The sequence below is a fragment of the Prionailurus viverrinus genome, chromosome B4, assembly GCF_022837055.1.
Source record: "Prionailurus viverrinus isolate Anna chromosome B4, UM_Priviv_1.0, whole genome shotgun sequence".
Lineage (NCBI taxonomy): Eukaryota > Metazoa > Chordata > Mammalia > Carnivora > Felidae > Prionailurus > Prionailurus viverrinus.
In genome coordinates, this window is record NC_062567.1 from 108,006,779 (window position 1) to 108,150,957 (window position 144,179).

Genomic DNA, 144,179 nt, shown 5'->3' on the forward strand with positions numbered 1-144,179 from the left:
GGGAGGGTGGGAGTGGGAAGGAAATGGTATCAGCTCATTCTCTAGTCTCTGGAGGAGGCAGTTTGTACCTGCTGCTGTTCAGGAAGCCCTTGCAGAAGAGCAAACATTTTGTGATCCTGGCCTCCCCCCAATCCCTGCCTTCACCCTGTGTCCAGGCTGTCTGCCCACATGGCAATGTGGTGCTTTTGTGTTTTATCTTAGGTGCACCGACTGGTTTCAAAACTCCATGTTTTAGGGACCTGGTACAGCATGGACCCACACTGATCCTCTGGGAGAAGGTCTCACCATGCTATGGCTGGTGTTGGTTTGCCCCAGAAGGTCAGTCACATGACTGTGCAGGGGCTTGAAGTTCATGGTAAAGTGCAGCAAAGAGCCGGCATCTGAGCTAGCTGCCCTCAGCAGCTCCTACGCTAATAAATAGCAACAAAATGGTGTCCCCCAGCAATTTTGTCCCCAGAGAGTCAGTGCCATCTCTCCCAGATGCACTCCAGGAAGAGGAATTGTCTCTCTCAGTGTGACCCAGAAGATCCTCAGACCATGCTGTCCATTCCTGGGCCTCTGCCTCCTTCTTCACAGGATCACTACTACGCCTGCCAGGCAGCATCCCAGCAATGATTTGGACTTCTAAAACTTCAGTCTTTGAGCTCTGCTGCTTGTACAAACTTGTGATAATCAGCCCTTCTCATTTCCCCAGTCATTGGTTTGGGGGACATGTTTTTCTTGTGCAATCCCCTGCATGCTGCTCTCTCCCTCACTCTCTCTCCTCTCTGTCATCAGGGTTCCCTCCCCTCCAGAGCACTCGTGATTCTTTTTTTTTTTTTTTTATTTTTTTTAACGTTTATTTATTATTGAGAGACAGAGAGACACAGAGCATGAGCAGGGGAGGGGTAGAGAGAGGGGGAGACACAGAATCTGAAATAGGCTCCAGGCTCTGAGCCGTCAGCCCAGAGCCCGACGCGGGGCTCGAACTCACGGACTGCGAGATCATGACCTGAGCCAAAGTTGGTCACCCAACCAACTGAGCCACCCAGGTGCCCCTCGTGATTCTTTTCTCCCACAAATCATGTCTCCACACCTCCCACCTTCTACCTTTTCTCCCTCTAGTTGTGCAATTTGTTCTCTCAGTCCTCAGATCAATTTATTGTGTGTTCCAAATGATTTGATATTTATCTAGCTCTTTTCAAGGGATAAGGCAAGCATAGAGTTCACCTGCTACCCAACCATCTTAACTCTCTCTACCAGATTCTTTTATAGGCACTGAAAACACAGAAATAAGCAAGCTGACAGAAGTTTCAGCTCTTGAGAGCTTATATTCTAGGGTGGGGGCAAAACAAAAACTAACCACTAATAAAATGGTAAGGTGTAGACTGATATAAAGTATTATGGAGATAAATAAATTGTGGCAAAAGTGCTAAGGAGTTGTAGGAAACACTGGAATGTAAAATAGGGTGGGCAGGGAACGTCTCACTAAAAAAGTGAAATTTGAGCAAAGATTTAAAAGAAGTAAGAAAATAGGTGGTTATCTGGAGCGAAAGTAAGACAGGAATGTATGTATCATGTTAAGTGACATTCTGTTATTGAAGAGCAAGTACACCAACATGGTGGGACAGGAGCCAAGAGGGGGTGAGAGTGTGCAATTTAAGATAAAAGCCAGATCATACAAGACTTTGTAAGCCATAAATCATTGACTCTGAGTAGACAGTTTGGGCAGAGAATTGCTGACTCCCCCAAATCCACCCCTTTCTCTCTCTCCAGTTAATATGTGTGTGGTTTCATTGTTTTTTTAATCAAAGTGTAGTTGACACACAATGTTACATTAGTTTCAGGTGTACAATTTAGTAATTCAGTAAGTCTGTACATTATGCTATGCTCACCATAGGTGTAGCTACCATCTGTCACCATAGAACACTATTGTGATTCCATCAACTATCTTCCCTATGCTTTGCCTGTCATCTCCGTGACTTATTAATACTTCCCTTTCTAAAAGATCATTCAGGTTGCTGGACTGAGAACAGAGTTTGGGGAAACATTTATCACACAATATAATTATAAACTGTTTATTCATCTTTAGGATCTCTTCTCCCTTTGAAAGCAAAAAATATATGTTATCTTACTATATTTGTGACTTGTAAGTGTTTGAGAGACTTAATGTGTAATCATATATTTGCTGCATTAGTTCCATTTCCTTCATCAGGCATAAGAGAAATGCGTATATTCAATTCAGTCTGAAAAGATTACATTAAATTTAGTTACATAGAAAAGCAACACTAAATTGATAAAGGCAATAGAATGTGGAAAGGGAAAAAGAGAAGAGAATTAAATAAACCTATGCATAGGTAAATAAACATAGGGTGCAGTCTAAAATAAAAAACAATTTGTTTTTAGATTTTTACATGGATTAAGAGCTAATGGAATGCAGAATTATAGCTTAACCAAATATATTAAACATCTAAAATGACACTGTGTAAACTATAATGGTATATGTCTCCAGTAAAATCAAAGTATTGGTGAAATGTTAGACATTTCCACATGGCTGTGTAATGGCAGCATAGACAAATCATCAGAAAAATATCCCATAGTTAAATAAACTTATCCCCTGAATCTAAGTCAAATTATGTATTTGATGCATGTGTATTACTTCCAAATACAAATTTGCAACTTCATTCAGTTTTCAGGCAATTCCTAGGTTTCCCTGAATGTATTATTTTGCACCATCATTTGTCTGGTATTTGAAAGGCTGTATTCACAAGTTCAGCTAGAAAATGTTTATAAGCCCTATGGTGCCAGGCATTGGCAAATGTCCTCTCTGGACATGTGCTGAAGGGAACAAGCCATATAACTGCTTCCCTCCCACATAATCCCTGTGGCTCATTGAAATTGGATGACCTTCCTGGGAACTCTTTACTGTGGCCTCCCTGGGTGCCAAAAGCCCAAGAAAGCTTGCTGGGTTGTTCTCATTCAAATACTGAGCTTGCTGGGTTTTCATTCAGGCATCTTTAGACACACTTCCTTCTTGCTCAGCTACACTGCTAATTGGCACGGGAAACATCCCAGCTTTGTCTATTTTCTATAGAAGTTGGAAATACTTCTAACTCACTGTGCTGGCAGAATTATATTTTCAATGGTATGAATGCTGCAGACATTTCAATGATAACTTTGGAGATAAAATAAAACACATAATACAGTTAGTTACTCTTAAACAGCCTCATGCCACAGAATAAGTGGTTACAAGCAAGAGTCCTCCAAAATCAGGAGCTAAAAAAAATGTGTGCTTGGGATATAGTTATTTAAATTTGATAAAAAACCGCACAGAGTGACTTTGTGTTGCTTTGCTCTTTACCTTAATTGTGCCATTTGCACAATTATACATTTAATCTGTTTGCCTCTAGTTATAAATAAGAGACTGCTGTGGTCAGTTTCCAAGGACTATTTTTCCATCAGTTCAAGAAAGTATGTTACATTTCCAAGAGTGAAGAAAATTGTCCTTGTATTTTTTATTGGCTAAGAGCCTATGTCTCCCATATATATAAAGGAGCAAAATAAAAACAAAAACCTCTCTAATCTGTATTTTAGTTCTTGTCTGCTTGTAACGGACTTGTATACAGTGACAGGCAGAAAGGAGATATAATTAGTGGTGAGAGCACTTGTTGAAATTACTGAAACCTTTTTTAAGCCAGTCTTAACATTTTGTAAGTTTATGTCAAATTGCCAAAAGCTATTTTAAATTCTTTGCATATGTAAATATGTATATATGTCTTCTTTGAATTCAAGTAGATGCATGAAGGTTTTGTCAAGTCTTTTGAGGATAATGATGCTCTTTAGTTGTGAAATTCACATTAAATATATTGATATGAGAAAGGCCCACTCAAAAATATCATTAAATAGATTATTAATGTTTTATTCTGTGTTTTTAATTCCATATTGTGAGGTTTTGGAACATTCACTAAGAATAAGATATCAATTCATTACATCACTGTTCTTGTGTTTAAAAGATCATGACAGGATAACTGACCAGGTTGCCAGTCATGTACAGAAAAATCCAGTCATTTCTGGCTTTTGCTTTATGTATAAAAAGTTCATTCATGGTGCCCTGTTTCCAGTGCTGGAAGGTATTTGATTCATTGAAATTCTGTGTGCCCACAAAATGTCCGGAACTGTAATAAATACTTGAATGGACAAAAAAGAAGTCTCCTGGAGAACTTTTGTTTAGGTCCTCTTTGAATTATGATTTCTAACTCTTGCCAAGTTGTGTGGTTGGAATCAGCTTTTGAATGGTTTCAAAGGATAATATTTTATGCCTCCCAAAATTAAAGATTCATTAGTTTGTGAAACAAAACTAAAAACAATTTTCAAGATCACAGTAAGTCAAAAGGTTGATGCTTGAGAAGGAACAAAATGATAGCTAAAATAGAGTTGACAGTTCTAGAAATAGAGCCAAAGTACACATAGGAATTTAGTGTGTGGCAATGCTGTTATTTCAAAACAGTGTGGAAAGATCAGTTATTTAATAGACAATGTTGAGGCAGCCATCTAGCCATTTGGAAGAAGATCAAGTTGGATCTCTACACTAGAGTCCTGATAATTTTTTAGTAAAATAATAATAATAGGAATCCTAATAAATTAGGAAAAAATGGAAACAACATTTTATTTATTTATTTATTTATTTATTTATTTATTTAGGATGATGAAATGGGCAATGTCTGTTTAAACATAAAACATCACCTAAAGGCTACAAAGGAAAGGGAAGGATTGACTATATAAAAATTTAAACTATGCAGCAAAAAGTACCATAAAAATGTCAAAAGAAAAACAAACTGAAAAAATATATGCTGAATATACAATAAGCAAAGGCTGATTTCCTAGATATGCAAAAAATACTCCTAAACCAAAAACAGCACCTGAAAGAAAATTGACAAAAATATAAATAGTGTTCATAGAAAAACATAAATGGCCAATAATCATTTATGTCATAAATGTGTGCTGAAAACCTACATGGCCAGGATTATTCAAGGTGTTTATAATATACCAAAGAACAAAATAGACACAAAGTCTTATACTTCAGCTCATTCTATCATGAGGGATGGTGGTGGAGAAGACCATAAATAATACACTTAAAAAATTATGTAATAAGGGGCATCAGTGACTGGGTGACTCAGTCAGTTGAGCATCTGACTCTTGATTTCAGCTCAGGTCATGATTGCATGTTCATTCATGCGATCTCATCAAGGAACCTACTTGGGAATCTCTCTCTCCCTCCCCCACTTTCACATGCATCCTCTCTTTCTCTCTCTTTCTCAAAATAAATAAATAAACATTAAAAAAAATAGTTACATAGTAAGATTGACCCATGGTTTCCAAACTTTTGGAATTACAAAAGTTGATGCAGGTTATCTAAATTTTTAAGGGAAGCACGGCAACATCTATCAGACAATGTACAAATTACTAGCTGAGGTAGCTGAAAGTTTCAATATGAAATCGTGCTAAATTTCTTTTGGTGACATCATGTCTTCTTAAACTCAGCTTTTCAGTGGTTGCTGTAATAACAAATACTATTTACAAAAATCAGTGTGCATCAAGAAATGAGGATGGTGTTGTCCATTATGATTCCAAGTATTGACAAGCCATTCAAAGTCCAACAGGCACACACATCCTATTATTACTTTTTTTTTAAATTTTTTTTTTAACGTTTATTTATTTTTGAGACAGAGAGAGACAGAGCATGAACGGGGGAGGGTCAGAGAGAGGGAGACACAGAATCCGAAACAGGCTCCAGGCTCCAAGATGTCAGCACAGAGCCCGACGCGGGGCTTGAACTCACGGACCGTGAGATCATGACCTGAGCCGAAGTCGGCCGCTTAACTGACTGAGCCACCCAGGCACCCCCTATTATTACTTTTTAAAATGAATAGTAATTTGTTTGGACATAAATACTATTTAGTTGTTCGGACCTTTCTGTTTAATGAATGGAATTGTTAGATATTTGTTTTGGCTAGAGGTGCTGTGAACATTTTTTAATAAACTAAGGGAACCATGAACTGATGCAGTTTGGGAACCTCTATGCTAGAGGGTGATAAATGTTATGAAAAAAATGCTGAACACACTAAATTGGTCTAAGTGCTGAGGGTAGGAAGGGGGCAGGTTGCTTTTTGATATAGGGTGTATAGGATGAACTTCACTGAGAAGGTGACATTTGAACAAAGCCTTGAAGAAGTGAGGAAGTGAGCCATATGGATGGATACCTGAAAGGAGAATGTTCCAAGCAGAGAGTAAAGCCAGTGCAAAAGCCCCAATATGGTAGAGAGCTTAGAACATCCAAAGAGTGCAGTGTAGCTAGGAGCAGAATGAGCCAGGGAAAATGGTAGAGGGAAAGGTCAAGTAGGGGTCAAGTAGGCATGTCATAGAGGCAATTATAGAACTTTGACTTTTGCTCAGAGAGAAATACAAAATTATTGCATTTTAATATAAGTGTTTTAATATATTTACATTCCAAAATAATAGTTTAGTTAAAAAATAAGTACTTATATTAGACTCTTCTGATATTTCAATAAACTCTACACCAGGTAGAGTTCAGGTACATAAAGTTTGAACCATTACTGTACATATCTCACAATTCACATTTTTTTAAATAAATATATCTTTTTGTCTTTAGAAAATTAGCTTTATATCTTTGAAGTGAATCACGTAATAACATTATTGCTTAGAATGTAAAAGTTGTCCTTCAAATTGTCAGAAGCTATAAACATTTCATTCCCCATCCCATTTTCTCCCACAAAAGAAACACTTCCAGCAGTTAAGCCCAGCAGTACCTAATCTTAAATTTAAAAACACTTATGCATAAAGAGTAAAGGGAGATAATTTATTTGACAGTTTTCACCATCAAACATCTAAAGACTTATAAATAGTTAATGAGTTATTTTTGAACAGTATTCTTTAAGGTTACACTATTTTCTGAAAGCCTTTAGAGGGAGGGTTATGCTAACACATTTTAACATATTTCAAATGATGGGGCACCTGGATGGCTTAGTTGGTTAAGCCTCTGACTCTTGATTTTGGCTCATGCCTTGATCTTATGTTTCATGAGTTTGAGCCCTGCACTACCCGTGCAGAGCCTGCTTGAGATTCTCTGTCTCCCTCTCTCTCTGCCTCTCCCTTGCTTGCTTTCTATCTCTCAAAATAAGTAAAGAATTTACAAAAAAAAAATGTTTAATGTTTTATTCATTTTTGAGACAGGGAGAGACAGAGCATGAGCGGAGGAGGGGCAGAGACAGACGGAGACACAGAATCCTTAGCAGGTTCCAGGCTCTGAGCTGTCAGCACAGAGCCTGACAGGGGGCTTGAACCCACAGACTGTGCGATTGTGACCTGAGCCGAAGTCAGATGCTTACCCGACTAAGCCACACAGGGGCCCCAATAAGTAAACATTTTAAAAAAATAAATAAATAAAATATTTCAAATGATAAATATATGAATATTATATGAATATATTTAATTACATACATGGTTTTCTTCTGAGATTAAAATCCTAGAGAGTCTTTATGACCAAACATAAATACCATATTTGAGTGAATTTATTTCAGAATGAGAATTAGGGTATTTACAAAAAATAGGTACTAAAATCACCGCTTATATTCAGAGAAAAATATACCTTCATGCATGAATGTACTTAAGTGGCAGCCAAGATATTATTTGTGTCAAAATTATCCTATTGAATAGTTTTTTACTATAGCAAGCAATCAATACTAGTCATTAAATAACCTCCAGTTAATAAAAGTATAAACCTAAGGCATAATTTTTTAATATTTCCAAGACTTCATTTGGGTAATAGCTGCAAAGAACTCCTTCTAAAATGTCCAGTTAAGCAGAGGTTTTATGGGTTTTGTTTTGTGTTTGTATTTTTGCAGTCAGATCAGAAGTTCAGTTTGGGATGCCAAATTTGAGATTACACTCAGATGTCTAAGAGGAAAGGGATCTGGGCTGGAAAAATTAATTGGGTGTACTTGCTGGATCTGTGTTACTTAAGGAGAGTGTACTGAAGGGGATCATTAAGAAATGCATGTGCTCTAACAGAAGAGGCCAGAGACTGAGCCATGGAATACTCCTTCAGTGACAGGATAGGAAGATGAAGAAGGAAGAGAGTAAGAAAGAGCAACAACAAAAGAAGCCAAAATAAGACTTTAAAAGTGTAGCAGGGAATGTACAGCAAATGAAGCTTCCAAAATGACCCTTAGAATTCATTCCATAAAAAATCTTGATAAGAGTAGCTTCAGTGGAAACGAAGACCCCAGTGAGTTTAACAAAGAATGTAAGATAAGATAGAGGATCCCATAAGTAAACTGAATCAACCCTCCAGATAAGGAAAGCAAACTTGAAAAAATGGCAAAAAAAAAAAAAATTAGGGTACTAGAGAGGAAACAACAACATCAAAAAACCTCAGAGAGATAGGCAAGGCATTCAGGGACACATTTTTCTTTCATTTTCAGGGCTATCCACTGATAATGGAATGGCCAGGTAAAAGGTTCAGAAGTTGAGTAAAACTTCCAACCACTCTCATGGCTGGTAGGCAAACATTGGACTCACTGCTTGCCAAGGAGTATGAGCTCTGGTTTAAAAAAAAATCCAAGCATTATATTGGGGTCTCGAAGGTGTGAGAAGGAACAGATGGACTGTTCAGTGACCCAAATTAGTGTCGAAAGATCTCAATTTCTGATTAGGTTAAGGCAATCAACGGGGGGGGGGGGGGAGGCTGATTTTACCCCTCCGACGATATTTGACCATATCTTAGACATTTTTATTGTTATCCTGGGGGATGCTGCTGGCATCTAGTGGGCAGAGGCCAGGGATGTTGCTAAAGATCCTAAAATGCACAGGCAGCTCCATAATAAAAGATTATTCAGTTAACTGTGTCATTAGTGCCTAGGTCCGGAAGCCCTGGATTAAGGGCATCTGGAATTCCTAGTGCTCCTAGCTGTTCTAGGAGACTAACACAACCCTCTTAGAAGAAAAATAATGCTATTCTGGGACTCAAGCTGTATCTATAATTGGTTCTATTTAACATCTGATGAGAGGTTGAAAAGAATCAGGTACATGAGGAGGTTAGACAATGAGATCAAAATTAAAAGAAACATGACACAATGAAATTATCTGATGAATTTTATATTTTTAATTTTCTTATGGAAAATTTCAAAAATACAAAAAAAATTGAAAAAATAGACATGATAGAAGGAAAAATGAACACCGTTCTAAATATCTCCCAGGGATAACAATCAATATTAATTCATAAACACTCTTTTGTTTTATCTATCCTGTTTACCACCACTGAATTCTTCTAAGAAATTGTCACAATTTTCACCTGTAAGTATTTCAGCATATATCTCTAAAAGATAATCTTTTTTTTTTTTAAATATGTCATGGACTGAATGTTTGTGTCCCCCCGCCCCATTCATATGTTGAAGCCCTAAATGCCAGTGTGATGGTATCTGAGATGAGGCCTTTGGAAGGTATTTACGGTTACATGAGGTCATGAGGGTGCACATTCATGATGGGATTAGTGCCCTTCTAACAAGAGATACCAGGGAACTTGTTCTCTCTCTCTCCTCCCATGTAAACACAGAAAAGAGGACACATGGGCATAGAGCAACATGACAGCTGTCTGCAAGCCAAAAAGAGAGCCTTCTCCAGAGTCTCACCATATTGGTACACCAGTTTCAAACTTTCAGCATCCAGAAATGTGAAAAAATAAATTTGTATTGTTTAAGCCATCCAGCCTATGGTATTTTGTTATGGCAACATAAGACAAGGAATATAATATATACCAATAATACCATTATCACTCCATGAGGAAAAAAAAAGACAACCCTAGAATCCATTTTCCAGCTTGAGTTTTACCTTCCTGAATTGCTTCAAAGACTTTTTCTCATCAGATTATGAACATTAGGACCCAAACATTAAAACATATCTATAAAACAAACAAACATATTCGGAGAAGTTTAGCTTCTTGCTTTTTCCTTCCAAAAGAGGCAGGAACTCCTTTCCCCATAGGCAATTAATTTGTCTTATGATTTAGCATTCCATATTTTAAATATGAGCAAAGACACACATACTTATATTCATAATACCTTCCCATTTAAAAAATTTTTTTTTAATTTTTTACATTTATTTAGTTTTGAGAGAGAGAGAGAGAGAGAGAGAGAGAGAGAGAGAGACCGCACATGCACGAGCAGGGGAGGGGCAGAGAGACACAGAATCTGAAGCAGGCTCCAGGCTTTGAGCTGTCAGCACAGAGCCTGACATGGAGCTCAAACCCATGAACCATGAGATCATGACCTGAGCTGAAGTTGGACGCTCAACTGACTGAGACACCCAGGCACCCCAATATCTTCCCATTTTTAAGATAAATAATAGCATATTTACATTTTCTTCTACAGCTTTTGATGTAATATATTTTTGTTACAGTTTTATTCTTAACATCAGAGTAATTTAAATGTATTTCTTCACATCTTTATTGACTTTGTTTCATATGTATTTATTTTTTTATTTAAATAGTTTTCATTTTTATATTGATGCATAATTGGCATACAATGTTATATTAGTTTAGGTGTGCAACATATTGATTTGACAAGTCTGTATAATATTCACCGCTCATCACAAGAAATGTAGTCACTATCTGTCACCATACAGCATTACTACAATATCATTTACTATATTCCCTATGTCGTACTTTTCATCTCTATGACTTATTTATTTTATAACTGGAAGTTTGTGTCTCTTAATCCCCTTTATCTATTTCACCCATTCCAACCCACTTCCCCTCTGACAACCACCAGTTTATTCTCTGCATTTAATAATCTGTTTTTTGTTTGTTTTGTTTTCACATTCCACATGAGTGAAATCATATAGTATTTGTCTTTCTCTGTCTGACTTATTTCACTTAAAATAATAGTCTCTAGGTCCATCCATGTTGTTGCAAATGGCAGGATCTTATTCTTTTTATGGCTAACATTGTTTTATATATACATTTCACATCTTATCCATTCATCTATTGATGGACATTTACTTCCTTATCTTGACTATTATAAGTAATGTTGCCATAAACAAAGGGGTGCAGATATCTTTTTGAACTAGTGTTTTCATTTTCTTTGAGTAGATTATTGGATTTACAGTAGTGGAATTATTGGGTCATATGGTATTTCTATATTTAATTTTTTTGAGGAAACTACTATCTTCCACAGTGATTGCACCAATTTACATTCTCACCAATAGTGCAAAAGGACCCAAACATTAAAACATATCTATAAAACAAACATATTCAGATATCCATATCCTCCACATCCTCAAAAACACTTGTTATATATTGCCATTTTAATTCTAGACATTCTGACAGATGTGGTTTTGATTTGCATTTCCCTGACATATAGTGATGTTGAGCATCTTTTCATGTGTTTGTTGGCTAGCTGTATGTTTTCTTTGGTAAAATGTCTATGTAGGTCCTCTGCCATTTTTAATTGTGTTATTTTTTGGTGTTGAGTTTGGTGTATAAGTTCTTTATGTATTTCGGATATTAACTTTTTATTGGATATATCACTTGCAAATAACTTCTCCCATTCAGTGGGTTGCCTTTTTGTTTTGTCAATGCTTTTCTTCACTGTTCAAAAGCTTTATATTTTGGTGTAGTCCCAATAGTTTATTTTTCCTTTTGTTTCCTATGCCTGAGGAGACATATCCATAAATATGTTGCTAAGGCCAATGTCCAAGTGATTTCTGCCTGTGTTCTCTTTTATGGTCTCAGTTCTCACATTTAGGTATTTAATCCATTTTGAATTTATTTTTGTGTATTGTTTAAGAAAGCAGTCCAGTTTCATTCTTTTACATGTAGCTAGCCAGTTTTCCCAGAACCATTTATTGCAAAGACTGTCTTGTCCCCATTGTATATTCTTTTTTTTTTATTAAAATTTTTTTTTAACATTTATTTATTTTTGACAGAGAGACAGAGTGCAAGCAAGGTAGGGACAGAGAGAGATGGAGACACAGAATGTGAAGCAAGCTTCAGGCTCTGAGCTGTCAGCACAGAACCTGATGCAGGGCTCGAACTCACAACCGTAAGATCATGACCTGAGCCAAGGTTGGATGCTTAACTGACTGAGCCACCCAGGCACACGCAACCCCCCACCCTCCCACCGACATTGTATATTCTTGCTTCTTTTGTCATAGATTAATTGACCTTGTAGGTGTGAGTTTATTTCTAGTCTCTCTATCCTGTTCCATTGATCTGTGTGTCTATTTTTTTGTGCCAGCACCATACTGTTTTGATGACTATAGATTGTAGTGTATCTTGAAATCTCAAGATTGCTTTGGCTATTTGGGAGTCTTCTGCCGTTCAGTACAAATTTTAGGTTCATTTGTCCTACTTCTGTGAAAAATGCTATTGGTATTTTGATAGGGATTGCATTGAATGTGTAGATTACTTTGGGTATTATGGACATTTTAAGAATATTATTTCTTCCAATCCATGAGTGTGGAATATCTTTTCATTTGTTTGTGTCATCTTCGATTTCTTTCATTGATGTTTTACAGTTTTCAGAGTGTATGTCTTTTACCACTTTGGTTAAATTTATTCCTAGGCATTTGATTCTTCTTGCTAGAATTCTAAATGGGGTTGTTATTTCTCTTTCGTCTACTTTATTGTTGATGTATATAAATGCAACATATTTCTGTATATTTTGTATCCTGAAACTTTTTGCATTGGAACTTTACAGTTCTACTAGATTTATGGTGAAGTATTTAGGGTTTTACATATATATATATATATATATATATATATACACACACACACACACACACACTACACATATATACATATACACATATATACACATGTATATATACTATATAGCCATGTATATAGTATATATACATATATATGTATAGGATATATATAGTATATATATGTATAGTATGTATAGTGTGTATATATGTATATAGTGTGTATATACATATATACACATATATATATGTATATGTGTATATATATAGTATCATGTCAACTGCAAATAGTCACAGGTTTACTTCTTCCTTACCAATTTGGATGCTTTTTATTTCGTTTTCTTCTCTGATTGCTGCAGCTAGGACTTCCTGTGTTGAATCAAAGTGGTGAGAATGGGCATCTTTGTCATGTGTCTGATCTTTGAGGATTTTTGAGGCAAAGCTTTCAGTTTGCACCATTGAGAATGATGTTAGCCATTGGTTTTTCCATATAAGTCCTTTATTAAGTTGAAGTATATTCCCTCTAAACTCACTTTGGGGGGCGCCTGAGTGGCGCAGTTGGTTAAGCATCCGACTTCAGCCAGGTCACGATCTCGCGGTCCGGGAGTTCGAGCCCCGCGTCGGGCTCTGGGCTGATGGCCCAGAGCCTGGAGCCTGTTTCTGATTCTGTGTCTCCCTCTCTCTCTGCCCCTCCCCCGTTCATGCTCTGTCTCTCTCTGTCCCAAAAATAAATAAACGTTGAATAAACTCACTTTGGTAAGAGTTTTTATCATGAATGGATATTGCATGAATTCCAAATGCTTTTTCTGCATCTCTTTAGGTGACCATATTACTTTTATGCTTCCTGTTGTTAATGTGATATATCATGATTGATTTGCAAATATTGAACTACACTTGTATCCCTGCAGTAAATCCCACTTGATTGTGGCAAATGATTTTTTTAAAAAATTTGTTGGATTCAGTTTGCTAATACTTTGTTGAGGATTTTTGCAATTATGTTCGTTAGAGGTATTGGCCTGTAGTTCTTTTTTTTTCTTTTTCTTTTTTTTTTTTTTACAGTGTCTTTGTTTGGTTTTGGTATCAGGGTAATTCTCGCCTTGTTGAATAAATGTGGAAGTTTTCTCTCCTTTTCTACTTTTTTGGAATAGTTTGAAAAGAATAGGCCTTAACTCTTCTTTAAATGTTTGGTAGAATTCATCTGTGAAGGCATCTGGACCTACACTTTTGTTTGTTAGGAATATTGTGATTATCAATTCAGTTTCATTACTAATAACTCATCTATTCACATTTTTTTTTATTTCTTCAGTTTTGGAAGACTATATGTTTGGAAGACTATTGATTCAGTTTTGGAAGACTCTATGTTTCTAGGAATTTATCCATTTCTTCTATCCATTCTTCCGATTTTTAATATGATTTTTATAATCTCTTATAATTCTTTGCATTTTTTTGGTGTTGGTTGTTATTTCTTCTCCATTTCTGATTTTTTTTTAAATATGAGTCTTCTCTTTTTTTCTTAATGAGTCTGACTAAGGATTTATGCGTTTTGTTTATCTTTTCAAAGAACCACCTTTTGGTTTCATCGATCATTCTATTGTCTTTTTAGTCTCTCATTTATTTCTGCTCTAATCTTTATTATTTCCTTCCTTCTACTAGCTTTGGGCTTTGTTCTTCTTTCTCTAGCTATGTTAGATGTAACGTTATGTTGTTTGAGATTTTTCTTGTTTCTTGATGTAGGCCTGTATCACTATACATTTCCCTTTAAAACTGTCTTTACTGTATCAGATTTTAGTCCACATATTTTCATTTTCATTCGTCTCTATGTATTTTTTTTATTTCTTTGTTGACTCATTGGTTTATAATAGCATATTACTTAGCCTCCACTTGTTTCAGTTTTTTCCACCTTTTTTTGTAATTGATTTTGAGTTTTATACCATTATGGTAAAAAAAAGATACTTCATATGTTTTTAATCTTCTTAAATTTATCAAGACTTGTTTTGTGGCGACACATGTGATTTATCCTGGAAAATTTTCCATGTGCCTTGAAAAGAATGCATATTCTGGGGCTTCTGGTTGGCTCAGTAGGTTAAGTGTCCGACTCTTGATTTCAGCTCAGGTTATGATCTCCTGGTTCATGAGATCGAGCCCCACGGTGGGCTCTGTGCTGACAGTGTGAAGACTGCTTAGAATTCTCTCTCCCTCTCTCTCTCTCATCCCTCCCTCCCCTGCTTGCACGTACACACACTTTCTCTCTCACAAAATAAATATTTTTTTTAAAAGAAAAGAATTCGTGTTCTGCTGTTTGGGGATGGAATCTTCTGTGTATATCTGTTAGGCCTATCTGGTCTAATATGTCATCAGAGCCACTGTTTCCTTGTTGATTTTTCGTGTGGATGATCTATTCATTGATATAAGTAGGGTGTTAAAGTCTCCTACTCTTATTATATCACTGTCAATTTATCCCATTATGTATGTTAATACTTGCTTTATATATTTAGGTGCTCCTGTGTTGAATGCATATTTATAATTGTTATAAACTTTTGTTGGATTGAACCATTTATTATGTAATGTCCTTCTTTGTCTCTTGTTATGGTCTTTGTTTTAAATTCTCTTTTGTCTGATGTAAGTATTGCTAGCTCAGCTTCCTTTTTTTTGCTCTGTTTATATGGCTAATATTTTTCCATCCTCTCACTTTCAGTCTATATATGTCTTTAGGTCTAAACGGAGTCACTTGTTAGGTAGCATATAGATGGCTCTTGTTTTTGTTTTGTTTTGTTTTTTATCCATGCAGTCATCCTATATCGTTTGATTGGCTCATTTAGTCCATTTACATTTAAAGTAATTTTTTTATGATTCAAGGATTTATTAAGTTATACATGCAAAACATACTGCTAATTGCATTAGCAAAAGATCAATGTAAAAACACTACACAAGTCTGAAACTGTCAATTAAAAAAATTTTGTTCTAGTGGTTGAAAGGCCCAACCTTATATTCTTGCTGGTGGGTAAACTGTACAGAACTTGGTTAGCAGCAGCAGGGGCTTACAGAGCCGCACAGACCCAAAAGAACTTAGGCAGAGCAACAGGAAGGTTGTGTGTGTCTGGGGGGTGGGGGCAGGGGAGTGAGGTGAGGAGGAGGGTCAGCATTAGTCAAGGTACAGTACTGGTGATCTGGTGAGACAATGATGTTAAGAAAGTTCATAGTTTAGGAATATCTAAAATATTTCAAAAACTATAAAGCTGCAACACATGATTTTTTTTTGCCTAATTACTAGAAAACTAAGGAAAACACTTATTAGCTTTGAATAAAGTAACAAGGGAACAGGAATGCACTTTTACTAATCTAAAAAATAATCTAATGCATTATCAGAAAGATTTTATAATACAAGGAGGCATATTGTTCATTAAGAAGGGGTTCTAAAATAAAAGCACTAAGTTAGCAACTATGGGAATGACCAGTTCAAAGATGAACTAAATGCCCGATTTTAGGCAGGTCTAAGAAAAAAATCTTAAAACAGTGATGATACTGACCTCTCATCATTCACTGCATCTGATAGAAACTAACTTTTTAAGATTTTACTCGTGACACTTTCACTCAGTTTAATAATGATGCGCACAGTGTCATGTAAATTAACCTCCATATTTTGTAAGAATATTGTCTTGTCCTCTGATGGCCTCCCGTGAAGCACATACCCGCCCCCATGTGCCCACGACCACAGTGGAGACTTCATCACAGGGAAGGGAGTCAGAGGGCGGTTCCAAATCTCAGCCAAAGCTAATACACTAACTTAAAAAAACAAAAATCTCACTACAAAATAAAAAAGATTGATCCAGAGAGCTGAGTCATTACCCTCGATCCATGAGGACACACAGCACGGTGTTGGGGGTGGACATGGGCTGTGCTAGGTGGCAATTTTCAGAAAGGAGCCTGTATGGCTCTCCTGTCAGACTAGTTAGCAGGTGTCTGCATCTCCAAACTTGAGAGGCTGCAGTCTCTTCTCAAAGACAAAGGTCTCAAACAGTTTAGTGCTTAAGGTTCGCAGCACAACAGTGCAACTTAGTTCACAAGGTATTTTGGCAACTCTTAATCTGAGCAAGAGTAAGGGCTTTTGAAAAATAAGGCTTTAAGAAAGCTTGCCATTTTAGGGATACATTTTAATGTGAAAATTTGAAGTCTTAAACTTTAAACAAATAAATCCTAAAAATTACTGATTTGTTCAAAATGGTTTTATGGAAAAACTAATCTGTAACAAAAAGATGGCATTGAGTGTGACGTCTCCACCATATTTGAGCAAAGTGTACAAAGGTTCCGAGGGGGACAGGGCAGGAGAGGGGCCCAGACATTTACAACAGCAGGCATTTTCTTTCCCTCCTCTTGACTGGAGGGGGCCAGAGAACTGCTCGACTAGCTTCATCAAACACTGTCTTGAGGCCTCTCTGCATGACAGCCAGGCACTCTAGGTATTTTACAGCACCCATCTAACTTCGTTACGGCCAAACCCTGCTGGTAGGTGATGGGAGTCAGCTTCTTGTCTTTCAGTTGCCCAATCCTGTCTTTGTCATCCCTGAGGTCAAGTTTAGTTCCCACCAAGATGATGGGGGTGTTGGGACAGTGGTGTTGCACTTCAGGGTACCACTCTGCTCCAACATTTTCAAATGACACAGGACTCACAAAAGATAAAGCAAATTAAGAATACATCCGTTCGCTGAGAGGATAAGGGACGTAATCTGTCATAATCTTCTTGTCCAGCTGTATCCCATAAGCCCAGATTCACTGGTTTTCCATCCACCATAACATTGGCAGAATAGTTGTCAAAGACAGTGGGATATATTCTCCAGGAAATGCATTGGTTGTGTAACTGATCAGTAGGCACGTTTTACTACAGCTCTGTAGTACGCCACCACACGTTTGATGGCCTGCATCTGGGCCGCTTGCTGGGCCTCAGCAGGCTCAGGGGAGGCAGGCAGGCAGGTGGGAGGGTGGCTGAGGGTGGCGGGGTGCGGGGTGCCAGGGCTGCTGTCCATGCCGCCTCACCCTCCACCTACCAGAAGACAGAGCCCAGAAGTGGCCACCACCCAAAAGCCGGAGAAAACTCTAAAGTAATTATTGATGGGTGTGTACTTGGTGCCATTCTGTTAATTGTAGGTACTTTTTAAATTATAATTAACATACAGTGTTATATTAGTTTCAGATATGCAACATAATGTTTCAACAATTCTATACATAACACAGTGCTCATCACAATCAGTGTAGTCACCATCTGTCACCAAATAGGGTTATTATAATTTCATTGACTATATTCCCTATGCTGTACTTTTCATCCCTGTGACTTATTTATATTATAACTGAAAATTTCTACCTCTTAATGCCCATTTGTAGTTCTTCTCTGTTCTTTTTCTCTTGTTCTCTTCCTGTGTGGTTTGATGGCCTTCTTTAGTGTTATGCTTGTATTCCTTTCTCTTTGTTTTTTGTGTATTATAGATTTTTGACTTGTGGTTACTATGGGGTTCAAGTATAACCTGTTATGTGTATAGTAGTCTATATTGAGTTGATGGTCTCTTAACTTTGAACACATCCAGAAGCATGAAAGTTTTATTCTCCACTTCACATTTTATGTATATAATGTCATATTTTACATCTTTTATTTTTATATCCTTTGACTAAGTTTTTGTAGGTATAATTGATTTTACTAATTTTGTATTTTAACCTCCATACTGGCTTTATAAACGATTAATCTAGTACCTTTACTACAGGTTTGCTTTTACCTGTGAAATTTTTTCTGTTCATTATTTTCTTCTAGTTACAACCTTCTCTTTCGATTTAGAGAATTCTCTTTAACATTTCTTGTAAGGCTAGTTTAGTAGTGATAAACTCCTTTAACTTATGTTTGTCTGAGAAACCCTTTTTCTCTTCTATGATGAATGATAATCTTGCTGGGTAGAATATTCTTTGTTATAGGTGTTTTCTTTTCAGAACTTTGAATACCTTATGCCACTTCCTTCCAGCCCTCAAAGTTTCTGCTGAAAAATCAGTTGATACCCTTGTGAGATTTCCCTTCTATGAAACTGTTTTCTCTTGGTGCCTTTAAAATTCTCTCTTTATTATTTCTTTTTGCCATTTTAATTATAATGTGTTTTGGTGAGGACATCTTTGGGTCCATATTTTTAGGGTCTCTCTGTGCTTGCTGGACCTGTATGTCTGTTTCTTTCTGCAGATTAGGATGTTTTCAGCTATTATTTATTTACATAAGTTTTCTGCCTCCTCCTCTCTCTCTTCTCCTTCTGGGATACCTATAATGTAAATGTTATTACACTTGATCTCACAGAGTCCCCTTAATCTATTCTCATTTTTTTTATTCTTTTTTTTTTCTTTTTGCTGTTCAGCTTGGTTACTTGTCATTACCCTGTAATCCAGATTGCTAATATGTTCTTCTGCATTCTCTAATCCCCTGTTGATTCAATTGGTGTACTTGTTATTTCAAGTTATTGAATTCTTCAGCTCTGACTGGCTCTTTTTTATATTTTCTGTTTATTGAAATTCTCACTGAGTTCATCCACTCTTAAGTCCAGTGACTATCTTTATGACCATTGTTTTGAATTCTTTATCAGGCATATTGCTTATCTCCACTTCATTTAGCTATAATTTTTGTCTTGTTCTTTCATTTGGGACATGTTCTTCTGCCTCCTCATTTTTTCTCTCTGTGCTTGTTTCTGTGTATTATGTAGGCCAGTTATGTCTTCTGGTCTTGAAAGTAGTGACCTTGCATAGAAGAGGTCCTGTAGCACAATGCCTTCTGGTCATCAGAACCAGGCACTCCAAGGGTGTCCCGTGTGGGCTGAATGCACCCTCCTCTTGTGACTGAGCTGTGATTGCCTTTGGCCCAGCTGGTTGCAAGGATCTGTGTTGCTTGCTGTGGGCACACTGGGCAGGGTTTCCTCCCCATATTATTAAGGACCTTCTTTGTGGCCCACTTGGGCTTACTGGTGAGCGGGGCAGGTACTCACCCTAGCTCTCTGCAATTAGCCTCTCTGTCACAGCAGCAGGTGCACCAAAGGGCAGGGCACAGCTGCAGCACCTAGAGGTGCACTGGTGTGTGGGGTTATCTGCCACCAGCCTCACCAGGGCATGAGCCACTTTGGTGTGGTGCCAGTCATGGCGGGGGCTTCTCTAGGTGAGGTGGGTGCCTGCGGAAGCAGGCAGTTGGGATGCAGTGGGTTCACAGGGGAACGTTGGGGTAAGTCGTGCAGTTCTAACAAGATAAATGGAAGGTGTTAGCACTGGTTCCAGAAAAGTGTCTGGCTATCTAGGTTGGGGGATGGGAAAAGAAATGGCAGCCACCAGAACTTTTGTTCCAGGAGAAATCTCCTACAGATCCCTGTCCCTCTTACACACATTCTAAGATTATTCAATGAATCTCCTTCACATATACCCCAAACGCTTTTCAAACTGCTGCTTCTGATCTGTGTCTTGGGCCAAATTATTTAGAATGCTGACTTTTTAAGGGCAGGGTCTCAGTTTTCTTCCACCCTCTGGCTCTCCTGAAGTTAAGCCTGTTGGTTTTTAAAGCTGCTGGAGTTAAGCCCCACTGATTTTTAAAGTTCTTGGAATAAAGTCCTGCTGGTTTTTAAAGCTAGATGCTATGGGAACGGTCTTCCCAGGGGAGGTCGCCAGTGCCAGAGATGCCCAGTGTGGTGTCTGATCCTCTTGCTTTTCCATACTTGTGATGTCCCTCCTGTTTCTGGTTAGTCTGACCAGGGGTTTGGTTTGCAACTATGTCTCTATCTCTTCTACCCTTTTCTATGATTAGCAGTGAAAAGTCTGTTCTGCCAGTCTTCAGGTGGTTTTTCAGAGTTAGTCGTATGGATGCTACTGTTATATTTGTATGTCCATGGGATGAGATGAGCTCAGGATCCTCCTACTCTGCCATCTTCTTAAAACTCCTAGGTCTTTAATAAATAAATACAATGATTACAGAAAGGGATCCTTTATATCCATTTTATATGTTTGAATTAGTTTATAATTTCTCAATTATTTTTATGAACGATTCCAAGACATCTTTCCAGACTGGAGTTAAATGTCTGAGTTTTATCTTTTTTCTTCTAATGTTTTGTTTGTTTTTGTTTGTTTGTTTGGAGTCTTTAAAACTATGTTAGAAGTCATTACAAGTTCCAAGTCCTTAAAATGTCATTATGTCCCAACAGCCTTTGTTAGGGAGACCATCTTGTTACACAAAAACTCTTTAGAAAGTTTTAAAATATGTTAAAAAATGCTTGAAGCTGCTCTATGAAAGACAATGTTAAGAGAATGAAAAGACAAGCCACAAACTAGCAAATATGTGTAGAACACATATCTGACAGAGGGTTTGCCTGTAAATATATACAAGAACCTTTTAAAATTCATCAGTAAGGAAACAAATAACCCAATTTAAAAATGGACAAAAGATTTGAAAAGACACCTCACCAAAGAAGATAAACAGATGGCAAATAAGCTCATGAAAAAATGCTCACCATCATTTGTCATTAGGGAACTGCAAATTAAAACAATGATGATAAACCAATACTCATCTATTAGAATGGCTAAAATCCAACAGACTGACCATAACAATTGCTAGTGAGCATGTGGAGCAGCAGAACTTTATATTCATAGCTGCTAGGAATGCAGAATGGCACCGCCACTTTAGAAGACAGTTTTATGTTTTCTTACAAATCTACACATAGGTGTACCATACGGTCCAGAAATCATGCTCCTGGGCATTTACCCAACTGATTTGAAAACTTCTGTGTTCCAAAACCATGAACGTTTATAGCAGCTTAATTCATAATCACCAAAACCTGGAAACAACCAAGATGTCCTTAATAGGTAAATAGATAAACAAAGTGTGACACATTCATACAAAGGGATATTATTCTATGATAAAAAGAAATGGGCTATCCAAGCCATGAAAGACATAGATGAGTATTAAATGCATATTTCTAGGTGAAAGAAACTCGTCTGAAAAGGCTACACATTATGTAATTTCAATTATATGATACTCTGGAAAACATAGAAACTGTAACAACAATAAAAAAAAATTACTGGTTTCTAGAGGTACAGGGGAATGGAAGAGATTTTGAATAGGTAAAGCACAAGGGATTTTTTTTAGGGCAATTAAACAATTCTGTATGTTCTATAATAGTGGATATACAACACTACACATTTGTTGAGACCAGTGTATTGAGAAGCCGAAAACATGTTATCTCACATACGGATTTTCTGGTTCTATAAACACAGCAATTTTATTAAATTCTATTGTATTTCCTCACCACTAAGAGAAAAAAAGTGTATGGTTTTGTTTATAATTGTATACTCTGTATTACTGAGCATTTTGTGATTGGGGAAAGCTATTATTTTGACCAGGCATTAATGAAACCTTAGTCTTCCACTTACAGTTTTACATATCAGGAGACTGTGATGATTGTGAAAATTTCCCACAAACTGGATTCTGCCTCCATTCGTTTCAAAACTCATTTCTCATCCATCACCCGCATACTTCTGGTGCCAGATCCATAAGACACATTCACTAGGGCATCATGAGACAACCTCACATATACTTTTAGGTCATGGTGTCCTAGTAAATTGGCACAGTGTCCAGTGGGAGTGTTTCTGGAAGCCATTCCCACATGAGAGGTACTTTAATATCTTAAAGATAAATGCAAGTGGCTGCAAATTTTACAAAAATATATTACTATATGAATACATTGCTAGCTCCTCTCTATGACATATAGAGGGCCTGTATAAGTGAGGACCAGAAATCTGAATTTCTTTAGCTTCACATAAAATCAGCCTCCAGGCATTAGGGGTCTTTGGAAGTTCTATTCTTTCAGTTTGCAGGTAAAATAGCAATCAAGATTATCGGCTAAGAGTGGGAATGAGGAATGTAGTAGGTGGTTTGGAAGAGAAAATAATGTATGAAATAGCTATGAGAATGGAAAAGCAATGGACTAGAGAAATAGAATTGTTGAGCAGCATTAAGACCCACTTGATGGGAAGGAATCTACAGAGAAATTAGTAGGCATGATGGCGTGTTGTACACCAGACGTGTTTAGCCCTACGAGTGCAGAGAGTGCATAGATAACTGGATTTGAGCAGGGTTGTCATTTAACAAGCAAATATTAGGAAATGAGAGGGATTAAATAGAAGGTATATGTAGGAGAGTGATTATTAATGCTGGATTGTGGATTTTAACCTGTATAAGGAGAGAAGAGAGGACATCAAGTTTGACAATTAGTGGAAAATGGTAGAATCGATAGATTGACAGGCCCACTGGATCAAAGAGAATAAACTGGAAAGATACAAAGTGGTGGTCAGAGATGGAATACATGGAATTGAAGCGATGAATGGATTGCAATTAATGGCAATGACAAAGGCTACAGGAAGACCATCAAACTAGGGGACTAGGATGGTGTTGAGGACTGGTTCATTAGGAGAAAATTCGAGGACCTGAAGGGACAGGATGTTGAAAGGATCATTTATGTGCATATCAAAATCCCAAGAATGAAGACAGGAGTACAAATGAGTGACAGTGAACCAGGTGCTAACACCATCAAGAAATGAGGCCGTAGAGCCTGGGAGTTATATATGGAAGGAACAGTGAGTGGCAGTGGAAAATCTAATGAGATTCAAATCTGGGAGGGAGGAGGGAAGAGAAAGTAATACAGAAGCGGTAAGAACAGATAACTCACTTCTGGACTCTGTGATTGTTATGGAGGAAACACAGCCACCAAATGAGAGGGCTGAAGAGATAGATACATCCTCAGAACACAGACTCATTTTAATTTTGAGTAAGATGAAGGAAAAGTTTTGAAAATACATTGGATTTTGCAAAGTATGGGCTTTGTAATTCCAAAGGGCACACATTATATTACAGTCTCAGTGTCCATCTATAATTTCCTGGCTATTGTGGCACAGAGAATAGAGGTCTATTGAATGTTACACATTCTTCTAATAAATGAAAAATGTAAGGCTACAGAATAGCATTATATACATATATATGTGTATACACACACACACACACACATATTCACATATATGTATATAGTTTGCTCATGCCAAAAAGTCCTCAAAGTTAACACAAAGTAGTGGTGTTCATCTGTGTGTGTGGGGGGGGGATCTAAATACAATGAATGTTGAAGGGATACTTTTGCCTTTATTTTATAGCCTGCTGTAGTGCAATATTGAAATGTATAATGATGAGACAATTGAAATATGAATACTTACTGACTCTAATATTAAGGAATTGTTCATTTTTCTTAAGTGTGGCAAGTATATCATGTTTTTTTTTTTGATTTAGAAATACATATTTACAGATCAAATATTTTTGGGTATTGGCCTAAAAGTAATATGAAAGGGGGAGTGGATAAAGAGTATAGATAGGAGACTTAGATACAAGATCATTCCGTAGTTGAGTAAAGTTGAACCTAGGCTATGGTTACATGGGGGTTACATTACACTACTGTATTTTTATACATATTTCAAACTGTTCATAATAAAATGTTACAGAAAATAACTTATCAGACATTATAATAGGTAGTATCTATTCAGTTAAAATTTTGTTTCATTACACACTTTATTATATTACATTTGAGGAACATAGTGTTATAAATATTCATGGTCCTACCCCTCGCATTGTTTATGGCTTAAAAGTAAAAACAATTAGCAATCTCCTCTCCTTCCCCAAAATTATGAGATGGACCAAGGAGGGCCTTGTAAGCTATGTTAAGGCATTTGGGTTTTCCTTTGAAAATAATGAGAAACGATTTAAGTGTTCCAACCAGAGAAAAATATCAGATGTCTCCATGTTATTTGTTCTAACTTGAGGAACTGATTGAAAAAGGGCTAGGTATGTGTGATCAGTTAGGAGGTTATTAAAATTGTCTAGGTTTACATTGGTGAAATTGCAATACAAAGGCTGAACAGAAAAGGCAGAATAAGCAAAGAAGTTGAAAAGAAATGGTGGGTGAATAAATATTATGTCATAAAGCTAGGGTATATGGTCTGAAAAGTCAAATACCGACCAGAGGTTAGCAGGATAATGATTTATTGCCTAAACCACATTAGCCACCATGGTGTTTGATCTTGCCATTCCTCTTCTCAGAAACACACAGTGGTTTCCCATGGCCCCTAAGAATGTCTACCCTCCTTGTTGTGACATTCAAGGTCATGCTCTCATCTCTCTGTGTATCTCTTTTTGCATTATATACTCTGGGTGCACTGATTTGATCTGATAGAATAAGAACTTGTATAGCTTCTTGGTTTGGAAGGTGCTGCTCAGACTGGGCCTAATTCTCCTCTGTCAAAATTTGTCTCACCCTTGTAAGTCTTATTAGCCCAAACACCCAACTCCTCCAGAATCCCATGTAGTCTATATCCATTCCTCCTTTCTGCATGCTCTAAGGACATTAACTGGACCTCAGCTTTATACTTAGGTAATAACTTCAGTGTGGTTTTATAAATATTATAGTCGTTCTCAGATCTTCTCCCCAACCAAGTTAGAAACCTCTTGAGGTCAAACAGTGTTAACTTTATCTTCTTCGATTACCTTACCTATTTTAGTAACCGGTAAATACGTCCATATTATAACAAAATCTAGATTTTAGCTTATACGCTCAACCATTTTTTAAATATGTGTGATAACCTTGATATCAAATGACAAGGCAAACTTATGAGTGCATAAAATTCTTTATTTAGAACAATAAAGTATATGTATATATATAATGTAATTTCAAATTCAAACCTGTATAAAAAAGGGTCAGGACATATACCTAGTTTAAAAAGTACACATATAGTATATACACATACACATCACATTTTACAACGTTTTTTATTTAATTACACTTCAGTCATAATAAACTAGAATAGTGTTGACATACATTTACATTACAATATGCAAACTCCAATCTATGAATGAACTAGCAATGTATCTATGCATCCATCTATATGTTTGAATACTTTTCAAGTCCATCAATTTAAAAAATAGCGACAAATGGACACTATAATCACACATTAATCCTTAGAATAGAGGATATTTTTATTGAAAAATTTTGAGCCTTATAGCTGAGAAATCAAGTAGTTGAAAAGACTATGTTTTTAAAACCATTTTATTTTTAAAAACATCATGAGGATGTAGTTGGAGATGGCAGTTATAAATTTACAATGCTTAGGAAACATTTTAGGATTATGAATATCCACTTTAAATTATTTCTAAAACATCTTGTTAGGAAATAAAAGTACCATTACTTTATTTGTAACAAAGGCATTTCCAGACTTGTTAATGAAAAGCAGCAAAACCATAATTTGTGCAATAAAATATCATAAATTAACTAGTTAGAATTTCAAGGTTTATATTTTAATGCCAATTTTACAAAATAATACTGTTTCAAAGACAAGCTGGCTTACTTTAAAATTCTTATCCCACCTTCTAATTTTAAAATGAAATTTATGGATGACCCCTTTCCAAATGGATTATAAATTATTTTTTGGCACTCAAAAACTTTAAGCATCTTACATTTCTGTTCTAAGCTTTTAATAAAATGACAGCATTTAAATGCTTAATTTGGTGCATTTCCAAATGTTGCACATATCTTATAGTATCTCTTCCTGACTAAAATGCACTCGTGGTTTTCATTCTTCAGAGGTGATCCAAAAATGTTTACTTAAGCAAAGGAAAAAGCCATCTCTTGTGTAAATGGTTACCCAATTCACCCTATAGGAGATTGAATTTTACTTTTACTAATGGATCCTATTTACATTACAAACAAGAATAGCAATGACTTTTTGTGTTCAAATTGCTTATTCACAGATCAGAATGGAATATCTCATATGGAATAGTTTCAGATCTATTTTGTTGTCTTTGTCAGTCAGATATCAATAGGTTTCACACCTAAGGTGTGACCTCCAACTTCACCATAAATAAAACATGGAGATCCAAAGAGAAGAGGTGACTTACCAATATCAGTTAACAGCAGAGAAGTTTCTCACAATTTTTTCCAACATCTGCCTCATTATGCCAAACTGTCTTTTGAAAAATTTCTAAGAATGCGTGGGAAATGGCTAAAAGCCCCATATTGGAATTACATTTTGAAACCAAAACCTAGCTGCAGAAAAATATTGAGATATCCATGAATCATAAATCATGAATGGATTTTTCTGTTAATTTCAAACCTCAGTTGAATTAGAATACCAAAATACGCCACAAAGTTTCCCCAAAGTACTTTCATACTCAATTAAATGTGTTAATTCTTACTAAAAGCAAACACTACATTAAAAAACACGTTTTCATTCTTCATATACTTCTTTTTAAAGAGAATAGGGTACTTATTCTATTATCATATTGAAAAAAACTGAAATTTGTCTCTGACTCATTAAAAAATGGCAGTGTGGTAAGCACGTTAGATTATAATACAAAATCCGGCAACACTTTGATATTACTGGGCAGGCACCATTTATCACAGAGCCAGTTTCTTTATAGACTTGTGTTCTACCAAAGAGGTGCAAAGCTTTTACTATAATTTAGAATCTGCAGACTTCTGAGATCATTTTAAAAGGCAATTTTGGAACATTACAAAAGATATCAGATACATGGCACCAATTTAAAAGGTGATTTCATGATTGATAATATCAGTTGTGAGTTTTCCATGATTTCTGAAGGATATTCAGCACACATATCAGATAAAATAAAGCAAATGTGTGTGTGTGTGTATATATACATACACACACACACACACACACACATATTCATCTCAAAGCAGATATGACATATAATTCTCAAGCAGCCAGCATCCAAAATCATGTTCAGCCTTTTTCTACTGTTCATGCATTTTATTGAACTTTAGTGTTTTAAAAATTGGTAATTCATGTAACTCTCAATGAACTAATACATTTAATTAAGTAGAATATATCACCCCTTGCCTATGATGCCAGATTTCATAACTTGCTGAATTTGTTATTTAACTCTATTGATTGGGACCATGTCCTTGAGTGTTAAAACCCAGCTCCTGCCTTTGAGAATAAAAGTGCATTTATTGTACTCTCAAGCTCATTAAACAGAATTTTCTCATGGCTAAGAAAATCAAAACCATTGGTGAAATAAACTATTAAATTGAGAAGTATCAATCTTCTCAATCTACACCTGACCTACACACATAACTCATACTAACTTATATCTAGTTTCTTCAAAAAAAAGCCACACACTGAGAGTCAGGTCCTTTCAGCAATTAAACTGATTGCTGGTTTTATTACTAAACGTTTGATCCATGGGATATTTAAGGGCCTGAGTAAGTCAATGCAGCTTCCCAAAACACCTGGGTTGTATCTTAGAGAAATGACTACCATCTGAGGAAGCCCAGCACTTTAGAGAAGGAAGGGATCGTAGAAATCATCTGGGCTTTTTGGTACAAAAAAGCGCAAAAGCCGCTTCACTGGAGTTGTATTTGGATCCTCTTTTAACATGAAGTCCAACTATACTAGAAATTCTTGGACTTTTGAAATAAAGGAAAGCTAGCAGTTTTTCATGCCCTTTTGTATCACTACATTGAAAATGATCATCTGAGGGGGTAGAACATGACAATAATGTTATAACAAGAATTAAGTTATAATAGAAAGCTTTGGATCCCTTCATCTGTATGTTCATGATCTACTGAAAGAATCTTAAACCACAAGAAACCATTTCTTTAGTCAGATGTTCGACTATTTAAAAAAAATGGCAAGGGAAATTCACAAAATGTCTTCAAAGTTTTAGTTTAAAAGCATGATGTCCATCTTGAGAATTCTTACCAAATTCACTCTTAATACAACAAACGCTGTCACACATTTTAAACAGCAAACTGACATGCATAACTACATAAAGCTCGCTATTTTAAATTCATAAATATTAATATAGAGTGCCTGATTTTAAATAAATGGATCCCTTAAACTGATAATGGTGATTATACAAGAAATAGCTAAAATTTCCTGATTCCTTTCATTCTTATAAAAGCCAAGTAACCTAATTTTCAATACCCATATTACCATGTGGGTGTGGTTTTCTAATCTTAGATACTAAATATAATTTTTAGTTTCTCTCATGATGTAAATTGAAAATGAGACCTTCTTACATTCAGCAATTTCTCTTAAGTCCCTTTACATAACTCTGTAATAGTTTTAGAATATAAACATTTCATAATATATTTTGCAAGCACAATTTATACACTCTATAAGTGGTAGGGGAAAGGGGTGCAAAATGTCCTCCTCAGTGACCGTGCTGTTCAGTGTTCGTGGCTTCTTTGGGCCATAACTCCTTTGGAGAGTCTCCTCTCTGCAAAGGCATCAATGTTTTTTTTAGGGTTGTTTTTTTTTTTTTTTTTTAACATTTTTATTCAACTTACTTAAACCAAAGCAAACCAAAACAAAAACCCAGTTCATCCATTTCTCCCAACCACCCCCATCCCTTGCAACTACTAATCTGTCCTTTGTATCTATGAGCTTGGTATTTTTAATTTTTTTACTTAAATTTTTTTTTTTAGATTCCACATATAAGAGAGATCATATGGTATTTCTCATTCTGACCTATTTCACTTAGCATAATGCCCTCAAGTTCCATCCATGTTGTCACAAATGGCAAGATTTCATTTTTAGAGCGGAATCCACTGTATGTATAATACGTGTGTTATACATACACACATGTAACACATTTTCTTTATTCATCTATTGATGGACACTTACATTGTTTCCATATCTTGGCTATTATAAATAATAATGCAATGAACATGGGGCTTATACATCTTTTAGAATGTGTTTTCATTTTCCTCAAATACCCAGAAGTGGAACTGCTGGATAACATGGCAGTTCTATTTTAATTTTTTTGAGGAAACTCAATTTCCCATAGCGACTGCACCAATATACAGTCCCACCAACAGTGCACAGGGTTCCCTCTTAATTCTTATCTTTTTGATAGCAGCCATTCTAACAGGTATGAGGGATATCTCATTGTGGTTTTGATTTGTATTGGTCTGGTGATTGATGGTGAGCATCTTTTCATGTACCTGTTGGCCATTTGCAGGTCTTCTTTGGAAAAACATCTACTCAGATCTTCCCATTTTTAAGTTAGAGGTTTTTTTCCTTTTTTTTCTTTGCTATTATTGTAGGAGTTCTTGGTAGATTTAGCTATTAGCCCCTTATCAGATATATGACTTGCAATTATTTTCTCCCATTCAGGTTCTTTTTTCCATTTTATTGATGTCATCACTGTTCTAATACAACACTGACTCCCAAGCATGGATAGATCCAGCTAACCATGTCCATTTGTCTAGTGGGAGATAGGTTTATGTCAAGAAGAGACCAAGATCAGACCCAGACCATTAATTAGCAGCTACAAGGCTGATATGTTGCCTACTCCAATCATTTTGTTCCTACTGCTCTCTAAATGTAGACTGGCTGATGCTGTTGAGTTTTTGTTCTTAACATTTTTTCTAGATTCATTTCAGAAAAATTATCCCCACTATACAGGATGAAATCTACTTGCAAAGACCAAGATTACTATGAACTGCAGGTTGTAACTGAAAATAAAGCTATGTGACTTTTCAGCAATTAGACACTTCTGGAGGCATGCAAAATGGTGCATGCAATCTGGGACACGTGCTTTCTCTCCCAACGTCAGTTGCAAGTTCTAAATGAGACCACCAGTCCCCCAGGTCTTTAAAATAGAGTCCTGCTCCATGCAAGGTCTTCTTTATAGATGATTAATTCAGTGCCAGTTTCACAGTAAAACACTTTGTTCCAATTTGTGAATCATCCATATAGAGTCATGGGTAGCAAGAACAGATAAAAATGCAGTCTGTTACTCCAGACAGAATATGAATTTGTTTAAAGCTGCTTCATTTATGAAGCAAACATGAACTGTTACCCGCCTAGAGAGGAAAGAAAAGAGAGAGATTATGGTGTATCTGCTTTCTGCCTTCTTTCCATTCTCAATAGCTGAATTCATAGGACTACAGAATGAGTAATATACTTAAAATACAAGCTTCACTTACACAAGCTACAAGAACTTGAGAAATCTTTTCCTAGATGCAATGATTAGTCACTCTCCGTGACCTTCCTGGTAACATTTAACATTATCTGAATGATCTTACTCATTGTTTGACTTTCTCCTCTCATTAAAATGTAAGCTCCATGAGGACAGAGACCTTTGTCTATCTTTTTTTACTGCTGTACTCCAACACCTAGAATAATACCTGGCAGAGGAAATATTCAGTAAATATTCCTGGAACATAAGGATGGATGAATGAATACCCAGTGGCCTTTACACCCATTTGCATACTATAGATTGTTTCCATTTGTGGTAAGAGGGTTATTTTGCAGCCTGAATTTCTCTAACCAAGCTATGAAAAGGTAGTATATACATGGTGAGGGGAGAGGATTTTTGAAAGACAAAGACAGTGTCTAGAGAGAAATGCAGTAGCATTAAGGAGACATCAGTGGAGAAGCTAATAAGAGACCATCAACAAACAGCAGCCTTCTGGTCACTGAGCAATGCCAGTATCTTAACTGCTAAGCCATCACTTCTCCCAACTGAGGACACAGCAGCAGCAAGAGGGCTTTCAAAACTGTCAGCCAAGAAAAGGAAGAAATCCTGGCATCACATCCGGACAAAGTCTCTGGGGAGGTTCATTTGGCCTTAACATAACTTATACTTGTTGAAACATTAAAGCCAGACATTGTTTCAGTTCTTCAGAGCTGGTGCTAATCCACTGAGCTTTGGACTCAGCTTTTAGATTTTCAACTTTCACATCAAGTCTCTCTACTTACTTATTTTTTTCAAAGATCGTATCTTCACAGTATCTTCAATCACCACCCCTAAATAACCGCGTATGTTGCTTTTTCTTCCCTACTGAATACCCTTCGTCCTTATTTCCTGAATTCAAATATCTCAGTTTTTAAATATTTGACATCAACACAAAGGTTATATATAAACTGCATAAAATTCCACAGTATAAATGGTAAGAAGTGCACTATTTTTTTCCGCTCTAAATGAATTTACTACAAATTGTACTATGACAAATTATGAAACAGAGAACTCTAGAAACTAGAGAACCTGCATCTAGGAAAGGAGAATTAAATCCCAAGAGGAAAATTAAGAAACAATTAAGAGAAAACTTCAGAAATCCAAAATATAGAAGTAGATGATATTTTTAAAATAAGCCTTGATTAAAAAACCAAAAGGGAATCACACAGAATACAAAAGGATATATTTTTTAAAAAAGGAATAGCTTGAAATTCTAAACTTAAGTAGAGAAGATTGGAAATCTATGTCTAGTTTTGTTCCCAGGTCTCTTAGCAAAGAAAATAAACTTGAAGGTTGACAACAGTTTTCCCATAAAACAAAACAACAATTTTTATAATGATACCCTGGGATCCTTGCAACCACCTCATGAAATAAGCAGGGTGAGTCTTATTATCCCCTTACTAGAACTTGAAAAAACAGGGGTTAAAAGACAACTGACCCATCCAATAACCTACAGCTTAACTATTTGCAGAGCCATGGCCTGAACCCAAGTCTGATCCCTTCTTATCCTCTATGTGTGTGTCCTCAGAAAGAGCTCAAAAGCAAATCCTCTGAAATTCTTAAGAAATATCTGGTAAAGAGTCAGAGATCTTGGCAAATCCTGTGTGTGCCAAATGATAAAAATTCGACTCAACGTTACCCATATTCCAAATCTAGGATCTATTATCGCCTATCTTAGCCCAGATCTGCAGGAAATGTCCAGGTTGTGTTTCTTTTATGAATCTCTCCACCAGCCTACTTGTAATAAGTTTATTTGAGAGAGAAAGTGGGGGTAAGGGCAGAGAGAGAGAATCCCAGACTGCACTGGCAGCACAGAGCCTCATGCAGGGCTCAAACCCATGACCCATGAGATCATGACCTGAAATGAAATCAAGAGTCAGATGCCCAACTGACTGAGCCACCCAAGACCTCCCAAAATTACTTTCAACACTTACCATGCTGGGGTGTCTCAATAACACTGACAAATAGGTGTCTACAAACTCATGTTATTTACTGTCAACCAAACAGGGCCTTCTCAGTGATGCAGTCCTTCTTCCAAGGTCTCAAGTAAAATTCTTTGTAGATGACTCCCAAATCCCAAATCTATTACCTCCAGCCCTGACTGTTCTTTGAATTTCCAGTCTAAGACATTTGCCCCCATCAATATTTATTAACAACTCCTTCTCTTATTTCCTTTTAATGGCACCGCCATCTGGTTAGTCTCATAGGCTCCAAATTATCTTTGAGTACTACCTGTGATGTCAAGCCTCACATTCCATCAGTAACTAGAATGTGTTGATTATTTCACTGCATATCTCCAAACAGATCCATGCTTTCCTATTTCCATGGCCCTCACCCCAGTTTATGTCATCATTCTCTCACATCTGTTTGGAAGATTGGCCTCCTTATGTGGACTGCCTGACTCCAGTTCACTGCTTCCATTCATCCGGCCACACCAACATTTCATTACTTTCATAATACTCGGTTTTGACTGTATTACTCACATCTTTTTGAAGCCCTCTCATAGCTCCTTACATTACTCAATAGAGTACACGTCCTGTATTTGTAATTTTTCAAACTGATGCCCACATCCTTGCTTCTCAGCATTTCAGCCCTTCATGTGTGACCTCCCACTGTAGTCCAACTGTACAAATGGACTATTGAACACTTTCTCTGTACTTTTGGCCTCTCTTAGTTTATACCAATTGCAGTGTCTGGATTTCCCCTTCCCTATTGCTATTAAAATGTTACCAGACATCCAAGATCTAGCTCAGTATAAATGCCACCTCCATCACCTACATGATGAAGCCTTTCTCCTATTGTTAGTGATTTCTTTCTCCTTTCAGATAAAGCAACTGTTTATGGGTGTGCATACTACAGTTCTAAGAGGTCTATCCATACATATCACCATCTATATCTCTGAATCAAGGACACATCCTGTACAACCATAATCAGTGCCTTTGATCTCTTATTGCATTTTCCTTGTAAGCTCCTTTCATTGTTTTAACTTTGCAAACTTCTAGTTTGCTTTTAAAAATAGGTTATTATGCATATGTCTTACTTCCTTTGGTAAGCTATAAGCAATTTCAGGACACAAGTAGGCTATATTAAGCTTTGCATCCAACAATGTATCTACTAGAGTGTGTTGAAATCACATTTGTGGGAAGAATTAAGAGTGAAATTTTCCTATAATATACTCCTTTCTTTCTTTCTGAAACTGCTACACACAAGCTAATAAATGAAAATTCTTGTGGAATGCCACTTATGAATACTTGGCATCAGCTAGTCAACTAAGTCGATTTTAAACTGTTTATATAGATTAGTATATTTTCTCTTAGCACCGGTTTCTTTTGTTTCTAGTTCATTACCTTATATTCCATGTTATTTCCTTGTTTTCAAAATATCAAACCTTTCCTCTTTTCATTTTCCAATTACAGGTTATTTCATTTGAAGAACTAATTATTCCATTTTTTGTTCTAGTATTCCAATATGTGTCTTCATTTTTTTTTAGCTGGTGAAACTTCCACTTGAGGGAGAAATCCTTGCAATAAATCTGAGTCATTCCCTGTAATTTCCCCTTCCTTGTTAACCAAGAAAATGACTATAATCCAAATCATATCTAATATTTAAAATTATAACAACAACTGCATATTACATTTCTATCTTGGTACTTTTTACTGCGGCTTTCTTATTTCTCAGCAAATTTCCTCTTACTGCTCTCCCAAACCTTTTCCTTTACCACAATCCTCTCCCCAAATTACAAAGTTCTTCATCAGGCCTTAAACCTCTGTTGGTATAGCGACAAGCAAAAGGCTTTTACTCTACACAGTGGGTACTCAGTAAATGGTAACAAATGATACCTACATATTCACACTTTGGAGTCTGCAGATTCATGATGAAACCTGGCTCTTTTGTCTTCCTTTTTCCTATCCTTTCCAGGTCTATTTTTGTTTTTATTTTCATAAATTTTATTCTCATATTATTGCAATTTTCTGAGATTCTCATCTTCTCCATTTGTCCTCCAACAAATATTTATTCATTACTGTATGCACAAAGTAGATGTTATAGAGTTTGGTGGGATTCCAAAATGAAATTCAGAAACCTTGCCCTGTAAGAGCTTATGGTTTAGCAGTGGACACAAAATAACTATAAAAGTAACTGTGAAGTCCTATTAATGTGTTAATATTACATGAGTATTACATGTCATATGCCATAGGATTAGAAGGCTATAAATTTGGGAAGTCAGCTTTTTGGAGGTGGTAGTATCTGAGTCTTGGAGAGATTTGCACACCTGATGAGTAAGATATTTATGAAGCAGAATGCCAGTTCATTCCTTATCCATTTCACATTGACTACTCAATAATGTGTGAGGAGTTTATTTCTAAATGATCCAGCGCTTCTTTTTAAACCTAATGTGATTGAATGTATACATGAATAACATTTTACATTTTAAGAAAAATAGTCATTTCTCATGACTATATTTCCCCTTTGGATGCTTTACTTTCCTATTGACCCAAATCAATAAGTTAAATACACACACACACACACACACACACACACACACACACACCTACATGATAAAAATAAATCCTACTTCCCCTTCTTAAAGATTTTTAAAAATTTATTTTATTGAGGTACGAACACTTAATGTGAGATCTATCCTCTCACCACATATTTAAGTACACAATGTAGCATTGTTAACTAGGGGCATAATGTTTTATGGCAGGTCTCTACAATTTACTCATCTTGCACATAAAAAACCCTACTTCAGAAGAACTATCTTCCTTACCAGTGGTTAAACTTTCATTCAGGATTTATTCACTCTGTCATTCAAGTATTTGGTTTGAGTCTACAACACATAGGCAACAAGCTGAGTTGCTATGAGGAGATACAGCAGAACAGGCTCAATTCCTATCTCTGAATGTTCCCTGACTAGCAGACATATGCAGAAATTGCTTGACCATGGTTGTTTTCAAATGCCATTTTTTTCCCTCCTAAACAGGTGCTCTGGGTTTTCCCATCATAATCCATTCTCCAAACGTCATAGGGCAAATACCACAATTAAAAACCACATGATTAAAGACCTGTGTGCCAAAACAGGATCCCAGCGATGCAATCCAAAACCAACCAGGACATTTCTTGAGCCTTTAAGACTCAATTAACTATTTAATGTGTGGTTTCTGGATGTCTAGCTTAAGGGAACTGAAATGGCAGACAGGAAAGCAACAGTCAGGCTCATGTTGGGGTTGAAGGGCAGAGGAATTATTTTTCTTAGAAAGCTAGGATTTCAACTTGGAGAGTACTGCTCCAGAAAATAAAAAGTATTGAATGAAAGGTCTATTCATTAACATTATTTGACAGAAAACATGACCTTAGAGAGGAGGTAAGATCGTGAGCAGGGGGGAAATAAAGTGCTATTTATGGTTTGGATATGGTGATCCAGAGCACGATTAAAGGCTGAAATGAAGTCTGTGTAATAGCAGGGTTAAAACGTTAGAGAAATATGCGACATTGTTATTGTATCATCTTATTTGGGACTGTTGGAAAACGTTTTCCAACTATCAGAGTGAGCTCCTGGAGAAGGCAAAAAGCTCTCTGGAGAGAAATCTCAATCTGGGACAGAAATGAAACTGGAAGGACAGTGATCTACAAAGAAAAGGCGAAGCTCACCACAGACCATGTATCTCATAAACCCGGAGAGTGGGTGATCTTCTGACCATGAGGGAGGGCAGGGAAAGAACTGAAGACTCAGGAGGATGAGAGGACATTCATACACCACTGTGATCAATGGGTCAAGATCCGGTGGCCGTAACAAAACTAACAGCCTGTTAGCACAAGTAGAAATGAGAAGGGCAGAACTGACGTTGGCTCAGGTGGGTGCCATTCAGGGTGCCCTCCCCCGTGCCCTTCCCCCTCCCCCACACTAATCCAGGGTCTGCCACTCAGCAGCTGTGAAAGTAGATAGGAGAGGAGGTATGAACATCAGGTATCTGTTTCTGGTGTAGGTTTACTGCATCCTGGCTCTGGACAGTCATGGGGCAGGTGGCCCTTTACCTTGACAACTTTCTTCTCCTGATCTACAAGCTATTTTGATCATTTATCCTTTTCCTTAAGATAGCAAGGAAAGATTTGTGGCATGCACTTGTTTACAGCATCTAACAAATGAGTTGCTTTTTTCTATTACGTTATGGTAGTCACGCCTAACTGAAATTAGTCTTATTTTTACTTCCTCTATTAATATTATCTTATTTTAGTCCTAATTTGTTCTATTCCCCTTGGTTAACTTATTTTCTGGCCTCAAAAATAGTAAACACTTGACTGTTAATTTTTTGTATCCCTTCCACACAGGATGAATCCAGTAATCAGAACGACTAATCACTGTTTGCCTTTCAAAATGTAAGAACACACATGACTGCATTGTGCACATCTAATTCATTGTAACAGTTTCAGTTACCACACCAACATCAGTTTAATAGTCAACTTAATAAATTTTGTTTCTAAATTTTGGCATCTAAGATTCTGTAGGGTTCTTGTTTAATCTTTCAGCTTAAATTCTAAAAACTTACCAAGGCACAAAAGTAACAGTGTTGATATAAGCCACAATTACACCTCTTGAAACTCTCTCTCTTTTTCTTGCAGCATACTGAAAAACAACAAGAAAAATACTTATTTGCTTTTGGACAGAGATTCTGAGGTACACCATGATCTGGGCATTGTAAAAGGTAGGTTTTTTTTTTTTTCTGTAAATACAGTAACAAAAGATGGCAAAACTGAGTGGAAAGTTTATCTTCATCAGTAATTCTAAAGGGAAGAAGGAAGACCTCAACACAGTCTTCCCCAAGTTGTTTAAAAAAGTTCTCTCTCTCGCATATGCAAATACACATACTAAACATGCCTATCTGTACTTCATAGGTGTATCTGTATATACGAAGGCATGATACGAGAGAAAGTAACATGCCAAACAAAAACTATAAACGGGGGGTAAATCAAGGTACTAGTGCTGGAGCAATATGGGGTAAGGGAAGGCAAATACATGAAGTATGCAAGAGAAAAGTCACTCAACTATCCTGACTAGGAAGCAACCTTATGAACCAGGGTTGCAGGTGGAGTTTAGAAGGGCGAAGGGGAAGATTCTGCCGCAGCTCAGCCAAGACATCATAAAGGGGTGGATGAAGAGGATGATGATTTCCAAAGTGCTAAGAGACAGACAGAGGAATGAGCATGTCCTGGTTGCTAGTGTGGAGATGGAGATTATGCACAAGTGTGCCTCCAGAGCCCCATGACGGGCAGTTTAAGCAAGATTCTGCTGAGTACAGAAATAGAGCTGAGACAGCCACTACTGATACCTTAAGAGGAGTCACAAAGACGACGTGAAGGTATATTCTATAGGGAAGCAGAGATGTAGGACTGAAGCAAGTGTGAGAGGTAGGAAGTGTGGATAAAGACTGCAGATATGCATTGGGAGCTACCACTGAGAGCAAACAACTTGTTAAAAGATGTATAAGCACGTGCAGGGCAAGTGAAATGGCAATGTCAAGCCTACTTATGCACATATTTAGCAAAAGAAAATACCTTATCTCATTATCCTCTTCGTTAATCTGTATATTTTCAACTGTCCTTGTGAGATTCGGTTGTTTCTTCTGGGAAAAGAACAAGGACATAGATTGTAGAAACATCAACGGACAGTATAATATTCAAGAGGTAAATGGTCTCTACTTTGATCTTTATGTCAATAACTCCAACATCAGGGTTTTGTTTCCCAGCATGTAGCATGTAAAATATTTCTACAATAAAAAGTTATGAAAAATGCACCGTATTAGCGACTTAACATTTTCAGGGTGCTGGAGGTGAAAAAGCAACGAAGAAACAAAGATTTAAATGGTAATCAAACTCAAAAGACATTTCAAAAAGTTGAATCGTAATGATTTAGCACATTTTAAAATCTGAGACAGGTTTCTGTAAGAAGAGAACAAAAGAAGAAAAATCCAAAATAGCAGATAATACAAATGACATTTCTGTTTGGCTTTAAGTGCATCATATGTTTTTCAGTCTATTTCTTCCTTTTTACATTTAGTTCAGGCTATTAAAACCAGTTATCATTTCTTAGGTGTACATTTAAAAACAATTTTTTTTAACATTTCTTTATTCTTGAGAGAGAGAGGGAGGGAGGGAGGGAGGGGCAGAGAGGCAGAGTGTGAACAGGGGAGGAGCAGAAAGACAGAGAGAGGGACACAGAATCCTAAGCAGGCTCCAGGCTCTGAGCTGTCAGTACAGAGTCCGACGCGGGGCTCGAACTCAAGGGCCATGAAATCACGACCTGAGCCAAAGTCGGACGTTTTACCAACTGAGCCACACAGGAGCCCTTTAGATGTACATTTTCAGATAGAGGGGTTTTCTCCAAAGCATGATAAGGAATGAGGGCAAAGCCTTAAGATTTAGATTTTACTGAGACTAAATTAAGGTAGGATCTTTTCTCAGAAAAAGGGTGGCTTGTTAATCATTTATGTAAATGTAGTATGAGCAAATAAACATCTGAAGTTCAGGAAGTTTTGATCAAGAAATAAAAAGAGTAGCAACCCTTACCTTCCAGTAGAAGGCTCCAAAAGCAAATCCGATTACAAGAGAAAAGCACGCTGGTAATGCCATGACTGCCCATTGTATGCTGGAGTCTTCTATGGGATTTGTGGCCTTCCCTGTAAGGAAAACAGTACAGTGGTGAACACGGCATATCCATGCTAGAGGTTTGCTCTCATGCTGTGTGTGGTTGGCCCCACCTGTTGCCATAATGTACTCTTGACCTATCTCTGTTTGGAATATTTGGAAAACTGGTTTTTCTGCTGAGCGTTGTTTTGGGACAGCAATATAAGTCCGTGTCGTCCCCAAAATAGGTAGGAGGAAAAAGAAAAGAAAACCCACAGAAGGTTATCTGACTTGGTTAATGTTGACACATATGGACCACAGACGACATTTTCCTAAAAATTATTTATACTATCAAGGAAATCTAAAACCTTTTCACTTTTTCACTCGTGACATCTTGCCAAGAAATTTTAGAGGACGTGTTGCATTCTGGATCAAGGTCGGTATGCATTATGCTGTTTGGCCTGCTGCATATATTAAGTCATTAAATATACTTTGTGGTTAGGGTCCTTTTAGGTACCTCACCCTCAGAGTCATGGCATTGCCTCACCACATCTCCGGTATCCATTTACTGCACGCCAGAGAATGCCCAACACGGTGCTAAGGACTAAAGGTTTAATTTTTCAGACTTACATTGGAAAGCCCCAGAGTACCAAACACTAAGAATGGTTGAAAGAACCAGTGTCCTCTCATTGCTTACTCTAAATAAAGTAACACCGCGCGAGAGAAAACGTGTGAGATTAAATTGGTCCTCCTCGGCTTTGATCCTGCTTGGCAGAATGATCGATGAATTAAACAAAACACATCTCCCACAAGGGTCTCTTCTCCTGTATCTCCTTACAAGGAACAGCTTAGCTGTTAGAACACATGGACACACATGCCAACTGGTAAGAGTCAAACCTGAAAAGGTTTTATACATTTTCAGCAATCATAAGAACAAAATGTAAACTAATCCAAGGTAAAGTGACCATTTGGGGCTATAATATTGCACAAGATCTGGGTTACTGTGTCAGCCTACGGTCACCTATTTAACATATTAAGTACCTAAAGTATATAATGTAAAAGAACCAAACCACTGTTACGTGTATAAACATTTATAAGGAGAAAATGAACTTACAGATTTAACCTGAGAGGCAAGAAACAAACGCTATCTACTGCAGGGAGAACAGGAATTGCCCATTTCCCCACCATTTGTAAACTGGGAGCAGGAAGTTCAATTCTAGGATTCCTGTTTCCCAAAGGCTCTAATAGGAAGTTTGTGTGTGTGTGTGTGTGTGTGTGTGTGTGTGTGTGTGTGTTAAGGGGAGGGTTAGTGAGTCATGGGTACCCCTTACACATAAGGAACAGGGAGACTATCTGGATAGGGAAGTGGGGTCATCTATCCTGAATCACTTCCTTAAGACTCAACTACTGTATCTTCTGGCCCACCCCCCATCCTACAGCCCCATGGGAAAGAAGTTTCAGGAGTTTTAAAGTGGAGTTCAACATGGATTCTTTCAGCAAAGTAAGCCAGAGTTACAAAATGCGATTTGGTAGAATTGAAGTAGTACTACTGTCATTATGATAATATAGCTATTTTAAGGGTTATAGAAGATTATGTGTGCTAGTCTGGGATTTGACTACCATTTATAAAAGAATTTTCTCTCAGAAAATGGATTCAGAGTTATAAGCAATTTTTGCCATTTTAGGCATTTTAATAGCACTGTCTGTAAATAACTTGGCTATTTGTGGTTACATTCCAGTAACAAGTTTGATTTCTCCCAGGGGGCCACTCTGCTATGGCCCACAGTGTCTATTGGGACTGCTGTGTAGTTATGACAGATTTGACCAGGTGACGTCCTGGAGGGATCCCCTAATGAAGGTATCCAGAGAGAACAGAGGAAGCTTCTGATGTTTTTGTCCCCCGCCTCCAATGGAAAACTAATGAGCCAGGATGGTGCTATGGAAAATTCCATTACATATGTTTGGATAGCCAGATGCCCTGGAATCAAGGCAGCCAAACACCCTGTTTTTCCCCTTCTTTCAAAAAGCCAAATCTTGAATTGAGCCATTCAGACCACAGGAAGGACCAGGCCCACTACAGCAACAAGCAGAAGCAGGCTACTAGAGAAAGAGGCTTCTGGGATTCCCCACTCACAATCTTTCTCAGGTAGGACGGCCCCTAAAGAAGGTGTTCCAAACAAAGCCATGCTGGAGGAGAGATCTAATTAAAGAGAACTCACCTCATGCTTCCAGAGTATTGTGACTTTTTAACCATTTTAAAAGTCCTTCCCCTCCCTCTCCTGGACTTTGGCCCCAAAGTCTTAGCATCTAAGACATAGAAGCAATCCACTTGCCAGAGGGAGGGGCCTGGTAAAGACCAGGAGGAGAAAGGGACCAGGAGAACTGAGAGCTTCACCTCCTTAAGGGGTCAATGTTACCTTGCTTTTGTTATTTCTCATTAATGCAAAGAGCTTAATAGCCAGCCTTTGGTTCTCTCCACTGATACTGCCATCCCTCTTGCAGAGAAAGAAAAAGGATGTTGTAAGAAAAGGCTTGTTCACACCTTCACAGCTTGGCTCCCAAGAATTTCTATTGCTGCTATCTATGTGGGATCAATGAGATTTGAACTGTCTGCCTCAAGGCCCATATGGTGGGTGTCTGGGGTCAAAGCCCAAGCTAGTAACAAGGCTTTGCTTTTAGTAAAGATTGTCCCAGAAAACTTGTGAGGTAAGGGGGCTCATCTGGACAGGATTTGAGTAATCCCAAATCTCTGGGTTGTTGTTATAATGGTTCTCTCGTTATTATGAAAAGGGTCCATTGTCCAAAATTTATGGGAACTGATTTGTTTGGTTTGACTTATAATACACAACATCTGTTCAAACATTGGACACAAAAAACTGCGCTACAATTTTGCTGAACTACTATTTCGAATGATTCTGCTTATGGGCATCACCATGTCTGTGAACATGGATCTCTTGGTGCTTAGAAAACCTGTAGCTCAGTGTCCCTCCATGATTCAGATTCAAAGCTCACTGTAGGCTTGCCACATTTACTGACCCACAGGCTTGGTGTACCTGACAATTCTAACAATTAATGATAAACACATACATAAGGCATTGTGAGAAATAAGCCCACTGGCCCAATCAAAGGAGGGACACAGAGACTCGGAGCACAGCGAAGTGAGGCTTTAATCAACGTTCTTGCAAGATTGGGTGTCTGAGGGACAGGCACGCTCAGGGAAGTTGCGGCAAACCATTTTTTTCCTAGCATGCAAGTCCTTCCTCTGGTTCCTCATTGGCTGAGTAATAGAGGTTACCGCCTGGGACACAGACAATGCCTATGGCCCATGTCAAGCAGAAAGCAGTCTGACTGGAACAAATGTACATTCCCTGAGGTGACACAGAGACTTTCAGTCCCTCCTCCCTTTGCTCTTGGGCACATGCTCATTGCAAAGCCTGAAAAACAGAGAGGGTAAGAAGAACCAGGAAGTGAAATGTCTAAGGGTTTGGATCTCCATTGTGTGTGTGTGTGGGTTCGTACTTATTTCCAATAGGTTGTAAACCTGTTAACTAGATAGCACAGCTTTTTAAAAAAAATTTTTTTAAATGTTTATTTATTTTTGAGAGAGACAGAGACAGAATGAGAGTGGGTTAGGGAGAGAGAGAGAGAGGGAGACACAGAATCTGAAGCAGGCTCCAGGCTCTGAGCTGTCAGCATAGAGCCTGATGCGAGGCTCGAACTCATGAGCTGTGAGATCAAGACTTGAGCCACCTAGGCACCCCATACATAGATAGCACAGCTTTTATTTGGTACTTCTGAAAATACTGCCTTTACTTCTCACAGGCAAGGGTCCAAGTTCATGTGTCTTAACACATTTAAAACTCACAGAAACCTTCTGAAGGAGGTATTATTATCCTTCATTTGACTGGCAAGTCTAAAGAAATTAAGTAACTCACCCAAGGTCACACAGTTATCCAAGGGCTAATGCTGGGATATAAGCCCAGGAGGTCTGACTCAAAGACTCTCTTTTTAGAAGATGTATAAGGTAATGTCAAAGTAAGAATTTCTTCCAATATTCTTCTTAAATACTGTCTGCAAGGATCTTAAACATCCTTTTAGCTTGGTATATAAAGTTAATTACTTTTACTGTGAAAACCCAATTCCTTTTGGGTAACTTGAACACTTTTATAAGGGAGAATCATGGGATAATACAAGATATGAGAGGACACTCATATCTCAGGACTCCTTCATAGACTTTGGTCTTCCGGCTAGCATGGCCACTTTTTGATTCTTATCCGGAAAACTGGTGTGATCACTTCAAATTTCTCTGGCCATATTCCCCCCAGAAGTCTTACCTCCTTTATGCTACAACTAAAAATGTTTACATACTTCTATTATGATACATATTGTAATCCATACATGGTATATGTGATAAAATACTATGAGTATTTTATTTATGTATGTGTCTTTTAGAAAGATGTAAGCTCTACAAGAGCTCGTCTTTGTGCATGGCTATCTAAGTGCTATATTGATGAGTGGCATCTGACAGCAGCAAATTATGCAAGATCCATATTTTTTACAAAAAAGAAAAAACAAGAAAAAGCAAAACAAAGAAAAAAGAACACTGACCATTCATTTTGTAATTTAAAAAATACCTTCAGACTCAGAGGCACAGGACTGAATAGGTGTTTTATATTCAGTTGTTTTTTGAGGTAAGTAGAAAAGACTTTTGTTTCCAACCATGATAATAGCAGATTAGCCCTCCCAACCTAAATAGTTATTATCATAGACAGATTATAGGCGGCAGTTACTTTCATACATTAGCCAACAGATAGCACAAGAATGTATTCCCTAAGAGAGTAAAAACACACATGGTGAGTCCCACGATTGTCTTCATTTTCTAGCTAGGAGGTATGGAAGATAGAGCCCAAGGAAAGTTCAACGGTCTCACTTGAGATAGGGTATCAGAGACTGAAGTTCAGGGATGCAGTGGCCACAGTTTGTGGGGCAGGTTTATTTGTGGGAAAGGAGCGGGGCTGAAAAGAAATCTCTGGAGGAATCTCCTTAAGTCACCAGTTAAGAAATAAGCTGTACATGGACAGAAAGAGACTTCACAAAACCTGGCAATAAACAACACCTGGGAAGCTATGACCTTGGCATTCAGAGACAAAGGAGCTCTGACAAGCAAGAATGGAGAGATTTTCTAAGCACTCAATGTCTCAGAAATTTCACGCCTTAGAAATAAGGCTACTCTCCCTCTTTCCTCCATGAAAGCTTAAAAACAAGACTGACAAGGAAAATAGTCTGCCAGTAACTGAACTGCCTACCTGAACAAAACTCAAAAGTCTCTGAAGGAATGAAACAAAATCTGCTTTCTCAAAAACATAGTATCCATAATATCCAGCATATATTCAAAAAATTACTAGTTATTTAAAGGGAAATGTGACCCATAATCAGGAGAAAAAAGCAGTCAATATACAATAACCCTGAGATGACCTACATGGTGAGATTAGGAGACAAGAACTTTTAGAGCTTTATTAACTACAGTTGGCACTTGAACAATGTGGGAGTAGGGGCACGACCCCCTTGCACAGTTGAAATCTATATATAGCTTTTGACTCCCCCAAAACTTCACTACTAATAGCCTGCTAACTGGAAGCTTACCAATAACAAACAATCAATTAACATATATTTTGTATATCTATCCTGTATTCTCACAATAAAGTAATCCAGAGAAAAAATATTAAGAAAATCATGAGAAAATACATTTATAGTTCTGTAAAAAATCCATGTATAAGTGGACCCATGTGGTTCAACCCCATCTTGTTCCATGGTTCCAGGGGCCAAAAAAGAAAATACTATCATAATGAATATGCAGAATGCAAATCTCATCAGGAAAATAAGAATCAAATGGAAATTCTAGAATGCAAAATACAGACTTAGAAATGAAAAAAATGCACTAGATCCAAACCCAAAGAATGTATAGCACCAAGAGTGAACCCTATGTAAAATATGCATTATGATGTGTCCATGTAAGTTCATCAGTTGTAACAAAGGTACCTCTGGGGGGGGGGGGGAGGGGGATGCTGATAATAGGAGAGGCTGCACATGTGTGGGGGCAGGGAGGGTATGGGAAATCTCTGTACCTTCTCCTCAATTTTGTATGAATCATAAACTGCTATAAAAAATTAAAAATAGCAAAAAATAAAAATGTACTGGATGAAAAGTTTAGCAGCTTACAAATGGCAGAAGAGTCAGGGAACTTGAAAACAGGTAAGTAGAAATTATACATTTTGATGAATAGAGAAAAGAGATCGGGGCAAGGGAAAACAATGAACAAAACCTCTAACATCTGAGATAATATTAAACTACCTAATATATGTGTTATTGGCATGTGTGTGATTAAATATACTATGTAGCATAAAAGATATTTCTCCTATTTTTTTCTTGGTGCTACAATATTAACTAAGTAGAACATTTCAAGTTAAGATATATATTGTAACTCCTAAAACAACCACAAAATAATAAACTTTAAATTTTATTGAAAACAAAATAAAAAAAATTAACCCAAAATCAACCTGGAAAGGAGAAATAAAGAAGTGAGGCAAATAGGAAACAAAATGGTAGACCCAAATCCAACCATATGTTGATATGATGATGATAATAATAATAATAATAATAATAATAACTGTATTAAATATAAATGGATTAAACACTCCAATTAAAAGTCAAAGACTTGCTAAAATAGCAAGGCCCAACTATATACTGTCTACCAGAGATGTACTTTAAAAATAAAGACAATAGATTGGAAAGAAAAAAATATACCATGAAAAAAGTAAGGATAAGAAAAACTGGCTCTACTAATGCAGATAAAATACACTTCAAGACAGAATACTAGCAGAGGTAATGAGGAATATTTCAGTAACAATATAAAGGTCTGTTAATCAGGAAACCCATAATAATAATCAATATATAACCACCTAATAATACAGCTTCAAAATATATGAAGTCAAAAACTCATAACCAAAAGGACAAATGGCCAAATCCACAATCTTAAGATTTTAAATACCCCTCAGTAATTGATAAAAAATTAGACAAAAAAATGTAATAAAGATATTGAAGATCTGAACACTATAACCATTTTGATCAAATTTGAGAATCCTACACTCCATATTTGAGTGATACACATAAAATAAGTCTCAATAAATTTTGAAAGATTACAGTGTATGTTTTCTGACAACAGAATTTAGAAACCAGTAAGGTACCCAGAAGAACCACATATGTTTAGACATCAAGCAACCCATTTTAATATTACCCATTAATCAAAGAATAAATCACATGGATAATTAAAAAATATTTTTGAGGAAATGATGGAAACACAATATATCAAAGTGTATGGGATGCAACTAAAGTTGTCTACAAGAAAACTTATACCTTTAAGTGCTTATATTAGAAAATTAGAATGGTTTAAAAATCAATGATTAAATTTTTCTACTTGAAGAAAACTAGAAGTTAGCTGAACAAACTCAACCCCAAGTAAAAGGAAATAAGAAAGATTAGAAATCAATGAAATAGGGGCGCCTGGGTGGCTCAGTCGGTGGAGCATCTGACTTCGGCACAGGTCATGATCTCATGGTTCATGGGTTCGAGCCCCGCATCAGGCTCTGTGCTGACAGCTCAGCCTGGAGCTTGCTTCGGATTCTGTGTCTCCCTCTCTCTCTGTCCCTCCCCCACTCGTGCTCTCTCTCTCAAAAATAAACATTAAAAAAATAATAAAAAATGACATAATATAAACTAAGAAGCTAAAAGTTGCATCTTTGAAAAGATTAATAAAATTGGTAGTAGAGATCTTAACCCATGTAGTCCATTCTTAAAACTTTTCAGATATGACGTGTTATGTAATTCAAAATTTCAGATTTTACAAAGTTCTGTCTTACAAATATTGTATATAATATCCTCATTGAGGTCTGGGTAGCACACTGTAATCAAACACAGTATTTCTGTAGTGAAATCAAGAAATATTCACTTTTGGAAGGAAAAATACTATATATAAATAGCCTTATCACGGGTCAGGTCCAGTTTTGGTGGCCAAAGTTCCTAAACAAACGGATTTTAGAAGTTTTTAAAAATTTTCTGAATTGCAGATTTGTTATGGTGGATTGGTACTAAATTGATTACTCTTATTTACAGGTAGTTCTTCTATGTCCCTGATCATATGACAGTGCCCCATTACAAAGTTTTGAGGGATGATTTTCTTAGCTAAGATCACAGGATGAAGTTCTTCCTCCTACAGCTTCCATGAAACTAGAGGATCAGAATATTTAGTAAAACCCAATGATCTTTATAATGACCTTGACTGTATTTGAAAAGAGGACATTAGACTTGCACAAAATTGGGTTCTTGGTTAAAAGGAAAGAAATTTCAGGCAAAGCAGCATATTCTCCTCTAAAATAATTTTATAGTAAAATAAAATCATCAAATGTACAAACACACAATAGTAAATACTGTGAATAGTAAATATAAACAAAACTGAAAATATCCTTGGAATTCTATATAACCAACATTTGTACTTTCAATTTTTAAATTCCATTTTTGTCAGGCAAATTTCACATAAAAATATAAGTTGACAATGAATAAAGCTTAAAAGTATCTAAAATTAATTACATGCCTTATGTAAAATAATTTTAGAAGATTTTGACCCAATTCTCTAAAAGTTATTTCCAGTTATAGGGAAACCCACTTATACAAGCCTAATATTTAATTCTGAGGAAGACCATAACAGGAAGAACAGTAACAGAACAGTATTAATAGTAGTAATTGCAGAAATTTCCTTTAAAGCCCATGCAATACTCCTATAGATGCTAACTGGAGTCATGCATGCATTAAATCAGATATATGTACTTACTATTACTGCTACTGCTGTCATTCCTAAGGGAGCTGGCTGCAACAGGGGGTAACATAAATGGTTTTGTGACACTGACCCTGGAATCTAAATAGAAAGCAATAATGTGTCAGTGTTGCATGGCGATTTAATGAATTACAGAGTCCGCAAAAGCCTGAAGTGCAATACCAGAATATTTTCTAGGTCTGCTTCCCAAATCTTGATTATTAAGATCCTATTTATTTCATACTGAGTCCTGTTCTATTTTTATTAAATGCACCACAATCACATCATAGAACAAGGATTCATTGCTTACATAGGTTAATAAGTATGAGTAACACAAATTGTTGGTAATTGGTCTTAAAAACAAAACAAAACAAAACAGAAAAAGCAATGAAATTAGATTTTGTAATACTGGGACCCAGTGGGAAAAAAGGTTCTTAATACAGAGTAACTACTGAAGATCAGAATTCATGACCCAGAGGCAGACCTTAAGGAAAAGATTTGAAAAGGGTACATTAAGAAGAGTGGAGGTGAAGAATAATATACTTGCACAATGCTAGCAAAGACCAGATAAAAAATATGAGTGACTAATTCCTATATTGTTTACTCACACACAATTCTTATATTTGAAAATGAGGAGTGTTGCTGTGGCTTGAAAACCAACAAATTAACTGATCATTTCTTTCATGCCATTGATATAGGTCTTTGTATTACACATATACACATACATCTTTCTCTAGCTACACATATATTTGAGTCAGAAGTAGATTCTTACCTAAACATTCAAGATTCAAGCTTGCTTTTGACATTTAAATTAGAAATGCTTACATGTCTTACCTTTTTCAGGACTTAATGTTGAAGAAACCACACATTCACTAGTTTTAGATGCCACCATCTCCAAGTCCTTGAAGGCATCAATGGATCTATTAAAAATTCTAAAGAATTCTTCAGGAGTAAAAAGCCTGGGTTCTGGGCTCTTAGATGATTTTTTTACATTCTAGAAGAATAAAAAAAGGACTGTATTTTTCAGATAATTTACAGATTTAACTGATGTCAAGGTAATAGATTATAAATATGTCCTCCAAAGACTCAAGTAAAATTGATACTTTTAGACAACTGCTTTAACACACATAATTCAATTGGTACTGCAAGGTAGTGATCCCATCCAGTTAGGTCTGGGGCTCAACTCCAGATAAAAGGAATGGGGTGCTGGTGGGGATGAGTAAGGTGACTAGAAATGCTTTAAAATAATTATTCCTCAAAAAAAAATACCCTTACATAACACATTCTCCAAATAGCCCAAAATTAACAATTCTGATGATACTAAATATTGCCAAGAATATGGAACAAAGGGGACCCATATACTGGTGGAATGATGTAAACTGGCACATTGGATATCCTCTGGTAAAGTAGGACATGTGTCCATTTTGTAACCCAGCAATTCTACTTCTAGGTGAATACTCTAGTGAAGTTCTTGCACATATGCACCAGGAGACATATAAGAAAGTTCTTAGCAACAGTATTCTATAACCCTTACATCAAACAGAAGAGTGGTTTAATAAATATTGTTATATTGAATCAACTCTATAAGCAGGAAAAAAACTGAGTTTCAGCTGTATGCATCAAAGTGAATATAAGTTATAAACAATGCTAAGTGAAAGAACCAAGTTATGAAAGAATAAAGAGTATGATTAATTTCTAGAAGTTCCCCAAGAAAGCAAACCAACACTATAGTTTAGGAATTTGTAAATGCATGATTACCTATAAAGAAAAGCAGGTAATAACAACACCTATGTAGCACTTGCTATATACCACTCTAAGTGCTTTATATAGATTAACTCAATCATCAAAAAAATTGAGAAATACCAGCTGGGTTCTTGCCAAAGTGCCATGATTAGTAAGTGTACATTCTCCAGTGTTTGGGGTACTCTTCTCGACATCACCATTTACCTAGCACCTAACTCCATCTTTCAAGTTCCAATGGGAGCTTATTTCCTCCGTGACACTGTTCCTGATATGCCCTACTTTTGGGGTCCTTGACCTTGTATCATTGCCCTCAGAACACTATTTGTACTAACAATATGAAAAGACACGTTAACTCTAAGAGGCTATAGATTTTAAGACACACTATTCAGAAATTAGAAAGTAAAGCACAGAAGTGATGAAATACAGTGAGGAGGCTATTAGTATGGTAAGAACTCTGAGTTTGAAACACAAATGGGACTGACATTGGGTCTTGAAGAGTGACTGGAAGATGGATGAGAAGGTAGTATTTGAGTTTTACAGTACAGAACCATGTTTAAAACCTTAGATTTAAGCATCTAGAAGGCCTGTAGGATAAACCCTGAACTGTAAACTCTATGCCAAAGCAGGCCTCCCAAGACCTATCTTATTATAGATGAGGTGTTCTAAAATAAGAATAAGAAATATTTATTAGGATTTATTTTGCCAGACATGGTACTAAGGCATTAATCAGAAATCATCCAATGTCAATTCCGTGAGATGCATCCTGTCATTGTCCTCATTTTAGGCATAAAGAAAGTGAGCACAGAGAGGTTAAGTTCACAAAGCTAATTAGTGACAGAGTCAGGATTTGAACCCTAACACCTCATTTTTAATCTCTGTACTCTGCCTCTTCAATATACTTAGATCTGAAAACACTGCCATGACCACATTCTGAGGCTGGTGACAACGAATCATCAGATGCCCTGGACTGGAGATGTGAAAATGCACTTCATTGTTGTGACAGGATTACTATGGATAAAAGGTTAAGTAAGAGTGTTCATTATAGGTAATTTTCCATTTAAAGATAAATGAACATTTGTAACCTAATAGGTAGGTTAGAAGGACTTCACTCCCTTCTGAAATAAAGGTGGTTTTTTTTCTTACGTTGAGGTGTGAATAAATTTTATTTTTATGTTAAGTAACAACATTTAAGCCTTAATGTAGATTTCAGCATTGCAGGGTAGCTACAAACACCTAGTCACTGTGCTCATCTGAAAATAATTTTTAATTAAAAGTCTTTAAATTAAAAACTTCACAAATAGAGACAACCCCACTCTTGCCACTGCCAAAGGCATAGGTTTTGGAGAAAAGTAGTAAAAAAGGAATCCCAGGGAATACAAAGTTACCTCAGATGAGTGTCCTTCCACGCACTCCACAAGGTCATCCACTATTTTCACAAGTTTGTCTATGATAGAATAATTACTCAAGCCTTCAGAAATATTCGAAAACTTGTCCAGAAGATCAGTCAAACTGACTGACAACTGTTCCACCATCACGCTTATCCAACAATGACTAGGCTGAAAGAAATTGAAAGAAAGGAAGATAAAATCTCTATGGTCAGTCACCCCTCAAAGACATCAATGTTTTAGTCACTGCTGGATAAAGAATTTCCTTATATCAGAACAGGTCAGATGTTTTGTTTACCTCAGATTTAACATCGGTTTCAAAATTTGCAAATTAATAAAGATCAGAGCCAATATTGATGATGAACAATATTGCTCTCATATGGAAGTAAACTAAGACAGAGCCAAGTCTTACCCTTGACAAGGTTTACTCACTGTTCTTAGAAAAGCTTTAGCACAGAGGGAGTTAAAAAAAAAAAAAATTGTAGGAGAGAGCCCTAGCCTTCAAGGAACTTGCAGTCTTTTGGTGAACTGAAATAATAAGCAATGGGTTAAAAATAGCCTGTTTTTCCAAACTGCTTGATAGATTTCAAGGTTTCTCTACACATAAATTCATGTGGGTCTTTAAAAATCAAACAACAATCATGGCAGGAATGTGGTCTGAGAGAGAAGCACTTTTGCCTTAGCAGCAGGACCAGCCACATAATTTGTGGGTCCAAGGACAAAATGAAAATACATTTATTGTTCAAAAAGTTGTTCAAAGCTGACTAATTACAAGATGGTGACAGTAAAGCATTAAACCAAGCACAGAGTCCTGCCCATGACGCTAGCCCTGCCCATTGGTTAGAAGCTCAAATCTTAAGAGTCAGGTATAACTGGATTTGTTTTGGGCTGAGAAACTCCAGACAAGCCACGTAAATTCTCTGAACCTCTCTTGGATGGGAATGGGAATAATGGAACAAGGTAGTTATGGGGAGATAATGTACATAATTTGTAAGTTTTATGAAGGCAGTATTTTTTTTTTTTTATAAAAGCTTGTTCCCCATGGTGTCCCTATGGCCTAGAACTGTGTCTGGCATGTGAAAGTTGCTCAGAAATTATTTGCTGGACAGATGCATGAGTGAAGAAAAAATACATGAGAAAAAAATTACTGTCAGGGATCTATACTTTATGTAAAGAGCCAGATAATATGTTAGACTTGGCATGCTCAGAGGCAAAAATTATGTAGGTACATATATAGAGAGAAAGAAAATTTCTACAAAACTTTTATTACAGAAAATATAATTGAATATAATTTCTTTTGCATAATAACCAAATTTAATCTTTTTTAGTACAGGTCTACCAATAAAATTAATGGAATTCTTTATTTTGGGTCAGCATTTGGTGTGGTTGGGCCTCACAGCATTCTCTATTATCAAACAGACCACAAATGTCCATCTGTAAAAACTAATCTCAGTTAGCTGGCCATATAAAACCAGGTGCAGACTGGATCTGACCTACAGGGCATAGTTTCCCAACCTTGGCTATGAATGGTTCTGGGCCAGTAGAGGTTTAGATTATTAGGAAAAACCTCCTTGATACATTAAAATGGATTTCAGGATTTTTTAAATTATTGCGGCGTTACTTAATTACTTAAGTTCATATATATTCTGTGTTTTAATGTTATGTTTTCTCACAAGGATCTTTTAAGTAGAGGCTCTGATTTTTTCCTTTAATTTGCTAAAATGTAACAAGTGAGGGAAAAAAGATGGGGAATGGCTACAATTGCCATAGCTTATGTGATCCTAAATTATTTAAAATAACTTCTGCTGTAATAAATATATTATAATCACAGGGAGTAACTGATGCCACGTAAAATGAATCAAACCACTAAACCCGATTTCTACCAGCAGAATATCTCTAAGGGAAGGCCAAGTAATTTATCCTAAATTAGGATATTTGGGGGCCATCTATTCATTTAACAGAACAGTTTTAATTAATAGAACACAGCTAAAAAGGAGACTGGTTTATCTACAGAATGGTAAGCCCCAATTCCTGGAAGCACTAAATGGCATTCAAAACTTTCAGGAGTGTTGGCTCTGGCTTCAGAAAAGTAGAATAAACAAACCCCCAAATGGGAATTAGTTCAATTAGGCCATTTCACTCAACTCATCAACCAAGTTCTCAAAGACTATGTGTTTCCAAAGTATGTTCAGAATGGATTCTTTGTTTTGTTTACTCAGTGCTTATCCCAAGCACATGCAAGTTCACATTCACATCAGTCGCACGTCTTTTTCCAAGATGTCAGTCTTTCCTAAGGGGCTTAATCACTCTCCAAGTCTCCCACCATTTAGGCAGTGATAATTCCCTTTTAGATAGCCAGCCCTATCAGCAAGGGGCAAATTTCCTAGGATACAGGACACAGCATATCCTGGAAATACTGTTTGAAGGGTATTTATAGGGCAGGAAAGCCTTCCCCAATTAGTTCATTCTGTTGTAATTGTGCAAATTTTACTGTGGCAAGAAGATTTTAGGTGTTGGGTCTCTTCAAACTCTGTCATTATTCCGCTTTATAAATATTCTTGCCTATCCTTCCCCTCAGATCTTCTGATGTGGAAGAACCAAAATCAAGTTCCCTTAATCTGAAATAAGGTATTCATTTAGTTTCTGCAATCTTTGCCTTAAGTGAGCAGGTTTTTCTTTTTTTCTTTTTGTGGTTAAAGTAGAAAAAAAAATTTTGTTTATAGGTTTCTTATATTTAAACCAGGGAACTCTGGGGGTGCTTATTGCTACCACTTCTGTTTATCTCTATTTTCAGCTGAACTCTAGGTTTGCATTCTGCATTCAAGTTCTCATTTAGCTATGACGACTCCCTCATGGCCACCCACGTTCTGTCCACATACCTAATCAACAGCTGAGGCAATCAACTTTTTCCAGGAAAATCCTCAAGCCTAAACTTGTAATTTCTTACAGTGAAATCATGGCAATCCAACAATCTAATCTTAGCCAAATCTGCCCCTTTAACATGAATTCATCGATAGCCAATATGAAATTTCTGTACTACACTGCTGAAAAACACCTCTCTAAACATAAGTTGTACTTCATTCATTATTCATTCTTGCAATAATTTTCTTGGAAAAAACTGTACAATTCAGAGTTCTATCTTTTCATTAATTTGTTCAAAGAGTTACATGTCAGGATTTTAGGATTCTTGGACTTATTTTTTTTATTTAAAAAAAATTTCTTAATGTTTATTTTTGAGAGAGAGAGAGAGTGAGACAGAGTGTGAGTGGGGGAGGGCCTGAGAGAGGGAGACACAGAATTGGAAGCAAGCTCCAGGCTCTGAGCTATCAGCACAGAGCCCAATATGGGGCTCAAACCACAAACCATGAGCTGTGAGAACATGACCTGAGCCGAAGTCGGACACCTAACTGACTGAGCCACCCAGGCACCCCAGGATTCTTGGACTTATTCAAGATAGATCTGAGGTTAAAAAAAAAAAATATCAAATATCAGCCAGTTTTGACCTGTCTCCCTGCAAAAAAGAAAACCAGTTCTGACTATATCATCAAGCAGTTTCATATTTTCTTTTTAATTAAATATAGTCAATGATTTGCAAAAGAGAACAAAATACAGTAAGCTAATACTTCATTTGTGAGATGACAGACCTGTTTTTTTTTTTTTTTGACTGATTCCAAGATTATGATTAGGAAATGGATGATTTAAGGCTATGGGGTTCCCAAATGTAATCTTTTCCTTTGCCTTAGTAACAGGCATTATTGTCACACTTTCTTAGCCTTCAGAGACAATTTTAAGCTCAAACAGTTCCATATAAATATTAACTCACAACATGCATCAGAAGAATGTAAGATATAAATAATGTTCTCTATTTTACTAACAGAAGAATGTGAAGAATTAGGAAAGTTGATAAAGCCACAGAGGAGTTCAATGAAGTGATGTAAAAAGTACCTTTCAAATTCTTAAAGTACATATACCTTAATGTTCGACTCACCTATATACATACAAAAAGAAATACAATCCTTGCTTTGAAAGGGAAAATCTAGGGGCCCCTGGGTGGCTCAGTTAAGTGATTGACTTTGGCTCAGGTCATGATCTCACAGTTCATGGGTTTGAGCCCCGCAAGGAGCTTTGTGCTGACAGCTCTGAGCCTGGAGCCTGCTTCAGATTCTGTGTCTCCCTCTCTCTGCCCCTCCCCCACTTGTAGTCTGCCTCTATCAAAAAAAAAAAAAAATTAAAAAATTAATAAATAAAATAAAAATGAAAGGGAAAGTCTATCTGGGTTTTCCTTAACTCCATACTCTCAATTTCTTATCTTCTTTCTTGGTAGCTTCCATCTTACATTTTCTGGGTTAATTACAGCAACTCTGGATAAAACCACTGGAAAGATATGCTTCCAATTCCTATATAACACATATCGTTCTAGAATGCTAAGTTAGTCAATGATAATGCATCAACATCCTTAACGGGCTACCATGCCCCTACCCTTGAAGATTTGCTTAAAAACTGTGAACCTTCTGTAAGTGATTTTTTTTTAAGTTTAAAGTGTGTGAGCTGGGGAGAGGGGCAGAGGAAGGGAGGGACAGGGAGAGGGAGAGAGGGGGGTAGAGAGAGAGAAAAGTCCTAAGCAGGCTCCATGCTCAGCACGGAGCCAGATGTGGGGCTCCATCCCACAACTCTGGGTTCACAACAGTAGGTGAAATCGAGAGTGGGGTGCTCAACCGAGCCATCTGGGTACCCCTAAGGGATTTTAAAGTTTATAGCATCATGACTAAGTTAATGATTTAACTAAATGATTAAATGAAAGATATAAAAACTATTAAAAGCATTCTAAACATAACTAGGAACACTACTGCTTCTAAAGATCAATAATGAAAAAATCCATGCACATTCTAAAACCACACATATTTAAAATACATAATATATGAATATATGAAATAGATAACATATGATATGTGATATAACACCTCTACAATCCCAGAACTGATACATTTGAGACCCTGGCTGAAATTGTGTGTTTTAAAAACATCCTAGTGGGTGCCTGTGTGGCTCAGTTGGTTGAGTATCCGACTTGGGCTGAGGTCATGATCTCACCGTTCACGAGTTGAGCCCCATATAGGGCTTTCTGCTGTCAGCACAGAGCCTGCTTCAGATCCCGTCCCCCACCCTCTCTCTGCCCCTTCGTTGGGAAGGTGCAGATGAGCTCTCTCTCAAAAATAAACATTAAAAAAATAAAAATTGAAAAAACAAACATCCTGGGGACTTAGTCTGCCATACTTTCTCTTCTCTGTCCTCTGCTTCATTCAAGAAATTGTTCTGCTTTATTAGCTGAAAGAACTTGACACATTATTCTGCATCAATCTTGGATGCAGAGGGAGTCTCTAAGAGCAGTCACCATTAGCTTTATAGAATCAGAAGGTGAAAGTGGATACAATGTACTGTAAATTTCTTCATGCAAGCACTTGGCGCTTCTTTCCATTTGGTAGCTATTTGAAGACAGATACCTGTGTGCTTCCTTACTGGGTCTAAGGTTGGTATCTGCATTGTGAGAGTTCCTGACAAAGGAGCTGGGGTAATGTATCTGTTAGAGATTCTTACAGAGAAACAGCACTGGCTCATAACCATGATCCCTCTGAGGAATATTCACAAGAAGCATGCACTCGGTCTTCTATTCCAACTAATCTAATTACTAGCATTACCGCCCCCTTAGATTGTTTTTGTTTTCTTTTCTTTAATGTGTGTGTGCCAGTATTAGAGGTATGAATGCCCAAGGCACAAAGCATTCCTTTGTTTCCTCTCCTGTTTCCAGCATTTCCCTTCTGAGAAATCAAAAGAACCTAGAGCCACGCCATTAGAATCACAATAGTTTGGATCTGGAAGGAATACCGAAGACCACCTGGTCCAGCCCCATAATTTCACAGATGGGAATGCCAAGACCTAGAGCAATGACGTGATTTGTCCAAGGTTGTACAATAAATTTAAAACAGAAACATTACAAAACCGAGACTCCCAAGCACTCACTTAGTTCTTTTGTCAATGGTACAAAGCACATACAGCTGCAGCATTTCTTCTGCCAAGTTGTCTATGAGTCTTGTGGTCTCACATCTAGACCAGACTATACTGGCCCTTGGACACAATTAAGAGATCTCTTGGGAATGGAAATGGTTCCGTCTCATTTCAATGAATTCAGCGTCTACTGATGAAAATAAATTTCTCCGAGCCAACGGTCACAACCAAACAGCAAATGCCAATTGCCTTTAGTGGCCTTTCTTTATCCTCCTTCTGGTATTTAGTCTTAAAGGCTAGAGAACTGACACTCCCCTGCTACTCACAAACATTCCACAGCAGGCAAATTTCAAACATTTCTATAAAAGCACTTTGCAAAAGCAGTGTGTGCTCACATTAGTAGTGTGGAATCTCTAAAATCTTAACTCCCTTTTGGAGGAGCCGGGTTTTGTCAGGATTTATTTTGGTCTTCTCCCTAAACAATTTGGGTCTTCGGTATTTACTTTAGGCATCTAACTTTGCATTTTCTTGCTTGAATTAAAGTGATGTAGAAACTTTAACCTGATTAAGATGGTAATCAGCCCACATACTATAAATACGTGTTGTTTCCCATGGCCTATAAATGGTCCCTGAGCCAGACACAAAATAGCACAGTGAGGAAGGAACAGCACAGAGAGGTGAGGGCGGAAAGGATGAACTACAGGTTCGGTGTTTAGTCTTAACTGTTAACACACTTTGTGATTTCAGTCAAGTCACTCCATCTATTCAGAGCTTCAACTTCTCCATAGACTAAAGGGGTCATAAAATACAGGGGCTATTAGCCACCTGTGGCTACTGATCGCTCAAAATGTGGCTAGTATAAAGCACTAACATTTTATTTTACTTACTTTTAATTTGTTTACATTTAAAAATCAATACTTGATTCAATGACTGAAAAACTTTTAAGTATACTTAGAAAATCTTAGGTTTGTGAATCTGCACTTTCAACTGTAAACTTTATGAAAATCTAAACATGGAGTAAATATTTCTGATGAAAATTTAACGTCTGCACTGAAATGTGCTGTAGGTATGAAATACACTGTGGATTTTGAATAACATGAAAAAATGTAAAATTCCATTAATTTATATTGATAGGGTAAAATGATATTTTGGATATATCGTAGTAAAAGAGAGAGAGAGAGAGAGAGAAGCCCAAGTAGGCTCCACGCTCAGCCCGGAACCCCATGAGGGGCTCCATACCACGACCTTGGGATCATGACCTGAGCTGAAATCAAGACTCAGCCGCTCAACTGACTGAGCCATCCAGGTGCCCCACGCCCCCCCCCCCCTTTAACTTTTTAAAATGTGGCTACTGAACAATTTTTAAGATTATATATATAGCTTTCATTATGTTTCTACTAGACAGCAGTGGTCTAGATATTCTGAACAGCATCTTAACATAATCACTAAAGATGGACCCTGCCTGTAGTTTAAGTACACAAAAGAGCCACTTAAAAATAGTTTTGGGGGGCGCCTGGGTGGCTCAGTCAGTTAAGCGGCTGACTTTGGCTTAGGTCATGATCTCGCAGTCCGTGAGTTCGAGCCCCACGTCGGGCTCTGTGCTGACAGCTCAGAGCCTGAAGCCTGTTTCAGATTCTGTGTCTCCCTCTCTCTGACCCTCCCCCATTCATGCTCTGTCTCTCTCTGTCTCAAAAATAAACAAACATTAAAAAAAATAGTTTTGGGATGCCTGGGTGGCTCCAGAGTCAGCTGAGCCTGCTTAAGATTCTTTCTCCCTCCCCCTCTCACTTACTTATGTGCTCTCTCTAAAAATAAATAAAAATAAATTTAAAAAAGACAATCTTCTTAGAATTAGTATTTAATGTTATGTTTTATTCATTTGACAAACATTTTATACCTATTCTTTTTAAATAAATACTTATTCTATGGGAGATAGAAGTAGATAACTACAGTGTCTGCTTGGCTGATTTCATCTATTTCTACAGGAAATACTTCTAACCATAGGGTTGCTCCTCAGGAATCATACTCACAACTAGTGAAGTTGCTCTGTGGCCATAACTGATTGGACAACTGGCTGGAGTCCCTTCATGAAGCCTGGCTGCATCCTTGTCCTTTAACTTGGAATGCTATTCTTCAGTATCCTTATAACTGGAACTTTTTCTTTCTTTCTTTCCTCTTTAGAATTAAGTTTGAATTCATTACTGTTAGTGAGAACCAAAGAACTCTAAACAAATGAAGATGGACCTTTCAAGATTTGGAAATCAAGACATTTTTTTGCCACAGTTAAATGCTAACTTGTAAGCAGTTTCTGAGTAACTACTATCTGCTTGAAAGGTGAGGAAATATAAAGGAGTGAAAGATTTGATCCCTAATCATTAGACAAATAAAATACAGTAAAAAGAGAAAACATAAGGAAATAATAATGATAGCATCTGACGATGTATAGATCTTATATCTTGGGCTTTTCCTATCTTAATTATTTCTCACAACACTTTGAGACAAATATATAACACATACAATTTTAAATAGCTAGGTGAGAAATAATATGATCAGGTACCCAAAATGAGTTGTTTCTGGACAAGTTCTATAAAAATTCAGAGATGATGCACTAAAAGGTAAAGTCTACAGATCAGACACCATCTTGGTATTCCTGACCACTGCATCCCCCGAGGCAAGCAGAGTAGGGGGTGAAGCCAGTTTTACTGGATGATGCAGGGAAGAGAGCATGGAACAGTAGGAACTAGCCCTGGTGAGAAAGGTAGATCTCACCCTGATCTTGGACAAGAGGCCATGGAGAAGATGCTTTTAGCTGCGAGACACTGCAGGATTCTACAGGTAGAATTGGGATGGCTGGATGGAAGGGGAAAGGACATCCCTGGCCAAGGGAAGTAGCACTGAGCAAAGTCAGAGTTGAGAATAAGCAAGGTAATTTTAGGAGGCAGGGATGCATCTAGCTGGGGTGGCTGGTTTGTGTTGGGCAAAAATAGGTATTAAGATGAGGTGGTTAGGAGGAGGCAAGATTATGAAGATTATGAACATTAGATTCAGGAATTTGGCTTTCAGCCTTTAGTTACTGGGAACAGTGAGAATGTTCTTGAATATGGAAAATGACTCAGTGAAAGTGGTTGGACAGAAGCCTCAAGAAAACCATGATTCCTAAAAATTGCATAATACGTGGGGTGGCTCAGTTGGTTGAGTGTCCGACTCAGCTCAGGTCATGATCTCATAGTTCGTGAGGTTGAGCTCCGTGTCAGGCTCTGTGCTGACAGCTTGGAGCCTGGGGCCTGCAGCCTGCTTCAGATTCTGTGTCTCCCTCTCTCTCCACCCCTCCTTCACTCACATTCTCTCTCTCCCTCTCTCTCAAAAATAAACATACAAAAAACCCTTAAAAATTGAATACCTCATATCTAAGATTTTTAATAAAATACACATATATCTAAAAAAAAAGACAGCAATAATATTGAAGTGCAGGTATTGTGTGAGGAGTTACAGGCACTCAACACAATAATCTCATGGACTCTACTCAGGTCAAATTTGTTCCTTAGAGAAATTACATGAGATGACATGGGAACTTCTTCCTTCTTCACTTTCGGCAGGGATTTATTAAGTGCCTATTGTTCATCACGCACTGAAGACATAAGAGCAAACATCGACAAATTCCTGCCTTACAGATGTTTTCAGGCGTTAAGTAGAAGGTTATCAATTAAATAAATCCGCAGATAAATGGAAAACTGCTATTTTGAAGGAGGTTACAAAAAGAATTTCCAACAGGAGGATTTGGCTTCTTCGAGGAAGAAGGGGAAGGCTCCCTTAAAGAAGTGAAATTGAAAGTAAGAGTCAGAAGTTGCCGGAATCAAAGGACTGCTCAGGTACACAGAAAGCCATGTGCAGAGGAACAGTGGCAACAGGAAACACGTGAGGATGTGTGGCTAAAAGAGGACTTGGAAAGGGGCCAGATCATGAGAATCTTGAAGGTGTTATTTAAGGAGCTCCTTTTTCTGTTTCCTAAGAGCAACAGGCACACAGACATCAAAGTGTATGAAGAAGGAGGGGTAAAATAATCAGGTGTGTTTGTTTTTTTTAATTACTCTGTCTACTCAAGAAGAGTCAAAACCTCAAATGAGAAGTCCTGAAATGGCGAGGGAGATGGGAAGAGCCCAGAGGCCGCAGGGCCGGGTACAGAAAGGTGGGGAGAATTGAGAATGGGAATCCTGGACACGAGGGTGAAGGCGCTAAAGGGAAGATGGCCTGCAGGCTTATTGTTACATATTGCCAAGGGCTTCTTTGTTTAACCCTGCCTTTGGAAATAGAAACTGATGTGGCAAAGACTGGTTCAGGTAAGAATCGTCAATACATACTCAATTTATGGGATAAACTTTGATGAAGAACCGTACATGGTCTTAAAACATCTCCCCAAATATTGCTTTTGAGTTGCTCATGAGTAAACACACAGAAACAGTGTAACACCTTACTCAGGTGATCCAAACAGCACCATGACGGGGGAAGATGGACACTGTGTGCCTCTGGGTATGATAACCTGAGGATGTTTCATCACTTATATAGCATTCATGGCTTGGAACACATAACCTAAATGTAACAGTCATCAAGAAACACCAATCAAGTGTCTCAGAGACACACGTTTTACTTAAAGAGGAGGGTTGTGTTACTCAAAAATCTCAGTGTCATAAAGACAAAAGAAAGGCTGAGGAACTCTTAAAGCAGACTGGTGGGCTTAAAACAGTTCAAATTTATGATGTTACAATTGTTGAGGTCAGATCCAACTCCAGGCTGTTTAGGCTCAAATCAAGGTGTGCACGTGGGCTGGTTTATTCAAAGGGGCTCTTCAGGAGAATTATTGTCCTTGCCCTTTTCAGCCTTTAGAGGCCACCACCTGCGTCCCTTGGCCCATGGCCCCTTCCCCATCTTCAAAGCCAATAGTGTAACATCTTCTAATCACTCTCTCTGGCTCTGATACTTCTGCCTCCCTCATATAAGGATTCACGTGATTAGAATAGAACAATCTGGATAATTTCAGATAGCTTAAGGACTTAGAGATGGGGCATTTAATTATATCTGCAAAATCCCTTTTTACATGTAAGGTGGTATGGTCACAGCACGGGACATCTTTGGGAGACATTTGGCCGTCTCACACCTGATGTAAAAATGCAAGCCATTATCCTAGACTGGATCTTGTACTAGAGGAAAATACTAAAAAGATACAGCCAATAGATTTAAGTATTTTAGTTATTGCTAAATTTATTGAAGTTGACAACCATACTGTGGCTACAAAGGAGAAGAGCCTTTACTTAGGAAACACACACTGAAGTATGTAGCGGTAAACATCCCTTATATATACAGGTGATTCAATGAGTTCAGAAAAACAATAACACACACGCTTGCACATTTACTTTAGTAAATGAGGCAAAATGTTAAAAGTAGACGAATATGCATTAAAGAGTTTGTGAGTGTTTTTGGAATACTCACAACTTTTCTGTAAGTTTGGAATTATTTCCAAATAAAAAGTTAAAGATGATAAATCTATAATTAAAAATGGATAAATCTTCTTTTTACTCAAATACCATAAGCAAGTCATAATATATATCGTTTTATAAACGTTGGGATAACAGCAGATGTGTGGCACAAATTCAGCAATCCAATTTTTGGTCTTTCTGCAATAACGTCACTGGTAAATGAAAGGATCAGAAATGTTTAGGATTTTTAAGGTTAGTGACTTAAAATCCTAACAGTCTGGCAATATTACAGTTTCAAGAGCTTAAGACAGAATTGGTGATTATCATCAGGTTTAAATACCAACTGGCTGGTAGCACCCTGCTATTTGTGAGAAGGAAACTGCTAGGTAATTTTCTAAGAGGTCCCTTAGAAAAGTACCTCCCCTCCCCCCACCATTTTCAGGAGTACTTAGCAGAATTTTAAAGCAAAACTACAACAATAAAGCATATTCTATTCTAGAGCCACCTTCTGCCCGGTGCTTCAAGAGGGAATTTTATTGCCGTGGCCCCAGAGAATCTTTCTGGTGCTCATTCTGATTCCTACTCCACCCTTTATTGTTTAAAGACAAAATATAACGCAGCTGGGTCTCTGACCACTGACAAATAATCACTGGCCTCTCCACTGGGAAACTCCTCTGGTCTTGGCAGAAACTAACATTTTAAAATAAAGGTAAAATAAAGTGTAAGACCCCGTTTCCACCCAAAGCCTTATGCACGAGCTTATTTTTCTTGCCAACTGTGGTAGCCAAGAACAAAGTTTCTCCAGTTGTGCCAGGACGGTGTGCCAAGATCAAATAATAGTGGACTTTTCTCAATTACAGAAACAAGAAAAAAAAAATGTGGCAATGAATCAGCTTTATTTTTGCAAGTTTGGCTCTTGCTACCAAAGCCCATACTAAAATGTGTGACTGAGCACAACCTAGGATTTTATCAGCACAAAGTAATCTATTTTGTTATTTTCAATTTAACGTGAAAAGCTGCATGATTTCTTTGAGTTTGGCAATCACAGACCTAAATGCTTCTGCCAGGAGCAGGGTGCACCTTTATTACTTACATGTTTCACTCAGAACACCCTCCCTTGCTATTGATGACTAGAGGTTTCTTTTTAAGACTGTCACTTTTTAGTTGGACAACCCTGGGCAAAATGCTTATAAACCTCAGTGTGTCATTTGTAAAACAAGAATCCATACAAATCACAGAAGCTGTCTTGCCTTCCTTGAAGGGTTTTTCTAACCATCCAAAGAAATAAATATGTGAAATCATCATGAAAGTTAAAAAAAAAAAAAGCATTATGAAAATGCCAGATAGTCCCCCTCACCTAGTTATTAAATTTTTTGCACATAAAGCTAATTGATGTGTTTGTTCCTTAAAATGTCTGCCAAAGGGCTGGCTCCAGAACTTTTCCTAACAAATACTGTACCTGCTGCCTGAGTGATCGACTGAATAGATGAATTAACTTTCAAGCTGCTATGATTTTACATTCCTATTTGAAGAGAACTCCCCCTAATTCAGTGGAACAGACACTAACCTAAACTTGAGGGTATCTGGTTCAACATGAAGAAACACATTCTAAGGAGTTCTAAGGAACTTTAGATAGCTCGTGCTAAAATGTTTACTTGCTTAATGAAAATTGGCCTTTGACATTCTCTTGAAAATAACCTTATAGTCTTTGAATGACTTTTTAAGCACAAGCACTTAGTGATGTAACACACTTAAAATGGTCATCATTTTGATTGACTAAGCCACAAAAAGTATTCAAAGCCTAAGACAACTTGCACAGGGTGGATTTATAATAAGCATTTCATAAATCGTGGAAAGATGTTTACTTGCAGAGTAACCCAAACGATTTTAAATTAAGTCAAGGAACACAATCCAGTAGTTAAAATGAATCATCGTGGATCGGCACATTATAGGTCAAAGGCATGTCACAAAATATAAGCAAGTTGCAAAGTGGTATTTGTACTACAGTGTAATTAACATAAATATGAAAATATGCAAAAAATACAGTATCTTCTGGGTGCATAGTTTGCCGTAAATATGAAAGAGCAGGCAGAGTTACTATGCACCGTTGCACTCAACACAACTCTTCAGGCCATGACTTGAAAACACATGGTAGAATGAAAGATTCCAGCTCAAAATACTTGTTCCTAAGAGTCAAATTGCCTGTACAAGACAAAGTGGGGACCACTGGAGATAGGAAAGAGGCATGGTAGTATTTATAATGTTTCATTAAAAATACATATTTATGGAGCGCCTGGGTGGCTCAGTCAGTCGAGTGCCCAACTCTTGATTTCAGCTCAGGTCATGATCTCATGGTTCACGGGTTTGAACCCCACACTGGGCTCTCTGCTGACAGCACAGAGCCTGCTTGGGATTCTCTCTCTTTGGCCCTCCTCTGCTCTTGCTTGCTAAAAAAAAAAAAAAAAAAAAAAAAAAAAAAAAAAAAAAAAAAAGCCAAAAACAAAACTGTACAAGTCAAATTCCAAAAATACCTTCTTCAAATACTAACAATCAGTAAACTCCTAAATGGCAGATAATTTCCTGTCTCAATAGAATGTTCTCATCTCTTTTGTCAGCTCTGAAAAAGAAACACAGAAATGTACGTTTACATACCAAAACATCCATCCCGGGGACATATTTGAGGGCTATCTTATAGTCTTTTGGAAGATTTGCCACCTACAGAGACCAGAAGAAAAACAAAGAAGGAAAAAAAATCCATGAGAAAATTCATATATATCAATTAATCATTATTTTTAATGGTTTGGAGGAAAACACATACACACGTGTCATATCGTTGTTAAGTTACCACTGAATTTCAATATTTACATAGTGATTTTCCTTTCTTGATTTCCCTTTGTAATCACAGGCACTCTCAAAAAAAAGAAAAAGAAAAAAAAAAAAAGAAAGTGACAATACAAGTCTTTTGGACTCCAAATTCAATAATGAGTGACTAAGTATAATCCATTGAATTTTGGAAACCTCTAAATTTCAATTTTTACCTGTGGCCTTGGAATTCCCTCCCAGGACTAGTTTCCTACTGTCTCACCAAAGAATCAATAATATGATGTGTCTTCTTTGTTTTGGGTTCTTTTGCCAGTGGTTTTCAAAGCGATGTGTCAACATCACCAGGGAACCTGCTAGAGATGTAACTTCTCAGACCACATCAGACCTACTGAATCTTACTTAACAAATTCTCTAGATGACTTTGATGCAAGTTTGAGAATTTATTGATCCTAGAAAAAAATGTCAGTGAAACTTCCAAAGAACTACTACTTATGAGATCCAAGTGCTTTCTAACCTAACTTGTAAAGATTCAGTTCTGTGAGAGAGCTTAATCTGCTTCCCCAGGACTTAAGAAAGGTCTCAAATGTTTACCTAGCTTCTTTCACAGGCTTTTAAAAAATATCTAACACATTTTTATCAGTCATTGTGGCATATGTTGACCAAACACCTGATCTGGAACCAAAGCTAAATTCTGTACTTTGGTTTCTCTCATCTATAAAATGGAGATAAAAGTACCCATGCCCAAATAGTCAATGTACGAACTAACTGAATGTGCCAAACACATCATAAACACAATCTAGATTCTTTACTGAGAGATATATTGGCAACTGACTTCTAGAATATATATCCTGGTGTCTTAGAGTTCTAGATTCCCTGATCTCCTTTCCTACAAACAGTACTAGCTCGGTCATGCCACCACTATTACCATTTCCAGCTGAATACAGCCAACAACTGATTCAGACCATGGAGTCTTAAGACAACATATGGTGGAAAAGTGTGGTTTTGCACTATTACGTCTTCAATACATCCCAAAACTTTGCTCTTCCCCACATTAAGCTAGGATCTTGCTCACGTTTGCTGGACTGGGTCACCTCCGACAAGTCTCCCGTAACACAATCTGTATGTTTCTTCCTGGCCATGCCAATAGCTTCTAGAATCTGAGAAAAATTTGGTGAGAAAAGAATCTAGGCACAGGCATAAGTAGTCAGAAGGGAGCCAAGGGAGCGACTGCTCCCTCGTGCTTACCACCATTCTACCTCCAAGGGTACATCTTACTCATCTTACACTCACCTTAGTCTGGAGCCTAACCTTTTCTGAATATGTAGTATGTGCCAGGCACTGTGCTCATGAAGGGTTTATGTTGCCTCATCACATCTAGTCTTCCGATCCTTGTGACACATTATCTCTATTTAACAGACGGAGAACTTGAGGCTCAAAGAGGTCACACAGCTACGACGTGAGGAGTATGGACCAGAACTAGAACTCAGATCTTGGACAGCAGTGCCTCCCTTGCCTCTTTGTTCTACTACACATTTCATCTACTATCTGCACATTTGTCCTGGGTACGTTCTTCCTCTCAAATTTCTCCCCACGCTTCCATGATTTCTTTTGTCTTTTGGATCTTCATCCCCATGTTTGAAAGGCAAAATTACCCAGTAATTTTATGTAAGCCCTGCTGGCAAAGAAACAGTGGACACTTCCACATGTGTAAAAACTGGAATTAGACTAAGCAACAACATTCTATTATGTTATGAGCCAACCTTGTAAATGAAAGCCATTCCAGATGGAAAAACTGGACAAGAAATGGCAGGTGTTCCGAACACAACCTGCTAGCCCCTTCTTCAGGATAATTTACATTATCTATTTCTATCCATCTTTATAAAATTGACAGAATTCGTATTCAGCAAATTTAGGACCTGAGTATATATATACATTCTCCTAACAAGCAAGAAGAAATATAAGGGATATGGTCAATTAATTTCATTATTAATTTATATACATAAATTGGTTCAAAGAAGTCAAAGAAACCTTACAAGAAGTTCTCTGACCAACACACTGAAATCTCTATACCTTATTACTTGGGGGGAAGGGGTATATAATAATAAATTCGCATTAAACTGATTTGCTGCTATTTAATTTCTGATAGGATGAAAAGTAATAGTATTTCTAAAAATGCTTCATAATCCATAACAAATTTTCATGTACAGTCTGCCACAACTTCATGAGACATATATTATTATGTCTATTTTATAGATGAAGACATGGAGGCCCAGAGGGGTTAATTGGTGTCTCCAGGTAGCAGAGCTCAAGAGTTCCAGATGCAGAAAGGATACAAACCTGACCCCACGTGCTGGGCTCAGTAAGTCATCTATAGGGCAGTCTCCCTTTATTATTTTCTCAGCTTACATTGGTTCCTTTCCAATTATATTTGGAAGAGAATTTAGGGAGAACTTAGGGAGTCAAGTTGTAGATTCTTATGGTTGCTTCATGAGTTACTGTATTACTTTCCAAGCACACAAGAGTGTGTTAAAGAGCACTCAGCATAGATAACCTTGTGATAAATTCAGCTTGATATACATGGATCATTATAGGAAGTGTGACAGTATAGAGGGAGCCTTGGGCCCGGAGTTTAGATGTTCCTTTAAGTCAGTCTGATGTAGGACTCACTGCACAGGTGCTGGGAATACACTGTTCGGGTTGGATCCAGGCCCTCAGCCTGGTAACTCAGAGATCTTGGGCAAGTTCCTTAATCTACTTTAGCCTCAATTTTCTCCTACCTAGAGGAGAGGTCGTATGCAAAGACAAAGAAATGGGGAAGCACAAGGTGTGTTTGGGAAATCGTGGACAGATAAATCAAGCTCCAGCAGGTAAGAGGTAGGAAATATGCCAGAAAAGCCACATGAGAGAAGGACTTGAGTGTTGGGTGAAGGCAGCCCACTAGGAGACAGTGAGGTTTGGTAAGACACGTTTTACCAGAACCCTACAGCAAGTCACTTCTTCCTTAGACACATCGTTTCTTCTCTATAGAACCTCTATTTGTCTCTAAAATAAAGGGAACAAACTAGTTACTGAAAATTGAGTCTGATCTAACTTTCTCACAGAAGAAGTGGTGCTGCATTAAATGTCTAAGCAGGGAGGGATGGGATAGTAAATTCAGAAAGATTGGTCTGCAAGGATGGATTACAGCAAGGACAGAAGAGAGACCAGGAACAGTTTAGAAGACCACTAGGAAAGTGTTCAACATGTATTAAATATTCCTGTAGAGACTGGAAGCTGAAAACAAAACAAAACAAAAACAAAAACCCAGGAACGAGGCTTAGAATCTAGGGAAGTAGCCCGTTGGTAGGGTCAAACAGATAAGTAATCAAAACTGTAGATTCTGAAAACAAATCTATTCTAGTTTCTAAAATAAGTTCAGGGCAAAATATAAAATAATGAAATGGAACTTAACTGATTAAAAATTTTACTGAACGCCAAATTATCCCAGTGAGCTTTGTGATTTGGAGTATGAGGATGTCAGTACTATGCCAGATTGTAAAATGCATAAAACAGCAACACAAGTCACTTTATGATGGGCCCACTCTACTAGATGGGCCCCTTTGGCTGTATTTTTTGGATGTCTTGAGGACTGATCATACTCAGTGACACTGGGAAGAACAAAGAAAAAAATGCATAAGGGGCAGCATGCAGAAATCCTGAAAACTCAGCCAAGAGAAAGTTTTTTTTATGCCAAATTGTCACTGGCTGCATAGCAGGCCCTAAAGGTGTTTGGATTCAGGAGAAAAAGAACTCAAGGTTAGAACATTTAATGCCCTCTCTAGATCGCTAATCGAAAATCTTTGGAACTCATAATTCAAATGTCGTTGAGGTCTCTAAATCTTATGAAATAGTGGCTTCTTAAATGTCTTTGCTGAGACACATACTTTTCTCCATTGTTCTCCCCAAGTTCAAGGCAACAATCAAAATACAGGAGTGGTAACTCATGGTTCCCTTGACACTGTACATAAAATGTTGCACATAACAAAGCCTCTGGGAAAAGAGTCCACAGTTTCCAGAGTTTCAGACCCAGAGAAGTTAAAGAGTTGCTGCTGTAGAGGGGGGGAAAAAAAATCTATGCTCATATTTAAATATCACAGCCTACATGTACAGCTTAGTGTAATGCTGGTTTTCAGAAATAACACAGGAGGAAGCTTTTTGCTTTTTAAATTTTCCCTTGTAAGTCATCTCCTGTTAATACTAACAATCTAATTCACCAGGACAACTGTCTTCGGTTTTCACAGGTATTTGTTTTTTGATAATAACTCAATTAGCAACTAAAACAAAGTTAAGATGGCAATTTTACAAGACTTTTCTGAGTCATCGTTTCTCAGTGAAGAATACCTAAAAGTTAGAAGACTCTTCTCCCTCCAAAAACAAAAACGAGAGAGAAAGAGAGAGAGATTAAAAGAACATCTAGATTATATTCACTCCCTCATCATGTGACTACTACTTAGGAAGTAAAATTCAAGAGGTTACAATGATAGTTCTTAAAACTGCAGTTGACATTTACATCTTTTTTTTAAATTTATTTTTATTTTTAATATGAAATTTATTGTCAAATTGGTTTCCATACAACACCCAGTGCTCATCCCAACAGGTACCCTCCTCAATGCTAATCACCCACTTTCCCCTCCCTCTCACCCCCCCCCAATCAATCCTCAGTTTATTGACATTTACAGCTTAAATTAAGACATCATACATTATTAACTAGGTTCTTGTGTTCCAGAAACAGTTACAGGTTCAAACCTCTCCACTCAGCTTCCTATTTCCAGATAAGGATGATCAGGTCACTTATCACTAGGTCTCAGCTTCCTAATCAATAAACAGGGGGTAAAAATAATTACTTCCTAGGGTTGTAATGATTAAAGGGGACAATGTGCTTTGCATGATACCTGGATACTCACACAGTAACTACTGCTTTAAAAAGTCAAGGAGTAGGAGACATAGTACCTAAGTGGGTCATCCTACAAAGGAAAAAAAAAATTTTTTTTCTTCACAGTAAGTTGGACATGCTTGGTAATATAGCAGGCCACATACTTGTTAGTTTTACAAATATTATTTCTAATATACTTCTGTCCTTTCTTTGAATACTGAAAGTCCAAAATTTAGTTTTAAATGGAAAAGAAGATTTCTACTGACCACAGAAGAAATTAAAATGCTAAATATAGAAAACTAATAAAATTTAAAAACTATCCAGTTGTCAAACCATTGTTTTTCAAAGCTCCAAAAAAACAAAAACCTATGCAGCGAGAATTCTATTTGAAGAACTCTGCATTTGAAGAATAAAAATCAGAATTATTCAAAACTGTCCGAAGTGAAATTTATCTAAGCTATTTTATGATGTCCCATTATGCCGAACTCCTATTATGTTAAAATAAGTGTCTATCACAAGACCAGGAAAACCATAAATTCCTGTGTTTTAATTCTATTACACTGATCTGTAAACTGACCTTGAAAGACAGAGTAATTTCACCTTTATAAGATGGGGCTGGGTCTGCAGCCTGCCTTAAACATTATTCAAAAGATATTTTAAAATAAATAGGGTTTTAAAAAGCAACATGGTCACATTTAATCAAATACCCCCAAATGGAAGAACACCATGATCGCAAATGAAAGAGAAAAGAAACAGTAGGAAGAACAAAAGGAGAAACTAATTTGAACTATTTCAATATTTGTATGCCTCCTTATATTAACACAACTGTTAAAAGCTGTAGCCTAATTATCCCACAGATACAAGTTTTTAAAGTTTGATTCATCCTCTTCCCAGACACTTGACCTTTTCTTTAGGTAGGTCTGAGTTTGCCATTTAAAACAAGTCTTGCAACATTTTTTAGAAACAAAGCAAAATGTTCTGTAAATAGATGAACTATTATGCTGAGCAAACATGCCAGAAGGATTTCAAATGAAAACCATAGGGACTGTAGGGACAGCACAAAGGATCCAAGAAGAAATTAAAAAAAAACAAAAAAAAAAACAAAAAAAATGACATTAAGGTCGTAAATCATGTGCTTCTGTGACATGAGAATCACCCCAAGCAAACAGACTTCAGGTTGGTGGGCCCCAGCGCAAGTTGCCACCTAATGCCGAGGCAGAATCGGTAGAGACTGTGAGAAATGAGTTCAGTCAAAAGAAATTACTGTGAGCAAAGGTAAAAAGGTACTGTCAACCTACTTTATTTCTCCCAAATAGAATATACCAAGGTTATGCTTGCAGAACAATTACCTCTTGTTCTATGCAACCTCCTGGAGTCCAGGCATTACTGAATTATTCTGAAAGGTGCAACCGCACAAAGTATCATTATGAAATGAAAGAATTGCAGAGCTGAAAAGGGCTTCCAAGAAGATTTGTAGTGCTTCTCTTTGGGCGGAGGGGTATCACAGGCTTCTCTGGGAAATTAAAACTATATACCGTGTTCCCAGAAATGTGCATAAAGCGTACAGAGGCACAGTCTGGAGCTCCACTTGTAAGAGTTTGAAGTTTATGAATCCTAGACTCAGAACTACTGATCATGTCCTTGTTCCTTGTTTTAAAATCCAGAAATTGAATCCCGGATTCATTTGTCCAAGATCACACAGCAAAGTAACAGCAGAGCTGACGCTTAAACAAGCCAGTTCGCCTGACTTCAAGATGCTCCGCCCCACTCTACTTTAGAGTGAGGCTGTGATTATCTGTATCCATACAACTCTGAAGTCACTCATGTTACTGTCTGAATTAGTGAAATTCATGAGTAAGGATGAGAACACTTTCTCCCCCTGCCCAAAGATGAAAAAAACCCAACCTTAACAAGTATTATGGCTTCAGCAGTCCTGGCACCCTATCACCTAGGCTGCTACTTGGCAACATTACCGTTCCTACACCCCATCTCTACCAGCTGAGACTCCGTATTTCTGCAGTAGAGCTCTGATAGCTGTACTTTCATTAAGTACCCTAAGAAAGTATGATTGAATGATTCTCAGATGATATCCTACAAATGCTGGTTTACAGCAGTGACTTTCCAACATTTTTTTCAGAAGCTCAATTCTTTTTTTTTTTTTTTCAAATCAAGTCTTATTTGGGAGTCCAGATACACAAAAGCAGAGTGGCTGAGCAGGCTCTAGGAGCCAGTTTGAAAATCAATGTTGTAGAAGGCACATCACTGGTAAATGGGGCCAGGAGCTGTGCTTCCCTGCTCCTGGGTCTCAGTTTCTTTATTTATGAAACAGTTTGTCTAGATTATCTCTTAAGTTCTCTTTCAGCTCCAGTATCCTATGATCCCACAACACCACAACTACCACTAATAGCTAATAGCTACCACTAATAGCTAATATTTAGCAGGTGCTTGCTGTGTTCCTAACACTGTTCTACTAACTGATTGAATCCTTAAAAATCACTCTGTGAAGTACTATTAATCTTAATACTGATGAGGAAACTGAGGCCCAAAGAAGTTATCTGGCAATAACTATACTTAAAAATCTGTACATACGTTCTCTCTTATTTAATCTATAAGACAAGATTGGGAAATAGAAACTGAGATTTAGAAAGGTAGTTAGTTACTCATCTAAGGTCAAAAAACTGGGATTTAAATTCAGGTCTACCAGGGCGTCTGGGTGGCTCAGTCGGTTAAGGGGCTGACTCTTGATTTTAGCTCAGGTCATGATATCACGATTCCTGAGATGGAGCCCAGTGTCGGGTTCCACACTGACAGCATGAAGCCTGCTTGGGATGCTCTCTCTCTGCCCCTCCCCTCCTTGCTCACTCTGACACACACACACTCTAAATAAATAAACAAAACAAACTTATAAAAAAAAATTCAGGTCTACCACCAATTCCAAAACCCATTCCTTAACCAATATATCAGCACAGGTTGGTACATCACAAAATAAATTATATCTATTTAGATTTTATTTTTAGCTAATCTCTATACCCGACATGGGGCTTGAACTCACAACCCCCAGATCAAGAGTCTCACACGCTACTGAATCAGCCAGGTGTTCCTACCACGAAATCTTTTAAATGGCATCCATGCATGTCTTATTACTGTGGTATAAATGATATGTATTCATATTTTTATGGAGATGATTTATCTCCCAAACTAGATTATGAACATTTTGAGGTCAAGGATTATTTTTCTACTTCCTACTCTATGAAATATGGGCTGTGAATCATGTCAATCTGTACTTAGTTAGGAGTAATCTGAGTCCAAGTTTTTATTAACTTGATTTCTTTCATTAATCCAAAGTAAACACACTAATTTCACTAAATCAACTCTTGAAATTAAAATATTTCCCAAGTCAGTTGCTGGAAGGGGTTAAAAACAAAACAAAACAAAACAAACACCTTTTTTCAGTCTTAGGATTTCACATTTGCCCTTGGGGTGAGGAACTATATTTTAGTGTCAACATTAACAAGTTATCCCTTTTCCAGGTACTTTTCTCAGTAATGCTTCTTGCCATTTTTCATTGTATCACCTGACAGGTAACAGACGGAGAATAAGCAGATGTTTAAAGACAAGGATGGAAAATCCTGGAAGGTGCTCATAACACCTACTTAGGCCACTTCAAAATACTAGTTTGACATTTCACAGGAAGTAGTGCTTAGTGAGTAGTATTCCTTCAACGCTTAGCAAGTAATAATGCTTAGTAATTTTCCTTGAATACCACGTTAATCTCGGACGTGCGTGGCCTATGGTCAAATATACAATCATCTTCCAACTTTGATTCATTGCCAATATACTTGACATTTGCCCCTTAAGACCACTGCAGGTCTCCATTGCTCATCCCCAGCTCCACGGTCATACCAGCATCCCCAGGAGAACTGTAATTTCCCAGCTATGAACTACTTTAAGCATGTTTTTGAGACTCATATTAATCTGACATCCATATAAATTCACGTAACACAGATAAAGCTAGTCATAGTAAGAATTGGGACATACTAGGATCAAGACACTTTGGTTTCCAAATGTTGACTGAACAGATCATCTAGGACAGGAGTTCTTAAATCTTTCAGAAATTTCTTTAAAATATAGACGCCTGGAGCCCTTCCTCAGACTGATCATTGTATCAGTTTTTTGGAGTGCTGCCCAGATACCTGTAATTTTAATAAGCACCACAGGTGATCACGATGCTTATCACAGCAAAACTCATCAGGTCTTCATTCACTAAACAAACATTTAATGAGTGCCTTCTGTTGATATAAAATTTAGAATATAAGCATATATTTTCTTTTTAGTGTAGTTTCTTGGATCACAAATTAACAAGTAACTTGAGGAATAGGTCCATGCTCTATGTTCTTTAAAAAACAAAATCAATTTTCCTTACCACATCTTTATACCCAATATCTAGCAGGGAAGATAGCAGGAAAATGGTGCACTGCTTTGATCACCAGCCCCTTGAATTAAGTGTGTTGATATATCTTCAGGTATTGCATCAGAGAATACTTTTTAAGCCTGGACCCCAGGGCATCTTTCTAAGGAATCCACATAAATTGCGTGTGTGTGTGTGTGTGTGTGTGTGTGTGTGTGTGTGTGTGTTATTAATTCTGCATTGAGCCTAAGCCAGAAAGACTCTGACCCTAGTATTAAACTTTTTTTTTTGAAGTTTGGCTATGAACCCCAAATAAAATATAAACCAGGAAACGTATATAAAGAGTAGGAAAGTATCTCAACAAATAGCACTTTCTTTTCTCCATATCACAACCCTTATCTCTTCCTTATTCTCGTATCATCTCTGTTCTCTAGACAGTTTTCAAGTAACAGAATGCCACTTGGCTATTTTGAACCAGGAATTTGTGAAAAACGCTTCTCAAAGTTTGTTCATGCTGAAATCACATACTGCCGCTCAAGTGGGCACACAAACACCCCCCCCACACACACACACATCAGGAGAGTTGGGAAGAATCCATTCCAGATGCTGTATTATTTCCCTCTCTGTGGTGTGCATTTTAAGAGAATGGTGGCATGAAACTGGCAGTGACCAAGGGGCACTGGTGTAAGATTGCTTTTGCTGAGAGAAGAGTTCCAATGTGGCAAATGTGGGAGAGAAGTTGTTCAACATTTGGGTAACAAACCACTCCTCCAGCTATGTTCTCACACGGGTCACCCACCCACCCACATGTGACAGGGTCTTTGTGTTGTTGGAAAGGGGAGAATGGCCATCTCAGATCTTTTTTGTTAGGCTTGTTAGAGAATAGTAGGAAGGCATGTGGAGGGGGATAAGACACACTGTGGAACCCACAAAAGAGAAAATGGGGAACAAGCTGGTGCTGCCACATCAGCACAAAGAGAACTCTTCGGTGTCCTTCACTGCCTGTGATGGAGATGAAAAAATGAGCAAAGAAACAAAGTCACCGCAGTGATGTACCAATTTTACCCACAGATTCTCCATGACCTTAAATATCTCCCTACCTGCCCTCTAGAAGCCCTTCAGAATAACTCCAGGATTTCTCTCCTTGTCTTAGAAAAATACTAACTTGGGACAGGAAAAAAATGAAGTCTTTTTCAAAAACCACAAGAAACAAAAATTCACAGCTATCGAAAGCATTCCTTACTTACCAATTTTGTAACGTCTTTCACATCATCAGTCACACGGTTCCTGCAGAGCCCTTTAGTTTTGACCAGAGGGTTAAATAGGAGCAGCTGAAGATAAATGCAAGTGACAATCCAAGTCTAGATGAAAACAGAAAAACTGCTGGTGATGACCAGTGAAAAATTGTAACCACTCAAACGATTGCATCTTATACCTTAAAGTGGAAAGGACAATCTTTATTAAAAAAAAAAAAAGAAAAAAACAAACAAAAAACTACTGCCTTAAATATAACTTAAATGCTGAGTGTTCAAAATATGCTAACCAAATTTTTAAAAAATTGTCTGTTAAAATGTGGTTTGGATTTTCATTTCAATGACATTATTGTTAACTCTTGTCAAAAGCTTTCTAAGGCCAATTTCCTAGTGGCAATTAGGAATGAACATGTAGCAACTTATAAAGGATCTACCACTAAAGGTGTTTTCTTTTTTAAACTAGGAATGTATGAAATTCATACCTTAAGGCACCAAAAAAGGCTTTCTATACTTTAAGTGTAGACTGTTTGGCAAGTAGCAGCAACCCCTGAGCAGTGCTTTAAATCCGATAGTATATGATAGTACTCCAAGTGAGGGAGAGAGATGTATTTTTAGATCTGGGACAGAATTTAACCTCATTTAAGAGACATCAAAAGAATCATCGTTTTTAATCACAGCTTTTAAACCACTTAATAAGGAAAAACATTTCCTTAGTGAAGAGGAAGACATTCCTGAACCCTAGCATGATCGATCGATCGATCGATCTCTCTCTCTCTCTCTCTCTCGTGCGCGTGCGCGCGCGCGCGCGCGCGCGCGCACACACACACACACACACACACACACACACACACACACACGTGTGCTCACACACACTTCTCCTTGAAAATCCCATCATGTTTTGTAGTTACTTTTATGCAGGACTTATTTTTTCTTACTACACTAGATTCTAGGTTTTTAAGAACCTGGGCACCCGATTCTCTTTTATTTTTTTATTTTTTTTATCCTTATAACACACAACACAGCACCTTGCACATTAAGAGCTCTTTATGTAAATATTGGCTGGATGGATCAGTGACCAAAGTAAAAACTGTCTAATGCTTCAAATTCAAATCCAATTTATTGAGCACATATTATGAAACAGGGACTGTGCCAGTCACTAGAGAAACAAAGGTGATGAAGATGCCCTTGAAACTCAGAGGCAGGTGCATAAAGAACACACACACTCTATGACAAATGCTTTGAGAACACAAAGAAGGAAGCAATCAATCAATTAACCTTAAAGGAGGAGAACCCCTTGGCAGGAAGACAGTGCCAAGAAAAGCCAGAAAAAAAAAATGGGACTCTGGCTGGCTTTTGGAGGACAAGGAGGAGCTTGCAAGAGTGGACAAAGAAGGGACATGCATTCCAGGAAAAATAAACAGCATGAGCAAAGGCATGGATATCTGAAGACATTTTAAAATGTGACGGTAATCTTTTAGGAGTTAACATTTGTCTATGGCATCTTACAATTACACAAAGTCCATGTGCACATGACTAGAAACCTTTCCTATTTATGTAGCTAGCCAGGTACTTTTTAAAAACACTGGATTATTTTCAACTAATATCTGCACACTAACTAGGTGTCACACTGGACCAAGTGAACATCAGCACTTACAAAATTTCTGAGAGTACAACGCTACCTACATAGATAAGAGTGGCTTGTAAACAAAACCTAAGCCTTTTCATTGTTTTAGCATCATGACCTATTCTAGCAGTAATCCTGTTTAAGTTTGGTTAAGGCTACTTTGAACATTGAGGGGTCATTCTGTTCATAGCACTGTCTCCCTTGGATTGAAATGAAGACTAAATTGTGCAAATGATTTCCTGAAAGCAACCAGGATGTTCTTCAGCAGGTGGATAAACTGTGGCATATCAGAAAATGGTATATTTTTATTAAAATATTAATATTAATCATTAATCATTAAAAAGAAATGAGCTATCCAGCCATGAAAAAACATAGAGGAAACTTAAATTTATATTATTAAATGAAGGAAGCCAATCCAAAGAGGCTACCTACATACTGTATGATTCCAACTATTAGGACGTTCTGGAAAAGGCAAAACTATGGAAACAGTAAAAGGATCAGCGGTTGCCAGAGATTGTAGGGGGAGGGATGAATAGGTGGAACACAGGATTTTTAGGGTAGTGGAAATACTCCGTATGACACTATAATGGTAGATATTGGCCACTGTACATTTGTCCAAACTCACAGAATGCAACATTAAGACTGAACCCTAACATGAACTATGGACTCTGGATGATTAAGAGGTGTCAATGCAGGTTTATCAGTTGTAATAAACATACCACTCTGTGCATGTGTAGGGGCAGGGAGCATATGGGAAATCTCTGTACTTTCCTCTCAATTTGCTGTGAACCTCAAACTGTTCAAAGAAAGAAAAAAAAGTCATTAAAAAAAATCACTTCACTGTGGTGAGAACAAACTTTAGGGTAGCAATAGGTAGAAGAAACAGACCACTTAAGGGCTATCGTTATCACCCAAGCAAGAAAGAGCTGTAGCAATGCACTGACCAGAATTGGTTTGATTCTGGATGTCTCCTGCGGGCTCAGCCAATAAGATTTCCTGATAGCTGGGGTGTGATTTGAAAGAGTCAAAGGTGACTCCAAGGTTTCTGGCTTGAGCAAATGAAAAGATGGTACTACCATCAACTGAAGTGGGAAGGCTGATGGTGGGGAAGGTCTGGAGGTCAGATTAGGAGTTGAATTTTGAGCGTGTGAAGTTTGAAATGTCTTTGAGATATCTTACTGATGATACCAGGTCATGATATTTAAATCTGGGTTTAGGAGGTAAGTTTGGGCTAGATACATAAATGACAGCCTCTGATGTATAAATGGAATTTTAAGCAAAGAGTGGCTGAGTCCATCCAGGGAATAAGTACAAATGGAAAAAAAAAGAACAAAGGACTGGGTCCTACAGTGCTCTAACTGTAAAAGGTCTGGCAGAAGATTTAGAAAGCACAAAAGAATCTCAGGGAGAAGCCAAAGGAGTAGGAGGAAGCCGAGTTTAAAAAAAGAAAAGTTAGGTTAAGGAGAATGAGGTCGAACTACGTCAAATACTCATAACAGGTCAAGTAAGATGAGAACTGAGCACTGACCACTGGATTTGGCAGAGTTCAGGTCACTGGTGACATTATCAAAAACGGTTTTACTGAGGCAGGTGCAGGAAAAAGCCAGTGGGGTGTGGGTTTCAAAGAACATGAGGGAGTAATTAGAAACAGTGAATGTAGACAGCTCTTTTAAAGAGCTGTCCTTCAAAGGGGAGCCAATAAGCAAACGAATAAATAAAAACAAGTGGGGTAGTAATTGGCAAGGACTTGAGGGAGGGGAGAGTTTTCTCTGCAAGTTGGTAGGAGCACTGGGAAGTGTGTATGCCCCTGGGGCTGATCCAGCAGGAAGGTGCAACTGGGCGACGTAGGTCAGAAGAGAGGCAACTAATTGCTGGAGCAATGTTCTTGAGAAGGCAAGAAGCGGGGAGATCTAGGCATCAAGCACAGGGGCTGGCCTTACGTAAGAGTACATACAGTTTACCAGTGCTATCAGACAGAATGTCCGAAAATGTGATGCAGATGTGGGTGATTTTTCAACAATACGGTGAATGACAGCTACCCTCTATGTGTGCCAAGCATTTTGTATATCTGGTCATAAACAAACTTCAAGTTTCATATATTCTAATTCTAATGATGGAGAAATTGAGCTACAGAGAGATTTGGTGACTTCTAAGTGGTAAAAACCCAGGTCTGTCCACAATTCTAAATCCTGTGCTCTTCACCACCCAATACTGTCACACTACTCCCACAAAGCTGTCACATCATTGGTGAGAGTTCCAAATAGCACAGTTCTAAAACGGTCATAATTTTTAAAATATTGAGCATATCAAGACAAGCATGTTCCATAATCCATGTCAGTTGAATACTCTATGTTTTTCAGATTACCATAATTTTTAATATGTTCTATTAGTTTTTAAAAATATACTAATACAGACCTCTATAACAATTGCAAAATAATGTCACCAAGGCAGCGTCAAAATATTTTTTTTGCATCAGTTATATACAAATACCAGTGAAGATAGATTCCTATAAAATGAGCAAAAGCCTATTTGGTCAGGGCTAAAATTAATTCTGTTAATACATTCACACATCTCTGACAAACTTGTATTTCTTGAAGCACTTTATTTTAAAGCTGTTAAATAAACTTACGTTGTAATTTAACTTTGTATATACTTAGCGAGTAGTAAGGAATAGTCACCTTTTGTTAAATTCAACAGTTCACTCTGGCAAAACTAGACATTACAATAGAGAAGAAATCATAGAGAAATGTCCCTCATCAGTGTTCTCGTGAGAGCGCTGAAATGCAAAGCCTATTTCTTTGTATGGAAAAGTAATTTTTCAGTATTATTCTATAGAGAATACAGACATTTTTCTAACAGATAGTACACGCACTTCCTTGACTTCTTAAACGGTGGGAAGAAGTACTAAGCTTTACTTTTTTTTGATGATTCAGGTTCATCAAATAAAAGAGAGACTAAGTGAAATAAGCCAGACATAGACAAATATGATATGACCTCACTTACATGCAGAATCTAAGAAAGAAAATAATAATGGTAACAGAGTAAAACAGAGTGGTGGTTATCAGAGACTGGGGGATATCTAGATCAAAGGATACAAACTTTCCAGTTATAAAATGAGTAAATTCTGCGGATCTAATGTACAGTAAGGGGACTGTAGTTAATACTATGTTGTAAAGGCAAACTATGAGGGGATAGTTTGCTGTCATTTCATGATGTATGCTTATATCAAAGCCATCACATTGTACACCTTAAATATATACGATTTTTGTCAGTTATACCTCAATAAAGGTGAGGGGAAAAAACATTCCAGGTATGCAGTTGTGACGACCTTTGCCTAAGTAGCTCCAAATTACTGTATTTGACTGAATGACTGTTTTTAAAATGTTATTTTAGTTTTTGTCGGCTGGCTTCCCAGTTTACCAGCTTCTCCCAGTCTGTCAGGTCATTACTTGCAACATAGTTTACTGCTAGTATGCCTGTTTCTAGCCTCCTGCAGTCTCAATGGCAAAACACAACACATGGACCACAGTGGGTGCCTATGGTAGTCAGAACTCTGGCAAAAAGATGGCCATGCCCTAATTCTTGGAGCTTGTGAATTTTTTGCTTTGTATGGCAGAATGGACTTTACAGATGTGATTAAACTAGGAACCTTGAGATGGAGAGCCTACGCTGTATCTTCTGGGTCCAAGAGAGTGCTACAGCTCCTCACAAACTAAGAAAGTTTTCCAGCTCTGGTGAGAGAACCGCAATAAAGGAAGAGGCAGAAGATGTGACATGGTAAGGACTTTACTTGCCATTTCTGGAAATGGGCCAGGAGTCAAAGAATACCAGTGGCTTCTAGAAGCTGAAAGAGCAAGGAACAAAGTCGACCTCAGAACCTTCAGGAAGGAACATAGTGGCCCTGACACCTTGATTTTAGCTCAGTAAGTCCACCAAGTTTGGATTTCTGAATCTACAGAACTGTGACATAATAAGTTTGTATAGTTTTAAGTGGCTAAGTTTGTGATAATTTGTTATAGCAGCAACAGAAAAAAAAAATCAGAGCTTAAGAAACTCACTTTTTGAATGAATCAATGCATGAATGGTATAGTGTTGCAATGCCCAAGCTTTTCTGGTAAGGAAAATAAACTGCCTCTGTCAGTATTCTGGGCCCCCAACCCCTGCTTTAAGCAAAGCAGCTCAGCTTTTTTCCTGCTTTATTTGTTCATGCTTCTGGGTAAGATTTTGTTTAAACAAAGGTTTCCAAGGGTAAGAGAGAGAGAAAAACACACACACACACACACACACAAAAACACATGCTTTTGAAAACTGGTGGTGTGATGGCAGAGAACAGAACATGAATCCAGAAAACCTCTCAACTCCTTTACCGTGTGACCTCAAGTAAGCCAGTTAATTCTTCCAAATGTCTGTAGTGTATAAGAGGACAATAATTTTTGCCTCACGCACTTCATGGAGCGATGGTGAGGGGATCAAATAAAAACTTTTCCAACTACAGGTGCTGTGCAATTATTTGCTGTGCGGTTTGTAGGTTTTAGATAGTCAAGGAAACCAGGGAAAGAAGGGCTTCAAACTGAACACTCAGGGAAAGGACTTTACATAGTCAATCTTTCATGAACAAAGAATAGGACCTTTGGTATGGATATTTTGACACCAGTACTGGTTTCACATGCGTTTTTCAATGTATTTCTTAGTTCTCAACTGTGTTGAGAGTAGCTTCAGTTAACGCTGCACTTCCAATTAAGTGAGGTATTTCCCCATCTTCGGTTTCACACTCTTCCTCTTTCTCTAATTTCTGGAAACCCTAACAAAGGTACAGGGGTACCTAAATGTGGGGGCGTGCACGCACACACACACACCCTATTGGAGATAGAATGCTGAAGCAAAATGTCCCTGTGTTTGTGACTTCTGCTCTAAAATGTATCTTTTCACTTTGGGCAGTCATCTCACTGGTTTTTTGTTTTGTTTTTTGTTTTGTTTTTCCTGTAACATTCTCTGCTTCTGCGTACGACATTTTTCTTTGGCTACTTTGTTTTAGCATCCTACAACTTTTCTCTCTAGGTCATGCTCATTATGTGATAACCTCTCATTTCATGATAACCTTTCATTGCACAGACACATTAATCTTATTGTCGGCAGTTCTAGATTTTTTTATTTGGAGGCATGCGTCAAAAGTGTCCCCCACATACTCCCCACATCACGCAGAATTCCAATAACCCTTTCATTGCTAATAGTTGCCTTGAAATTATTTACATGATTTTTAAAAAATGAGAAATCTGTATGTACTGTTAGAACTAAGCCATACAATAGAAATAGTTCTGGTAGAGGGAAATATAGGGAATTAACATTCATACTTCATAATAAAAGCAGATCTTTTTCTGGGGAGTTTTTATAGTGGCAGATCATACTGAAAAGATCCTTTGAAGAAGAGGGGGAAAGTTACAGGAAGAGGCCAAAGACCCTGAAGACCTGAGACCGATGTCTCATTTTTGTTGAGAACCAGTCTCAGTAGATCCCAGTGGGACATTCATCTGCTCGTTAATTCTTCCTGAACATAAGAACCTTCCTTACAATAAAAAGCCACATGCCAGGAAAAGGAGCTGCAAAATCCCCCTAAAGCAAACTATTTACTTGATCTGAACATGTGTTATGACACAGAAGTCGCTTTGCAAACTTCTTTCCTTTGGTAGAAACTAACATGATTGCAGCCCAAGAACATCAGGGGAACATATGCTGTTTGAGAAATCAGAAGATTCCTAGCTTCTAAACTTAAAGAAAAAAAAAAAATCCCGCAAACTTTTCTATGAACTTGAGAAGCGATTTTAAAATAAGTGTTGCCAGGGCCCACGTTACAGACTTCTCAAAGTCAAAAAGGTAGTGCGGTGTCTGCGTAACTCGTTTTCTTTGTGCACAGACCTACAAAGTGGTATTGGGTCTGCCCCGAACAAAACACCAGCTGCTGCCAAAAACAACATTCATCTTCTCTTTAATCTGGAATGCCAGCTAGCGAAGCAGGCAGTTCCCTTGTAGCCCAAATGTGCTTTGGAAACAAGCCAACTGGCTTAGCTACCCAGAGCCAGGAAAGCAAGTTACCAAGATACAGGTATAGTAATTAGTCCTGAGTTCAGGTCTTTTGAGGTCATATGAACCATATCCTTCAAAAATAATCGTAATGTAAACTACCAACAGATTCTGGTTTGGTGAATAACCATTTAATTCTACAGAACTTCTTCCTTCAGATTAAAAAAAAATTTTTTTTCATGTATATTTTTGAGAGACAGAGCATGAGTAGGGGAGGGGCAGAGAGAGAGGGAGACACAAAATCTGATGCGGACTCCAGGCTCCCAGCTGTCAGCACAGAGCCGACGTGGGGCTTGAACTCACGAACTATGAGATCAAGACCTGAGCTGAAGTTGGACACTTAACCAACTGAGCCACCCAGGTGCCCCTTGATTTCTAATCTTTAAGTAATATACCACTAAACATTCTAGAGAAAATACCGAATCATCCTACACAAATTCTTCTCTAGTGATCATCCAGTAAGCTCAAGGGGCAAAGTAAACACTTAGCACAAGCCTCTCAGGAAAGCAGATGTTAACAGGGTAGCTAAGTGAAACTCAAGCCAGCTTCAAGTCCAGATTGGTGCACTAGAATCTTGTAAAGATCTACTTCCATATCTCTCCATGCAGATGCTTTTGTGAAGAAGTGAAATAAAAATACTCTAGGGACACGTGGGTGGCTCAGTCGGTTGAGTGTCTGACCTCGGCTCAAGTCATGATCTCATAGTTCTGGGAGTTCAAGCCCCACATGGGCTAGCTGCTGTCAAGCACAGAGCCCATTTCCGGTCCCCTGTTCCCGTCTCTTTGCCCCTTCACCGCTTGCAGTCTCTCAAAATTAAAAAAACACTAAAAAAGATCCTAAAGTATTGGTGATCGCTAAAACATGTTAATATGCTCTACTAACAAAAACTGAACAACCTAGAAATGAATTTTTTAATATGAAAAGACAAACAATGGCTTTAATGTAAACAGGGAATTTAAGAATTTCAGTGGATTCAATATATGGGAAAAAATGAGAAAAGTCACTATTGATAGTCCTTACTCTAAAGGTAAATGCTATTTAAAGAGGAAATGACTCACATGTATAGACTTCTACTAAGGGCCACACACAGGAGGAACAGTTTGCAAATATTACATATAACCTTCCCACCAATCAGATTTTACAGGTTAGTAAAACATGCTTCAGTGGGATTAAGTAACTTGTTTATGGCCACTCTGCTAGTAAACCCCTGAGCTGGGTTTAAACCAGTATCTACACTATACTAGGAAGGAAAATCCTGGGCTAGTCACATAATAAAACTGATTTCATTTATATTTAATGAACTATTCAATTTTTTCGAAAATACCTACGCTGTGGATGGTGTATAGGTCCATTTAGCTGAATCAGTTTTTGATTGAAGCCACCATATCAAATTATTACTAGGCTGGGTAAACAAGTAGTACAGGTAAATCAAGTTACACTTCACTGTAGGTTTTTAAAAAATTGCATAGCTAGAGGGAGGGGAAAAAAAAACAAAGTGATAAGTTGTTCCTTCTGATAAAAACAAAATTAAGTGCTTTCAGACTTCTAAGAGCTACCTATTCATTTAACAAACATGTATGGGAGTGCCTGGGTGGTTCAGTTGGTTAAGCGTCTGGCTTTGGCTCAGGTCACGATCTCATGATTCTGGAGTTCGAGCCCCGCGATGGGCTCTGTGCTGACAGCTCAGAGCCTGGAGCCTGCTTCACATTCTGCGTCTCCCTTTCTCTCTGCCCCTCTCCCTCTTGTGTTCTCTTTCAAAAATAAATAAACATTTAAAAAAACGTATGGCGTACCTGATAGGTATGTAAGATAAAGACACAGCAGATGTCTTCTTTGGCCCAGGAGGGACAGCTATACCTGACTTTGGGGGAACTGAAGGAGAGGTCAGAGATAGCTCCTGGGAGATGACCCCTTCTTCTGGGGTGAATAGCAGGTAGCCAGATCAAAGAAAGCAGGGGTGAAGACACCTGACAGAGGAAGTAGGAAGTGCCCATAGAATTGAGAAAACAGGGCATTTTCATGGAACTTCACATTGATGACATGACTGGAAAATGAATTTCAAGGAATAAATAATAAAACAGAGGAAGCTAGAGAGATAGGCAGAGGTCCTCCCAATTTTGCTAACTGGTGTGGATTTTATCTTAGAGACATGGGGAGCTCTTTATCTTAGAGCAGGGGAGGATCAAGATCTGATTTTAGAAAGGCTTATCAGGCATCAGAATGAAGGATAGACTGGGGCTTGTGGAGGTCACTGAAGTCATCAACTAGGACAGACGCAGTGGGAGTGAAGAGAAATGGAAATGGACTAGTTCAAGAGGATATGAAGTTGAATGGGACTTGGGTGATGGGCAGAAAGTGTGTGGGATAAAAGGAGGAGGAGTCACAAATGACCTCCAGTTCCAGTTTAGGTGACGGGGTAAAAAGTAGAGCTATTCACTGAGCCAGGATATGTAGGAGAAGTGGTAGCTGGAGATTATTGGAAGTTATCACCGAAAACCTTGGGGGATAACCCCTCTAAGGGGGAGAAGAACTGTCTGCATAGGAGAGGAGAGAATGAGAAGCAGAGCACGAGAGGCAAGTCTGTTGATTGTGGGATCTGCAATCACTGTAAAAAGAAAGCACAAGAGGGCAAGTGTGAGCAATAAAACAGGCACTGAAAGAGGTCAACCTGATGGTTGCTGAAAAATACCTAATGGGGTTGACGCTGCTAAGGATAGTTTCCACGGAGTGACAGAGCCAGGAATCAAACCACAGTGGTAAATGAGCCAGGGGGAAATTTCAAGGCGATATACTACAACAGCTTGAAAAGGAAGGAGAACAGGTAATCTGGAAAGGCTAGAGAGTTCACTTTAGTCTGGGTAGAAGCAAAGACAGGTTGGAAAGAGTGGAGCTGTAATGATGCACTAAGCTTTCTTCTTTCTTAAAGGGTCTGTGCCTGGGAACAACTCCCCTGTGGTCCATGACAGCCAGGTGAGCTGCGAGGCTTGGCCACTGTGGAAATCCCTGCAAAGAACTTCTACCTCAGGCTAGAATCTAGGGCCTAGGTGTTCAAATTTTGCTATTACTATTTTGGAATAGACATGTACAAGGCAGAAGCGTTTGTGCCAGCAGTAGACATTACGTCATTAGAAACAATGGTAATGTAAGTCATTAGCTATTCATAAATACAGCAGTTATATAAAAACAGAAGGAAAGAATTCCCCCAAGCAGTATAATCTGCCGTATTTTAGGGAAATTCTGGTTGATGACTAATTCTAATCAATTTTATGAGGATGATATGTAACAAACCAAACTATGCTAGAAAATTGCTAGGTGCTAGTTTAATGTTGAACCTAGATGTACATATTTGTTGCCAGATTTTTTTTTTGATGTAAGTATACATTTTCAAAGAAATAAGAGACAGACCCCCAAATTGGCAAAAGTATAGGAACATAGAAAAAAAAATTTAGGGCAGTTTTGAAACTCAGATATTCACCTTCAAACACTCCACAGGCACAGGACCTTGTTCACCATTATGTCAATTAGCTGCTCTTAAAATTAAACCACAATATGCACTCCCAGTGTCGTAGCTTTCCAACAAACAGCTACAAAAACGCAAATTGTAATTTATACTCTCTCAACTATGTGACTCACTTCTGAAAGTGGGATCGCATGTAAATCAAAAGCTCTGCAATTTTTGAAAACTTGTAAAATCTTCTGCACTCCCAACAACTGAGAGATGGACAATGAATGCTTTCCAGCTGCTATCTGATCCCATGTGCTGAATTTGGACTGAATGACTCCCCTATAGAACTTCTTGTGTTTTGTTTTGTCCTATGGTTGCAATTAAATGGGCTCAGATGTCTTGTCAGATCAGCTACCAGGAGTCTTACAAGTTGGGTCTCTAAGGGACTTTTAATCTTTTAATTTTTAAGAACTTAATCTGAGGGGCGCCTGGGTGGCGCAGTCGGTTAAGCGTCCGACTTCAGCCAGGTCACGATCTCGCGGTCTGTGAGTTCGAGCCCCGCGTCGGGCTCTGGGCTGATGGCTCAGAGCCTGGAGCCTGTTTCCGATTCTGTGTCTCCCTCTCTCTCTGCCCCTCCCCCGTTCATGCTCTGTCTCTCTCTGTCCCAAAAATAAATAAACGTTGAAAAAAAAATTAAAAAAAAAAAAAAGAACTTAATCTGAGGAAGCAGCTCAGAAAATCTCTGAAGGTCTTCTCACCTGGGCTTTTTTTTTTTTTTTTACCACATTAAAATAAACCAAATCTTTATACTATGCTTTAACTGCTTCCAACAGCATCAAAACCAGTGGGAGTTAAAGGCATAAACTCAAAGAACACTCACAATCTTGATCATTTTCTCCATCACATCAGATGATAAGCCCAGTTTGCAAAGGTCACGGCATAAGCATTCCTGATTATGCAACGTGTGCTAGATACACCAACTGCTTTGGTTGAGTTGAATAAACTGTTCAAATGTTCCCTGCTTTCACTGAAGGTGCCCTAACCGGAAACAGCGTTTTGGGGGGGGGGGGGCGGGGAATTGGTTGTCTTACCTTTAGAAGAAAATGTAATCATCCGGGGTGTTTATGAAGATTTCAGATTCCTAAGCATCATACAGAATCAAAATTTCTGAGGGTGCATCACAAAGATGTGCACTTATAACAAGCCCTCCATGTGATTTTTAGGTATTCTTTAAAATCTGAGACATGCTATTTTAGGCTGTACTAGCTCATGGGTGCTATATCATTACAGAAAACAAAAAGGTCTAAAAAGGTAAATGAGGTTACATTTGGTTCAAGGGCTACATATTAGATGTTCTGGATTTAGAGCAACTTGAAAAAAGGAAAGCTAAATGTAATGAACAGTGTAGGAGTAGTGAGCGTCGAGGATACTACGGATTGGCTCTTTCAATTCCTACTCCATCTCTCTCCTAGCATATTCTCCTACACTGTGGTGGCTGCAAAACTTCCATTCCTTTGTAGTCAGCTACAATTGCAGATGTGACTTAGGTTCTGGCAATCAGGCACAACTCTGCAAGACTGATGTGGGAAGGAAATTCTTGAGAAAAGAAGCTGGGTGTTGGGCATGCATTTTGCTCCCTTGGGTGGTAATGCGGACAGAAACTCCCTGCCATCAGTAGCAGTAAGAGCTTCCTGCATTAGCTGTAACAGTTTTACAGACAGTGGTGGATTTAACTGGGTTCCAGGCAACCAGAGTATTCCGGAAGCTCAGACTCCTCTTCTAGCCCTTCCAGTGGTTTTATAAGCCATCAAATACATTTCATTATATCTCCCACTCTGTTTAGCTGGAACGGTTTATCCCATCTGCAACTAACCCCTAAGCAATATTTGGAGAAAAAGAACCCAAGTTATTAAGCACTTCTTATAAAGGTTAGTCTAAACTTTCTGTAGGAATTTTCCATTAATGTTTAAAAATTGAAACTGTAAGATAAGGATCACGTTACAATTTAAGAAAAAAAAAAAAAAAGAGAGAGAAATTTTTGATGGTCAACCCCGGAGAATGTTAATGTAATTCTACCACCTAAAGCACAGCAAAGCATCCATCTCTGACATGCCCGGGACATGTTCCTTTGGTAACAGTACACTTCATCAGCAAGTTCATTGTTGATGCAGGAGATAATGTTTAGAACAGAAGAACATCAGCAAAGTAAGACATGGATTCAAATCCTGATTCTGTCACTGACATGCTATAACCTTGAACCAATTATGTAACTTCTCTGAGCCTCAGTTTTCTCATGGGGTGGGGAGGGAATAGCATTTCTTTAGATTTTTGAAAAGATTAATTAAGACAGTATTATGTAAAGCACCGACAAGAGGCCTGGAACAGATCATGACATGACTGCCAATGCTATAGGTATTTTATCATTATTACTACTCCTTTAGATGCTGAATTCAAAACTAACAGTTGTACTAATAGTGAATTTCACATTCCATTTATGTTCTGCTTCCCTGTAGATTAAAGATCAGCACAGGAAGATGATAAAGAGTTTGTGAAACTGCCCTGGGTTTGGATTTGGATCAGCTCTCCCAAAGCAGGTAGGCCATCTTGACCTGGTGTAAAAGTGAGGCTGAACTGTTTGGGCCATGGGTGAATGTTAACCTAAACAGCAGAGTTTCAAAAGTCAGCTTGAGCTTCAGCAATAAATAAATTGAAGACCGCTTTCGAAAACAGAATGTGTGTACTCATGCACAGAGAAGCAGTGTGGAGTAGGGCCTGGGGGACAGTGATTCAGACTACCAAGGGGCACCTACGTGGCTCAGTTAAGTGGGTGTCCGAGCCTTGACTTCGGCTCAGGTCTTGATCTCATGTCATGGGGGCAAGCCCCGCATCAGTCTCTCCACTGAGCATGGAGCCTGCTTGGTGTCTCTCCCTCTCTATAAATAAACAAATATAAAGTGCCCCTTCCCCACTCTATAAATAAATTTTAAAATCAGACTGCCCAACTTTGAATCCCCAGTCTGCCACTGACCTGCCTTGTGGCCTATGGAAAGTTTATCTTTCTGTGCTTTAGTCTTCTTACCTGTACCATGGGCCTAATAGAACCTACTTTCCAGGCCTGTTGAGGCCTAATATGCAAAGCACTTGGTACGGTACTGGACAGGAGGCACACCCCTGTAAAAGTTACCATTGTTAACAACGACACTTAGAACAAGCATCCTGGATAATGTTATTTCCAAACTTCAAGCCAAAGCTCTGGGCACCATCCTTGATTCTTCCCCTATTTCCATATCCAGTCTCTTACGCCCTGTTAGTTCTACCAGCAAAATAAATCTTGCAACATTCACTTCTCTCCGTCTCATCTTGTACGGCTACAGTACAGGCTCCACGCTTGCCCTGAAGCCTTCAAAGGCCTCTAAATAGCCTTCTCTACTTTCACGCTTGCTACTTACAACAGTGTGGTCCTTTGGGAATACACGACAGTACTCACTGCTTGCTTCGAATCTCTGCATACCTTCCTGTTCCATTTACAACAACATGTGAGCTGCTGACCAAGGCCTAAAAGGCTCTATTTAACATAAACTTGCCTACCTCCATGTTCCCATCTTAGCATGCCCTCTCTCCCCACCATACTCACCACACCCCCACCGGCCTCCTTTTTGTTCTGGAAACACCTGAAATGTATTCCTGCCATTAGCCCTTTGCACTCGTTGCTGTGAGCTTTCTCCTCTTGGGCTCTGCAAAGGCAAGTCCTTCTCGTCACTCAGGATTCAGTTCAAATACCACCTGCTCAGAGAAACCTTCCCAAGGTGACCTGTCTTCAGCAGCTCCAAACCTATCACAGTTTTATTTCCACGGAATCACTTTTCATCAGAAAGTTCTCCTGCTTACCCAGTTAGTTTACTTATCATCTGTCCCTACTGACAAGCATGTCGATGGTGTGAAGATGAGAAGTCTATTGTTCTTGCTCTTCACTCTTACCTCCAGCACCTGGAGCTGCTCCTCACTCACAGCACAGGCTCCTTATGTGTGCGTTGCACATGGTGCAACCTGCTACTGAAGTATCCACAAAACGCAAACCTTCTCTTATACAGGACAGACCACGATGGTTAGAGTGCAAACGCGGGTTCACGAACTGGGGTACAGATGAAGTCTGGATAACGCAGGCTTCAATTCTCAGCAGCCAGTGTCCAGATTCACACAACTGAATTGCAACATCATCCACCGGTTTTGCTTATAATCTGTCTCTTGCACTGGGGTCTGAGCACCACCGGCCAGTATTTGCGGTGTCTCACCATTTTGCCCAGAATGGATAGAGCCGTGACGAGCACTGGGAAGCCTCTCGTGAATATTTTTTAAATGAACGAACACAGGAAGGACAAACAGAAGAGTTTTGCTCATCAGTAGGCCATAAACCATTGTCCTACTTCTCACTCGAGGGTCCGGTGAGTGCTAAATCCTAATGACACGTATAAGTAATATTCCACATTCTCTTAATTATTCAAAGTGTGACATTAGCTAACTGCTTTTTGGTTTGAACTTCTAACCATTATCTCTGTACCTTTAAGTACTTTTCTAGCTCCATGAAAATAGTAAATTGGGATATAAAACCAGGGGTAGACTGTAAGCTCCATGAAGCACAACAATGAGGTGGTTTTTTTCACTACAGTATTTCTAGCCTCTAGCACAGTGCCTTACAGTAAATGCTACAGAAACAACTAATGAATAAGGAACTACTGGAAAATGCCTTTCCTGGCAGATGTGGCCAAAGCATAACATTAAGCCAAGGTGCTGACCTGCCTGTAAAATCCTCAGAATTCTTTTTTTTTTTTTTTTAAGTTTATTTTGAGAGACAGAAAGTGTGCACATACATACAGCATAAGCAAGGGAGGGGCAGAGACAGAGAGGGAGAAAGAGAATCCTAAGCAAGCTTTGCACTGTCAGCACATGGAGCCTGATGCGGGGCTCGATCCCACAAACCAGGAGATCAAGACCCAAGCCGAAATCAAGATGGATGCCCAACCGACTGAGCCATCCAGGCACTCCCCTCAGAATTCCCTTTCTAAAGAACCTAGATTAAGTATAATTTTGGAGTTACTTTCCTTTACTGACCCAACAGGAGCATATTAAAACAAAAACAATGGGGCGCCTGGGTGGCGCAGTCGGTTAAGCGTCCGACTTCAGCCAGGTCGATCTCGCGGTCCGTGAGTTCGAGCCCCGCGTCGGGCTCTGGGCTGATGGCTCAGAGCCTGGAGCCTGTTTCCGATTCTGTGTCTCCCTCTCTCTCTGCCCCTCCCCCGTTCATGCTCTGTCTCTCTCTGTCCCAAAAAATAAATAAACGTTGAAAAAAAAAAAAAACAATAAAAACCCCACAGATCTGGAATGCAGACACTTTCCTATGATAAGTTCAGGGGAAATCTCTGAGAATCCTACAATTCTGCACTTCATTTAGAATTCAGAATACAACAACTGTAAATTTCTCCCTGTCTCCCCAGTGAGATGCAATCCATCAAGATTTCTCAAGCAGTCAATAAAAAAAAAAAAAAAAAAAAAAATTACTCATGGTGCTTCTGCACTGGGAACACTTGCAGAGACTAGGACTTCACTTGGGAGCAGATATGTTCAGAAGCAATGACACAGGTTAAGCTTTTAAATGCTAATCTTTTTTTTTTTTAATATATGAAATTTATTGACAAATTGGTTTCCATACAACACCCAGTGCTCATCCCAAAAGGTGCCCTCCTCAATACCCATCACCCACCCTCTCCTCCCTCCCACCCCCCATCAACCCTCAGTTTGTTCTCAGTTTTTAACAGTCTCTTATGCTTTGGCTCTCTCCCATTCTAACCTCTTTTTTTTTTTTTTTTTCCTTCCCCTCCCCCATGGGTTCCTGTTAAGTTTCTCAGGATCCACATAAGAGTGAAACCATATGGTATCTGTCTTTCTCTGTATGGCTTATTTCACTTAGCATCACACTCTCCAGTTCCATCCACGTTGCTACAAAAGGCCATATTTCATTTTTTCTCATTGCCACGTAGTACTCCATTGTGTATATAAACCACAATTTCTTTATCCATTCATCAGTTGATGGACATTTAGGCTCTTTCCATAATTTGGCTATTGTTGAGAGTGCTGCTGCTAATCTTATCTCTTCCCAAAGCATGGGTTGACTTATCTCTAGGTCATCCCTAGAGACCTACTACAGCAGGCAAAAACAAGCTCTTAGGGCTATTATTATTATTTTTTTTTGTCATCCAGACCTATTCCTGGTATCACTGAAGATATAAAAATCTCCCTTTTCTTCAAGAGAGTAACACAGGCATACTTTAACTGCTGCCCTCTCCCTTGACTTGTATGCAGGAAATAAAACAGCATGCTGGAAAACTCATGCACCAACTCAAATGACACTCTCCGCCCCACTCCCATAGGCTTCAGTCATGCCTAACAGTAGGAAAATGCAATAGTAAGTGGTCAGCCCTTTTATTCCAATTTTTCACCATGATATTCATGAAGTTATACTTAGCATTCTCCATGATATCACTTATGGAGGAGAAGACTCCAAATTCAGTACAGAAAGAAGACTTAACAACAGAAATTAAAAGGCCGAGCTTTTACAGTGTATCAGTATACCAGTACAGGCATCACAGGTTCTTAAAATTTTTAAAAAGATTCTGAGTTAACAGTCTTCAAAGTAAATGTAAACTATTTTGTGTTCTGAAATTCTTTCTCAAGTTGGACTTGGAAGCTTACTTGATAATATTCCCTGGTTTAAAAAAACAAAAGAAGATGAAAAATGTACTTTAAAACCCTCAAGTTCTTACTCTAAGTCCGGGAGGAAAAAAAACAAAAAACAAAAAATGAACTTTCTTCTTGAGTCAGGAAAGAGGGTGAGTGGGTAGCCATGCAAGATAATCCTTGGGGGGGGGGGGGGCGGCGAGAGTTTCTTTTCAAAGCAGCTGCTTTGCTGAGGAATTAAAGGAAGCTGGGGGGAATAAATGTAAACAGGGGGACTGCCTGGGTAGCACAGAGGCTCTCTCACCATAGCTGGGAGAATGGGGATCTACTTCCTCGGGACGTGGAGAGAGGCCTGTGTGGGCAGCACCTCCAGTTAAGTGAAATTTAAAAGATATGCTTCAGCTGCTCTATGATTTAGGTGCCAAATCCGCACAGATCATTATGCACATCTACTTCATGGTTTCATTTTTGTAGGTTATCTCCTCTTCTCATTTATGGTACTTTTTGGAGCTTTCATTTTCCAATCAGGGCAGGAGGGAGACTTTGCTCTTTTTGAGGTAATAATTATTTAATACCTGAGAAGTTTTATGGGTTCCAGAAATGTTAACATTTTAGTTCTACACCCCAAATGGAGCTTACCTGATTAAGACAAAAAAGATAGACCATGCTACAAGGTTGCCTAACTTTAAAATTTCAGAACTTTGGGGCGCCTGGGTGGCCTCAGTCAATTGAGCATCTGACTCTTGATTTCTGCTCAGGTCAGGATCTCATGGTTTCTGAGTGTGAACCCAGCATCGGGCTCCACACTGACAGCACAGAGCCTGCTTGGGATTCTCTCTCTCTCTCTCTCTCTCTCTCTCTCTCTCTCTGCCCCTCTCACACTCTCTCTCAAAGTAAACTTTGAAAAAAAAAGTTCAGAACTTTGAAAACTTGGCATCCAAAGAGTTTTATGAATTTTTTAAAGTATACGAATCTTATACTATATTGTTACTCTAGCACTGTATGGTAAAGCAGCATTATTACTTCCCTGAGTCACTAACATGGTGTCTTCTAATCACAGATGAAACTTGAAAACATCACTTATTAATCCTCCTCTAACCTTCTTCCTCTGCATGTAAATAGATCTTTGATTTTAAGTACTGAAACATCATTTTTTGCTAAATTCCTTAAACACATCGGTCTTAAATGTCACTCAAATTGAGCCATCTAATACTTCTCATATTGTCATATTTCTGTCTCCTATCACTTTCCAGATAGGGATTATACACATCAGTATCAGAATGTATAGAACACCCTGTCTCTGTCAACTGCACTGGCTAACTATTAAGTAACACAAACTATGAAAAGAAAATCTAAAAGGAAGCATCTTGAATGTAGGTAAGCTGTGGAGTAAGAACCTACTTTACTTACAACAATCGTATTCATTATATTATATATGATTATTAATTGTATTGTATATCAAGGAAAACACGCTATCCAGGCAATACAAGAAGATGACAAATACCAGTACAAAGCAAAGGCTTAGGAGCAAACAGATCAGGTCTGAAGACTGACTAGATAGAAAATGCGAAGTCACTTGCTCAACCTCCCCAAGCCCACATTCCTCTTCTGTCAAAAGGAACATCCACAGTACCACTCTCACAGATGGAGACAGGGGAGATAAAGCATGTATTTTTTTTTTTTTCATCAGCAACAGTATTATGCCTCAAATCTTTTCTGGCTCTTAAACCTTCTATACATCTTACTTAGCAACACTGCTGGCACCTGATATTCAACCTATTGTATTATTTCCTTAAGGATGGCCAGTAACTTGGGGTGCCTGGGTGGCTCAGTCAGTTAAGCATTTGACTCTTGATTTCCATTCAGTTCATGATCTCACAGTTCATGGGTTCAAGCCCTGTGTCGGGCTCCTTGCCAACGGTGCAGAGCCTGCTTGGGATTCTGTCTGCCGTTCAGTCTGCCCCTCCCCTCTTCGTGCACACGGTTTCTCATGTGTACACGCTTTCTCGCTCAAAATGAATAAACTTAAAAAAAAAAAAAAGATGGCCAGAACTTTCCCACCCTCCTTTCTGTTTTAATCCATGGTCTCCATTCTCTTCTACAAGCCCAACTGGCCCATTTCTCTCTCCAAACAGAGTTATGTTTGAACAACATACGTTTGTGTGGGCCAGTGTTATCTGCATGGTTATACGTACTTCTTACTGATACCAACGCAGAATAGTACTATTCTAAAGTGTTCTTACCTCCTAACTAAATCACTCTCCTTAGTGCCAACCCATATATCAACTGAGGTCAGCAGGCATAAAAATGATAAATACCCAGATCCAAGCTCAGAATGCGGCATCTGATCAGAGTTTGGTTCAGAAAATCTTTACCAAGATTCTGGTGCTGGGCCACTAACTGGAGATACCAACATGAGGCAATTTAGACAGGCAGACAGGTAAGAAGATAATTTCAGTACATTGTTTTCATTCTATGATTTTTTGCTTTGGTTTTGTTTTGTTTGAGAGTGAGCTAGCATGAGTGGGGGAGGGGCAGAGAGAGACAGGGGGAGAATCCCAAGCGGGCTTTGCACTACTGGTGCACAGCCCGACGTGGGGCTCCAACTCATGAATCGTGAGATCATGACCTGAACGGGAATCAAGAGTCGGACATTTAAACGACTGAGACACCAGGGTGCTCCTATGTGATTTTTTTTTTTTTTTTAATGCTATGGAAGCACAGGGTAGATCCGGGGAGTACGGATGAAGAATAAGAGCAAACAAACATCACAGAGGGCTTCTTGGAAGAGGAAGTAACTCAGAGGATGGAGAAGGGCTGACAGGGCCAGAAGACCAAGTCTGGTGTGCTAGGTGCATCACTACACCTTTATTACAGTGTCAGATGACACCATAATAAAATTTACCACTCGGAGCAGAGGAAAGAAGCAACAGCCAACAGAGAACCCTGTATAGTGTGCTGAGGGTTTGGACTTTATCCTGCGGGTAATGAAAAGGCAAGGGAGGATTTTAAACCAGGATAGTTACACAGCGAGACTCCCTCTAATCACTCTAGATTGTGTGCACTAGACTCTTTCAAACTACAGAAATCACCATTTGTTTTGTTGGATAATGAAATGGACACCCTTGGAAAGACTAAAACATCAAGACCACATAACTGTATTCAGGACATGGATCTCCTGTGTGGGAAAATTCTTGTTCTGACATTCCTGCAGAATGCTTCAAATGTCAGGACACAAATTTTGGGGTAGAGATGCAAAACTAAGCTCCCTTGTACTCCAACTCTCCTCCTAGACCACTAACAAAAATAATATGTGACAATGTTCCATCCCATTCTCCTTTGGGTCTGAAAATAATGGATTTATACTTTTTTTCCCCCCTTAACATTTAAAAGAAATTTCGCTTCTTGGTTTCACAGTCTTGGTTCAATTTTTTTTGTTGCTGTTGTTAAATCTACCCTGAACTGAACCCAAAAATCACATCGTACATTTCTAGGTTGGTAATTTAATCACCGAGGTAGCAATGGTAAGAGATTCAGTCAAGAAACCTCTAGAAAGGCTCTTTAGATTATACAATGTCAGGAAACAGGAGCTGTTTTCTTTCACAAGTGCTTTGAACCAGTCAGCACTCCATCAAAAGGAACACAACAGTTTAATGTTCCGTCAAAGAATGGAATGCTTGTTTACCTGAAGTAACAGACTGATAAAAGTAGCTTGTTTGATTGATACAAACTTACTTGAAGATTAACCTGGACAATCAAGCCCTCACACTCTAAACACAATTACCTTCAGAAAAATAGAACCTGAATTCACAAGGAAAACACTCCCAAATTATTGATCCCTACACACTTATTGAATTTAGTACTTGCAAAATAATTAAGTCAAATTAAAAAAAAAACTTAAAAAAGCTTTGAAAGCAAAACCACACTTTGCTTAAAAGCACCTAGAATTTATTGCAGGTACTGGCTCATTTAATCCTGACAACCATCTGAGGAATTAGAACTGTTGTAAACCTCGTTTTACAAATCAGAAAATCAGAATATTGTGACTCAAGGTCATCCTTCTGAAGAGATGACTCCAGATTTAGGAATCTCCAAAGCTATCAATACATACTACACATAAGGTTGTTTGAGGCTCATTTTTGGAAGACATTAATACAAAGCATTTGTATATTTAGAAAGTTTGCATTTTTTAATCACTCAAGAGTTAGAATAACATGACCTAGACCCCTGAGTGGAACAGCATGGTCTACAGAGCACTCACTGCTCAATTATCTCCTCTCTCTCTCTCTCTCTCTCTCTCTCTCTCTCTCTCACACACACACACACACACACACACACACACACACACACACACACACACACACAGCTTGTGAGGTAGCCAAGACGTATGTCAGCATCCTTAGTTACAAAGGAGGATGTGGATCCTGAGCCAGACCCCTTACTCATCTCCAATTACTATACACAATCCCATTTCCCACATCACCCATAACCTCTGCTTTTTAACAACAGATTTTAAATTATTATAGCCATCACATAAATGGAACAAACCCACAGAGTACACAGTCTGGCATATACTGATCTTATCTTTGCTGGTAAAATATAGCCCCAAAGATTAGAGATACCACTTATCAAACATCGGTTTCGCATCAGCCAACTTCCACAGATTATGTCATTTAATCTTCGTATTCTTCCAATTGTGTACTATTACCTATATTAACCCATTATACACATGAGAACATCAAGGCCTAGAGAAAGAATGTTAACAACATGCACACGGTCTTGGTGAGTAACAGAGCTAGGACTTGGGCCTCCTTCTAACCCCAAAGTCCATTCTCCTTCAAGTGTCTTTGAGGCCAATGAGTCAAGCACTTTCCACAAACATATAATTTTGTGTTTAACAGTATAGTAGGAAAATATGTGTTAAGCCTGACAATTATTTTTTATAGTAGTGTAATTCCATGAGTGACAATCACAAAGCAGGTACATAACATACTCTTTCTCGGTTAAAAAAAAGGGGGGGGGAAACAAGGAAAAGAAGTGGGGGTGGAGGGAGGAAAAGGGAGGAAAGAGGAAGAAAGCCTCTAAGTATTCTTATTTTATTTTATGGAGGAGGAAATTTGGGGCACCTGCTTGGCTCAGTCGGTTAAGCGTCCGACTTCAGCTCAGGTCATGATCTTGCGGTTTGTGAGTTCGAGCCCTACGTCAGGCTCTGTGCTGACAGCTCGGAGCCTGGAGCCTGCTTGGGATTCTGTGTCTCCCTCTCTCTCTGCCCCTCCCCCGCTTATGCTCTCTATCAAAAATAAATAAAATGTAAAAAAAAAATTGTTTTTTAAATGGAGGAGGAAATTCCAGGTAAGAAAAGGTTAAGCAGAGTTAAATAACTTGTATAAGATCCCTTGGCAAGCTGGAGTCAAGAGCTGGAGGGAAGGCCTAGGTCCTCTAACGCAAACACTCTTCCCATTCTCCCTGGACAAGTGGCTGTATTTCTGTTGATGCTGAAAACGACTTCTCCTTCTGGACGGGGAAAGTAGGAAACCACTCACCAATTCAGGGGAAGGACTCCTACTCCGTGCCTCCAGCTCCAAGCACAGAGTTTAGGAATAGAGACTCTGGTTCTGAACTGGCTGGTTCATGAAGCAGCTCTACCTCGGATTAGCTCTGTGGCCTTGGGCACACGACAGAAAGAAGTAACTGCTCCTAGGTAAACTATCTTGCGATTATAAATCATGCACATTTAACTCTTTTTCAGTTTTTGTTAAAGTAGGGAATGAAAACAATCAAATTATTCAGGACTAAAGGGAGTCTGAAGCCTGAGTTATCTGGGTGAACTGCTTCAACTCTCCCTTTCATTCTGACAGTCGAGACCTGACAATTAAAGTCACTTTAAGACAGAAGTCATTGACACTGATAAACTTACCACGTCTTTAATGCTCACGATAACAGCAAACATGTATTATTGCCAATGTGCCAGGCACTGGATTAAGGGCTTTTTGTGGATTTCATGTAATCTTCATTACCACCCTGGGTAAATGCACTATTGGTCCCCTTGTTTGGCAGATGGGGAAACTGAGGCTCAAGATGATGTGCTTAGCCAACCAAAGTAGGCCATCTATTTGGTGTCTGTTTCGTTCATCACACCCCTGTTCTGTTCCCTTCACCTGTACTCAAATGATTCCTTCTAGTTAACACTTTCATTTCCAATAAAGTGCTGCTAGGTCACATACTGATGCGGCTGATAAAGGTATTGTGACTGTCGTTTATTTAAACAATCCTAACATCAACGCAGAAAATGAATTTTTACTACTCCTGCACTTGGGCAAAGAATGACAATGCAAAGGTCACAACTTAAATGGCTGGTAGTTTTAAAAGCCAGACATAATAAGCATAAGGGCATTATTATGAAATAGTTTTCTAGTATCATCAGAACCACTTAAAACTGTCTTCAAAAATAGCACGAAAGAAGGTCAGAGCAAATTGATTAAAGTAATCCCTGAAGCCTCCCTGTTCCTCCAAGAAGTTTTTTGAAACACAATTTTAAAATATTTTAAAATCTTCCCTCTGCCAAAAAAAAACCAAAAACCAAAAAACAAAAACCATTTGCTTTGAAAGACACCAAGGATTTGGCAGTACTTCTTAATTCTGTAAAGTAAAAGGCATTTTTACAGTTTTCTAAGGGGCCTCCCTCACAACACATGAGGGATGCATCTGATGGCTAAGGAGACGGGGGGGGGGGGGGGGGGGGGGGGCAGGGCGGGGGGGGGGGCGGGGGCTGGGGGTGGGGGGAGAGGCTGGGGACAAAGCCGAGGCTCCTGTTGGCCTTCACAACTATTTATACTCCTGGGTCAAAAGCAGCAGGTCACTTAAGCAGAAACTCAGCCCCACCTGCTCTCAGTCTTGCCCACATTAGATTAAAAGGCATATCTACACACACACACACACACACACACACACACACACACACACACACACACACACACACGTACGTCCTCTGGACCACATGTGTGTATACACACTTAAAATACAGGTGCATTCTACTGCAGCAGTTAGGAGGAACCTAGTCTTTGTAATTAAACAGGCTTGTCTTGCAAACTAAGCTCTTCCACTTACTTGCATTTTTTCCTCTTAATCTTGGGCAAATTTTCTTTATCTCTCTGAACTTTAGTTTCCTTTGTTTTTTCAAAAAAACATCACTATCTCCTTAAATTTCTCCCCCCCCCCCCCCCCCCCCCCAAGAATCCAATGAGATCCACCTATGCAGTTTGTGGCACGGTGCCTCATCCACGGTACATAATCAACACTATTAACTTACTAACTAGTCTTACTTCCATATTCTATTAGCTGCTGTCTCTCTTCTTAACCAGCTTGTCTTTTGGCCTATTTTATACAACTGTTTCCTTTCTCAGAAGGAAGGGAGAAAGGTAAAAGATAAAATTGGGGGGGGGGGGATTTTGCTGAATTTGCTAAGAGTACTTGAGTATTAAAGAAGGTAGATAATATATTAAAAAGGCAGTTAAGGAATTAATCTCTAAGGATTATTGTAATTCATTTATTCATTCAAGCCCTATAGCCAAAACCAGGTATTGCTAATAATGAATTTATTTCTTATAGCATGTGGGTTTGCTGTAATGTTCTGTGATTCACTATTCTAGCAGAGAATCAGAAGATTATTTAGTAAGTACAAGTCACTGTGCCCTTAGACATGATCTCACTTAATCATTACCTCTTCAGTAGTATAATAGGCAGTTATTTTAAGATTGGGAAAGTAAAGTTCAGAGAGAAACACTAAAAGTCATATAAATAATAAGTGGCAGAACCAATAACACATCTGAGCTATAACTCAATCCAATGTTTTCTATTTTCTTTCATGGTCTCCAGTTTTGGTTAGTAAATTATATTGCATATATACTGAAAATTAATGCTGTAAATGGTGAACAGAGTAACCCTTCCAATCATCAACCAAACACATGTGTTTGTATAATAGACTCAATATAGTAGTTAAAATTTGCCTTCTGTTAAAAAAAAAAAATTTCTTAAAAATATATCAGTACCTAACAACCTGAATCAGGTATCTATTCATTCCACAACATTTGATATGTATTTATTAAGCATCTAGTATAAACCACTCGGTTAGGGAACTAGAATCACGAAATTTTTGTTGTTCAAATTAGTATCACTGGCAGCTGTTTTAATATCTGAATTGCAATTGTTTTTGGATTCAATGTTTCTATAACAGAATATGCATCTTTGAGGTACTGAATTAGCCTCACGAATGCACTGTGGTTGTGCCAGCTAAATATCTTTGGGTGTTAGTGTTGGCAATCAACACTTGGAGTTGGCAGAGAAAAGACCTTATCTTAATTTCCTCATCTATGAAATGGGATTTGGAAAAAAAAAAAAAAAACAACAAACAGCACCTACCTCCCAGAAGAAAAATTCTATGAATTAATTAATCTTGGATCAGTGTTCTACTAAGTGTCATTTTGGCATGATCTTAGTATCAGGATGATTTGATTTTATAAAAAACAATGATGGGAGCTATTTAAAATGGCTACACATTTAAATGTCAAACATTTAACACTTAACTACAGTAAATTTCCTTTTTATTTTCCCCCAAGATGAATCATTTATGTGTGACATTTGTACAGAGGTACAAACAGTGGTCAAATCAGTTTGGGATTTAAAAGTGCATAGAACTGATCAGAAGTAAAAAAGATCTAAGTTTCAAATGGGAGAAGAAAAGCCCACTTTCTGAATGTTGTTAAGACACAGCACTATGGCCATGGAACATTATAAACAAACACGTACTAAAGTTTAAAAACTATTTTCCTGGGCAGGGGTTAAGAAATAAAAAGTTTTGGGGCGCCTGGGTGGCGCAGTCGGTTAAGCGTCCGACTTCAGCCAGGTCACGATCTCACGGTCCGGGAGTTCGAGCCCCGCGTCGGGCTCTGGGCTGATGGCTCAGAGCCTGGAGCCTGTTTCCGATTCTGTGTCTCCCTCTCTCTCTGCCCCTCCCCCGTTCGTGCTCTGTCTCTCTCTGTCCCAAAAATAAATAAATGTTGAAAAAAAAATATTAAAAAAAAAAAGAAATAAAGTTTTAAAAATGAAAAAAACAAGCCTGTTACAATTGTGAGGACAAGGATTATATAAACCCTATTTTGCAGCTCTGTGCTTTTCTACATAGAATTTATTTCATCTAATATTAAACACATTATGCTAATAACCTCCTGTTCATTTTTCATGAATGTTTTCTAGCTCCTCTTTTATATCCTTGGCATTTTGGTGTCCACTTTGGACCACCTGGAGGCTGAAAACACCAGCCACTCCCCTGTACGGTGATAATTTATCTAACAAACAATAGAATAACATGTGTTAGGCCTCTGCATAATGGAACACATCAGAGATGTCTGGGAAGGGCCAGATAAAAAAAGCAGTTTTCTAAAATCACCAGAAGATCCCAACTAAAGCAATCACAGGAGGTTTTAGTTGGTCATGAAAAACGTAAATCCCTAATGTGTTGACTGTTTCAGAAGCGTTAAATTGCAGGTTTACACAGAACCATAAATAATGATGTGTGACTGCCAAGGTTTGTTTCGCAATCCTTGGATTTTCAAAATCACATTTCATATGAAACCTCTCCACCCTGCCCCCCATCTGAAGTTCCGCAGTGAATATAAATTTTGAGGGCCATCCGTATGGACAGCACATCCCAGGAGGGGGTTCAAGACCTTTATAACACAACCCGCTTTCTCTGCAACACTCTTCTTGGAAATCAAGGAATCTGTTTTCACAAGGCAGTTGCCTGGGAGGGCATTAGAAAAGGACCCCAAGGAAACAGTGGAAAACTCAGCAGAAGAGAGACCCTCACAATAGACAGCTACTATTAAATTGTCATTTCTATCAGTGCCCTGGTTTACAACCATTCAAATGCGTGCATTAAGGAGAAACAAGCCAATTAGGAGAGGAGTTTTGGTCCTGGAGTTTAGTCAAGGCACTTCAATGGAAAGGTCACTGGCTTCAGAGATTTTATGTCAAGGTGAAAAAGAGGCGAAAGTTCTCAGCACCCACAGGGCTTTTGTTCAGAAGATAAACTTCTGTTCCTCAAAGAGCAACAGCATGTGTATAGTATACAAGACAAACACAAGGCCCTGCTCTGGGCTGTGCTCTTTCCTCCCAGGTCCACAGAGGAGGCCTATTATGCAGTGGGGATGCCCTTTCCTCAAAGGTGAAACAGAGGGAGGCTTGCTCTTTCAAGTGAGCACTGATGGTGGGTTTGCTCTTGCTCTCGCCCTTTACGCCCTTTTCCACGGGAGCAAGGCATTCTTTGCAAGGCAACTGCGGGATTTTTGAGCTGCCATCTATGCACCAGGAACACAGAAAAGGCACCGTAACTGCCCCTGTTAAGACCACATTCTAATCCACGGTATTCAAGGCCTCAAGGCAACCTGCAAAGTCAAGTACTGAATTCCTGCATCCAGGTAACTGCTAGTTTAACTGTCTGGATCACTCAATTTTGACTTTGTTTTCATGGGTAGCACATTTGACTCTGCGGGCGTTTTGAGAAGATCATTACCATCATTGTCTCGGCTCTATTTTCTGAGGCATCCACATTCTCTTGCTGGAGGAGAGGTCCAACTGATCTTTGACTAAGAATGTGGTCAACAAGAAGAATAAGAGAATTCATGCCAACAATAAGAAAAAAAGACAGTCATGGCTTCTGACTGCTAAGGAAAACCGACTGCCTGTTACTGGGCTTGCCCCAACTCTCAGCTAGTATCAGTCCTTAAGAAAAGCTAAGGAAAGGAGATAGGTGAGAGGTGTTCCAGAAACTGAGACCACATTAGAACTGCAAAAAAGCCAGGACAAGGAGAGACTCTGCCACTGCAAGTAGCAAGTGTCCTAAGTGTTATCCGCAGGAAAGGTCTCTTCCCTGCGGCAAAAGGGTTGTTCCCTCTTTTTTCCAGGTTTAGTGCCTCCAGCTACAGGTCTCCACTTCATGATCTTCTCAGGATTAACTCTGAGTGAGATGCACAGATACTACTACCACTCAGAGACTTGCCCGTGACTTGCCCATGATTTGTCAATGACTTGCCCCTGACTTGCCCAAGACTACTAAGATTCAGTGATGGGCAGTGGAGCAAGCGTGAACATTGGACCCATTCCTCTGATTCTGCCCACTAAATGCTCCTTCTACTCCACTCCCTGCACACAGATGTGGGGGGCTGCAGAGGCAGCAAAGAGAAGCAAATAAATACTGGGAGGCCTTCATTACCTTTTGTAAATTTACCTCTTCTGGCTGTCTGACCTTGCCTTAGGATTCTTCTTCACTTGGAGAATTTAAAGATTAGAAGCGAAAAAAAACCTCGTCAACTGTGGATATTGCTAAAACAGGAAAAGTGTAAATACCATTATTATTATTATTATTATAGAGAAATTGCATGTAGTAGGTGAAATGGCTAAAAGTAGAACAGTCTATACTTAAACCTTCATTTCTCTCCATTGGCTAGTTCATAATCATAAACCAATGGATATAATTTGTATTCACACCAAACCAAAGCAATGGTTACATAAATCTCAGAATCAAAGCTCAAAAGTCATGTGGTTCAAACCTTTATTTTACTAGGATCTTAGAAATGGAGAATTTTAGAACTAGAAGGCACTTAGAAATCACCTAGTCCTGGGCACCTGGCTGGCTTAGTCGGTTAAGCCTCTGACTCTTGATTTCATCTCAGATCATCATCTCTTGCTTGGTTCATGGGTTTGAGCCCCATATCCTGCTCTGCACTGACAGTGTGGAGCCTCCTTGGGATTCTCAGCCTTTCCCTCTCTGCCCCTCCCCTGCTCATGCTTTCGCTCTCAAAACAAAAAATAAAAATAAATAAACTTAAAAACAAATCACCTAGTCCTACTTTCTCACTTTACAGTTGAGGAAACCAAGGTTCAAAGAGACTAAAATACCTTCCCAAAGCCATACAACTTCTATCTGGGCTAATAAGAGAACTCTATCCCCTAATATCCAAGTCAATGTGGCAGCCTAGAAACATAGTAAAATGTAGCCAAAAGAGAAAGAGAGCTACATAAAGAACAGTCTTTCTTTAGATGACACACATTGTGATTTTAAAAAAAGAACCATGAGGCCTAATTATAAGAAAATCACCACCCCCGCCCATCTCCGTTTTTTTTCTGCGCAGAAGGAAATAGGTAGAGATGAAATGACAGTTTCTCAATCTCCTGGCCCTTGTAAACAGTTTTTAGTATACCCATAATTAAGTGAAAAGGCAAAAACATCTTGTTGCATCTACAAATTAGTAAGGGTATAGTCAATGGTTTCTATGAGACAAAGTCTACACAAAATAACTGAAAACAGCATTTATTATAAAAGCATCCCAGTGTTCCCTCCATTTGTTTTATAAATTGGTCTAACTACGCAGGTGACAAACACCAAAAAAGGGTCTCCTGCAGCTGCTCATGATTCATGTAGTAGAAAACAAAGATAAAAGATCATTCCTCAGATTTATATCCAAATGCTTTACACCCTTATTTACAAAAGGGAACATTAAGGTAATGGAGAAAAGGGGGAGGGGGGAAGTCTCACAAACTTGCATAATGGAAAAAAAAAAAAAGTCACCGCATGTTGCCCGGTAAAGACATTCTGCAGAAGTGAATGCATGGCCTCCCTCAGGAGAGCAAGTGCAAGAAAGAACATCAAGGATAGGAAGCTGACCAAGTATATTCAGTCTACAGTAAACTCTCAGAATCCTACCAGGGGAACTCAGAAAGTAAGTGAAATATGGATATGAATCAGATATGGTAATAATACTTCCAGTTTCTATTTTTATTTTCAATTCTAATTCCCTCATTCAGGTTTACCTTTAAAAGAAACAATTTATTTTTATTTTTTTTAATGTTTATGGCTTTACTCTTGGGAAAGAGAGAGAGAGAGAGGAGACAGAGACAACGCACAGCAGAAGAGCGACAGAGAGGGAGACACAGAATCTAAAGCAGGCTCCAGGCTCTGAACTGTCAGCTCAGAGCCCAACACGGGCGGGGCTCGAACTCACAGACTGCAAGATCATGCCCTGGGCTGAAGTTGGATGCTTAACCGACTGAGCCACCCAGGTAGCCCTAAAGAAAAATTCCAAAGAATTTAACATCTCTCATGCCACATAGAGCCTCTGTCTTCACACATTCTTATTTGAGGTGTATTAATTACAGTCTATAAAAATATAACCATGTATAATGAGAGGCACTGAATCCACAGATCCAAATTTATAAAATTTTGGTTTGTCTGCTTTGTTGGGTAAGCATCATTTAGCTGCAATAGCCAGTTTTTCTTTGGTTTTTAAGTTGCCAGCAAGGCAATTCTCTTCTGGGGGAAAATAAATTCTGACTGTAACTATAGGAAGTCACAGTACTGGGATAAAGACCTATATAAAATTTTGTTTAGCCCTTTACAATGATCAGGAAAACAATCTTTATAACTGGTTTATCATCATACAGATTATAAAACAGAAATCCTAAGAAGTTTAACCATTTGCCTAAAGTCATTTGTCTTACCAGTGGTAAAACAGAAATCAGAGTTTAAGTCTTCAAAAGCAAGATCCTAGCATCTTTCCATTACAGTTGAGGCACTCCCCAGACATGGATGGAGAAGGCACATGCAGTGGGGTTCAATGGACCACGCAATAAAATATCCTCTAATATTTAGACTAGCTATTTGGGCAGGGATTTTTTTTTTTTCCTCCAATGTTATTTATGGTGATGGAAGAATTTCAACCACAAGAATTTCACATTAAAGAAAAAATGTGACTCACAATTGCCATCTTCAAATCAGTAGTTAGACATAAAATTTAGCAATTTTAATTGGTTTGGCTCAGGCCTTCAGATTTCCATATGGTTTCTTTCCTTGTTTTATATTAAATGTAATTGACTTAGCACTTGACTTTTAAAGTCTTGGCAGAATCTATCAATTAAAAGCTATCTAAATTAGAATTATTCAAAGCACACAATCCAAATTGAGCGATTTTAAAGACAAAATTTTAAAATGCTCTCTTCATAAATGTTATTTTCTATAAACTTGCATTATCACCCAGATGCAAACTTCATACAAACAAAAGAGGATTATTTTCTTTGGAATAACATAAGCTAACAAGAATTCTATTTGTTTCTTTTCAGAGAACTAACATGTGCCTAAAATGGCCTTTCTACACTGTTTGCAAGATGAATTTTTCCTATGTTACGATTTCTAAAACTGACAGCAGTCATAAAAACTCTCACAGACCATCTCAAAACTAAAATACAAGTACAACATCGATAAACATGGCACCAGGCCCATTAAACTGACAGCACTCTTCTAATTGGTCTTACCAAATATGCTGCACAATTGTTATTTAATATACCAGTATAACAGAGCATTACATTGAAAAAAAATGATTACACATTGAAATAGATGTTCTTTCTAAGCCAGAGCCACAATTCTCTTCAGAAACTGTAAAAACCACACAAATACAATCAGAAATAGGAAAAATGCAAAGTGCATTCATTTCTATAGGCTGATTGAATTTGTTACAATTGTTCCTAAGGACTACTGCCCGTGTAATTATTTTCCAAATACTAAAGTCTTATCACACATGCTAAATGACAGAATAATTTATCAAACCCCAAGTGGTTGTTGATGGAATTTCCACACTTATTTGGTTTGAGTGAAAAGCCAGAATGCCTGGTGTCCCTGGGATTCTTGGAGAGCTTGTAATTCAAGTTAAAACTATTACAATTAATAAATTATCATTTTAGGTATTGGGTAATGGAAACATATAGAACCATATGCCTTAGAACTCTGGTATCAATGCCATCTTTATAAATGATCATTTAAACTGTTAAGCATTAATAGATATTCCTCCCTGGCAAGAACATTAGATGCAGAACAAATGACCTTACATATTAATGTCTAATTTCCTTATACTATTCTCCATCCTCATACAGTTGCACAGAAAACTTCTAACTTTTGGATTAGGAAATTTAACAATATGAAGGAGAATCTAATTCCCCTCCCCCATTTCCACGGATTATTTTATCGATTTCCTGTTATTTCCAAGTGTCTTCTTTTTTAGTGGCAAGAATGTGGAATTGCTAGAAGTATCCTTAAAGGAAACCTTGAAGGTCATCAAATCCCTGGCAATGAATGCCTTCATTCAACAAAGGGCACTGCCCTCCTTTGCCTGCAAACCCTTTAACATCAGCAAGATCCCCAGAGGGCTTGCACTTTAACTTGGTTGGAGCAGGTCACATTTCTAAAATATTTAGCCCTCTCAAATGTCCCTGGTCGGCAGCACTGAGTCACTGATGCCACAGCGTTTCAGCCTAGATCGACCTCTTTCAGGTTTTCAATGGAATTATTCCATGTAATCCGATTTACACAGCCATTTAATCAAAGTGAGAAAGGAGATTACAGAGCTCACGTTTGTTTTGCAAAGCAAGGGTGCAAGGATCATCAATCCTACTGACTCTCAAAGTGACAGGATAGTACATCCTCCCCCTCTGGAGTGTTGGTCATTAACCTGATCTGTCTCCTGTGTTGTTTAAATAGGAAAGTTTAGGCTTTTTTTTTTTCTTTCTGAACTAGAAGGTAACGGTTTCTCCACCAGATCCCACCACTACTATCCACCTGAAGAGATGCTACTATAACAAGGAATTGGTCCTCAGCCCCCGCCCCCCCCCCCCACCGCCCTTACATTCCACAAAGCAGAAGGCTTGTACAAGTCAAATAATTACATTATAACTTTTGTTGTCAGTCCTTAACATTTGCATTTCAACATCACAGTGTGCAGATCTCAGGTGTGGCGGCGTTCAATGCTCTGCCTATGAACCTGCTTTCGAGAGGAACCCGCGCTCCGCTTAGTCTTGGGCGGCTGCCCTGGAGACTGCACAAACCTCCTTTCTGCCAGGCAGCATCCCTTCCCCCCGCCCCCTGCCGACCTTTCCACACCTGTGCACTAAGCTCAATTCTTCCTACTTCCTTCTGAATGTGTACATTTCCCAGGCCTACATATCAATTTAAAGTAGGATACAAAGCAACTCATTCAGTAAAGCATTTTCTGCTCACGGATGCCTTCATTCTAAACTGAGGATGTGGACAAATTCTCAATTTCCTTTTTTCCCCACCACTTCCACCCCTTGGACACGTTTCAGACAGTGCAGTCTCTGAGAGATCCTCTTGGGGGTGAAAGGGCAGTTTTACCCAACTCGCGGCAGTTACGCAGATAGATTCCTAAGGGGAGAAGTGAGAAGAGGTAAGAACCATAATGCAGAACGAACTGTGGGTGGGAGTACCTCGGCAGTCCTTTCCAAACGATAAGTCAAATATTTGCTTCAAGGGAAAAAAAAAAAGTCTAATTGTACCCCTGGGCGGTGCTTTACCCACAGTGTTTATGTATAATGCATAATTGAGCAGCACTGGGAATTACCTCAATAACTATCATTAGAGGTGCCTATTAAAAACAAAACAAACGAACAAAAAAACAAAAAAAAAAAAACCAAAAAAACCCTTCTCCTCTGTAATGGAAGAAGGTGGGTGCAGTGTGGTGGTATTACCCCATCTGTGGCTCTCTGGAAACTCACCCAGAGCCGCAAACCTGGCAAACGCCTCGCAGAGCGAAGTTTCCCGGGCTGGCCGGGCAGGGCAGGTTCTCCGCCCCGCCGAGCGCAGCTGCTAAGGAGCTCCCGTTGGCTTCTCTCCCGCGGCTGCACCCGAGTCCACACGAGCCCCACGCCCACTTGGGGGGCTGCACAAAAACCTGGGTTCGAGAGCGAGCGTGGTGCGCTGGGAGCTGTTTTGCAATCTCCCGGAATCCACGGGAAAACATCTCCAGTGCAAAGAAATGCCTTCTCGTGATAACTTAAAAAAAAAAAAAACAAACAAACAACAACAAACCTCTCTGGCCAAAGAGCAGATCCTTCCATTTTACAGGAACTGCGGTTCCCGACTGACAGCTCCAAACTTAACGGCTGCGGCTCCAAACTTGACACCAGCTCTCTCTCATCGTTCCCACTCCTCCTCTCTCTGGCTCACCCGCCACAGCCGCTCGGACGCGCACGCCACGCCCGCCTCCCTCGCACCCTCCTGGCTCGTGCGGCGGGCAGAGCCCCACTCGCCCCGGCAGCCGGTGCCGAGACAAGCCCGCCTCCCGCGAGCTCCGGGAGCGATTTCCTGGGAGACCCGGCGAGCTCCCGGCGCGCCCTACTCACTTGTGTCTTCTTCATAAGGAAAGGCAGCGCTGTGATCCAGTCCAGGCAGCGGTGTGGCGATTCCGTTTAGACGTTCTGGAGCTCCAGCATATTGCACGAGCAGCGGCTGCAGATAGTCCACGCATTGGGTAGCCCGAGCGCAGCGCCCTCTCCCCGGCCCGTGCTTTCCCGCAGCGATCCCAGTCCCGGCGCAAGGCGGCGAGTGAAGCCCCGGCCGGCGCGCCGCCAGCACTTTTATACAGGTCCCTCCCGCCTGCTCCGGACACGCCTCCTTCCCTTCCGGAGCCCCGGGGAAGCAAGACGGGGCAGGGGTGCGGCGGGGAGACCCGGGAGGGAGGCCGGAGCGCAGCGAATGCCCCCGAAGTTGAACAAATCAGGCCAAGCGCTTCCCCTGGCGTGGCAGCCGCGGGCGCACACCAAAGGGAAGCCGCGAGGGCGCTTCCCTCCGCGAGCTTAACCTGCAGCCGCCGCTCGCGCCGCGTGCCTGGCGCGGCGAGTCCCAGCTCGGTCTCTCAGCTCCGCCGGGGCTCACCTGGCACCGCCCGGGGATAGACGCGCGCTGGAGAGAGCTGGGAGGCCCCCCTTTTACACAGGCGGTTCGAGAGGAGTTCGCTGGGTGCCTAGCAAAGAATTCAACCCCCTCCCCGCCCCGCCCCGCCTTAGGGAAATTTAAAAAAAGCTTAATTGGGATCTGTAGCAGGCCATTGTCTTACCTTCTATTTGCTTTAAATATTTCTTCAGTGAATGAATGAATATTTCTAATTAAAAAAAAAAAATTGTTGACTCAGGGTTAAGAATTGCTAAGGGAGATGCTATTTTCAGGATGGTTTGCTGTTGTTTCTTTAGAAATCAAAAAAATAAACAAAATAAATTAACATTAAAAGAGAAGGGATAGATTATTAAATGTGCGGGTCTCTAATAGCAAGTGTTTGAAAAGCTGTACTTTTTGAAAGCTGTTAGGGAAAGTTTTGAAGTAGGAAAAATAATGCAAAAACAGTGATAATAGCTAACACCATTATGTAATGCACTTAATTATATACCGGGTGCCATGCTAAGGACTTTTTGTAGATTATCTTGTTAAATCTTTTCTCAAACCTATTGTGTAGGTCCTGTCATTTTTATTCCCATTTTATAGGTGATGAAACAGAGGCTTAGGTCAATTTTCCCAAACCACATCTAGTAAATTGTACAGGTTAATTGGAATCCAGAGCCCTCTGGCTATATAGCCCTTAAAAAAAATACTTAGAACAAATATTTTATTGCCTCTCCAAAACCCTTCTATATTTGTTCTTATAACTGGAGACCATTAAAAATCATTTTATTAATTTTTTTTTAATTTTTTTTCAACGTTTATTTATTTTTGGGACAGAGAGAGACAGAGCATGAATGGGGGAGGGGCAGAGAGAGAGGGAGACACAGAATCAGAAACAGGCTCCAGGTTCTGAGCCATCAGCCCAGAGCCCGACGCGGGGCTCGAACCCACGGACCGCGAGATCGTGACCTGGCTGAAGTCGGACGCTTAACCGACTGCGCCACCCAGGCGCCCCTCTTAAAAGGAAATGGTAACCACACATAACACCAACAGTTTTTTGGAACAAGAATAATGTATAAATTTAGGAATTAGGTATTTTAATGAGAGGATTCCAAATTTGCATTAATTAGTTCAGTGTACTTTTGTTAAAAAATGATATGCCAAACTTATAACCATTAGAGATCAAGAAACTAGGTAAAAGTTGAAGCTCACAGGGTGCCTGGGTGGCTCAGTTGGTTAAGATCTGACTTTGGCTCAGGTCACGATTTCGTAGTTTGTGAGTTCAAGCCCTATGTCTGGCTCTGTGCTGACAGCCTGGAGCCTGCTTCAGATTCTGTCTCCCTTGCTCTCTGCCCCTCCCCCACTCTCTCTCTCTCTCTCTCTCTCTCTCTCTCTCTCTCTCTCTCCCTCTCTCTCTCTCTCAAAAATAAATAAACATTAAACAAAATTTTTAAAAAAGTTGAGGCTCACTGTGTTAGTTTTCTATGGATGCTGTAACAACCACAAGTTTAATGGCTTGAAGCAACACAAATTTATTATCTTACACGTTGAAGGTCACAAGTCCAAGATGGATTTCACTGGGCTAAGTGTTGGCAATGCTGCATTCCTTACAGAAGCTCTAGGGGAAAATCCCTTGTCTTGCCTTTTTTGGCTTCTAGAAGCTGTCCACATCCTTTGGCTCACAGCCTCCTTCATCTTCATCAGTAAAGGTGAGTTGAGTTTTCACATCAGACCACTCTGACTTTCCCTTTGGACTCTCCTACTTCCAAAGACCTTGTGCTTACATTATGTCCACCAGAATACTCTAGGAAAATCTTCCTATTTTAAAGTTAGCTTATTAACAACATTAATACTCTTTGCAATGTTAATTCCCCTTTGCCATGTAACATAACATATGCACAAGTTCCAGGAATTAGGATTTGACATCTTTGGGGGGTCATTATTCTGACTACTGCATTCACTTAATGGCAAAGGACTCTGGGGACTTGGAAATGTGAACTTCGTATGTCATTATGCAGCCTTCAGCAAGTGCTTTGCTCCAGGAGGCTAGAGCTCCCACTGAGAAGACTACTTACCCCTCCATAATTATGAAAATAAATGTTTGAAAAAAAGGACACAAGAAAAGTTCACAGTATTAAATGATCGTTTTTACTTTCAATCAGAATAGTGCTGCAAATCATTTTAAGCAGAAGTGGAAAGAAGCCTGAAAACAGAAGCAAGTATGACAGTACTAGACAATCATTTAATTGTTGACTCCTCCCTGGTAATCCCAATCTTAACACAACCAGCCCTTCGGGGTAATTTTGCTATGCCAAAAAATCTTCCAAACACTTGCATATATATTATGTCTAAAGGATCTACACTCCTGAAATGTATTATTATACTCTAATGGAAATGAGTATGAGCAAGGTTGTTTCAGATTGTGCTGCAGGCTATATGACCTTGTCTCAAATCATAGGTATAACAGTGTAACATGCATAACTGTAAAGGTTCCCAGGATGGTACACAGATTAGTATTTTTATTTGATCAGAGGAGTATGAATCAAAATGTATACATTTTAAATGTGTATATATATAATACACATATATATCACATCAGATGACTCTAAGTAGTTTCTTAGTAAAAATGTGAAGGGTCAATTTAAAGACAGTTTAATGTATAATATTAAATAAATAATTAACTAGTACTAAAGGAGGGTGTTCGTGACAAAAATCATGAAGTCGGTAGAATTACAAAAGCTCAGTAAACATCAATCTAACCATATTAATTTTATGAAATCAATAGGAAGGAAAGGCTAATAAATTAGACCAGGTTTAAGGAACCCAGGGGGTAAAACTCTCATAAATTCAGGTCAAATTTTTTTTTTTATTATTCAACTAAGTCATTCATCTCAGTACTCAATATATTCATCTCCTATAGTGTACACTCTCACCCGCTCTCTCCCTCCCTCCTTCCCTTCTTTTCCCTCTCCATTCTGTCTCCTCCTCCCACCTGCACAGCTCAATCAATGGCCCTAGCTACATTAATATCATCATTGACTTTCTTATCCATAACTATATTTTTTGTTTCTTTCATATTGCTGCATCACAGTTTTGCTGTAGAATCATGTTATTTGAAATCAGGTCAAGAGAATAAAAAAGCATATCTCAAAGAGATTAGGAAGAGCTCATATAAAATTTGAAGATTCTCCATCAAGCTCATGAGGTAGTCCAAAGTGGGCCAGAAAGATGGAGGTCTTCCTTTAAGGTAGGCCTTTGGAGGAGACACAGGCCAGTATCCAGTCCCTTAGCAGAAGAAAACTAGGAGCTACTTAAAAGTGAACAAGAGGCAGAGCTATGCTCCAAGTGGAAAAGGAGACGTGGGGAATATTTTCTTGTAGAAATAGTAGCTTCCCATTACAGGGTTCAGGGAGTTCAACTTCGGTACATTGGGAAGGAAGTCTCTCCATGATGATCTCATCTATGCTTGCATTCTTTCACTGCTACTTTGTCCATCATGCTGTTTCTGATTAATTGTTGGAAACAGCTTTTGGTTTTGAGCTTAACACTTGTTGTTAAGAAACAACTTTCATTTAGCAAGTAAGTCTTGTAAATCTTGTCTCATGCATGTAAAACATCTCTTGTTCACTCACCATTTTGTGACTGCCCTGTGTTAGACACACGCTATTTTCAGTACCTTTCTTTACAAAAATGGCACCCCAAACTAAAATCTCTTTGTTTGACCAGGCTGGACCAGAGGGTTGCCATCCATTCCCATCTTTGGGGGAGGTGGAAATGGAGAAGGATTAGAATTGTTCTTTGATCATGCAACTTCCTCTGCTGAAAACTCTTTGGTGACTTTCCATTGCTCTTGGGATAAAGCAGTACATACCTTAGCAAAGACTTCATGGCTTCCAGGGTTTGGCCCCTTGCTACCTCTCCAAAGTCCATTCATTTTGTGCTCCCCTGCTCCAGAGGCAAGGGCCTTCTCTCTGTTCCTCATAGTTCCTTACCCTTTCAGAGCCTCTGCATATCTCCTTCCTTTAGACTCCACTTGCATCGCTTTGCTCAACCCTTTCCTCTTTGCCTAAATAACTTTTCATTCTCATTAGATCTCAATTCAATATCCTCTATATTCTCTTCCTTAGGCAGGCTTTCCTTAACTTCTGATTTAGTCAGCTCTGCTTTTATTATAAACTCAAGTGTGAATTCCTTCTCTTCTGTAGCACTTACAAAGTAGCTGCAGTTTAACATTTGTCTGTATGATTATTTGATTAAAGTCACCGACTATGACTGTCCTCACTCATTTTTTTATCTTCGGTGTCAAGTATAGTGAGCAGAACATAGTGAATCTCTGTTCTAATTAAGTTGCTGATGCCAGGCTTGAGGCAGGGACTGTGCCAGGCTCTTAGCTTATACTATGTCACTAACTTCCTACAACAATCATGTAAGGGAGATAATTTTTCGATTTGATAAATAAGGAAACTGAGGACAACAAGATAGAGTAGTTGCTTAAAAGGTCCCTCAATCAGTAAGTAGAAAAAGCATTGATCTAATCCAGGCATGTGGACTATGGTAAGCATGTTTTATCTGCCCAGCACACCTTGCTATTCCTCTTCTGCTAGCAGCACCCTACTTTCTTTTGTAGAATTCACATGGATTCCATGTCTTTCAGGATGGATTGTAATTCACAAGTCTCTGTTTCCCTCATCTGCAACCCCACTGTAGGGGTGAGTTTATGACCCAGGCCTGTCCAATCCCCAGATTGGTGAGGTAGGGATACATCGCCTCAGGTGGACCAATCAAAATCCACTGTGAGACTTAGCTGCTAAAGTTAATTGGAAAGATCAACTCTTTCCTGTGGAGTTGCCAAGCTACAAAAATGTAAATCCTCCTTTATCCTTCTAGGTGTATGATTTTTACCAGCCCTAAAAATGATGAAAAGCATCAGTTAATGGAGTATTCTTTGAGTAACCCTATTTTTTAGTATTCAGGGAATATCATCAAACCCATTTGTTTAGTTCATTGTTTTTCTTGGTTATAGAACAAAGATTAGCAAATATTGCCAAAGATACTAAATACTTAAATTATTGGTAGTTGGGTTTTTTCCCTTTACACTGTGCCTAAAAATGAATCATAAGTCCAATTTAAAAATTAACAGTAAATAATTACATTCCTGAAAAGAGTTGAGCCTGGGTAATACCAAATCAGAGGGATGTTAAAAAAAAATGTTTAAACTCTTGGGACACCTGGGTGGCTCAGTAGGTTAAATGTCCCACTTCAGCTCAGGTCATGATCTTGCAGTTCCCACCCGGCATCAGGCTCTGTGCTGATGGCTCAGAGCCTGGAGCCTGCTTTGTATTCTGTGTCTCCCTCTCTCTCTGCCACTCCCTCATCCATTCTCTTCTCTCTCTCTCTCTCTCACACACAAAATGAATGAAACATAAAAAAAATTGTTTAAACTCTTGTGAAATTCTAGAAATGTTTATAATATTAACTCAGAATGTCCTGTTTAATGTTGTCAATAAAAATTGATCATATATCAAATGGAGTTTGAAATTGACAAAATAAAAGAATTAGTGTTCCATGGAGATAATTATAATAAAGACAGATCATTATTCTCTACATTTATCAAGTAATCAAGAAGCTATTAACCATATGATTCAAAGAAAAATTGAGATTATCAAGAAATATTTTTAAGTTTATTTATTTATTTTGAAAGAGAGAGAACATGAGCAGGGGAGGGAGAGAGAGGAAGAGAGAGAATCCCAAGCAGGCTCCATGTTGTCAGCACAGAGCCTGGCACGGGGCTTGAACCCACAAACCATGAGATCATGACCCGAGCTGAAATCAAGAGTCTGACGCTTAACTGACTGAGCCATCCAGGTGCCCCAAGAAATTCTAAAGTTATAAACTTATTCAAACATTCTGTTACGAATATGAGAGAAAAGAAATCCAATGGATCCTAGAGAAGGATTTTCCTGACATATTTAAAATTGTTAAATTTTATGGAGATAACTCATATCATTTATTCATGTGTACTATTCATTAATCAATTTAACAAATATTTTTGAATACCTCCAAATGATTAATAATTTTCTTTAAAACATATTATCTATTTCTGTTATCTACTGCCCTACTTCAGAGTCTCAAGAATTTCACTTAAACTATTTCAACAGATACACCAATGGTCCTCCTTGTTTTTGTTTTTTCCAGTCCATTTCAAATTCAGCGCCAACATTTCAGTAGCATCTGTAACAATCTGGTCATATCACCTCACTGTCTATAAATGTATGTTGATTCTCAGTATCTAGAGAATGAAATCCAAAGTTCCTCACAGTTTGGCCACAATATTTATAGCTCCCTAGACTCATCTATTGTATGAGCCACTTCTGTCCATCTAGCCATGTTGGACTTAACATTTTCTCTGACACCTTTGTTCCTGTGTTCACATTATTCCTTGATCATGGAGTAGCTTTTTTCCTATTTTCTGCCTGAAATCTCTTTTTCATCATTCAAATCCTGGTTCAAATAACACTTCCTCTTTGAAGCAGAGTGCCATTCATTCTTTATAACCTTAATTACATTTACAATTAATGGGAAAATTAATTTGTAATACATGAGTCCTCACGCAGTGAAAGGGAAAAGGATATTGGTCACAATGTGATGAGTAAAAGAGTAAAGTAAGCTGTGGGCATTTGATGGAACATTCTTGGGAGAGAATATGAAATAGGGCTTGATAAAAGTTAACAATGTTTTCATGTCATTATATTGGCTACTAAAAGTTTAACAAATATTTTTTTGACTCAAAATTTATTTTTTAATAAAAGAGGAAAACTTATTTAAATTAATTTATATCAACATTTTGCTTGTCATTTTCTAATTCGGAGAGATTACAGAAGCTGTTATTTCATGAACACATTGTTTTTAATTTTTTTTAATGTTTATTTATTTTTGACAGACAGACAAAGTGCGAGCAAGGGAGGGGCAAAGAGAGAAGGAGACACAGAATCTGAAACAGGCTCCAGGCTCTGAGCTGTCAGCACAGAGCCCAACGCAAGGCTCAAACCCATGAGCCACGAGATCATGACTTCAGCCGAAGTCGGATACTCAACTGACTGAGCCACCCAGGCGACCCGTGAACACATAGTTTTTAAAACTATAAGGAAATTTTGATAAATGTAGTTTACACAGTTAATCTACAGATGAAGAAACTGAGGCCACAAAGGGCTAATTTGAATGAGGGGGTAGACTCCATATCTCCAGAACTGACTTATGAAACACTTTATGGCTAGTCCAAAAGCACTACTTCTAAGGAATCAAGATCAAAGAGTAAATATTCCACTTTTGTTTATAGTAAAGAGTGATTTATTATCAGGGCGCCTGGGTGGCTCAGTCAGTTAAGCATCCAACCCTTGATTTCCACTCAGGTCATGATCTCATGGCTCGTGAGTTCAAGTGTCTGTGCTAACAATGCGGAGCCTACTTGGGATTCTTTCTCTTTCTCTCTTTCTGCCCCTCCCCTGCTCGTGCTCTCTCTCTCTTGAAATAAATAAATGATCTTTAAAAATATGAAAAAAAGTGATTTATTTTTTGAAGAGTGATTTATTATTAATAAGCAAATGATTTAAAGATTATTCAGAGAAGGATTTCTAGAGAAGAAGAAAAGTTGAAATTGATTTTTTAAATGATACGTGTGTTCTACATATTCTATGTATATAGGGGTCTACTGAATATATATATATTTTAGATGCTTAAATACCATGAGATATTACCTACCAACTTGAAATATTTTGCCAGAGATCCCTCTTCTCCATGACATTTAAAAAATATATCATCTAATTGTACATTTTTGCATAATTTTCCTGGTTATGACTTTCATATGTGTCTCATAACTGTTATGTGTATAAGAAAAATTAATTTACATTGTGTTTTTGGCAGTGACGCTATCATTTTCAGTTATCTGATTTTAAAAGAGATTCTTGGCTCCAATTGTGGCAATATTTTTTTTTATATTTTTCTTTTGAAATGTGTGTTCTTTCACAAATCACTTAAATGAGAAGTTTTGAACATGGCTTATTTCCTTTTTTTTTTTTTTTTAAATTAAAAAAAAATTTTTTTTTTAACATTTATTTATTTTTGAGATAGGGAGAGACAGAGCATGAACAGGGGAGGGTCAGAGAGAGGGAGACACAGAATCTGAAACAGGCTCCAGGCTCTGAGCTGGCAGCACAGAGCCCGACGCGGGGCTCGAACTCACGGACTGTGAGATCATGACCTGAGCCGAAGTCGGCCGCTTAACCGACTGAGCCACCCAGGCGCCCCAAACATGGCTTATTTCCTAATTGACAAGTGTTTTATGTACAACTCTTGAATGGCACAGTTAATAGAGTGTAGAGAAATAGATAAATATACTACTTTGCAAAGCTCTATGGCAAGATGTAATTCAACTCCCCTTGCTATCTCTTTCTATAAAAACTAGAAACAGGAAATATTGGAGAAACTCACATATTTGGAATTTTTTTCTTTCTTTCTTTTTTGAAGGAGTGGTAGGTGATAAAGGATGGGTTTGACATTAAGCTGGCTAGGCAACAGAAAACTTTTACTATTGTGGGTTCCACAGTCTGAAATAAGCATTGTAGATACTTTTTTTTCCTTTCCTTTTTTTTTTTTTTTTTTTTTTTTTTTTAGTGGATGTGCAACTTAATTAGACAAGTAGCAGATTTTTCATGTCTCTCTCAGCGTCATCAGACCATTTATCAAAGACCATTTATCAAGTTTGGATAAAAGACATTTGTTCACAATGTACCTCATTGTCTGTGTTTTCCCTCAATTAGAAACTGTTTGCAATGACCCTATCTGTAGAGGTTATGGGGATCTTGACCAGTTTTCAACCTATGCTTCAGAGGCCTTGAGGAAAGAGAGGGCTTTCAAAATTTAGAGATTCAACCTTAAAATGGCTACTAAGCCCCAGACATTGTCATCATTAGCCACATACACCAGCCACCCTCACCCACCTTCCTTTGCTTTATTCTGTTTCTATTCAAAGCTGCCATTCCATGTTATGGAGGCTCTCATGGCAAACCTCAGATACCACCTTTCTTATTCTGAAAACTAAACTCTAGGTGAGACAGTGTGAGACAGTAGATAAAAGTAAGATGATTGTTGTCATAACAATTGATTTTTAAATATGTACTTTATTTTTCATTTATAAAGAAGGCATGCTTAAATTGGACTGATTATTTCTATGATACTAAATATTCTGAAAACTAAACTCTAGGTGAGACAGTGTGAGACAGTAGATAAAAGTAAGATGATTGTTGTCATAACAATTGATTTTTAAATATGTACTTTATTTTTCATTTATAAAGAAGGCATGCTTAAATTGGACTGATTATTTCTATGATACCTTTCCTTTGCCTTAAAATATGTAGGATGATATTGTGTGTGTTATATCATTGAAAGTGCATCCCCCAGGTGCTGTAAGTATTCTATTTAAGAATTTCAGTCCAGGGCTGGCCAGCTAGCTTTCTAACTAGAAGTTACATGCTCTAGAAGATATCAATGCCAGTACTTCTATTATCTATATCTATACCATCCACATTTACCTTATTCATAGATGTTGGAAATATGTTAGAAATAAGAATGTCGGATGTCACCCATTAATAGCATACTATATGGCAAAATAGGCAGGAAAATGTTTGCTTACTGACTTACACCATTAATGTAAGAAAGGCTCACTGGTAAAATTAAAGCTCTTCAGGATATGTGGTTTGGATAAAATTGCTTTAGAGGCATGGACAGGAGTAGGGTATAAGAATTCAAGGAAGTCTGAAGCCTTTGGCAGTAGAAATGAGGCATGAGACTTGAGCCGTAAACAGACTGATTCCAGTTACCGGTGTGGGAGGATTTCTAATGACGTGTTTGTCTTGAGTAAATATTTCATGCAAGATGTTAATGAGAGCACTTAACTGTACAAAAAGCTAGGACTTTATCAAACTTTAAAGAATATTTTATATGACCTGAGTTGTGTCTATTTGTCAATACAGTGGTCTATATGTGTTACAAAATTTGGTTTGTAATTCGCTTTCAGTATGATCTGGTGGCCACATAATATACCACAAAGAACCTAAAAGCTGTGCATATTAAATTGGCTTGAGGTCAGTTCATGATTATCTATGGAGCACTTACCAAATGCTAAGTACTTTGCATATATTATTTAATCTTCATAGTAATCTATACAACAATCCTCACAATACTCCTAACACAATTGTTACTTTTTGGTTGGTAAACCATCTATGCATAGGGTGTTGCTAATCATTGCCATTATTTGGAGAAAGAGAATCAAGATGATCAAATCCAGCTAAAGATGGGTACAATTACCCTGTTTTACAGATTAGGAAATTAAGCCACAGGGAGTTAAGTGACTACTCAAGGTCACAGAGCTCGAAAGTGACCAATTTTGGATTTAATTTGTGCCTGAGTGACTCCAAAAACCCATCCTTCTAATTATGATGATTTACTGCATCTGTTAATGATTCTTTGCTGTTAAAAAGAAGAATTTAGGGACTAAGAAGTAAGTTAATTTCTGATACTACAGTATTTACACTGTAGAGTTTTCTTGTGTGGTCAAAAGGTGGAAAATAACTTGTCAAATCCTAGGGCATGCTGGGTAGCTGTCAGGACTATAGGATAATTAGATACCTTTCAAAGGAATACGCTCAGCATGGAAAATGTCCTTAAGGACTCTGGTTCAAATGACTGATTTCATGACAATGAAGGACTCTGAAAGCGGAACAAGGTTCTTTTATGTAGACCAAAGGAAATAGTTAGGTTAGCATTGAGTCTTTTCAGGGCAAACATTGGAAGCTGAAGATTATCTGCGCTGATTTTTACCCTAATCCCCGTTACTGGGTTTCTGGTTACCTGACCTTAGTATAGGTTGTACAATATCATCTCTGTAACCTTTGTGTTTGTCAGTTTATCTTGATCAACTATCAGTGCAAAGTGAGAAGCTGTCTTTCATCTGGTTTCCAAGGGTGCTAACTAGAAAAGGAGAAACTAAAAAGTTTACATTGAGCAGAAATAAAGTAGCCAAGGTATTAAAGCACCTAACAGTGAATCTAAAGAAGGTATTTGAAGAAGGAAGACTTCCTAGGGAGAAGGTTCACTAAAGGATATTGGCACCATAGGACATTGCGAACAAAGAGGGTTGGCTAAAATCTTGATTTGCAATGGTACAAAGTTTTCCTATCTGAACTACAATAAAGAGTTTTTGTCAATTCACCCTTATGCTGAAGCAGTTCTCCTAAATCTAATGCATCAAAGATCTGGCATCATTAAGGAAGATAATCCTAAGAACTGTTAGCAATATAAGCAGAGCTGGCAAAAAAAAAAAAAAGTGTAATGCTACATAAGCTTTCCTCTCTGGAAAGAAAATAGCACAGGTTTGACTTTTGGAGACCAACTAAATCAGATGGACGAGCAGAGAGAGGCTTTGTAGCCAAGGAGGTGGGGAAAAGTGAACAAGAGAGCTGTAAAACACAAAATGATTTATTTACAGCTGTTTATTAGATGAAAGGAAGAGGCACATATCACTTATCTAACATGTTTCATTTTTTAGTGGAAAGAATATTAACTTTTCAGTAAACAGACCTGGGTTTAAAGCTGGCTCTACCATTTTCCACCTGGGAAGTTTAGAGCACATTCTTTAACCTCTCTGGGCCTCACTTTCTCTAGAGGTTAAATGGAGCTTCCAGTATCTGTCTGTGTTGGAGTCTGTATTTGTCACTAGCCGTCTGTTTTTGACTCCAGGCAAATCACCCTACTGAGTGTCAGAAGTCCCATCTTTAAAAAGGGAATAATAATGCTCCCTGGTCCCACTAGAGAACTTTTTCCCATACATGTGGACCAAACATACAGGACTGATGCCCTTGGTGGCTTTTGTTCTGTCAAACCAGAATAATAATGACTACCTAGTAGTGGCATTTTAAAGATTATACAGTAATTTCTTTCAGATTTCTAGTTTATGATAGCCAGGCTATAAATGGTGCATAGTAGGTATGCAGTAAATATTAGAACTACATTATTAAATTTATACAAGGTCTATAGGTATACAAGGTCTATAGGCATTGGCTTACTCAAAACTTGCTTTCACAAAAAAAAAAATGAATGCCATAGATGACATATGAGATAAAAATTTCTCATATTTAAATTGTGTTCTCCATTTTTTTCCAAAGCATAATCATATCCTCCTAGAGAAGGACACACATATATCATACCCCTTATTTTCCAGAAAGGAAGGCTGAGATCCAGAGAAATTTAGCAATACTTACCAGAGATGATGTGACTTCAAGTAGGAAGTTAGGCTTGGATTCTGAATTCCTGAATTCCATCCCAGTGATCTCCTCACTACATTATAGTCTCTCTGTTCCGTGGGTATGGCACACCTTTCTAGAAATCCTCTGTTATGGTAAACAGCAAGAGCAAGACAAAAATAATTAAAATAGGCTTTCCCCTTATGAGCTCATGATGTGTTGATATCCTTGGCTTATTGTTTCAGTTTTTTAAATGTAAAAAAAAAGATACTGAATTCTCTAACATTTAGAGAAGAACAGAGAGAACACACTTTTGCTAAATTGAGTGGACTCGTGCCACTATCAATTTTGAGCCTTGACCTGATTTCAGACCCTTGAAACTTGAAAATTAGCAAAATGTTTTGCCATTTTTCAGAAACAAAGATTGAAGCTTTTTAAGATTACAAATCAAACTCATCAACTTTAAATAGCTAAGGAAAACATATTTTGAACAACAAAGAAAACTGGAATATCAACAAAATTATTTAATTTTCTTTGAAACATGTCTGCTTACAGTACATGACTACTTACCACACATCGTTTAAAAGCATTGGGTTTATAAGAATCAAGCCCAAACTGAGTTAAATTCCTTAATGTAATTTATTTTGCTCTGGAACATAATGTTCGATAGGTTTTTTTTGTACTATTAGAATACTTCTAGAAAGTATCAGAAATATAAAGCATCGTGTAAATGTAATATACTATCTATTTTAGTTCAGTCCAACCTACAATAATTTAATTCAACCTTTAATACCCATAAAGAGTCTACCCTTTAGGGCATACTGTTGGCCCTAAGACAACTAAGGTCTTTGAGGAATTCAGTGTCTGTCTGAGCTTTATGATAATAAAAGCATATAGTTAAATTTATTGATCTCTTGCATGTATCAGCCACACCACTAAGTTTTGCTCATGTTTTCTTATTTAGTACCCCAACAACATCCTTTGAAGATATATTAACCCCATTTTATAGATAAGGGAAAAATGGCTTAGATTAAGGAATATATCCAGGGACACACAGCTCATAAATGGCTTAATTTATTCACCTAATTAATATATTAACACAGATATGCAGACACAAACCAGCATGCCTACATAAGTAGACACAAATACTTGCAACTTTAAAAAAACTATGAATATACTTTTTCTTCTTTAATTGAAGCCAAGGTGTTCTTTCTGTTAGTATTATTTCTCCTGCCAGCTTATGTTTAAATAATGACTATGTGATAGTGTCATCATTAGCATGCAGAAAGGGCAATGTGTTTATAATAACAGAGGAGCACAAAAGCCTTTCATGGCTATTAACTCCAGTCTCAAATACTCTGGCCCTACCACTGCACTTTGTTCATTTTTTTAAAGACAAATTATAACCAAAATGATATTTAAATTTTCAGTTGACTTCATAATAAAACTTCTCCTCTTAAACCACATTTGTGTTTTTCCTATAGAATTATGGTAATAGCATTCTTTGAATATACTCAGAACTGTCTTTTATAAAAGGATCCCAATAAATTTCATATAAAAATATATACACATATAAAAGGATCCCAAACACACAAGGCTGGAGAACCTCAGACATGTGTGCATGAGGGGCACATGTATAGGAAGGAAATTCAGAGAAACATGAAGTTTTAAAAAAAGAATAGACTCCTCCCCCCCCATCTTATTTAAAATTTGCATATAGAAAACTCTTGGTAGAATATTTAGAAAAGTAGAGATTTCTAAATCCATTCATGCATTTAAATAGTAGATTGAGTGTCTGTGTTAGTTTATCAGGCTGCCATAACAAACTACCACTGACTAGGTGGCTTCAACAACAGAAATCTATTTGCTCACAGTTCTGAAGGCTGGAAGGGCTGGCTTCTTCTATGGCCTCTCCTTGGCTTGCAGATGGCTGCCCTCTTGCTGTGTCCTCTCAAGGGTGTCCCTCTGTGCACACAAGCCCTGGGTATCTCTTTGCATGTCCAAATTTCTTATTATAAGGGCAGCAGTCAGATTGGGTTAGGGTCCATGCTATTGGCCTCATTTTAGCTTAATTACATCTTTAAAGGTTCTCTCTATAAACACAATCACATTCAAGCTACTGGAAATTAGGGCTTCAACATATGAATTTTGAGGGAAAACAATTCAGCCCCTAACAGCGACCTTTAGCTGTAAAGAACTGAGAGTTCTTCCAAATCTAGAATTCCGTGTCTCTTCTACAAAATTTTCACTGCATATAAATTGACCACAATCTAATTTTACTATATAAATGCTTTTCTTTTTTAAAAATGACATTCCCGTTTTTCTGTGCTATGCAGAGAAGAAGATCCCTATTACATTGTCTGGGTTTCCTTCATAACTTAAAGGGAAATTTTCACAATGTCTGGAGCCCTAAATGTCCTGCAAATGAAGGAGGAGGGTGTGCTCAATTTCCTTGCAACAGGAACCCACTGATGTGGCACCAGCCTTGACTTCTAAACAGCGCAGTACATTATGGGAAGGGAAAAAAAAAAAGCCGTGGAATTACCTCATAAATCTGCAGAGAACCTGAGAGATGCTTCTGCTGGTGGTTCGTGCCATTGTTGCCATTGAAAACCTGACCAATGTCAGTGTCATAGCCCCCAGGAATACTGGCCAGCGAGCCTGAAGTTTGTTGCTGCCACTGGAGCCATTCCTGTGGCTGGCCCCGTAGCTCCTGGAACCTTCCCTAACCAGATCCAGGCAGGTTCTGGGAGCCGCGACTTCCTGTGGTTACTGATCCCAGGTCTAAGCACCATCTGCTCACGGTGGCCTCCTAGGTTAACCCGCCCGCCATGGCTCCGTAGAACAGACTCTCTTCCGCACCAGGTGCACGTTGCCGTGTCTCTCTGAGGGTCTTATAGGGTGGCTACCGCTGTGGGAAGTTCTACGCATGCGCGCCACAGTCTTGCGTGGGTGCCCGTGTGAGGTCACGTTTGATCTCTGTGTCTGCAGAGATCCTGAAGGGCTTGGAAAGGAAGAGCAGGCCGCTGCTGAAATGACCATGACCAAGGAAGAATTTCAGGGTGAGTGGACTGCTCCGGCTCCCAAATTTACTGTAACTCAACCTGAGGTCACAGAAGAGAGTGAAGGCCTGCAGGTGTCCTCTGGCCTCTTCCGTGGTTCCCTGCTGGAGTGCAGCGCCCAGCCTGCCCCTCAAGACTGCAGCGACACTGCTCCAGCTACTGAATGGGTAGGAACAACCACTGCGTGGTCTTAAGCTCTTCTTCTACACACTCTTGTTTTTAAATTTACTTTGAGAGAGAGAGAGAGAGAGAGAGAGCACAGGGCGGGGTGGGAGGGGGAGGGGCAGAGGGAGAGAGAGAGAGAAAGAGAGAACGAGAGGGAATCCCAAGCAGGCCCCACATTGTCAGCACGGAGCCCCATGCGGGGCTTGAACTCGCCAACGGACCCGAACGGTGAGATCATAACCTGAGTGAAAAACCAAAAAGTTGGACGCTCGACTGAGCCACCCAGGCGTCCCTCTTTTTCCACGCACTCTTAAACGGAAAATGGAAATGAGATTGCTGGAAAAGAAACAGTTTCAAAAAAAAAAAAAAAAAAAGATATTCCTGAATTAGCTTTAGTAGGATATTTTATATATCTGTGTGTGCATATATAAATACACATGTATGCACACACTAGCAGGCAAAGAGACGGCTGTGGTTATAGCTACCTTGTATTCACTCACACATTTACAACCAAAAGTATGCCAGGGACTTAGGCAGACAATATGCACCAATATCACCAGCTAGTAATTTATTAATTAGACATAACCAAACGAGTAGCAAGAATCACATATTCTTACCATGCTAGAAGCATTCTTTTTAAAAATGCATTTGGCTAAGTTTCTCTTTTAGATTAACACAATTTCATGCTATATTAAGCCTGATTTGGGGGTATGTTTATATAGACTAAAATAAATTATCTGCGGTTGTACCGAGTTAAACGTCATCCCGAGTACATTCAACAAGGGTCTTGCTGTTTTCAATTGAATTTTCCAAAAGTGGCAGCAACAGCATTTCCAATACCACAGGCTCTTGCAACCTTCAGTCAAGAGGTGGAGCCTGTGTCTCTGCCTTCCCCACGTCTACACCTTTAAAACTTGGTGGGCATCTGTGACTGCCCCAATAAATGGAACGCAGCAGAAGGGATAATATGGGACATCTGAAAACAGGTCATAAAAGACGATGTAACAGTTATTTTTGTTTATTTGACTATTTTTAGGCAAGTTCTTCAAATATGTTTGCTTTTTTAATGCTGCCTATAGTTCAAACTTTTACTTAGTTTCTTCTTCGTGATTCATATAATATCGGTGTTCTCATCTAATACATTTGTTTGCCATTCTATATAAAATAGCCGTCTGTTTTTATTGTGGAAGTAATATATTATGAATCTTGGATTATTCTGTCTACTGTCTTAAAGTATGACATAAACCAGTGAAATGTTCATTAATAAGTTGACTGTCATGAGCTGTACCCATTTTGCTTTTCTAGACCAGTTTTCTCATTAAAAAATGGGAGGTTATATCAAATCAGTATATGATCATTAAATTAAGACATTTGTTATAATGTTCTGAGCCCCTCCTTGTAGAGATTCAGTAGGTCTGGAGAAGTGCTCAGAAGACTTTTTTAAAATTGAGAGAATTTTTTTTAACAGGACCTTGATATGACTCTATGGTTAAGAAAGTTTTTGGAGTAATTTGTAGTTGTGCAATTCTTTAGGAAGATTTCAAACTCAGTAGAATTACATTTAATTCTTAATCACCATTGATAATAGGAGCAAGATGCTAATAATTCAAGGGGTGTAAGTAAATCCCAGATTTTGTACTTTTGGATTTCAAGTGAGTTTTACATAATTTTGCTTATTGTTATATAGTCCTAATTATTCTTTATTGTTGAGATATAAAATTTAATATTAATTTTAAGATCCTTATCAACCATATACAGTTCCAGGAAAAAAAGCTTTTAAAAGATACACTTTTCAAATGATTCAGTCATTCCACTCCTCAGAGAAATGAAGGCATATGTCCATACAAAGACATGGCTACAAATGTTCACAGCTTCTTTTGTAGTAGCCAAATAATGAAACAACCCAAATTTCCAATAAGTAAATGGATAAACAAACCATTTTATATACATATGATAAAATATTACTCAACAATCAACAATTTATACACATAAAACCAACAATTGATACACATAAAATCATGGATGAATCTCTATAAAAATAATTATATGGAGTGAAAGAAGTCAGACAAATAAATACAGTCAAAGTACACACTGTATGATTCCATTATTCAAAATTCTAGCAAGTGAAAAATAATCTATAGTGACAAAAAACCAGATCAATTTTTGCCTGGGGATACCAGTGGAGGGTGGGTAAGAGGGACACAAAAGTACATGGGAAACTTTTGGTGTGATGAATATGTTCATTACCTTGGTTAGTCTGATGGATCCATCGGTATACACATATATTAATACCTATCAAATTGTACACATTAAATATGTCCCTTTTGTATGCTAAATATACCTGAAAATAGTTTCTAAAATAATATAAAAAATCTTTAAAAATGAACAAAAGGTATGTGAGAGCTATGCAAAGAAAATTTTAAGACTTAAATGTACAGCATCTATGGGAGATTTTATTAAATTCTTGGAAGAATTTTTGTGCTTCTACTGAATGGCATGATGAATATTTCAGTTTCCAGTTTTGATAATTATGTAGTTTGGGGATTTTTTTATAATGAGTTTGCATTTGAAACTGGATACTTGAACAATTAATATACATCTATGCCCATAATGAATAATAATGCCTAATTTAAAAATTCAGGTGTAACCAATGTTAATTTATTGCTGCAGCAATGTTCAGTCTGCTGTCTTGCTAAAAATTGTGGTTTTCTAACCTGATTTACTACCATTCAATTACTCAACATAAATGTTTGAACCACATTATGATATAGGTTGTGGGTAGGGAGATGATATATACGAATTGGACAAACTTTGAAATCAGATAAAGGAGTGAAGACTCAGGCAACTCTAAGAGAAATGATAAATACATTTAAAGAATTACAAAAATGATTGTTAAAAAAGTGAAGAGTTAACAAAAAAAAAAATTTAAAAATAAAACCACAATCCACCCCACATGAATTTCTGGGCGGGGCAACTCATCACTCTCAATGGATATGTAATGCATTCCTATAGATCACTTGTGTCTGAGAAGACCAGGGATGTCTAATGGGTAAAAGGCTATTTGAGATGAAATTTTAAGGCAGGATAGAATCTGTACGTTAGGTTTGGGTTTGGAGAAGAGAATTTTCCAAATGAAGGGAACTATGTGTGCAAAAACAGATGGCTAAAAGTGCCAGATGCCTGTAGAAAATTTTGACTGGTACATTACTCTGTGAAGGCCAGTACTTGGAATATAATTGGAGTGGTAAACTGATATCAGATCAGATGTCAAACACTCTATTTGGTTAGATTTGAGTTGGTAAGCAAGAGGGAACCATCAAAGTTGTTGAGCATTTTCATGTCATGATAAGATCTATATTTTAAGCAAATGATGTGACAGTAGAGTGTAGGAGAATTTGAAGGAACGAGAAAAAAAATTTTCTGCTTTAATAGTGTTTCATTTTTGAAATGGTCACCTATTTGCCAAAAGATGCTTTCTTAAGCATATCACATTGCCTTTATTAGGGATGCCAAGAAAGAAGAGTTGCTTTTAAGAAATGGGATGGATTAAACAGCTAGTAACTGTACAATCCACCTGTAGACTTGGGTTTACTTGTATTCTATCATACTGATCATACCAGATAATACTCTGGATGAGAAGGATATTTGTCTCCCCTGATGGGGCAGCTTTTGGCAGAATATACTGCCTTGATAAGACAAGGTGAGTTAAGAGTCAGGACTATGAACCTGCAGACAGAAAGTATTGGGTAAGTATAATGATACATCTGGAAATTAGGTAAAACAGGGATCAGCATGCAAGTTTAAACTAGGCAAGGAATTAGTAGTGGTTATAAGGGGTCATGAGGCAGGTGTGGAGTTGAGGGGAGGAGAGGAGAATTTGTAGCATGTACCAGCTTCCCTGGTGTAAATGTTTCTACCACAACCAATTTCAAACTACCAAAATGGGATCAATAGGCTCACAAAATTTTTGAAATTTAAACAGTCCATTCTCGTGAGCCATCATGGGGCCAGCTCCAGCATACTACCAGTGCTGCCACAGAGATTTGTAACGTAGGCAGGGATAATGGACCAGGGATCAGGGACTTAGGCAGACAGACTGGATGAGAAGTTGTCTGAATCCAGGCAAAGCATCTGAGTAATATGCACCAATATCACCAGCAAGAAAAAGCTGGCTATATTATTGAAAATTTTATGAGCCATGGCCTCCCTTTGTTCTTTTCTTTCACCTCTCCGGGAGGGTAGGTCAGAGGTAGGTGGAGGCAAATTGGAGTATCCGCTTGAGTTGTGAGCAAGGAACATAAGAATATGGCAGTCACTGTCTTCTTTCCCCTGGATAGACATGATAGGTTTCTGGGTCATTGGTAAGGCTTTGCCTCCTCCTTTTGATTAGAAGCTTCATTCTCAAGCCTACAGCTTGACAAGTATGGAAAAGGTAAAAGTAGTCACTGAGGGAAAGCATTTCTCCATCTGCTAGTGAGTTGCTTGCTTCTAACCAGCTTCAAAAATGAGATAAATGAGATAATTTCTACAAGTCTTTCAGCTGCTCTCTTCTTCCCTCCCTCCCTCCCTCCATCCCACCCGCTAAGTTCTGTCTTGCTTAAAGCAAGCTATCATTCCCAGTAACACCATTCATAAATATGGTATTATAAAAATATTATTTTTTTAACTTTATTAAGCTTTATTTATTTTTGAGAGAGAGAGCGAGAGAGAGAGCGAGCATGAGTGGGGGGGGGGGAGGAGCAAAGAGAGGGAGACACAGAATCTGAAGCAGGCGCCAAGCTCTGATCTGTCAGCACAGACAGAGCCCGACACGGGGCTCAAACTCACAAACCATGAGATAATGACCTGAGCCGAAGTCGGACGCTCAACTGACTGAGCCACCCAGGCGCCCCTATAAAAATATTCTTTAGCTCACATTCTAGGATGAGTTTCAGTGTTTAAATATGTGGAATGAGGGACACCTGGGTGGCTCAGTCAGTTAAGCATCCAACTCTTGATTTCTGCTTAGGTTATGAACTCATCTTTGGTGAGATCCAGCCCCACATTGGGCTCTGGGCTGATAGCATGGAGCCTGCTTGGAATTCTCTCTCTCCCTCTTTCTCTGCCCCTTCCCAGCTTGTGCACATACACACATTCTCTTTCTCTCTCTCAAAATAAATAAACTTTAAAAAAATCTGTGAAATGATTTTATTTCCAGAAGAAATTTACAACCTAAATAATAGTAAAAAGAATTCCAAAATGACACGACTGTAGTTTTCATCACTTAATAAATCTTTTAAAAATAGCTGTTCCAGCACACCATTTTTTTTAATGAGTTAACCTTTGTGTACAGTTTTAGTAATGGTATCCCCATTGATAATTTCTGCCAATTAGAAGTTTAGAGAAGCCCAGAGAAGTCCAGAATGTCAGTAAAACAATTAAATATGGTATTTAAAGGATCTAAATTTTGTTAATGAAACTAAAAATTTCATTAGACTATTCCCTTTCCTTTCAAATGTTTTTTGTTAGTTGTACTAAATATCCTTATGCAAATAATTGTGGAAACCGTGTCTTCTAAAGATACACATCAGCTTTATACCATAAAAATTGTTGACACAATTTAAAAAAAATGGTATATATAATGGGGTGCCTGGGTGGCTCAGTCAGTTGAGTGTCCAACTCTTGGTTTCAGCTCAGCTGATGATCTTGTGGTTTGTGGGTTTGAGCCCCACATTGGGACTTTGGAGAAGAGGCGCAGGCACATTATCAGAGACAGTCTAGGACTTGAACTCTCTAATCAGGTAGAGGCAGGCTTCGTAGCATGGAAAAGTAGAAGTGGCCTACAGTTAAGAGTTATGGAAGGAGAAATGAAGTGGGCAGTAGGCTTGGGTAGGGTGACTTTTAAATTAATATTTAAAATTTTTGTTTATATATCTTGTTTTCCCCTTCGCAAGAGATAGAGAACCCAACCACAAACTGCTTCCAATTCCACGACTTCCAATGATTTTACATAATTTCATATATTTAACTATATACATACCATTTTTTAATTTTTTCTTTTTTCTTGTTTATTTCTTTTGATTGGTAGGAGGGGCAGAAAGAGAGGGAGAGAGAGAATCCCAAGCAGGCTCTGCACTGACAGCACAGTGTCCTCCCAAAGCTACTAGGCTTTAAGCTTTCTCTTTCTCATAAAGCCCAGAGGCTCTCCCAGGAGAGGTATGCACTTACAGTTGTATGCCTGGGTCAACAACATTTCTGTCCTGCTCCTTATGAATCCACAGAATGGTGAAGTGCTATAGGCCTCTTTGTGAGTTGTAGGTTTCTTTGTTTACCATACCATTATGTACTGTTTATAACTCCTTTTTTTTTTTTCTTTCCTGAGAAGGGCTGGGGTGGTAGATTTGGTATTCCATTTCCCTTGGATTTTGTAAGAAGCCACCCCTGTAGTACAAGCCTGTATTATGTTACGCGAAGTCATTTATTGACTTCTCTACTTAGAATTGCCCTCCCTCAAACCTTTAACCATGCTCCACATACTCTCTATGCCCTTTTCAGCTCTCTTTTCCTCCCTAATATTCATCACTGACTGGAATGCCTTATATTCTACTTCTATATTTGTCTATAGTTTGTTTCTTTTCCACTAGAATATAAATTGCATAATATCAGGGATTATATCTGTGTTGTTCACTGTTGTATTCCTGGCCCCTGGAGCCGTACATAGTACACAGTAGGTACTAGATAGTTATTGAATTCATGAGTAAATAAAATAATGAATGAACAAATTCTGAGGATAGGGTTCAGAGCTGGTAATAGGGTCAAAGCTGTGGCTTTCTAGTTGCCAGCTTCATAAGAAAGAAGATGAACATAATTTCCATGCAGGACTATTATTTAGTATAAATATATGCTTCATTCATTCATCCATTCACTTAAACATTTGCTGAGAACCTTTTACGTAAAGGCATTGTTCTATATGATGGAGTTGATTCAGAGTTCTAGGTTAGCAGGTTTGCTAAGGCAAGTAGGGTTTAGAAATGATGTGTATTATTATGATATACTGTATGGATGCTTACTTACATGCTGGCTGGAAGAATATATGAATGAATGCTAGAATAAGCATCCTGATAGAGGTAGATATAAAGTAGGAGCACAGAAAAACTCGTGAGTGCCTTTAGGGAGGTTGTGAAGAGATATTGCCAGTCATGGATCTACTGAGGAAAAATAATTTATTTTACATGCCAAAGGAGTTAAGAGAGGTTACTCTGAGATGAGGGAACTAAATGGTCAAAAACATAAATGGGGAAGCTTATGGCATTTGGGGGGAATTGCCAAGTTATTTGTGACCAGAGATAAGACTGGGAATGTAGGTTGGGGCAGAATTAGAAAGGATCTTAATAATTTTTAATTTGTATCCTGTAGGCTCTGAGAAACTACTTAAGGTTATTAAGTGAGGAGTGACATATATGTTATATGTTTCAGAAACATAAACATTTTTGGTGCAAAATGTTTGGGAACGGAGGAAGAAAGAGATTTCATATAGAGATGCATGCTAGGGAGCCATGACTTTGGTCCAAGTGAAGGTGATAAGGACTAGGGTGATAGCAGTGGGAGCAGAGAGGAGGTGATAGAGTAAATAAATATTTTGGAGGTTGAATCTATAGGATTTGAAGAGAAGAATAAGGTAAAGGAAGGAACAAAGAATGAAAAAGTTTCTAATTCAGGGAACTGATATATTGTTTTATCTTTAACTAGTACAACTAATACATGGGTAGAGGGAGCAGGCTTGGTAGAAAGAAGGGGAGGGAGACACCAATTTGCTATTAAACATGCCATGTTTGAATTGCCAGATGCTATTAAGAAGATGACCCCTGAGCTCAGTGTAAAATGGGGCTGTGGAGGCAGGTTTGGGTGTCATTGCTGAGGCTATAGGATTTTATGGGTGCCATCTGCTAGAAGGTACAAGGCAAGAATACAAGCACTCCTAGGATGGAATTCTGAGGTACATGAATATTTAAGAGGAATTGGTAAAGATGGAGAATAAATACTCAGTTTCACCAGAACCAGAGGAGAGAGAAAGGAAGGGGAATCTGCAGAACGAAGAATCATCAACCAAAAAAAATGCTGCAAAAGTCAAGAGAATGAGCAGTTAAGAGTTTGGGGTGACCTTAAAAAGAGACATTTCAGTTGGGTGATGGAAGTGACAGCTGGATTGTGAGGCCTGAAATATGAGAAAGCAAAATCAATGCTGTACCTTTTATATAAATGCATAGCAGCATCCCATACTGCACCCTTGGCCCTGCCCCATGCAACCTTTTCCACAGAAACAGATTCTCAGTCATGCAGGGCTTGCAATGAGCTGAATTAATTTAGCACCTTGTGCTCACATGCGAACTCTATAATAGTATTCACGAGTTATACAATGTGACTGCAAGCCCTTTCCTTTTCCTTTAGCACCCTCACGGATACTTTTTATGACTGAGGAATATCACTTACTGAACAAAATGTGTTTGAGGCAGTGGGTGAGGAAGTCTTCATTTCTAAAAGAATCAAGAGTGGATGTTCTGATTATCAATAGTAGTCATCTATCCTGACGTGTCCTTAACTTAGGTTTGATTGCTTCTGAGCTCATGATAATAGCCCCTGTCACCTATATGATGAAAAAAATTGCCGAGATCATTTTATAAGCAGAATTTTTGTCCAAAAGCAAAAGGAAAGAAAGGACATACATAGCTATGTATCTATATGTGTAAATATATAGAAAAATCTGAAGAGTACACACCCAATAGTTGTCAGTGAAAGCTTTGGTTAGGGGAGTGAGATTAAGGAAGGCATAAAGGCAGAACTTTGCTTTTTAATTATATTCTCCTGTACTATATAAAATTTTCAATCAACATGTCTTCATGGATTACTTGTATAATTCTTTAAAAGAAGTACTATCTCCTGATGTGGAAGGCTCCTTTCTACACCTACCCCCACGCAAAATACTAGAGTGTATAATGCATTGAGGGTTTAAACATCTATTTGTTGACAAGTTAGTCTTAATGATGAGCCTATTGGTGAAGGGAACAATGTGAGAGAGGCTAACCAAGGATATAATAAAAATGTCTATAAATATGGTGAACCAAATTTGGTGTTCTTTCAGCAGGCAAATGGTACAGGACACTTTCTCAGAGGGTAGACCTCTTGCATGTGACTCATGGGGGGGGCAGGGAAAGGTTCTCAGTAGAAACACAGATTCCCAGGTTCCACTATTGATCTACCAAATAGGATGCTCTGAGGGTGATACCTGGGAGCTTGTATTTTTAAAGAACACTGTTGGTGATTCTCAGGTATATCAACGTTTTTTTTTTTTTTTAAGTAGGCTCCACACCCAATGTGGGGCTTGAATTTACAATCCCAAGATCAAGAGTTACATGCTCTACTGACTGAGCCATCCAGGCACCCCAGTTATACCAACTTTTGAGGATCATTGGTACATTGAAAAGAGTACTAACTTGAGAACCCAAGGGCCCGAGTTTTAGTTCTAATCCTTGTCATTTAGGTGGCCTTGCACAAATGGCACATCTCTGATACTCATTTTCTCATCGGACAATTGGCATTCCCTCCCAGTTCTAGGATTCTATGATATGTATGACTGTAAGCATCATGTGGCACTGTGAAGAAGAAACTTACCTTTAAATAAATCTCCTTGTTGTCATGTGTGTGTTTGTTCCTGGGCCTACCAAGTAAGATGCCTTTGGTGAAATTGTGTTTATTGTTTCAAACTTTTAAAATCCTGGTTTACCAAACCCTCAGGTGCCTCTCTGCGATAGGAATTCCTGCTGCCACTGGGTGTCAGTCATCGGGGGAATCCTTGCTGACATAATACAGCAGTCATTAAAATTTCCCTTATTTCTTCCTGATTTGTAAATATTTAGATGTGAAGTGTCTGTAAAGTGGCTGGGACGGGAAATGGGGTTGGTGGAGTAGGCATGGGTAACAGACGGAGTGTTGCAAACATAAAGAAGTTTAGTTCCTTAACGTTGGAGGTTATTGAAATTCTGTGTTTCCTTTAGTGTGGGTATGATCTTTCTCATCTCCTGTCTTTGTTTTATTAGCTGATTAAATAGGTAATTAGGTCTCCTACAAGCTTGTTTTGGCCTTGTTCTGGTACTCTGGACCAGATTCCCCATTTTCTGGCAACAGTGATTGAGAGTTAACTTGGTGAAATGACCTTGGAGTTACACCCTAAAGTGAGAAAGCTAGAGTAAGGGGTTGGTGAATATCAGGGTAGAGACTGTCTCTTCTGTTGACCTTTCCTCTGCTTCCAACCTAGAGAAGAAAAAAGGAAGAAGGATTGATACACTTTTGGTATTTCACTGTACAGAAATTCATGAGAATTTCTTATATTTGTTTAAAATTACAATTGTTAAGGACATAAAAATGTGGTTTCCCTGGTATGTGTAACACTCTACTGAATTTGGTATAGCCTAGTATATCATAACCACAACAAAAATAACCACATGCACGCACACACACACACACACACACACACACACACACCAATATCCTGAAATTTCCTAATGGTACTTAGGATACCAAAGTCCCAGTTGTATTTTGTAAGACGCTGTGTCCCTTCTTGGCTATGTTTCCTTTTTCAGTCCTAGAACTATTGCCCTCCCTTTTTCGCTCCCTTTTCCCCTCAATTTCAACCTCCCTTCCTTCTTCCTTTTAAAATTGATGTCTAATACATTTGAGACCCAATAGAATTTTTTCATAGACTGCAGTGATTTAATATATGCAGTGGAGGCATATTTTATTCATTTTTAATAAATAAAGTTTTTAATGAGGTCATATTTTTAAAAGTACAACTACTTATGAATTCTATGGTAAGGGAAGGTTGAAAGGAATCAGGATTCAATTTTGAGTGGAGACTCTCCTTTTGTTTAGAAAAATCACCCTATTAGTATGAAAAATCAAAGTCCAGAGTATGTTGGGAGAGGTTTGCACAAAGAAGAAAAACTGCTATGCTATCTAGTGAAAAAGGCAGTATTCATTGAGAAAGCAGGCAATTCTGAGAGATGGTTAGGTTAACTGATTCTGCTTCTGCTGGCTGGTGGATGGTAGGTACAGGAGATATGGGTCACTGAGGGATGATGAGAAACAAAGTAAAAGACCTTGAATTGTTGTCTAAGGCTCACCCCGGGGAATAAGGGAAAAAGCAGGGAGATTATAAGTAGGGAACTTCTCATGGAAGGGCATGACCCATGAACTTTAGGAGCTCAAATAATATCTGTTGTTAATTTTTTCCTTATTCTCATTTCTTTATTTATACTTAAATTTATATTTAAGCTTTATCAATCACTAGTGTCTGGATTAAACTTTGCTGAGAGAAATTATGAGACAATTTTTTTTATCACAGTTGTATTGAGCTCATGACATGAGAGTAGCTGTTTGTTTGTTTGTTTGTTTTTCCCTGAGGTTAATGGGAAGGTAACAACATCCTTCCAATAGATGTCATCAGTTTGTGAATTCTATGAATTGGTCAGCAATAATGAAAGTGGCTCATGAAAGAGCAAGAAATGACTAGTGACACCCAAGATTGGCCAGTAGAATGCACAAGTATTCTTCAAGGTTGACTGAAAAATTAAGAAACAGGAATATGAAAACGACATGGATATCTGCAATCATGCAAGATGAAGAGTTGAATGATTTATATTTGGATATTAAAGGAAAGGGAATCTCCAAAGTCTTGCAAACTTGAGACCCTCAGATTAGTCATGGTATATTGTGTTTTCTAAATGCTCTACATTTAGGATTATACATTTTGTAAACATGAATATCATACTTTTTACATTCCATAAGTCAACATTTAAAATTTTTTCCTAAGTTTAGGGATATCCTGTTAAAAGTAATTTTATATAATATTATACCCTATGTGATGGGGTGAGGGTTACATTTTGTTCACATAAGACTACAATTTGATGGCAATAAAAAAGATGGGTAAGGTTGGAGGACCTCTTAGAGGTCATCTAACTTTAAAATGATGAATGGAGTTTATTTGATTGACAGATCTCATAAAAGAGAATTTTGATGGAAAAACAATCTGACTTTGTAATCAGTCACAGTGTTGTTTTTCACAATCACCCTGGAATTCTGCCATTGATACAATGCCTGCTTTGCAATCTGTTTTTTTCTTAATCACTGCTTTCTTCTCCAAAATTCTCTTCAGATTAAGAAATACAAAACCACACTCAGTAATAGTGATTCATCAATAAAAAATTCACAATCCCGAGTCCTTTATAGCTCCAAATTTGTTTTCTCTTCCTTGAGCTTTTTCAGTTTGAAAATAAATAGAGACACTACTGGTAAGATTAAATTATTTTGTTGTCATCAAGTTAAAAATCATCTGATTCATATTGGCCTCATTCTAGCCCAAACAGTAAAGATTTTATAGAATATTATTTAAGCATAGTTAGTTTTAATCTTTGGGGAAAAAGAATCTTTATTACTAGTCAGTAGTCCAGTTCCTGGGATTGGAAGGTGAATGTGGGTATGAATTGTGGCTGACACTGCACGCCCTACATCAGTGATTATATCAGGAGTCAGAAGCCTCAAAGGGAGATACAAATTGGTGCTACAGACTTGGCGCCAGGCACAGACAGGGCCTGGCTTTCAGTCATGACCAGTGTTGCACTGTCAAAGTGATTTCTGGATGTTGCGACCTATTACCAGCTCCCTTGCCCTGGGAAGCAGAGCCAGTATTGAATAAACTTGCTGTTAATTTGTCTTTTTGCTTCTGTGTTCCTTTACTTCTCTGGCCTGCCTTTCTTCATTTTAGTTCATCATTAGTTACAAGAATATGATCTGGAAAGTGACTCTTGAGAGGTTGACTGAGGGACCATGATTGAAATGGAGTTAAAGAAGAAGCCCCCCGTTGCAGGAAACTTGAAGGAGCACAACCTCAGAAAATGTGGACGTTATAAGGAGAATCTTAGGAGGGGGAAGATATCAAGCAGGAAAACTTGACAGATGAGAGATTTTTCTCAAAGAATGTCATGGCAAAAAGGGACAGACCTAAGGGTGTTACCTGGGAAAGAAAGCATCATAGCTTAAAAATGAAAGGGAGCCAGAATGGGAAGGAAAAAAAGGAGCTGGTTAGGAAGAGAACTTTTGTGTAATTTAACAGCCTTCAAAGCAGAGGTATTCCTAATAAATAATTAAATACGTGTAAGGATATATATTATAAAAGTTCATAAAAATAAATTCAATTGTTAGATGTAAAAATTGAATTTCCTTTTTCCCTCCTCTAGTCTTCAGAACCTAATAAAGAAAGGCCTCAGAGGATTTTCCTTAAGTCATTATTAAAAAAAAAAAAATTCCTCTTCTCTTCTGCCATTAAAACCTTGCATGGCAGTCGACCAGAGTACATAAGAGTCTTATTGGGGAGATGCTAGTGAGGAAACTTACACTAAAGGGGATGAAAATATTTCTGCTCGCCTCTGTTCCCATGGCCTTAGTTTACTAAAGTCACCATCAGCATTTTTCTCAAGCTGGATTTACTGTATATATTCAATTTTAAATTAACTGCATAAGGTTTATTTACTTCATGGATTATCTAAGACTCCTTTTAAAATATCCAAATGTTAAGTAGGGTTTTAGGGTCTGAATTTCCTCCCATTGTTCAGTTGATATATAGTCATGAAGAATGCTGTGGTGTGTGTCAGGGAAACATAGGAAAGCTGGATGTGAAAAAAAAAAAAAACCCAACAACTCAAACATACAGAATGTCTAAAATCAAATACGGTATGCTTTAGATCTTCTATGGTTTGAGATTATTTATGTTGTTAAAATTACTCCTCTTCATTAGTATAGTTAACTGCCAATTGACCAAATTCTGGTGCCTGGAACTCATAAATAAGAAGACTATCAAGTACTATAAAATCACTGATAGTTGCATTCTTAAATGACTGAATTTTTGATATTTTCTCAGAATCACTCTTGACCTCATTTTAAAATCCAAGCAATAGTTAAAAAAAAAAACTATATATATATATGGTTTCAAATAGTTTCAAAAGCTTCTAATTTTCTGTACTTATGATGGGTTAGAATATTACATATACATTTTTGCAAAAATTAGGCCACTTCATCCAAGATAAATATTGCATAAGCCCCTGAACTATTATAATGGCCCAGAAGTAAAGTTACAACAAATAAAAAGAAAACAGTCCTTTACAGAAAGCATGATCAGCAAGGCAGTCAATGCAATGCATTCTTGATAGACATTTAATACATACTTTATCTTAAATGGAATATAAATATTTTTGCTTATATTTTGAGATAAGATCTAAGAAGCAGCTCATATGTTTGTGTTGTTTTAGTTTGCTCATGTTACAGAGAAGTGGTGCAATACCGCTATGCCCTCTTGACTGCCTTTGTTAACCATATTTATAATAGTCAGCATTAGCATCTGAAGTCTTTTTTTGTTCTGCCTTGGACTGTGATTGGTTCTCCTAAAAGTTTCTTTGGTCATCTTTCCATTTGAGGTCACTATGTTGTTTTATCTTGTGTGTCCACTTGATTGGGCCACAGGGTACCCAGATATTTGATTAAACACTATTCTCGATGTATCTTTGAGGGTGTTTCTGGAGGAGATCAACATTTAAATTGGCAGGCTGAATAAAGCAGATTGCTCTTCTCAGTGTGGGTAAGTCTCATCCAAATAGTTGAAAGCTAGAAGAGAACAAAAAGGCTGAGTAAAGAAGAATTTTCTCTCTTTGCCTGACTGTGTTTGAGTTGGGACATCAGTCTTTTCATGCCCTTCGAGTTAGACTGGAACTTACACCATCAGCTAGCCTGGTTCTCAGGCCTTCAGACTCTGACCCAAACTTTTATATCAGCTCTCTTGAGACTCCAGTTTGCAACTACGGATTTTGGGACTTCTCCACTTTCATAATTGCATTGCTAATTCCTTATAATAAATATCTTTGTATGTATATATATTCTATTGGTTCTTTTTCTCTGGAGAATCCTGACCAATGCATTCACCTGTTTACCTTTCTCATGAGTTCATCAGAAGGAGCTAAACTTTACCATAAACACACTAGCTTCAAAGACTTGTACTCCTTTCTGCAAAGTCTCTTTAAAGAGAGAGCTCCAAGAGAGAAAAGCAAAGGGGAGCCATTCCTATTCATGGGGCTAGATGCTGTCCCAGGGCAACCCCATTTAAGCAGAGTCCTGCTCTGAAACACCTACCTCAAGCTCATTTCATGTAGCTCTAGGTCTGTTTTCCTCTGGCTTGGAGACCCAAAGTGCTTTTAGGATCTGGCAGCCACTTGCTCAGTTCTCAACTGCTAAAGCTTAGCTGCTAGAGGACTCACTTGGCCTCTGGAAGATTATACCCATCCTCTGAAGTTCATCTTTGCTCTTGTTATTTTCAAAGCCCCCCAGTTTGGTCGCTTCTACTCGGGGCTGCCTCTGACTTCTTCAGGGGTCTTTACTCTCATATAGATGGATGGGTTTTAGAGACCTTGGGATGCCAGATATATATATCTGGTTCTTTTCTTTTCCTTCCCAGGGAAGAGATACCAGTCAAAGCATTGATTGCTTTGTTGAGCCCAAGAAGTTCAGCAGTATCTTAGCACTTTCTTAACTAAGTGCCCTCCCATTGACGGAAAAGGTTGCATATACTTATTTCTCAGGACATATGAAGCATTTGCAGCTCTCTTAGGGTGAGAAAAATAGCTCAAGGTTAAACCCAACTATATACTTTTTCAAGGAAATCCTGTAGTTGCTAAGCTTTTCAGGACATATACAAGTTCAGTGTTTATTCAAATTTTAGGATACCTCATGTTTCCTAAGCATGCATATTAGCAAAAGACGTATTTTTCCTGCTTCCTCCAACATGTCCCCTCCCCTCATCGCACTTTTATTTCAGGGCACTAGAGTTCAGTGTTAGGGTTTTCAATGATTTCCAACAAATACTTCTGGGATACCGCTGTTCGTTTAATGCCTAGATTTTTATAGTTGTAAGTTACAGTGACAGGATAAAGTCACTGTCATAACTTTTCCCTGAGTAAACGAACAATGCAATACATTCATGTTCTGCCAATTTGCTGCTCTACCATGATCTCTTGAAACAGGTTTTTCTTAGTTATGTTCCTGTCACCTAACAGTAGGACTGGTCCTTGTCTGCATGGAGCTGTCAGTTCAACAGGAGAAAGCTTCACAAATAAATAGTGATAATCAAAAGCGACAACCATAATAATGGTGTCTACAAAGTGCAATGGAACTGCTGCGTGGGGGGCAATTAACTCTGCTTTCACGCATGCAGGTCAGGGAGGGCTAGGGAAAGCTACTGAGGGACTTTTCTCTTGGGTCTTGACATGAATATAATTTGGCCACAGGACCAGTGGGAAGGGAAAAGAGGGAGATCTGATGATTGTAAAATACTTTAAGACTTGAAAAAATTTGCCGAGGCATTCTTTCTTAAACTAATGTTTAGAAAACAATTACTGTTTGAGTTAGAGTATTTAAGCATTCCTATTAAGCAACGTCTTTAAATTCTGTGCCAATTTTTTTTTAAATAGGGAAACAACTGCATGCATTCAATGCTTTATTAGTTTTAATTTTAAACAACAATTGAAAACATTTTATGGAGTAATTTTTCTTTTGCTTTGGAATTAAATTTATTCTTTTTGTACATAGGCACTCTGTTTGTCTAAGTTAATGGAGTAT

General features: G+C 38.3%; 1 protein-coding gene and 1 pseudogene across 5 annotated transcripts; both read right to left on the reverse strand.

The window, feature by feature from the left end:
* Positions 1–17,099: 17,099 nt before the first annotated feature.
* Positions 17,100–17,678, reverse strand: LOC125170742 (ras-related C3 botulinum toxin substrate 1-like; annotated as a pseudogene).
* A 7,776-nt stretch (positions 17,679–25,454) lies between these two features.
* KITLG (KIT ligand) lies at positions 25,455–111,626 on the reverse strand. 5 transcript variants are annotated; one of them, XR_007153932.1, is made up of 12 exons: positions 111,433–111,626; positions 85,343–85,483; positions 76,307–76,420; positions 65,569–65,631; positions 51,446–51,616; positions 49,152–49,311; positions 48,336–48,419; positions 39,395–39,504; positions 38,384–38,451; positions 37,378–37,454; positions 29,814–30,677; positions 25,455–29,086 (listed from the first exon to the last, which is right to left on the reverse strand). XR_007153932.1 is itself a non-coding variant. In XM_047866569.1 (11 exons), exons 2-10 carry the CDS (start codon positions 85,364–85,366, stop codon positions 37,415–37,417), a joined length of 834 nt encoding a protein of 277 aa, XP_047722525.1. In that variant the 5' UTR covers positions 85,367–85,483; positions 85,808–85,888; the 3' UTR covers positions 25,455–29,086; positions 37,378–37,414. The 5 variants fall into 5 exon arrangements, 1 of the variants encoding a protein (XP_047722525.1); XR_007153931.1 differs by lacking the exon at positions 111,433–111,626 and adding an exon at positions 85,808–85,887; XR_007153933.1 differs by lacking the exon at positions 85,343–85,483.
* Positions 111,627–144,179: the final 32,553 nt, after the last annotated feature.

What these genes read in the sequence shown, in the direction of transcription:
- KITLG (XM_047866569.1), bottom strand. Translation starts at nt 85,366, where the DNA reads ATGGACCTATACACCATCCACAGC. An exon ending in TGACAGCAGTAGCAGTAATA is followed by an intron (nt 39,505 to 48,335) that starts GTAAGTACATAT and finishes TTTTCCTTACAG; the next exon opens with GGAAGGCCACAAATCCCATA. An exon ending in GAAGAGGATAATGAGATAAG is followed by an intron (nt 37,455 to 38,383) that starts GTATTTTCTTTT and finishes GTTGTTTTTCAG; the next exon opens with TATGCTGCAAGAAAAAGAGA.